We start from the raw sequence: 144,179 nt of genomic DNA on the forward strand, positions 1-144,179 counted from the left end.
TTATTCATTATGATCTAGGATCAGGTCCCCTCTTATTCATTATGATCTAGGATCAGGTTCCCCTCTTATTCATTATGATCTAGGATCAGGTTCCCCTCTTATTCATTATGATCTAGGATCAGGTCCCCTCTTATTCATTATGATCTAGGATCAGGTCCCCTCTTATTCATTATGATCTAGGATCAGGTCCCCCTCTTATTCATTATGATCTAGGATCAGGTCCCCCTCTTATTCATTATGATCTAGGATCAGGTCCCCCTCTTATTCATTATGATCTAGGATCAGGTCCCCCTCTTATTCATTATGATTTAGGATCAGGTCCCCTCTTATTCATTATGATCTAGGATCAGATCCCCTCTTATTCATTATGATCTAGGATCAGGTCCCCTCTTATTCATTATGATCTAGGATCAGGTCCCCTCTTATTCATTATGATTTAGGATCAGGTCCCCTCTTATTCATTATGATCTAGGATCAGGTCCCCCTCTTATTCATTATGATCTAGGATCAGGTCCCCCTCTTATTCATTATGATCTAGGATCAGGTCCCCCTCTTATCCATTAGGATCTAGGATCAGGTCCCCTCTTATTCATTATGATCTAGGATCAGATCCCTCTTATTCATTATGATTTAGGATCAGGTCCCCTCTTATTCATTATGATCTAGGATCAGGTCCCCTCTTATTCATTATGATCTAGGATCAGGTCCCCTCTTATTCATTATGATCTAGGATCAGGTCCCCCTCTTATTCATTATGATCTAGGATCAGGTCCCCCTCTTATTCATTATGATTTAGGATCAGGTCCCCTCTTATTCATTATGATCTAGGATCAGGTCCCCCTCTTATCCATTATGATCTAGGATCAGGTCCCCTCTTATTCATTATGATCTAGGATCAGGTCCCCTCTTATTCATTATGATCTAGGATCAGGTCCCCTCTTATTCATTATGATCTAGGATCAGGTCCCCTCTTATTCATTATGATCTAGGATCAGGTCCCCTCTTATTCATTATGATCTAGGATCAGGTCCCCTCTTATTCATTATGATCTAGGATCAGGTTCCCCTCTTATTCATTATGATCTAGGATCAGGTCCCCTCTTATTCATTATGATCTAGGATCAGGTCCCCCTCTTATTCATTATGATCTAGGATCAGGTCCCCTCTTATTCATTATGATCTAGGATCAGGTCCCCCTCTTATTCATTATGATCTAGGATCAGGTCCCCTCTTATTCATTATGATCTAGGATCAGGTCCCCCTCTTATTCATTATGATTTAGGATCAGGTCCCCTCTTATTCATTATGATCTAGGATCAGATCCCCTCTTATTCATTATGATCTAGGATCAGGTCCCCTCTTATTCATTATGATCTAGGATCAGGTCCCCTCTTATTCATTATGATTTAGGATCAGGTCCCCTCTTATTCATTATGATCTAGGATCAGGTCCCCCTCTTATTCATTATGATCTAGGATCAGGTCCCCCTCTTATTCATTATGATCTAGGATCAGGTCCCCCTCTTATCCATTATGATCTAGGATCAGGTCCCCTCTTATCCATTAGGATCTAAAGCCAAACATGATTCTAGATCAGCACTCCCGTTGTGAGGCGCTTTGTGAACACGGCCCTGATATCTCAGAGCTGCTATACGGTGGCCAACTCTTGTCCTGGGGGGAGCTATGCTCCTGCAGGGTTTTGTTCCGGCCCAACAGTCACAGACTTTATATTTATGTTTTTCTGCTATCCTCTCGTTTTGAGAAAGTGTAAATAAATAAATACAATTATTTCTCAGATATACAAGGCACTTCATCAGATCTTCAGTCTGAAACAGAAATGTCAGTAGACCCTGGTCTAAAGTAGTGCACTATATAGGGAATAGGGTCCTGGTCTAAAGTAGTGCACTATATAGGGAATAGGGCTCTGGTCTATAGTAGTGCACTATATAGGGAATAGGGCCCTGGTCTCTACATATGGAAAATGTTTCCAAATACCATCCTATTCTCTAGGGATGTAGTGCACTACATCGGGAATAGGGCCCTGGTCTCTACATAGGGAACATGTAGTGCACTACATAGGGAATAGGGTCCTCCTCTGGTCGGGCAGATCAGACGTGAGTCGTGCCCTGGCTGCAGGCAGGGTTAGTGGTAGTGTTGTTTGCCTTCATATACAGACCTTTCTATCCCGCCCAGGGCCATCCCTCTGTGGGCACGAGAACACCAGGAGACCCCCTGAATGAATGAAAGGACATTTTAAAATACATAGTTGCTTAGTTGCTTCAGCAGTTTTAGAACAATACAGTCATCAAAATGGACGATTAAAAACACAAAGTCTGACTTATTGCCATTGTGGTCCGTACCTGGCCATGAGAGCTGCCCGACCAGCAGATAAAGATGGCAGCACCCAGCTCTTTCTTTAAGCCCTGGTGTACCAGAGGATTATAGAAGTCAGTGATGACACTGAGTTGTCCAGCTGAGAGACACCAGACCCAGCACCTCCTGCAATCAGGAACAGAATTCCAGCTGCCGTGGCAACCTGGGGCTTGGTTCCGGAACCCTAGGGCCGGGAAGTTGGTGCACTTCCTGCCCCGCGATGCTGGCGACCATGGAAACCAAGAAGGGAAATGGTGTTGCTGCAGGTCTCCGGGGAGAGCCAGCATGGAGTCATACACCTTGACCAGGAAGAGAAGAGGAAGTCATGCTGATACCTCAACTGTTAACATGCACTTTTAGTTTTAATACAGAACCATCATCACCTTGTGTATGTAGGTTAAAATGTCTACTCACCATCTTTAAAAGTTAATAAAACACCAGTCAGAGACATTTTACATTTACATTTTAGTCATTTAGCAGACGCTCTTATCCAGAGCGACTTACAGTAGTGAATGCATACATTTCATACAATTTCATACATTTTTTTTTTTTTTTTTTCCTGTGCTGGCCCCCCGTGGGAATCGAACCCACAACCCTGGTGTTGCAAACACCATGCTCTACCAACTGAGCTACAGGGAAGGCTAGTCTTTTGAAAATATGCTTGTTACTGAAAATAAAAACAGCTTTGCATAAACTAGTGGTGTCTCCAGATATTTGGATGCCAGGTAGGAACCTTGTCACTTGTATTCTCCAGAGCGTATTCTCCACTAAAAATAGTGCACTATATAGGGAATAGGGAAGAAGGAGAGATCTTTTAGCCTCTGACCTCGTATCTATCCTCACAGTTCATCCACATCGTCTCCCAGAAGGTCTGAGCGGTCACTATGCTGTAGCTGATAAAGGCTGGGACTCTCCACGGCAACAGGACGAGATGATTACTGACCAGCCCACCACCCCTGAGATGAACTTTCATTAATCCCCCCCCCCCGGGGAAATTAGTTGGTCATCCTTACAGCCATAGTATATTCACAACAGTTAAATATATATATATAAAATCATATGATCATATATGATTGGTCAGGTAAAACGTGCAGTATAGTCTGCACAGTGGCCATTAAAGTGCAGGGTGATGTCATGCACTAGCGGTTCTGGGGGGGGGGCGGGCAGCGCCCCTGTGACAACAATTTTGGCCCCCCTAAATGTGGAGTATGAAATAATTTTTACATAACTCCTTTTTGCTATCTTTCTTTATTTTTTTTACATCAGTTATTAAACAGTGGCAACGCGGAACACTAATGATTATGAACATGGTCTTTTGCCTGCTAATTCCTGCTAATGCAGTGAAGAAAACGATATGGCAACAATAACGTCTAACAGTATAACTGGCCCCTCTAACAGTACAACTGGCCCCCTCTAACAGTATAACTGGCCCCTCTAACAGTACAACTGGCCCCCTCTAACAGTACAACTGGCCCCCTCTAACAGTATAACTGGCCCCTCTAACAGTATAACTGGCCCCCTCTAACAGTATAACTGGCCCCCTCTAACAGTACAACTGGCCCCCTCTAACAGTATAACTGGCCCCTCTAACAGTACAACTGGCCCCCTCTAACAGTATAACTGGCCCCTCTAACAGTACAACTGGCCCCTCTCTAACAGAACAACTGGCCCCCTCTAACAGTACAACTGGCCCCCTCTAACAGTACAACTGGCCCCTCTAACAGTATAACTGGCCCCCTCTAACAGTACAACTGGCCCCCTCTAACAGTACAACTGGCCCCCTCTAACAGTATAACTGGCCCCCTCTAACAGTACAACTGGCCCCCTCTAACAGTACAACTGGCCCCCTCTAACAGTACAACTGGCCCCTCTAACAGTACAACTGGCCCCCTCTAACAGTACAACTGGCCCCTCTAACAGTACAACTGGCCCCAGCTTGGCCCCGCCCAGTTGAAATAGTCTAGAACCACCACTGATGTCATGTGGTGTTGGACTGACTACCTGCAGCCTGACAGACATGGTGGTCAACAAGACTCCTGAACTACTGCTACCTACAGGGTTTTACTGGAGCCAAAACCGATCGGATCAATAAGGACATGATGCAATGAGACAGCGATAAATTTACCTTTGAGAAATGGGTCTGAAGAAGAGAAAAAAACTGCACTCTTCCTCAAAAGGTGTAGGTCTAGTATGAACCACCCGGGGTTACATCTCACATGGTCCGGAGTCGGCTCCTCGGGCGTTATATTCACATAGGCTTCATATATCCTCTACTGTATTTATTTATTTATTTAGCTCCTTTGCACCCCATTATTTCTATTTCTACTTTGCACTTTCTTCCACTGCAAATCTACCATTCCATTGTTTTACTTGTTATATAGGTCCCCTGTGGATCAGTTGGTAGAGCATGGTGTTTGCAACACCAGGGTTGTGGGTTCAATTCCCACGGGGGACCAGTACCGGGGGGAGAAAAAAAAAATGTATGAAATGTATGCATTCACTACTGTAAGTCGCTCTGGATAAGAGCGTCTGCTAAATGACTAAAATGTTAAATTGTATTTACTTTGCCACCACGGCCTTTTTTGCCTTTACCTCCCTTATCTCACATCATTTGCTCACATTGTATATAGACTTATTTTTCTACTGTATTATTGACTGTATGTGTTTGTTTTACTCCACGTGTAACCCTGTGTTGTTGTATGTTGTCGAACTGCTTTGCTTTATCTTGGCCAGGTCGCAGTTGTAAATGAGAACTTGTTCTCAACTGGCCTACCTGGTTAAATAAAGGACTTGTTCTCAACTAGCCTACCTGGTTAAATAAAGGACTTGTTCTCAACTAGCCTACCTGGTTAAATAAAGGTGAAATAAATAAAATTAAGGATGTCCCAATTCCAGGTTACATATACTGCCTTTACAGAGTATGTTTTTAAATGGCATAGAAATAAGGGGTAAAGGTAGATAAAAAAAAATGTACTTGCATAAACCAAATTGTTTGACAAACTCAAAGGATGAGGTTGGTTTTTGTCAAAGCATCCCATAAATAAAGCAACCGTAAGCATTGGTCACCTGCTGCTCAACTGTGACCTAGTCCTTCTTGGGAATCAACAGCCAGAACTGATTCCTTTAACAAGACAGTAGGGGGGGATTGATTTATACAGGTAGCACGCTGGTGTCACCGGTTAATTAATAAACGAGCACAAATCCAATAGCATCTCATGACAACAAATCGACGGAATGTAAAAGTATAACATGTTTTGATCATGTCGCCGTTCTGAAATGAGAGACACAGACAGATAAAATCACTAATTGACTTCATTCAATATTAGCCGGTGACAACGTTCAATTAGAAACGTTATCAAACACGTTGCAACAATGTTCCAATGTAACCCATAATATCAACACAACATACCTTCAATGTAGGGCGGGATTTTGTTTTTTAGTATCCTCCAATCACAATACGTATTTTTCTGCCGTAAGCGATACAGACGTGAATATCATCCAATGAAATGTGTCGACGCGATACGTTAGGTTGGACGGTGGCGTCGTCGCTGTAGCTACGCGCTAGGCAAGACGAGCAGTATGGCGGAAGAAGAGATTGAATTTGAGTTAAAAGGTTTTAAAAAAGAATTGGAGAGTTTATTTGTCACTAACTCAAGTGAAGAATACGGACTTCAAAGCAAGTTATATTGTGTACGGTTCTGTAAGGTACGAAATGTATTGAAATCACATCTGGAAAAGCGAAAGAGTTGTTTTTCCCCCCAGTACAGGCTCGAACTAGCTAACGTTAGCTAGCTAGTTAGGGCCAGAGCTCCTTTCTCTAATCTATGCTAGGGCTAACTAGCCAACCTATTCCCCTCCCCAGGAACAGACAACTAACAACCCGTAAATGGCTAGCTAGCAACCAATAAACCAACCTGTTTGTGTTATGTTACATATGTTATATGTATATGCTAATTCACCCTTTTTTCAAAATGCATGATAGTAGCTTAGCGACATGGAAAAGCATTGTCAGTCAAGTCGTTTTCGGTAGCTTGTTTGTTAGCCAAGTTATCTGCAGTTCCCAGTTTAGCTAGTTAGTTAGCTGCTAGTTTACCAACAGTAGATTCGTTAACTTGCTAAGACGTCTCGTGGAATTCAATGTCTGTACTTTCATTTGAAGTTTATTTTTCCTATTTGTCGTATTGAGTAAGTCATGTTTTAGCCAGCTAGATTGTAACCAAAGATGGCTAACGCTGTGTTGTAACATCTATTAGGATTGAGGCGTTAACGCTACAGTGTCTAGTTAGTCTGACTATGGCCTAGTTAGGTAATAATGTAGTTAGCGAAGTATTCAGTTCCTACTAAATAAGTTGAGCTGATGATACAGTGAAAGGGACAACAATTGTTTTTAATTGGGCCCATCCAACTTCTTGGTATGGTTTCCCTATCCACTGTGTTTATTTTCCTTCCCCCCTTTCCTACCTGTATCTCTCCCCCCCTTTCCTACCTGTATCTCTCCCCCCCTTTCCTACCTGTATATCTCCCCCCCACTTTCCTACCTGTATATTCTTCCCCCCCACTTTCCTACCTGTATCTCTTTCCCCCCCCACTTTCCTACCTGTATCTCTTTCCCCCCCACTTTCCTACCTGTATCTCCTTCCCCCCACTTTCCTACCTGTATCTCTTTCCCCCCCACTTTCCTACCTGTATATCCCCCCACTTTCCTACCTGTATCTCTTTCCCCCCCACTTTCCTATCTGTATCTCCTTCCCCCCCACTTTCCTACCTGTATCTCTTTCCCCCACTTTCCTACCTGTATCTCTCTCCCCCCTTTACTACCTGTTACTCTCCCCCCCACTTTCCTACCTGTATCTCTCCCCACCCCTTTCCTACCTGTATCTCTCTCCCCCTTTCCTACCTGTACTCCCCCCCCACTTTACTACCTGTATCTCTCCCCCCCACTTTCCTACCTGTATCTCTCCCCCCACTTTCCTACCTGTATCTCTCTCCACCCCTTTCCTACCTGTATCTCCTCCCACCCCTTCCCTGTTTCTCCCCACCCCCTTCCCTCTCTCTCTCTCCTCCCTCTCTCCCTCCCCTCCCCCCTGTAGTTGGTGGAGGTGTATTCAGGACGATGGCAGGTACCCTTGCCACAGCTCCAGGTGCTCCAGACAGCTCTATGTTCCTTTGTCCAAGCCTCGGCCTGCTTCCCGTCTGACTGTGAACATGTATGCTACACACTGAGTAGCCTTGCCCTGTAAGTATGAGTGTTGACTTGTTTACCTGCTCCTTGGGGTACATAGAGACTGGGGGTGACAGGACACTATCTCCAGTATGAGTGTTGTTGTTTACCTGCTCCTTGGGGTACATAGTGTCCTGTCACCCCCAGTCTATCTACAGTCTGAGTGTTGTTGTTTACCTGCTCCTTGGGGTACATAGTGTCCTGTCACCCCCAGTCTGAGTGTTGTTGTTTACCTGCTCCTTGGGGTACATAGTGTCCTGTCACCCCCAGTCTGAGTGTTGTTGTTTACCTGCTCCTTGGGGTACATAGTGTCCTGTCACCCCCAGTCTGAGTGTTGACTTGTTTACCTGCTCCTTGGGGTACATAGTGTCCTGTCACCCCCAGTCTGAGTGTTGTTGTTTACCTGCTCCTTGGGGTACATAGTGTCCTGTCACCCCCAGTCTGAGTGTTGACTTGTTTACCTGCTCCTTGGGGTACATAGAGACTGGGGGTGACAGGACACTATCTCCAGTATGAGTGTTGTTGTTTACCTGCTCCTTGGGGTACATAGTGTCCTGTCACCCCCAGTCTGAGTGTTGTTGTTTACCTGCTCCTTGGGGTACATAGTGTCCTGTCACCCCCAGTCTGAGTGTTGTTGTTTACCTGCTCCTTGGGGTACATAGTGTCCTGTCACCCCCAGTCTGAGTGTTGACTTGTTTACCTGCTCCTTGGGGTACATAGTGTCCTGTCACCCCCAGTCTGAGTGTTGTTGTTTACCTGCTCCTTGGGGTACATAGTGTCCTGTCACCCCCAGTCTGAGTGTTGTTGTTTACCTGCTCCTTGGGGTACATAGTGTCCTGTCACCCCCAGTATGAGTGTTGTTGTTTACCTGCTCCTTGGGGTACATAGTGTCCTGTCACCCCCAGTCTGAGTGTTGACTTGTTTACCTGCTCCTTGGGGTACATAGTGTCCTGTCACCCCCAGTCTGAGTGTTGACTTGTTTACCTGCTCCTTGGGGTACATAGTGTCCTGTCACCCCCAGTCTGAGTGTTGACTTGTTTACCTGCTCCTTGGGGTACATAGTGTCCTGTCACCCCCAGTCTGAGTGTTGACTTGTTTACCTGCTCCTTGGGGTACATAGTGTCCTGTCACCCCCAGTCTGAGTGTTGACTTGTTTACCTGCTCCTTGGGGTACATAGTGTCCTGTCACCCCAGTCTGAGTGTTGTTGTTTACCTGCTCCTTGGGGTACATAGTGTCCTGTCACCCCCAGTATGAGTGTTGACTTGTTTACCTGCTCCTTGGGGTACATAGTGTCCTGTCACCCCCAGTATGAGTGTTGACTTGTTTACCTGCTCCTTGGGGTACATAGTGTCCTGTCACCCCCAGTCTGAGTGTTGACTTGTTTACCTGCTCCTTGGGGTACATAGTGTCCTGTCACCCCCAGTCTGAGTGTTGACTTGTTTACCTGCTCCTTGGGGTACATAGTGTCCTGTCACCCCCAGTCTGAGTGTTGTTGTTTACCTGCTCCTTGGGGTACATAGTGTCCTGTCACCCCCAGTCTGAGTGTTGACTTGTTTACCTGCTCCTTGGGGTACATAGTGTCCTGTCACCCCCAGTATGAGTGTTGACTTGTTTACCTGCTCCTTGGGGTACATAGTGTCCTGTCACCCCCAGTATGAGTGTTGTTGTTTACCTGCTCCTTGGGGTACATAGTGTCCTGTCACCCCCAGTCTGAGTGTTGACTTGTTTACCTGCTCCTTGGGGTACATAGTGTCCTGTCACCCCCAGTCTGAGTGTTGTTGTTTACCTGCTCCTTGGGGTACATAGTGTCCTGTCACCCCCAGTCTGAGTGTTGTTGTTTACCTGCTCCTTGGGGTACATAGTGTCCTGTCACCCCCAGTCTGAGTGTTGTTGTTTACCTGCTCCTTGGGGTACATAGTGTCCTGTCACCCCCAGTCTGGTGTTGACTTGTTTACCTGCTCCTTGGGGTACATAGTGTCCTGTCACCCCCAGTCTGAGTGTTGTTGTTTACCTGCTCCTTGGGGTACATAGTGTCCTGTCACCCCCAGTATGAGTGTTGACTTGTTTACCTGCTCCTTGGGGTACATAGTGTCCTGTCACCCCCAGTCTGAGTGTTGACTTGTTTACCTGCTCCTTGGGGTACATAGTGTCCTGTCACCCCCAGTCTGAGTGTTGACTTGTTTACCTGCTCCTTGGGGTACATAGTGTCCTGTCACCCCCAGTCTGAGTGTTGTTGTTTACCTGCTCCTTGGGGTACATAGTGTCCTGTCGCCCCCAGTCTGAGTGTTGTTGTTTACCTGCTCCTTGGGGTACATAGTGTCCTGTCACCCCCAGTATGAGTGTTGACTTGTTTACCTGCTCCTTGGGGTACATAGTGTCCTGTCACCCCCAGTCTGAGTGTTGACTTGTTTACCTGCTCCTTGGGGTACATAGTGTCCTGTCACCCCCAGTCTGAGTGTTGTTGTTTACCTGCTCCTTGGGGTACATAGTGTCCTGTCACCCCCAGTCTGAGTGTTGTTGTTTACCTGCTCCTTGGGGTACATAGTGTCCTGTCACCCCCAGTATGAGTGTTGACTTGTTTACCTGCTCCTTGGGGTACATAGTGTCCTGTCACCCCCAGTATGAGTGTTGACTTGTTTACCTGCTCCTTGGGGTACATAGTGTCCTGTCACCCCAGTCTGAGTGTTGACTTGTTTACCTGCTCCTTGGGGTACATAGTGTCCTGTCACCCCCAGTCTGAGTGTTGTTGTTTACCTGCTCCTTGGGGTACATAGTGTCCTGTCACCCCCAGTCTGAGTGTTGTTGTTTACCTGCAGTATGGGGTACATAGTGTCCTGTCACCCCCAGTCTGAGTGTTGACTTGTTTACCTGCTCCTTGGGGTACATAGTGTCCTGTCACCCCCAGTCTGAGTGTTGACTTGTTTACCTGCTCCTTGGGGTACATAGTGTCCTGTCACCCCCAGTCTGAGTGTTGACTTGTTTACCTGCTCCTTGGGGTACATAGTGTCCTGTCACCCCCAGTCTGAGTGTTGTTGTTTACCTGCTCCTTGGGGTACATAGTGTCCTGTCGCCCCCAGTCTGAGTGTTGTTGTTTACCTGCTCCTTGGGGTACATAGTGTCCTGTCACCCCCAGTATGAGTGTTGACTTGTTTACCTGCTCCTTGGGGTACATAGTGTCCTGTCACCCCCAGTATGAGTGTTGACTTGTTTACCTGCTCCTTGGGGTACATAGTGTCCTGTCACCCCCAGTCTGAGTGTTGTTGTTTACCTGCTCCTTGGGGTACATAGTGTCCTGTCACCCCCAGTCTGAGTGTTGTTGTTTACCTGCTCCTTGGGGTACATAGTGTCCTGTCACCCCCAGTCTGAGTGTTGTTGTTTACCTGCTCCTTGGGGTACATAGTGTCCTGTCACCCCCAGTCTATCTCCAGTATGAGTGTTGTTTTCTAGGGTGACTCTGCTCTTTTCAGCCTTGTTATTTATTCCGGCCCTGTTGTAACATTTATTAAAGGAGGTAAGAGGCTCAAACAGTCCCCCTCCTCCCCTTTCTCTCCCCCCTCCCCTTTCTCCCCCCCTCCTTTCTCTCCCCCTCCCCTTCTCCCCCCCCTCCCCTTTCTCCCCCTCCCTTTCCTTTTCTCCCCACAGGAGTGCTTTTGAGCTGTTGCTGTTTTTGAACAGGAATAAGATCCTGCAGGATCCCTTGAAAAATATCCTGGATTCGTTCCAGGTGAGTTGTCTTACAAATATCGTGAATCATAGATATATGGCAGTGATGAGTTGACTCCCCTTCCTTCCTAGCCTGGTTCCAGATCTGTTTGTGCTGTTCTTGCCAGCTCCTGTGGTTGTTGTCATGTCAACAAGACGACACAAAGAGGCTGTGTTGTAATCGGCAGACCAATCGGATCATATCCATTTGAATCAGCTGACCAATCGGATCATATCCATTTCTCACTGCTTTATGTAATGCTATAAAACGTCACTCTTGAGTTTGACAAGATGGCACATAGATCTTGGACCAGGCTAACCTCTTCCTCCTCTTTCAGGAATGTTTTTCCCAGCTGGAGAGGCACCAGAACATCCACCTGCTGCAGGTGGGACAGATCATCAGAGAGAAGGGACCGTGGACCAACCCCATACTACAGGCCATCCTGAAGCACTCACAACTGCCCCGGGATGAAGGTGAGAGACTGGGAGAGAAAGGGAGGATGAGAGGGAGAGCCATGGACCACTTCAACATACTCATCCATACCATGTTGTATTTACTGACTATAAATCTGTTGTGTAAATATCTGCTCTGGAGTCGTCCGTCTATAATGACAGTTAACTACAGGTTTCTCTCTCTCTCTGTGGATTTAATATTTACTACTGTAACATCCCAAATATAGAGCACTATTTGGGATGCAACAATGACCCTTGACCTCTCTCTCTCCACAGTGGACCGGTACCTAGGCTCAGAGATGCAACAATGACCCTTGACCTCTCTCTCTCTCCACAGTGGACCGGTACCTAGGCTCAGAGATGCAACATTGACCCTTGACCTCTCTCTCTCTCCACAGTGGACCGGTACCTAGGCTCAGAGATGCAACATTGACCCTTGACCTCTCTCTCTCCACAGTGGACCGGTACCTAGGCTCAGAGATGCAACATTGACCCTTGACCTCTCTCTCTCTCCACAGTGGACCGGTACCTAGGCTCAGAGATGCAACATTGACCCTTGACCTCTCTCTCTCCACAGTGGACCGGTACCTAGGCTCAGAGATGCAACATTGACCCTTGACCTCTCTCTCTCCACAGTGGACCGGTACCTAGGCTCAGAGATGCAACATTGACCCTTGACCTCTCTCTCTCCACAGTGGACCGGTACCTAGGCTCAGAGATGCAACATTGACCCTTGACCTCTCTCTCTCCACAGTGGACCGGTACCTAGGCTCAGAGATGCAACATTGACCCTTGACCCTCTCTCTCTCCACAGTGGACCGGTACCTAGGCTCAGAGATGCAACATTGACCTTTGACCTCTCTCTCTCCACAGTGGACCGGTACCTAGGCTCAGAGATGCAACATTGACCCTTGACCTCTCTCTCTCTCCACAGTGGACCGGTACCTAGGCTCAGAGATGCAACATTGACCCTTGACCTCTCTCTCTCTCCACAGTGGACCGGTACCTAGGCTCAGAGATGCAACATTGACCCTTGACCTCTCTCTCTCCACAGTGGACCGGTACCTAGGCTCAGAGATGCAACATTGACCCTTGACCTCTCTCTCTCCACAGTGGACCGGTACCTAGGCTCAGAGATGCAACATTGACCCTTGACCTCTCTCTCTCCACAGTGGACCGGTACCTAGGCTCAGAGATGCAACATTGACCCTTGACCTCTCTCTCTCCACAGTGGACCGGTACCTAGGCTCAGAGATGCAACATTGACCCTTGACCTCTCTCTCTCCACAGTGGACCGGTACCTAGGCTCAGAGATGCAACATTGACCCTTGACCTCTCTCTCTCCACAGTGGACCGGTACCTAGGCTCAGAGATGCAACATTGACCCTTGACCTCTCTCTCTCCACAGTGGACCGGTACCTAGGCTCAGAGATGCAACATTGACCCTTGACCTCTCTCCACAGTGGACCGGTACCTAGGCTCAGAGATGCAACATTGACCCTTGACCTCTCTCTCTCCACAGTGGACCGGTACCTAGGCTCAGAGGTGCAACATTGACCCTTGACCTCTCTCTCTCCACAGTGGACCGGTACCTAGGCTCAGAGGTGCAACATTGACCCTTGACCTCTCTCTCTCCACAGTGGACCGGTACCTAGGCTCAGAGATGCAACATTGACCTTTGACCTCTCTCTCCACAGTGGACCGGTACCTAGGCTCAGAGATGCAACATTGACCTTTGACCTCTCTCTCCACAGTGGACCGGTACCTAGGCTCAGAGATGCAACATTGACCCTTGACCTCTCTCTCTCCACAGTGGACCGGTACCTAGGCTCAGAGATGCAACATTGACCTTTGACCTCTCTCTCCACAGTGGACCGGTACCTAGGCTCAGAGATGCAACATTGACCTTTGACCTCTCTCTCCACAGTGGACCGGTACCTAGGCTCAGAGATGCAACATTGACCCTTGACCTCTCTCTCTCTCCACAGTGGATCGGTACCTAGGCTCAGAGATGCAACATTGACCCTTGACCTCTCTCTCCACAGTGGACCGGTACCTAGGCTCAGAGATGCAACATTGACCTTTGACCTCTCTCTCTCCACAGTGGACCGGTACCTAGGCTCAGAGGTGCAACATTGATCTTTGACCTCTCTCTCCAGAGTGGACCGGTACCTAGGCTCAGAGATGCAACATTGACCTTTGACCTCTCTCTCCACAGTGGACCGGTACCTAGGCTCAGAGATGCAACATTGACCCTTGACCTCTCTCTCCACAGTGGACCGGTACCTAGGCTCAGAGATGCAACATTGACCTTTGACCTCTCTCTCCACAGTGGACCGGTACCTAGGCTCAGAGATGCAACATTGACCTTTGACCTCTCTCTCCACAGTGGACCGGTACCTAGGCTCAGAGATGCAACATTGACCTTTGACCTCTCTCTCTCCACAGTGGACCGGTACCTAGGCTCAGAGATGCAACATTGACCCTTGACCTCTCTCTCTCCACAGTGGATCGGTACCTAGGCTCAGAGATGCAACATTGACCTTTGACCTCTCTCTCCACAGTGGACCGGTACCTAGGCTCAGAGATGCAACATTGACCCTTGACCTCTCTCTCCACAGTGGACCGGTACCTAGGCTCAGAGATGCAACATTGACCTTTGACCTCTCTCTCCACAGTGGACCGGTACCTAGGCTCAGAGATGCAACATTGACCTTTGACCTCTCTCTCCACAGTGGACCGGTACCTAGGCTCAGAGATGCAACATTGACCTTTGACCTCTCTCTCTCCTAACAGTGGACCGGTACCTAGGCTCAGAGATGCAACATTGACCTTTGACCTCTCTCTCTCCACAGTGGACCGGTACCTAGGCTCAGAGATGCAACATTGACCTTTGACCTCTCTCTCTCCACAGTGGACCGGTACCTAGGCTCAGAGGTGCCAGTGTTCTTTGAGCTTCGTGTTCGTTACCTGCTGTCCAGTGAGATGTTCACCGAGGCTGTGGTCTTGGCTAAGACCTGCTCTCAGCACCCTGTTGCCGGACGACACCTGTTCTTCCGACAGGCCTACCTCACCTGTCTCTTGAAGGCATCGCTCCCTCACCATATGCACGAAGAGGTGAGGGAACAAACTTTGGTTATTAGGATTCCTGGGTTCTCGATAAAAACATCTGCTAAATGACTTAAATATAAAATGTTGGGATTGGGGGGCTAATGACTGCTGGGGCTATTTACTGTAACTGATATGCTAGCTGGGATGTACGTTAGAGATGAACTGATATGCTAGCTGGGATCTACGGTAGAGATGAACTGATATGCTAGCTGGGATCTACGGTAGAGATGAACTGATATGCTAGCTGGGATGTACGGTAGAGATGAACTGATATGCTAGCTGGGATGTACGGTAGAGATGAACTGATATGCTAGCTGGGATGTACGGTAGAGATGAACTGATATGCTAGCTGGGATCTACGGTAGAGATGAACTGATATGCTAGCTGGGATGTACGGTAGAGATGAACTGATATGCTAGCTGGGATGTACAGTAGAGATGAACTGATATGCTAGCTGGGATGTACGTTAGAGATGAACTGATATGCTAGCTGGGATCTACAGTAGAGATGAACTGATATGCTAGCTGGGATGTACGGTAGAGATGAACTGATATGCTAGCTGGGATGTACGGTAGAGATGAACTGATATGCTAGCTGGGATGTACGGTAGAGATGAACTGATATGCTAGCTGGGATGTACGGTAGAGATGAACTGATATGCTAGCTGGGATGTACAGTAGAGATGAACTGATATGCTAGCTGGGATCTACGGTAGAGATGAACTGATATGCTAGCTGGGATGTACGGTAGAGATGAACTGATATGCTAGCTGGGATGTACAGTAGAGATGAACTGATATGCTAGCTGGGATCTACGGTAGAGATGAACTGATATGCTAGCTGGGATCTACAGTAGAGATGAACTGATATGCTAGCTGGGATGTACAGTAGAGATGAACTGATATGCTAGCTGGGATCTACAGTAGAGATGAACTGATATGCTAGCTGGGATCTACAGTAGAGATGAACTGATATGCTAGCTGGGATGTACAGTAGAGATGAACTGATATGCTAGCTGGGATGTACGGTAGAGATGAACTGACATGCTAGCTGGGATGTACAGTAGAGATGAACTGACATGCTAGCTGGGATGTACGGTAGAGATGAACTGATATGCTAGCTGGGATGTACGTTAGAGATGAACTGACATGCTAGCTGGGATCTACAGTAGAGATGAACTGATATGCTAGCTGGGATGTACAGTAGAGATGAACTGATATGCTAGCTGGGATGTACAGTAGAGATGAACTGATATGCTAGCTGGGATGTACAGTAGAGATGAACTGATATGCTAGCTGGGATGTACGGTAGAGATGAACTGATATGCTAGCTGGGATCTACGGTAGAGATGAACTGATATGCTAACTGGGATGTACAGTAGAGATGAACTGATATGCTAGCTGGGATGTACAGTAGAGATGAACTGATATGCTAGCTGGGATGTACAGTAGAGATGAACTGATATGCTAGCTGGGATCTACAGTAGAGATGAACTGATATGCTAGCTGGGATGTACGGTAGAGATGAACTGATATGCTAGCTGGGATCTACGGTAGAGATGAACTGATATGCTAGCTGGGATCTACGGTAGAGATGAGAGGATGAGGTTTTGACAAAGATGATGTGTTTTGTATAAGAGCACCAACTAATTGATAAATGTGGTGGTTGCAGTCCATATTTGGAGTTGCTTCCTTCTCCCCGTGTTTGGAAAGGTTTAGTAGGTCACGTATGTGGGTGGGTGGTATTGCTAACTACAGGTAGAAGTTATTTTTTTCTTTCTTTTTATCATCTGTTTACGTCTTCGTCTTGGGCGACGTCGTTAGGGATCTAGCAGTGACGTAGTGGGGAGAAATGGCTCGACTCTGATCACCGTTTCGCTTCGAGTGAAGTAAACGGTCCCCTGATGTCGTTGAGCTGCGTTTTACCCTCCACTACGCCACTGGAATCTCCCGTATAAATGCCTGAACGATGTCACCATTTCTCCTTCTCTCTACCTGTAGATGTCTGACATCGACGGTAAGGATGCTGTGGATATCGTGTGTAACACGGAGAGTGAGGAGAGCGACGAGACTCTTCTGTCCCTCTGCACAGCCTTCCTCTCTCAGCAACTACACAGAGGAGATATGTTCTTCACGTGGTGAGGCTCGTCACGGTCAATACTCACATCGTACCGGTCTGTGTTCTACGTCGGGGGGGGACGTCTGTGTTCTACGTCGGGGGGACGTCTGTGTTCTACGTCGGGGGGACGTCTGTGTTCTACGTCGGGGGGACGTCTGTGTTCTACGTCGGGGGACGTCTGTGTTCTACGTCGGGGGGACGTCTGTGTTCTACGTCGGGGGGACGTCTGTGTTCTACGTCGGGGGGACGTCTGTGTTCTACGTCGGGGGACGTCTGTGTTCTACGTCGGGAGGGACGTCTGTGTTCTACGTCGGGGGGGACGTCTGTGTTCTACGTCGGGGGACGTCTGTGTTCTACGTCGGGGGGACGTCTGTGTTCTACGTCGGGGGGACGTCTGTGTTCTACGTCGGGGGGACGTCTGTGTTCTACGTCGGGGGGACGTCTGTGTTCTACGTCGGGGGGACGTCTGTGTTCTACGTCGGGGGGACGTCTGTGTTCTACGTCGGGGGGGACGTCTGTGTTCTACGTCGGGGGGACGTCTGTGTTCTACGTCGGGGGACGTCTGTGTTCTACGTCGGGGGGACGTCTGTGTTCTACGTCGGGGGGGACGTCTGTGTTCTACGTCGGGGGACGTCTGTGTTCTACGTCGGGGGGACGTCTGTGTTCTACGTCGGGGGGGACGTCTGTGTTCTACGTCGGGGGGGACGTCTGTGTTCTACGTCGGGGGGGATAACACATTCTCTCTCTCTGCAGATGGTACTAGGTAGAGATAACAGATACTCTCTATCTGGGTTGTTCTGTGTCAGCCCAAACACATTGTCCTGGGACTGGGTTGTTCTGTGTCAGCCCGAACATATTGTCCTGGGACTGAGTTATATCTGGGTTGTTCTGTGTTAGCCCGAACACATTGTCCCGGGACTGGGTTGTTCTGTGTCAGCCCAAACACATTGTCCTGGGACTGGGTTGTTCTGTGTCAGCCCAAACACATTGTCCTGGGACTGGGTTGTTCTGTGTCAGCCCAAACACATTGTCCTGGGACTGGGTTTGTTCTGTGTCAGCCCGAACACATTGTCCTGGGACTGGGTTTGTTCTGTGTCAGCCCGAACACATTGTCCTGGGACTGAGTTGCATCGCAAGAGATAGAAAATCGATCCTATATCACACAACTGACTTAATGCAATATCCAATCAGTGAGCAGAAACAAGCTGACTCGTCGTATCGTTCCGTGTGGAACTCTGACCCCAGTTTTCATAGCTGTCAGTGCTGCTGCAAACTGTGACGGATGAGGCATTACCAAATGGGAAATGTACAAAGCATTGTAGAGACGGCATGGCTCGTCGTGGGCTACGTGGTCTGGCCAGTCTGTCGTGGTAGAAGGGAAGACCGTTCTCTTGTCCAGTTTCAACATGACCGATGCTAACTAGCTTAGCTCATTTATGGTCTGGCCAGTCTGTCGTGGTAGAAGGGAAGACCGTTCTCTTGTCCAGTTTCAACATGACCGATGCTAACTAGCTTAGCTCATTGATCTGATGTATGACCGGATTGGATGTTGCATTACAATTGAATTACTTTGTGTATCAGCAACGCTGTTTGAGATGGTTACCTGCATCTGGATAGACACTGTGTCCAAATGGCTTTGTGGGTCTCCTGAGTGGCGCAGTGGTCTGAGACACTGCATCTCAGCGCTAGAGGCGTCACTACAGACCCTGGTTCAGCGGTCTAAGGCACTGCATCTCAGTGCTAACGGCGTCACTACAGACCCTGGTTCAGTGGTCTAAGGCACTGCATCTCAGCGCTAGAGGCGTCACTACAGACCCTGGTTTTCGAATCCAGGCTGTATCACAACCGAGCCGTGATTGGGAGTTCCATAGGGCGGCGCGTAATTGGTCCAGCGTCGTTCGTGTTAAGAGTTTGGCCGGGGGTTAGACCGTCCATTGTAAATAAGAATTTGTAATGAAATGACTTGTCTAGTTAAAATAAAGGTTAAATAAATACATATTTAAAAAAAATAATAATTATAAATACACAGGGTTTATTATTGAAGTGCTGATATCTATTTATCCTGCTTGTTCTTTGATGTTTGGGGGTTTTCTAGGCCTGGTTACCGTTCAGCACCTTGTGATAACTGTTAACATTAAAAGGGCTTTATAGACAACATTGATTGATTGATTTGATCTTGGACCACTTCCTGCTCCCCCGTTGGGATCTGATTTACAAACCAGTTTTTTTTTTATTGAGTCAGCTAATGAATAAACTGTAATTACATATTATAATTTTTTTTGAACCCAGTAAATAATTCACTTTTTTTTTTTTTTTTATTATTAATGAAGTGTTTTTATAATTTGTTATTGAATCACTCTTCCTCTCACAGGGACTTGGTGTTTATATGGAGTCGACTCCGTCTGCGGATCAACCCGTCCAAACAGGCCTTCCTGGAAGAGAGTCATCGATTGATGCTGTCCGCCACCAACATCAGATCAATATTCTCTTTCATTAGAGTGATCCTTGCAGAGGTGAGCCAGGACCTCCTGTGACTGTTGATTTGGACTTTTTAATTAAAAAAAAATAATAATTTTTATTGTAATTTTATTGGTAAGATTCCAGCTGACATTTTTTTTTTTTGGGGGGGGGGGTGTTCAGATGTAATGGAGTTGTTGAGGTAGAGGAAGGATTTAAAAAATCTGTTTTGATTTTGGGTTGTACCTAGCTAAAGTGGCTTACGGTCAGCGTTCTTTAGATGCTTGTTGATGATTTCATTTTTTTTATTATTGTTTTATTTTTAAACATTTTTTTTTTTGGTTTTCTGATTTTACATGTCAGAGCCTTTTTGTTCCCCCCCCACTGTTTTATCTGATTACTGTGCATACTAGAGATATGAATAGAAGCCATGGCTTTTTCTGTTGTTGTTGGTTTGACTGAGAATTGTGTTGAACTGACAAACAACATGAGCGTTGGACTAGTAACCGAAAGGTCGCAAGATCGGATCCCCCCCTCCCCCGAGGTGACAAGGTACAAAATCTGTCGTTCTGCCCCCTTGAACAAGGCAGTTAAACCCCACTGTTCCTAGGCCGTCATTGAAAATAAGAATTTGTTCTTAACTGACTTGCCTAGTTTTAAATAAAAATACCATCAGCTTAGCATGATGCTGGGGTACGACTCATGTGGCCCCTTTATTTATGGTCCCTGGTTAAAAATAGCACACTATAGTATATAGGGAATAGTTTATCTTTTGGGACACGGCCCTGATCGTGATTAGGCCGAGTCTTTAGTAGAATTGTTTGTTTGTTTTTCAGTAAAAAAAATTGACATCTTTGATGAAGATGAGCAACAAAGACTGGATAAATACATGATACAAATACTGAGCTATAATTGTATTCTCCAAAACATTTTGATATAATTTTATACTCCTATACAATCGTTTAAGGAAAGATTTTAGTTTCACAAGTACATTTTTTTTTTTCTTCTTCTCTCTCATAGAAGGGTTGGTCATAATTATTGGCACCCCCGTCCTAATTATTGGCACCCCCGTCATAATTATTGGCACCCCTGTCATAATTATTGGCACCCCTGTTTTTCAAAACCTCGCCTTGCAAAATATAACGGCATTGAGACTTGTTCTAACTAGCAATGTGTTGTTTATTTTTTTCTTCTCTGCTTATACGTTCTGATTTCGACACCAAACCCACCGCTGCTGTGTGTGTTGCCAAAGAGCTCTATATTCATGTCATCCAACTAATGTAAACGGCTGGAGTTTTTTAAATGACATCGGCACTTGGATTGAAACCGGGTGCTTTGGTTAGATCGCCTGTAAATAGAGCTCTTCGTCCACGCAGACCAGCGGTGGGTTTGGTGTCCAAATCAGGATGCATGAGCAGAGAATAACCCCATTTACCTACTGTAAAATATGGTGGTGGATCTTTGATGTTGTGGGGCTCTGGGTGCTTCCGCCGGCCCTGGGGCTCTTGCAAACCTTTCAAAATGGACGCATTTTGCGTACCAACTATTCAATTCTCTCTCCATGTACGCAGATGCGTTAAAAGTAGGCAGAAATGAATAGGGCCTATTTTATTTTTACTTTTTTTTTAATAAATAAAATACATCCACAAAGTAAATCTAACATCCTGTTTCTCGAGCTGCGACACACAGACATGTACGGAGTTTGTGTCAACGGGCATGGAGATGAATACATCATTATTGGACGTAGCTGCCTCGTGTCTGCCCCTCCTGTTTGTTGTGATGCTGAGTTTGCCGACAGTCAGATTGTACGTGAACGCATGGACAAATCCCTTTTGGACTCCGTGTGTTGTGGGAAGGTAAACACTAATAGTTTCAAGCTAACGTTAGCGAACAGAAGATGGACATTCGGTGGGCTCTGAAGTTCCAGCAGTTCACTCGCATTTCCTAGTGAAAGAAATTTAAATGCAAATATGGAAAAAAAATAACAGGTTGCATTTGTGCGAGTGTGATACATTTTAATTATAATTGAGATCAGATTCACAAATGGCACACGCACGAGCGTGCGGGGAGGAAAGACGACCCCAATTCGGGACACGTGCGCGTCTGGTACTCTTAAAAAGTTGGACAGGGTTGGCAGGTCTGTTCTTGTTAAGGTCAACGGCGTCTTCGACTTTTTAACCAGTACCAGGACGTTTTTAGCCAGGTTAAATCTGGTTGCCAGGAGGATAAAACGTCGCCGCAAGACAATAACCCCAATAACACATTAAAAATTCACAAAGAAATGTGTTCATTGACCCCAAAAACTACATTTTAGTCATGTTGTCCATCAGTCTCCGGACTTGAACCTCATTGAAAACCGCAGATTAGGGGTTTTTGAATTGAAACAGTCCATAAGCGCAGATTAAGGATATCAAGGATCTGGACAGATTCTGTATGAAGGAATGGTCTATGATCCCAGTGTGTTCTCCAATCTGGTGAAAGGCTCAGCGCCGTTATCCTCGCAGGGTGAGGGATTGAAAACCCAGGTGTGCAAATCATTTTCACCTTGTCTCTCTTGAGACGACAAAAAACTTGTTAATTAAACAATCTCTTTCTCTGAGAAATGGTATTAGTATCAAATAATCTAGTTACGTTTTGTTTTGAGTACAATATAGCTCAGTATAGCTCATCTTTATCAAGGGTGCCAATCATTTTGGACCTGACTGTTTGTCTATATAAAAATACATTGTTTTTGGTAATTCGCTGACCCCCTTCTGTTCTATTTCTGTTTTCCTCTCCCAGCTGGGAAAAGATGGTCTTCAGTTCTGTGTGGAGCTCTGCACCCACGCCCTCCAGACAAACCCCTGCGACGCCTCCACCAAGTCCCTCATCTACAAGACGGTAGCCTACCTCCTCCCCAACGACCTGGAGGTCTGCCGGGCCTGCGCCCTCCTCGTCTTCTTCCTGGAGCGTACCGTGGAAGCCTACAAAACGGTGTTCCTCCTCTACACGCACCCCGACCAGGAGTACCACGTCGAAGCCGGTCCCATCGGGGAACCACATCCGCTTTGAGATCCTCCAGACCCTGAAGAGAGGTCTCTACTTCGACCCAGAGTTCTGGAACCTTTTGAATCTCCGGACCAACTGCCTGAAGTTGATGAGCGAGAAGAAGGCGGCGTTGGCAAAGATGATGATGATGGAGGAGGAGGAGGATGATGGGTGGGTGTCCAACTACTGCAGCACCGACACCAAAGAGCCCTGTTGCAGCTGGAGCGCTGACCTGTCAGAGTGTGTGCAGCCTGAACCAGCACAGAAACACGTTCAGATGAAACCCTTTCACCGGGTAACGGCGCCCAAAAGGCGGTTCCAAAAAGAACAGAAGAATCACGTTTCGACGGCGCCGATGGCAGCCAAACGTGTCAAAGGTCAAAGGTTCGAAAAGACCTCTATTGTCGAGCCGCAGCAGCTGCCTGTTAATCATGTGATGGCGAAAGCGAAGATGGAGAAGCCGACTGAACCCCCTGTTGTTGAGGAACAACCTGTAATAAAAAGAAGAGGGAGGAAGCCTGGGCCGAAGCCGGCACCGCGTTCATCTGTCAAAACAACAGAGTCCTCAGCTGAGACCTCCTCTGTCAGACGGTCCTTCAGACAACTGGACATGGCGCAGGAGAACCTGGCCAGGCAAGTCAGTCACAGACCACATAGGCACATGACCAGACTCTCGGAGAAGAAACCTCCCAAACGGAGGGGTAGGAAACCCCGTTGGCTACTGGAGGGTACGTTCCAGGCTGAGAACAGTGCTCCCCGGAAGGGTCGCCAACCAGGGAGGAAACCTCCACAGCAGAAGACCCAGCAGACACCAGTGGATAAGACCAATAAGACCTTTAAGTCTGGTGCCGCTGTCAAGGAAAGCACAACCAAACAAAAGAATGCCGTTACCTCACAAAATAAAATGGCGTCCGCTCGTCTAACAGCTCCGAGGGAACAGGAAGGTAAACGTCAGAAGGAGATTCCTGCTACTAACCACCTACCAGCAGTATCTCCTGCTCATGACTCAAAGCTGGAGGTTTCCTTACCTGACAACGAAGTGTTTGGGTTCTTCCATGAGGATTATCTCAGTAGTAGGCAAGGACTGGTGACTCTAAACTGTGATAAATCGAAGGCACCAATCCAGGCACAGTATCGGGTGAAGGATAGACTCGGAGAGGCGTTTATCCTTTCCGCTCAGAACGCCAGTCTCTTCATACAGCAGTTGCACAACTACGCCCAGACGCCTAAGGCGGAAGGTGTCACGTTGAATACCGAAACCTGTTTGTTGAAAGCGACAGATGTCCGTCCCTCCTTAAACCAAAGTTGTCTGCCGGTGTCGTGTGATGCTTCGGGGGTATTTTACCAGACGTCTGCAGTGGAAATGGAAGTTGAGGTCTCCTCACAAACTGTCACGGCAACTGCCACTGATATGACTTTCACACCACGAGGTGGAGCTGTTGAACACATCGAAAGTCCCAAGAATGAGGAAGGATTCTCTACTGATGCTCAGGAAACATGTACTCCATCTGTTCCCTCAGTGAATGTCATTGTTCCTAATAACACAGGAAGAAGAACAGATACAAATGTAACTAATGTCCCAAGAGAACCAACGGAAGTTACGAATATTCCGAAAAAGCAAACCGTTTCTGAAGTCGGGGATATTTTAGAATCGTCCAGGAAGTCAGAAGTTACTGATATTCTGAAAGAGGCTATGGATATAGCAAACATTGGTGTGGATGAAGCAATGATGGGTGACGGTGACACTGGCTGCGTCCCTGGAAAGGAAACTCGGGAGCTTGTTGTTCTTACTCCTTTCTGCTGGTTGGCTAATACCTCAATGGAAGCGTTTGCCAGAGAGTTTGAAAAGTTTGCCAAGGGTCCGGATTCTGATGTTGTCGTAAAAAAGGAGTCGGTGACGCACCAGACCACAGATAATGTCTCGCACAAAACGTTGGAGACGACACCGTCAACGTCTCCAAAAGTCATCCCTAAGGCCGTCGCAGACCCGGTGGTCCTTGAGGATACTTCAGAAGTAACCAAAGTCGCCCCACAGGACACTACAGACATCCTGGAAAACATGGACACTCCACACACTCAACAGGACACCCAACTGGACATTAAGGGTACCTCACAAAACACTGAGCCGGAGGATAGCCCAATGGCCGCTGAGAGCGTCCCACAGCTCACTGATGAGACCCGGCAGCTTGAGCACCCCCTGAAAGGCACTGTGGGTACTCCAGAGGTGCCTGTGGACTCGACACAGGACAATGACACCCCTCAGATCACCGAATACCCCCCACAGAATAGGCAGGACATAGGACAACTCACAGAGGACACCCTGAAAGTCACTTTCACTGAAGTCACCCCACAGGCTACTGAGGACCAGACAAAATCCACTGTGGATACTCCAGAGGATGTGGACACACTACCACAGAACACAGAGGAGGACAGCTCGGAGGTAATTGAGGATGCCCAGGAAGTCACTGTAGACAGCCAGGAAGTCACTGTAGACAGCCAGGAAGTCACTGTAGATACCTCCGAGCACATTGAGGACGCCCTACAAATACAAAACACTGCAGACACCCTACAGCTCACAGTGGACGCCTCAATGGTCGCTGAAGAGCTCACCAAGGACACACGTGATGCCACACAGAACAATGGGGACACGCCACACCTCCATGAGGACACCCTACAGGACACACCGGTCACTGAGGACACCCCAAGAGTCCCTGAAGAGACGTCACAGGAACCCAAAGACACCTCAAAGGTCAGCGGAGATACCCCGATGATTACTGAAGACACCCTACAACACAGTGAAGACACCCCACAGGACACACAGTACAATTCACTGGTCACCCCGAAAGTCACTGAAAGTGCTCACACTCCAAAGGTCACCCCAAGAGTCCCTGAAGAAACGTCACAGGACCCCAAAGATGCCTCAAAAGTCATTGAAAACTCTCCACAGGAAACACAGGACACCCCAACTGTCTCTGGGGATATCGGACAACATCCTAGAGGTGGCACCCCACAGGAGAATGAGAAAAACCCACTGGCATATCGCTGTAGTCTCTGCAACAAGGTTTTTAAAGGCAAACGTGTTATAGCCCACGCCATGTACCACTTCCGCAGAGACCAATGTATGTTCTGTAGGATGCTGTTCAAAAACGACCTGCTCGCCATGATGCACCTGTCCCAACACATCGACAAGTTGAAAAAAGGAAACCTAGCGTCTGATATTGAGGAGGTCCGCGAGAACTGTAAAGCTGGGATGTCAGACACGCCTGGACGCTCAACGCAGAGGGGTAGACGGGGACGCAAGAGGATCCCTGTAAATTCCACAGAGTCCGCAGAGTCGTCAACTCCGGATAACAGGAAGCTACGGTCGACCAATAGGACCTCCTCTATAAACTCCTCGGAGTCAACTCCACCGGATCGCCGGAAGCTACGGTCGACCAATAGGCTCTCGACTGACTCTCAACCTTCACCGGAGACTAAACTCACAACAGAAGAGTCTGAAGGCAAGCAGTCGACACAGAGGGGCAGAAGACGGTTTAAGGTTGAAGGAACTGAGGGTGATGGTGATACTCAGGCAGAGGAACAAGAGAAGATCGGTAGGAGGCAAGAGGAAGAGCACTCGGCTCCGGAACAGAGGGAGGAACCCGTGGAGATCGCTACTTCTCCGGTGAAGACATCGACAGGTGAACAAGGAGGAACCTACTCCTCTCCTCTGACAAAGACTTTGGAAGAAGAGGAGAAACCCTGCACCTCGGCAAAGACCATGGAGGACAACACAGAATCTCAGGCTGTATCGGTAACACAGGACAGGCTTTCAGTAGAGAGACCTCTAGAGATCTCAGTTCAGGGTAAAGAGACTCCCGGCGGATGCCCTGTGGAGGGATGCACAGAGATATTCACTGGAAAACGGCGTTCTCTCCTCGGACATATTCTGGACGATCACCGCGGCGACGCCAAACCCTTGGAAACGACGTTCCGTCAAGGCAATGGCAAATGCAATATTTGCAAGAAGCCCGTTTTGACTTTGCAGCATTACCAGCACCACATTGTATGGCACAAAGGAATTCCCAGGCATCCCTGTCTACATGATGGGTGTAAAGCCCGGTTCAGTGCAGCGACAGAAATGAGGAACCACACCAAGACTCACCAGCCGCTCCTGGCAGTGTGCTGCTTCCCAGGTTGTCAGGAGCGCTTGGCTTGTCTTCCGGAGCTTAACCGTCACGAACAAGAACACTATCGTCTTCCAAAGGAAGGGAAGGATGAATCCGTTTTCTCTACCCTTCTCACCAATAACACCTCTGTAAAAGTGATTAAACGGTGTAAGGTGAGGAGGAATAAGCTACAGAAGATGCAGGGTGTAAAGAGACTATGGCCTCTTAGAGAAAAGGAGGGATCGGCAACTGACCTCACTACTACTACTACTGTAAAGGTAACTAGGAAGTATGACTTGACCAAGACGTTAAAGAAAACGCAGGTCGTAAAGAACGGCATGTTCCCAGGGACAAGGATCCCTGTACTACTGACCGCTCTAACGTCTCTGTAAAAGTAACAAATAAGTTGAAGAAATTGCAGGTTAAGAGGAAACCGTGTGTTGTTAGGAAAATGAACGCCTCAACCACTCCCGTCACCACGGCCAATGAAAAAGCTGAAAAAGTGAGCAAGAAGTTAAAGATGATTCGTAAGGTAAAGAAAGCGTTGGCTGTAAAGCGACAGAACGTTAGCAAAGACAGTTATACCCCAACTGGTCCAACCACCTCTACCACAATTATCGCCACTGAAAAAGTTACCAAAAAGCTACAAATTATAAATAACTTGAAGAAAATGCTGGTTATTAAGAAACCGAACGTTAGCAAAGAAAAGGATACCCAACCTGGCCCAACCACCGACACAAAAGTGACAAAAAAACCTAAGGTGACGCATAAGTTAAAGAAAACGCAACTTGTAAAGAAACAGAGTGTTGTAAAAGACATCAGGAAGATCTCCATCGTTAGCACAGATGAGGATACCCAACCTGTTCCTCCCACAGTCACTCCGAAAGTCACAGAGAAGTTACCAATGGTGACAGATGAGGTAAAGAAAACACAAGTTCTAAAGAAACAAAGTGTTATCAAGGAACCCAAGAGGCCTGTTAGCAAAGAACCTAGGAAGACCTCCAAAAAACCTGTGAAGTCAAAGACCTCTGGTCCAGAGAAACATGTTAATAAAGTCACAGAAGTGCTAGGAAGTAAAGACAAAGAAGTGGTAGAAAGTAAATCAAAGGAGGAAGATGATAAACCATTGGTAGAAACATCACACTCAACAGCTAGCAGTGTCTGTGACCAGAAGATGGTTAACGGACACTTAAAGGAGATTACTAAGGAATCACCAAAATACCAGACAAGTCTTAAAACAAGTCTTAAAACAAGCACAGTTTCCAAATCCAAGAAATGCGAACCACGAAACCATAAACCTGCTACTCCCAAAACCCCTACAAATACTCCCCAAACCCCTACAAATACTCCCCAAACCCCTACAAATACTCCCCCAAACCCCTACAAATACTCCCCAAACCCTTACAAATACTCCCCAAACCCCTACAAATACTCCCCAAACCCCTACAAATACTCCACAAACCCCTACAAATACTCCCCAAACCCCTACAAATACTCCCCAAACCCTTACAAATACTCCCCAAACCCTTACAAATACTCCCCAAACCCCTACAAATACTCCCCAAACCCCTACAAATACTCCCAAAACCCTTACAAATACTCCCCAAACCCTTACAAATACTCCCCAAACCCCTACAAATACTCCCAAAACCCCTACAAATACTCCCAAAACCCCTACAAATACTCCCAAAACCCCTACAAATACTCCCAAAACCCTTACAAATACTCCCCAAACCCTTACAAATACTCCCAAAACCCCTACAAATACTCCCCAAACCCTTACAAATACTCCCCAAACCCTTACAAATACTCCCAAAACCCTTACAAATACTCCCAAAACCCCTACAAATACTCCCCAAACCCCTATCAAGGAGGAAGCGAAAAACTCTACTTTCTTTGGGAAGATTAAAAACAGGCCATACATCCGGCCTCCGCCCACCGCCTACCTAGACGAGAGGTACACCACCATGCCGAAACGCAGGAAAGAGATGTCCTGGACTCCTCATTTCTCTCCAGTGCTCCCGGACCTGGTGGTGGAGGCATCGGGGACCACGGCTACACCGTTATTAGTCCATAGACGACGCTGTGCCAAGTGTTTCTTGTCCTTCAACAGTGGAGAAGAGTTGCAGACGCACCTCTCGTTGAAGAAGTGTACAAAACTTTTTGGCTTCGACTCAGATGAGGACAGTAAGTAAGTAAGTATAAGATTGTGACTTGTTGTTAACATATTTGTGTTTACTTTTAAGGGATTTGATTTCTCGTTGTTTGATTTTAATATTAAAACATTTATTTGAATGATAGTTAATACAAGGTAATTTAGGAGCTGTTTCCGGACACAGATTTAAGCCTAGAAGTCATGGATTTAAAAACAATCTCAATGGGTAATCCATCAAAAAGTATTCTTATTCCAGGACTAGGTTTAATCTGTGTCTGGTAAATCACCCCAAAGTGTAGTAGATTATAGAAGTGATTTTTAAATGTGATTTTCCTCCATATTGTTTACGTTGAAAGCTCCAGATATTGTATGCCGATTGTGGTTTGTGATTTACTATTGTTCCAGGTAGCTGGTGAAGCTTATAGACAAGAGGACATGTTTGGATGTGCTGCTAGGGAAAAAGGGTGGGGGGTGTTTAACCCCCTCCAAAACCTGCTAGGAGTGTTGAACCCCTTTCGACCCTGCTACCTTACTGAGGGACGACCAGGGTTTACAGGACTCTAACATGACTTGCTGGCTAGTCTGGGACAGCCGTGCCAGTACTCCCCTTGTGACTGAGGCTGGCAATCTGAGGCGGCCTACAAACGGAAGACACCTCTCAACCCCTGCTACCTTATTGAAGAGGGTTCTTCAAGCGTTAACTCTTACATGACTTGCTGACTAGCCTGGGATGTGACTGAAGTTGACCGGTGGTTACAACAGAAGACGGAGAACATTATTAAAGGGTTTTGACCGTTCTTCCATGTTCAGTCTCCCATGGTCCATAGGAGTAACCTACGACCTTTGAACCCTGACCCTCAAATACAAAAGTTCAGGGGTCTTTTGGATTGACCGATTTGATTGATTGACCAGGAAGTGTCTCTAAACTAAAGCCCTAAGGACTTATGAAGGCGGACACTATATGAGACCTGGCAGGATGGTCGGATAGTTAATATATATTCTTTGTTTTTCTTTGTATTTACTTTGGACTGAAGAAGTGCCTGGAACCAACCTGCTACTTCCTGCTTCTCTTCTATTGGTCAATGGTCTAGGGGTTTTGCGTCCCAAATGGCATCTTATTCCCTCTATAGTGCACAACTCTATGTGAACCCTGGTCAAAAGTAGTGCACTACCTACCCTATGTGGGGCTCTGGTCAAAAGTAGTGCACTATAAAGGGAATAGGGTGTAATTTGGGCCACAGAGACTTATTGCTGGGGTCAAGGAATGACTCTTGAAGCTGTGAGAACTGATGTTATGCAGGGATATTAACTATACAAAAATGTTCAGATATTTAACACACACTAAAAAAAATAAAAACTATTGCTCGTCTTTTTTGCTTTTTGCACTTGTCACTTAAAACCCAAAACCCCTAGTGAGTTTAACAGTCAAACTGCCAGGGGTTAAGAGTTTCCAAAACCTCTTCTATGGATTATATATCTACGGCCACAACGCAACAACATGTATATTTAGAGAGCGTGTTGTAGGCAACCGGTAACTGCCCAAATAAAGGAAACCCCTTGAGTAAATGAGGGGGATACAAAAGTTTATGTGTGGGGGGGGTGCATTTTCCTGGCATGGTCCAGGTCCACTTGTAGAATCTATGCCACGGTGCATTGAAGCTGTTCTGGCAGCTCGTGGTGACACAACACCTATTTAAGACGTTTATGTAGGCGTTTCCTTTATTTTGACAATTACCTGTATTTGATCAAATTTTAACCAGTTATTTTTTTTTTTTTAACTATTGATCCTCTGCGACTAAATTATGTTCTCTGGTGTATTTTGAACATTGAGAGCACGCTCCTGTGATTGGATAGATTTTATTTTTTTATTTTTTAATAACTCAATATTTTTTATTTTTTGCCTCTTGGGCCCAGCCCCTGACTCACACAATTATTTATTATGCAGTTTATTTTATTAATCAGTTACACAATCAAGGCAGGGCCCCCCAGTTACCCACGTGGACGCCCCTGCCTCTTCTTCTTCTCTCCCTCGTCTGATAATTAGCAGAGCGGCAGCAGGCTGTCTAAAACTCATTGACAGCAGGCTCCTGAATCCTCCTGTCGTTGGCGGTTGCAGTAAAAAATATCTCTATCTAATATATATATATACTGTATATAAGTGTCTTGGGGGGGGCCCCACACGGGCCTGGGCCCAGGGGCTTCAGCCCCGGTAAGCCCCTGCATTAATCTGGCCCTGTATGTAGGGATTAGGTTGCCATTTGAGACAATTGTGTCTGCAATGTGCAAAGTGTCTTTTTAATTTCCATATTACTGCTTTAAATTTACTATAATACAAACATCAACAATCTGTTTGAACATATTAGCCATAAGGTCTAAACAACAACAACCTGTTTGAGCCATAAGGCCTAAACAATGTTCCATATTTAAAAATGACTATTCATCTCTTTTAAAAAAAAAATGTTTTCTAATGTATTTGACTTTAATCAACATTATAGTTTAATGCACATTTTAAGGTTCACTCTTTGTATATCTGTCTGGGATGAGTTGACGAGTCCTTGTCCCAAACGGTCCCTTGTGTACTACTTGAGACCAGGGCCCCATTTTGGGTTCACTATAAGGAATAGGCCAGGGTGCCACTTGGGACTCATATTTTATAAAGAGGTTAGGAACTTATTACATGTATTAATATGAATTGACCCGTCTGTCCCCAACCAACAATCCTGCGCCTGCTTGTTCAGAAACCAATCTATTGATTACAGTCTATTGCTCAACACATGGATGAGACTAAACACTTCTATTAGCTTCTGACATCACTTCCCTTTTTTGGGGGGGGGGGAAAGAGAAATAACTATATTGTTGTGATGTTTTGGGAGGCGGCAGCACACCGTGTGGTTACTGACTGTTCTACTGAACCCAACAGAACAGTGGCTGTAGGTGTAATGTATTATTCATATGGGTTTTTTTTCTTCTATTTGGCTCCTGTAAATATGTGAAGAGTTTGAATGGCTTATTATAACTGGGTGTTTTGAAACGGGTTTATATATCAACTTCTTGATGTAAAATAATAAAACACATGTTGTTAAACTGGTATAAGTCGACCAAGTCTTTTTATTTTATTTATTTATTTATCAAGAGTTAACTAGTACATGCATAGGGTGGGGAAGAACTGTGACAATGTGGGGTGGGTCTCATTTCTCAATTAATCTTTCATTGATTCCTTGTATCTTCTCGCCTTGCCTCGTCCACAAAAAAGCATCGGCTGTGTTTGAGCGGATCGATACCGTAATGTATCATGGGTAAATTGACTGACTGATAGTTATTTATGATGCGATGGGTTTTATCTACATCAGTCACTTAGCAGTGATCTGAAATGTCGAACAAACTAACACATGGAATTGTTTTAATCTGGTTTTCCCATGGCTCATTTAGCTATTTGATTTTTAATTTTAGGACCCTGTTATGTATATAAAAACAACATTTGATAAAATACTGACTTGTCTTTTATTTACTACTATAGCCCACAGAAACCGATTTTGAATAACACATAAATGGCAACAACAACAAAAAATACCTGATTTATTGGACTAAGGAATAATGTTCATTTAAGGGTTTTGAAGTGTGTGTTCTATATCTAGGAGATCGAAGAAAGCTCTTTTTTTGACACATATTTATTAACCCCTTATTGTTGTTGGCAACACTACTACTTCCATTCATTTGTATGGGTTATCTTCAAAACAAGTCCCATGACACCATCATGAGAGTCTCATCTTTCCATAGAGTCGTCATGTTATTTTTTTTTTTTTTTTAGGCCAAACCGTTCAGACGTTAAACATTTTTGTGATGTGTCATGGTCTAACAAACACCGCTGTAGCTCGGTCACCTTCCAACACAGATGTGGAAGACGCAGCCCAGGCAGATTGAGACGCAGCCCAGGCAGATTGAGACGCAGCCCTGGCAAAAACATTTCTCTAACATAATCTGACAGATTTTGATGGGGATGTTATTTAGATTGACACACGGGTACGTCAATAGATTTAAGGATTTCTATTAAAGCCATTATTTTAAAAATATATTTTACAAAATCCAGAACACTTGTCATATTTATTAGACCCATGTAGTTCCACACTTTGTCCACAGAACGTGCTGTTGCAGACGTTGACAGTTGTCACTAGTTACCACAGCCACAAAGTTTTTTTTTTCCGGAATAGTCAGGGTTTAGCCATAATTATGACTTTGCGGCTGTGGTAAGTAGTAACAACCACACAAAGAGGACGCCTGATTTCTCGGCCACTGATGATGACGCACACACGGCTCTGCAGCCATAGCAGCCGAACACGACGGCGTAAACAAACAACGGATTCTCACTGAAGAGCTCTCTTTATGAAGGAATATTACCTTTTCTTTTGAAATAGGGTTTTGTTTTACCTGACACTTATCCCTAAAAAGCCAGCTAGTACGTAAAACGAGCTACGGTCGCTAAGCAGCGCTTAAACGCTGACGTTAGCTAGCTGTGTTGGATGCTAGGTTAGCTAACTAACGTTGGGCTAGTTAACGGTGTTTAGCCGCTATCTTTTGCAGTTTGTGAAAAGTACTAAACATAATAATAGTTTTCTAGTGTAGTTCAGCTAGGAAACTTACCTGCTAATGTTATTAGCTAGTTCTAGCTAACGTTACAAGCGGGCCAAGGATTATTTGAGAGAAGCAACAAGTACACTCACTAGTACTGGCAGTAGCTAGTATTTTTACTTCGACAGTCCAACGATGTCTAAGAAGGGCACTTGTATTGGCCCCTAGGCCTAACTCATGCAGCTGTATGATGATAATGAGCTGAAATGCCGACCAGAGGCATTTGATCCATTCAGAGTCGTTGCTACATGACTATTTTCCGCCGATTATCTGAGTTTGGACAGCAATGTTTAGTCTGATGGCGAATTGTTGCAACTGGTTGAAACGCTGGCGGCAGCCCGCAAGGTGAGTGGATGAAGGACTACTAGTTAGCTAACGGAAGTTAAAATGGCTGGTTATGTATTTAAATATTCACACTATTTTTGATTTATTGGCCATTTGATTTGTGAATGGGGTACCAGTACTGCCAGCTACCCAGTTCACCCCATGTCAGAATCTGTGGTTTCATAGAATGTCTTGTTCGCTATATATATCACCCAACAGGTGTGTGTGTGTGTGTGTGTGGTATATAGCATGCTGCTGCTGGGTTACCAGGTAGTCATGTGACTAAGGTGCTAAACTACAGCCACTTTTAGCAGCTGTCACTCCTTAAAACTGCAGAAGTACCCCCTCTCTCCAGATCTCGATTAAAAAGTCATAAACCCCAGGGCTGTTATTTTTTTACATGTTCTATTTCATTCTGTTTGCTTTCATGATATACCTATTCTCATTATAAAATATATGTGTGTTGTTGACTGTGATAAAGGCACAGGATCATATGTGTGTTGTTGACTGTGATAAAGGCACAGGATCATATGTGTGTTGTTGACTGTGATAAAGGCACAGGATCATATGTGTGTTGTTGACTGTGATAAAGGCACAGGATCATATGTGTGTTGTTGACTGTGATAAAGGCACAGGATCATATGTGTGTTGTTGACTGTGATAAAGGCACAGGATCATATGTGTGTTGTTGACTGTGATAAAGGCACAGGATCATATGTGTGTTGTTGACTGTGATAAAGGCACAGGATCATATGTGTGTTGTTGACTGTGATAAAGGCACAGGATCATATGTGTGTTGTTGACTGTGATAAAGGCACAGGATCATATGTGTGTTGTTGACTGTGATAAAGGCACAGGATCATATGTGTGTTGTTGACTGTGATAAAGGCACAGGATCATATGTGTGTTGTTGACTGTGATAAAGGCACAGGATCATATGTGTGTTGTTGACTGTGATAAAGGCACAGGATCATATGTGTGTTGTTGACTGTGATAAAGGCACAGGATCATATGTGTGAGTTTGAAGTTTGGGGAAGCTTATTTTCACTATAAAAACACACCTTTTATTATAAAGCATATCGTGCATCATAACATTTGCATACTGATGTAAGATAATGTTGACTATTAGATTGGATAGTCATAATTTAGGCTAATAATATAACCTAATCACTGTTGGCAAAAAAAAACTAACCAAAAAAACCGTTCAATGCATGGCTGACAGTGTGGAGTAGGCCTCAGTTATAGGCCAGGGTTCCTGCAGGTGGGTTTTATTTGATCCCCCCAAATTCTCAGATCATTTGTATTTATTTTTCCTTCTTCTCTGTTGTTGGACATAAGACTGTGAAAAACACCAGGAAATCAGCTCCCAAGTAATTTTTATTTAAGGAATATGTTACCAATATTATTCCTACCATAATAGAGACGCACATGATCATGTACAAATGTAAACCAGGTTTGAAATGATTATTTTAGTCAAACATTATATCTGTTTGGGCTTCTTGCGGTCAATTTTCAGTCTACAAATGATTTGTAATTATGTTCAGGCCATCCGCTACCAGGGAAAGAAATCGTCCCTCAGCTGAATCTCGTTGATGATCCTTGCTATAGGCTGTTTCTCTTCTTCCTTTGCAGGGGGATTATTTATTTATTTCTTTGCTTTTTATAAACACATTTCATGTAATTCAAACCTCAAATGTAGTCTTATGATGGATAGTTGACCCAAATTACAAAATGACATTTGCTACGTTGTTTTCCTTACCCTGTAATCAGTCGATGGATAAGACAGCAATCCAAGTTTTGGATTTGTTTAGCATTTACAGCACAAAACCAATATCTCTGATGTTTAGCATTTACAGCACAAAACCAATGTAAGTCAATATTTCTGATGTTTAGCATTTACAGCACAAAACCAATATCTCTGATGTTTAGCATTTACAGCACAAAACCAATATCTCTGTTTAGCATTTACAGCACAAAACCAATGTAAGTCAATTTATCTGGTGAACAGCTGGCTCTACACAACCAATGGGATGGGTGGGTTTATCTGGTGAAAAGCATGAGCTGGTGCCCCCGAAACAGTTGGTAGAGGGGCCGACCCGACGGCCGGGACAGTTGGAGGAGGAGGGGCCGACCCGAATTCCGGGACAGTTGGAGGAGGAGGAGGGGCCGACCCGACGGCCGGGACAGTTGGAGGAGGAGGAGGGGCCGACCCGACGGCCGGGACAGTTGGAGGAGGAGGAGGGGCCGACCCGACGGCCGGGACAGTTGGAGGAGGAGGAGGGCCGACCCGACGGCCGGGACAGTTGGAGGAGGAGGAGGGGCCGACCCGACGGCCGGGACAGTTGGAGGAGGAGGAGGGGCCGACCCGACGGCCGGGACAGTTGGAGGAGGAGGAGGGGCCGACCCGACGGCCGGGACAGTTGGAGGGGCCGACCCGACGGCCGGGACAGTTGGAGGGGGCCGACCCGACGGCCGGGACAGTTGGAGGAGGAGAGGGCCGACCCGACGGCCGGGACAGTTGGAGGAGGGGCCGACCCGACGGCCGGGACAGTTGGAGGAGGGGCCGACCTGACAGCCAGTAAACTGTAGGCTATACCAATAGAGACTCTATATGAAGCTCCCAGTAATGTATTGACTAAACCACCAATGTTTCACCATTTTGTATTAATCACAATTAATCTTTACATTTAAGTGTAATGTCCCTGAAACACAGTTTATGTTAGTTTGTAAGATGTTTTCAGACCTTCGGCAGCGATTACAGCCTCAAGTCTTCTTGGGTATGACGCTACAAGCTTGGCACATCTGTATTTGGGGAGTTTCTCCCATTCTTCTCTGCAGATCCTCTCAAGCTCTGTCAGGTTGGATGGGGAGCGTCGCTGCACAGCTATTTTCAGGTCTCTCCAGAGATGTTCGATCGGGTTCAAGTCCGCCTGACCAAGGCCCTTCATCCCCGATTGCTCAGTTTGGCCGGGCGGCCAGCTCTAGGAAGAGTCTTTCCAAAGAGTGGTTCCAAACTTCTTCCATTTCAGAATGATGGAGGCCACTGTGTTCTTGGGGATCTTCAATGCAGCAGAAATGTTTTGGTTCCCTTCCCCAGATCTGTGCCTTGACATAATCCTGTCTCGGAGCTCTACAGACAATTCCTTCGACCTCATGGCTTGGTTTTTGCTCTGACATGCACTGTCAACTGTGGGACCTTATATAGACAGGTGTGTGCCTTTCCAAATCATGTCCAATCAACTGAATTTACCCCAGGTGGACTCCAATCAAGTTGTATAAACATCTCAAGGATGATCAATGGAAACAGGATGCACCTGAGCTCAATTTCAAGTCTCATAGTAAAGGATCTGAATACTTATGTAAATAAGGTGTTTTTATTTTTAATGCATTTGCAACATTTCTAAAAACCTGTTTGCTTTGTCATCATGGGGTATTGTGATGTCATTACGGGGTATTGTGGTGATGTCATCATGGGGTATTGTGATGTCATTACGGGGTATTGTGGTGATGTCATTACGGGGTATTGTGGTGATGTCATTACGGGGTATTGTGGTGATGTCATCACGGGGTATTGTGGTGATGTCATTACGGGGTATTGTGGTGATGTCATTACGGGGTATTGTGGTGATGTCATCACGGGGTATTGTGGTGATGTCATTACGGGGTATTGTGGTGATGTCATTATGGGGTATTGTGTGTAGATGTTTATTTAATCCATTTTAGAATAAGGCTGTAATGTAACAAAATGTGGAAAAAAGTCAAGGGATCTGAATACTTTATGAATGGAAGGGGTGTCCACATACTTTTGTGTAGATAGATATATTACACTATATATACATCGCACACACACACACACACACACACACACACACACACACACACACGCAGACAGACAGTAGCTCTTCTAATCCTCAGAAAGGCCTAAATCACCTTGTCTTACCTGCAGCACTACTACTGCACTGTTGGAGCTAGAAACACAAGCATTTAGTTAGATATTACTGCACTGTTGGAGCTGGGAACACAAGCATTTAGTTAGATATTACTGTTGGAGCTAGAAACACAAGCATTTAGTTAGATATTACTGTTGGAGCTAGGAACAGAAGCATTTAGTTAGATATTACTGTTGGAGCTAGAAACACAAGCATTTAGTTAGATATTACTGCACTGTTGGAGCTGGGAACACAAGCATTTAGTTAGATACTACTGCACTGTTGGAGCTAGGAACACAAGCATTTAGTTAGATATTACTGTTGGAGCTAGGAACACAAGCATTTAGTTAGATATTACTGTTGGAGCTAGAAACACAAGCATTTAGTTAGATATTACTGTTGGAGCTGGGAACACAAGCATTTAGTAAGATATTACTGCACTGTTGGAGCTAGAAACACAAGCATTTAGTTAGATATTACTGCACTGTTGGAGCTGGGAACACAAGCATTTAGTTAGATATTACTGCACTGTTGGAGCTAGGAACACAAGCATTTAGTTAGATATTACTGCACTGTTGGAGCTAGGAACACAAGCATTTAGTTAGATATTACTGCACTGTTGGAGCTAGAAACACAAGCATTTAGTTAGATATTACTGCACTGTTGGAGCTAGGAACACAAGCATTTAGTTAGATATTACTGCACTGTTGGTGCTGGGAGCACAAGCATTTAGTTAGATATTACTGTTGGAGCTGGGAACACAAGCATTTAGTTAGATATTACTGCACTGTTGGAGCTGGGAACACAAGCATTTAGTTAGATACTACTGCACTGTTGGAGCTAGAAACACAAGCATTTAGTTAGATATTACTGCACTGTTGGAGCTAGAAACACAAGCATTTAGTTAGATATTACTGCACTGTTGGAGCTAGAAACACAAGCATTTAGTTAGATATTACTTCACTGTTGGAGCTGGGAGCACAAGCATTTAGTTAGATATTACTGTTGGAGCTGGGAACACAAGCATTTAGTTAGATATTACTGCACTGTTGGAGCTAGGAACACAAGCATTTAGTTAGATATTACTGCACTGTTGGAGCTGGGAACACAAGCATTTAGTTAGATATTACTGTTGGAGCTGGGAACACAAGCATTTAGTTAGATATTACTGCACTGTTGTAGCTGAGAACACAAGCATTTAGTTAGATATTACTGTTGGAGCTAGAAACACAAGCATTTAGATATTACTGCACTGTTGGAGCTAGGAACACAAGCATTTAGTTAGATATTACTGCACTGTTGGAGCTAGGAACACAAGCATTTAGTTAGATATTACTGTTGGAGCTGGGAACACATGCATTTAGTTAGATACTACTGCACTGTTGGAGCTGGGAACACAAGCATTTAGTTAGATATTACTGTTGGAGCTGGGAACACAAGCATTTAGTTAGATATTACTGCACTGTTGGAGCTGGGAACCCAAGCATTTAGTTAGATATTACTGCACTGTTGGAGCTAGAAACACAAGCATTTAGTTAGATATTACTGCACTGTTGGAGCTGGGAACACAAGCATTTAGTTAGATATTACTGTTGGAGCTAGAAACACAAGCATTTAGTTAGATATTACTGTTGGAGCTAGGAACAGAAGCATTTAGTTAGATATTACTGTTGGAGCTAGGAACACAAGCATTTAGTTAGATATTACTGCACTGTTGGAGCTAGGAACACAAGCATTTAGTTAGATATTACTGCACTGTTGGAGCTAGAAACACAAGCATTTAGTTAGATATTACTGCACTGTTGGAGCTGGGAACACAAGCATTTAGTTAGATACTACTGCACTGTTGGAGCTAGGAACACAAGCATTTAGTTAGATATTACTGTTGGAGCTAGGAACACAAGCATTTAGTTAGATATTACTGTTGGAGCTAGAAACACAAGCATTTAGTTAGATATTACTGTTGGAGCTGGGAACACAAGCATTTAGTAAGATATTACTGCACTGTTGGAGCTGGGAACACAAGCATTTAGTTAGATATTACTGCACTGTTGGAGCTGGGAACACAAGCATTTAGTTAGATATTACTGCACTGTTGGAGCTAGGAACACAAGCATTTAGTTAGATATTACTGCACTGTTGGAGCTAGGAACACAAGCATTTAGTTAGATATTACTGCACTGTTGGAGCTAGAAACACAAGCATTTAGTTAGATATTACTGCACTGTTGGAGCTGGGAACACAAGCATTTAGTTAGATATTACTGCACTGTTGGTGCTGGGAACACAAGCATTTAGTTAGATATTACTGTTGGAGCTGGGAACACAAGCATTTAGTTAGATATTACTGCACTGTTGGAGCTGGGAACACAAGCATTTAGTTAGATACTACTGCACTGTTGGAGCTAGAAACACAAGCATTTAGTTAGATATTACTGCACTGTTGGAGCTAGAAACACAAGCATTTAGTTAGATATTACTGCACTGTTGGAGCTGGGAGCACAAGCATTTAGTTAGATATTACTGTTGGAGCTGGGAACACAAGCATTTAGTTAGATATTACTGCACTGTTGGAGCTGAGAACACAAGCATTTAGTTAGATATTACTGTTGGAGCTAGAAACACAAGCATTTAGATATTACTGCACTGTTGGAGCTAGGAACACAAGCATTTAGTTAGATATTACTGCACTGTTGGAGCTAGGAACACAAGCATTTAGTTAGATATTACTGCACTGTTGGAGCTGGGAACACAAGCATTTAGTTAGATATTACTGCACTGTTGGAGCTAGAAACACAAGCATTTAGTTAGATATTACTGCACTGTTGGAGCTGGGAACACAAGCATTTAGTTAGATACTACTGCACTGTTGGAGCTAGGAACACAAGCATTTAGTTAGATATTACTGTTGGAGCTAGAAACACAAGCATTTAGTTAGATATTACTGCACTGTTGGAGCTAGAAACACAAGCATTTAGTTAGATATTACTGTTGGAGCTAGGAACACAAGCATTTAGTTAGATATTACTGTTGGAGCTAGGAACAGAAGCATTTAGTTAGATATTACTGTTGGAGCTAGAAACACAAGCATTTAGTTAGATATTACTGTTGGAGCTAGAAACACAAGCATTTAGATATTACTGCACTGTTGGAGCTAGGAACACAAGCATTTAGTTAGATATTACTGCACTGTTGGAGCTAGGAACACAAGCATTTAGTTAGATATTACTGCACTGTTGGAGCTGGGAACACAAGCATTTAGTTAGATATTACTGCACTGTTGGAGCTAGAAACACAAGCATTTAGTTAGATATTACTGTTGGAGCTGGGAACACAAGCATTTAGTTAGATATTACTGTTGGAGCTGGGAACACAAGCATTTAGTTAGATATTACTGCACTGTTGGAGCTGGGAATACAAGCATTTAGTTAGATATTACTGCACTGTTGGAGCTGGGAACACAAGCATTTAGTTAGATATTACTGCACTGTTGGAGCTAGAAACACAAGCATTTAGTTAGATATTACTGCACTGTTGGAGCTGGGAACACAAGCATTTAGTTAGATACTACTGCACTGTTGGAGCTAGGAACACAAGCATTTAGTTAGATATTACTGTTGGAGCTAGAAACACAAGCATTTAGTTAGATATTACTGCACTGTTGGAGCTAGAAACACAAGCATTTAGTTAGATATTACTGTTGGAGCTAGGAACACAAGCATTTAGTTAGATATTACTGTTGGAGCTAGGAACAGAAGCATTTAGTTAGATATTACTGTTGGAGCTAGGAACAGAAGCATTTAGTTAGATATTACTGTTGGAGCTAGAAACACAAGCATTTAGTTAGATATTACTGTTGGAGCTGGGAACACAAGCATTTAGTTAGATATTACTGCACTGTTGGAGCTAGGAACACAAGCATTTAGTTAGATATTACTGCACTGTTGGAGCTGGGAACACAAGCATTTAGTTAGATATTACTGTTGGAGCTGGGAACACAAGCATTTAGATATTACTGCACTGTTGGAGCTAGGAACACAAGCATTTAGTTAGATATTACTGCACTGTTGGAGCTAGGAACACAAGCATTTAGTTAGATATTACTGTTGGAGCTGGGAACACAAGCATTTAGTTAGATATTACTGCACTGTTGGAGCTAGGAACACAAGCATTTAGTTAGATATTACTGCACTGTTGGAGCTGGGAACACAAGCATTTAGTTAGATATTACTGTTGGAGCTGGGAACACAAGCATTTAGTTAGATATTACTGCACTGTTGGAGCTGGGAACACAAGCATTTAGTTAGATATTACTGTTGGAGCTAGAAACACAAGCATTTAGATATTACTGCACTGTTGGAGCTAGGAACACAAGCATTTAGTTAGATATTACTGCACTGTTGGAGCTAGGAACACAAGCATTTAGTTAGATATTACTGCACTGTTGGAGCTGGGAACACAAGCATTTAGTTAGATATTACTGCACTGTTGGAGCTGGGAACACAAGCATTTAGTTAGATATTACTGTTGGAGCTAGAAACACAAGCATTTAGATATTACTGCACTGTTGGAGCTAGGAACACAAGCATTTAGTTAGATATTACTGCACTGTTGGAGCTAGGAACACAAGCATTTAGTTAGATATTACTGCACTGTTGGAGCTAGGAACACAAGCATTTAGTTAGATATTACTGCACTGTTGGAGCTAGGAACACAAGCATTTAGTTAGATATTACTGCACTGTTGGTGCTGGGAACACAAGCATTTAGTTAGATATTACTGTTGGAGCTGGGAACACAAGCATTTAGTTAGATATTACTGCACTGTTGGAGCTAGAAACACAAGCATTTAGTTAGATATTACTGCACTGTTGGAGCTAGAAACACAAGCATTTAGTTAGATATTACTGCACTGTTGGAGCTAGAAACACAAGCATTTAGTTAGATATTACTGCACTGTTGGAGCTGGGAGCACAAGCATTTAGTTAGATATTACTGTTGGAGCTGGGAACACAAGCATTTAGTTAGATATTACTGCACTGTTGGAGCTAGGAACACAAGCATTTAGTTAGATATTACTGCACTGTTGGAGCTAGGAACACAAGCATTTAGTTAGATATTACTGCACTGTTGGAGCTAGGAACACAAGCATTTAGTTAGATACTACTGCACTGTTGGAGCTGGGAACCCAAGCATTTAGTTAGATATTACTGCACTGTTGGAGCTAGAAACACAAGCATTTAGTTAGATATTACTGCACTGTTGGAGCTAGAAACACAAGCATTTAGTTAGATATTACTGCACTGTTGGAGCTGGGAACACAAGCATTTAGTTAGATATTACTGTTGGAGCTGGGAACACAAGCATTTAGTTAGATATTACTGTTGGAGCTAGGAACACAAGCATTTAGTTAGATATTACTGTTGGAGCTGGGAACACAAGCATTTAGTTAGATATTACTGTTGGAGCTAGGAACACAAGCATTTAGTTAGATATTACTGTTGGAGCTGGGAACACATGCATTTAGTTAGATATTACTGCACTGTTGTAGCTAGAAACACAAGCATTTAGTTAGATATTACTGTTGGAGCTGGGAACACAAGCATTTAGTTAGATATTACAGCACTGTTGGAGCTGGGAACCCAAGCATTTAGTTAGATATTACTGTTGGAGCTGGGAACACAAGCATTTAGTTAGATATTACTGTTGGAGCTGGGAACACAAGCATTTAGTTAGATATTACTGCACTGTTGGAGCTGGGAACCCAAGCATTTAGTTAGATATTACTGCACTGTTGGAGCTAGAAACACAAGCATTTAGTTAGATATTACTGCACTGTTGGAGCTGGGAACACAATCATTTAGTTAGATACTACTGCACTGTTGGAGCTAGGAACACAAGCATTTAGTTAGATATTACTGTTGGAGCTAGAAACACAAGCATTTAGTTAGATATTACTGCACTGTTGGAGCTGGGAACAGAAGCATTTAGTTAGATATTACTGTTGGAGCTAGGAACAGAAGCATTTAGTTAGATATTACTGTTGGAGCTGGCAACACAAGCATTTAGTTAGATATTACAGCACTGTTGGAGCTGGGAACCCAAGCATTTAGTTAGATATTACTGTTGGAGCTGGGAACACAAGCATTTAGTTAGATATTACTGCACTGTTGGAGCTGGGAACCCAAGCATTTAGTTAGATATTACTGCACTGTTGGAGCTAGAAACACAAGCATTTAGTTAGATATTACTGCACTGTTGGAGCTGGGAACAGAAGCATTTAGTTAGATATTACTGTTGGAGCTAGGAACAGAAGCATTTAGTTAGATATTACTGTTGGAGCTAGGAACAGAAGCATTTAGTTAGATATTACTGTTGGAGCTAGAAACACAAGCATTTAGTTAGATATTACTGTTGGAGCTGGGAACACAAGCATTTAGTTAGATATTACTGCACTGTTGGAGCTAGGAACACAAGCATTTAGTTAGATATTACTGTTGGAGCTGGGAACACAAGCATTTAGTTAGATATTACTGCACTGTTGGAGCTGGGAACACAAGCATTTAGTTAGATACTACAGCACTGTTGGAGCTGGGAACACAAGCATTTAGTTAGATACTACAGCACTGTTGGAGCTGGGAACACAAGCATTTAGTTAGATACTACAGCACTGTTGGAGCTGGGAACACAAGCATTTAGTTAGATACTACAGCACTGTTGGAGCTAGGAACACAAGCATTTAGTTAGATATTACTGTTGGAGCTAGAAACACAAGCATTTAGTTAGATATTACTGTTGGAGCTAGAAACACAAGCATTTAGTTAGATATTACTGTTGGAGCTAGAAACACAAGCATTTAGATATTACTGCACTGTTGGAGCTGGGAACCCAAGCATTTAGTTAGATATTACTGCACTGTTGGAGCTGGGAACAGAAGCATTTAGTTAGATATTACTGTACTGTTGGAGCTGGGAACACAAGCATTTAGTTAGATATTACTGTTGGAGCTAGAAACACAAGCATTTAGTTAGATATTACTGCACTGTTGGAGCTGGGAACACAAGCATTTAGTTAGATATTACTGCACTGTTGGAGCTAGGAACACAAGCATTTAGTTAGATATTACTGCACTGTTGGAGCTAGGAACACAAGCATTTAGTTAGATATTACTGCACTGTTGGAGCTGGGAACACAAGCATTTAGTTAGATATTACTGCACTGTTGGAGCTGGGAACACAAGCATTTAGTTAGATATTACTGCACTGTTGGAGCTGGGAACACAAGCATTTAGTTAGATACTACAGCACTGTTGGAGCTAGGAACACAAGCATTTAGTTAGATATTACTGCACTGTTGGAGCTAGGAACACAAGCATTTAGTTAGATACTACTGCACTGTTGGAGCTGGGAACACAAGCATTTAGTTAGATATTACTGTTGGTGCTAGAAACACAAGCATTTAGTTAGATATTACTGCACTGTTGGAGCTGGGAACCCAAGCATTTAGTTAGATATTACTGCACTGTTGGAGCTAGAAACACAAGCATTTAGTTAGATATTACTGCACTGTTGGAGCTAGAAACACAAGCATTTAGTTAGATATTACTGTTGGAGCTAGAAACACAAGCATTTAGTTAGATATTACTGTTGGAGCTAGAAACACAAGCATTTAGTTAGATATTACTGTTGGAGCTAGAAACACATGCATTTAGTTAGATATTACTGCACTGTTGGAGCTAGAAACACAAGCATTTAGTTAGATATTACTGCACTGTTGGAGCTAGAAACACAAGCATTTAGTTAGATATTACTGCACTGTTGGAGCTGGGAACACAAACATTTAGTTAGATATTACAACACTGTTGGAGCTAGAAACACAAGCATTTAGTTAGATATTACTGCACTGTTGGAGCTGGGAACACAAGCATTTAGTTAGATATTACTGCACTGTTGGAGCTAGAAACACAAGCATTTAGTTAGATATTACTGTTGGAGCTAGAAACACAAGCATTTAGTTAGATATTACTGTTGGAGCTAGAAACACAAGCATTTAGTCAGATATTACTGCACTGTTGGAGCTGGGAACACAAGCATTTAGTTAGATATTACTGCACTGTTGGAGCTAGAAACACAAGCATTTAGTTAGATATTACTGTTGGAGCTAGAAACACAAGCATTTAGTTAGATATTACTGTTGGAGCTAGAAACACAAGCATTTAGTTAGATATTACTGCACTGTTGGAGCTGGGAACACAAGCATTTAGTCAGATATTACTGCACTGTTGGAGCTGGGAACACAAGCATTTAGTTAGATATTACTGCACTGTTGGAGCTAGAAACACAAGCATTTAGTTAGATATTACTGCACTGTTGGAGCTGGGAACACAAGCATTTAGTTAGATACTACTGCACTGTTGGAGCTAGGAACACAAGCATTTAGTTAGATATTACTGTTGGAGCTAGAAACACAAGCATTTAGTTAGATATTACTGCACTGTTGGAGCTGGGAACAGAAGCATTTAGTTAGATATTACTGTTGGAGCTAGGAACAGAAGCATTTAGTTAGATATTACTGTTGGAGCTAGGAACAGAAGCATTTAGTTAGATATTACTGCACTGTTGGAGCTAGGAACACAAGCATTTAGTTAGATATTACTGTTGGAGCTGGGAACACAAGCATTTAGTTAGATATTACTGCACTGTTGGAGCTGGGAACACAAGCATTTAGTTAGATACTACAGCACTGTTGGAGCTGGGAACACAAGCATTTAGTTAGATACTACAGCACTGTTGGAGCTGGGAACACAAGCATTTAGTTAGATACTACAGCACTGTTGGAGCTAGGAACACAAGCATTTAGTTAGATATTACTGTTGGAGCTAGAAACACAAGCATTTAGTTAGATATTACTGCACTGTTGGAGCTGGGAACCCAAGCATTTAGTTAGATATTACTGCACTGTTGGAGCTAGAAACACAAGCATTTAGTTAGATATTACTGCACTGTTGGAGCTAGAAACACAAGCATTTAGTTAGATATTACTGTTGGAGCTAGAAACACAAGCATTTAGTTAGATATTACTGTTGGAGCTAGAAACACATGCATTTAGTTAGATATTACTGCACTGTTGGAGCTAGAAACACAAGCATTTAGTTAGATATTACTGCACTGTTGGAGCTGGGAACACAAGCATTTAGTTAGATATTACTGCACTGTTGGAGCTAGAAACACAAGCATTTAGTTAGATATTACTGTTGGAGCTAGAAACACAAGCATTTAGTTAGATATTACTGTTGGAGCTAGAAACACAAGCATTTAGTCAGATATTACTGCACTGTTGGAGCTGGGAACACAAGCATTTAGTTAGATATTACTTCACTGTTGGAGCTAGAAACACAAGCATTTAGTTAGATATTACTGTTGGAGCTAGAAACACAAGCATTTAGTTAGATATTACTGTTGGAGCTAGAAACACAAGCATTTAGTCAGATATTACTGCACTGTTGGAGCTGGGAACACAAGCATTTAGTTAGATATTACTGCACTGTTGGAGCTAGAAACACAAGCATTTAGTTAGATATTACTGCACTGTTGGAGCTGGGAACACAAGCATTTAGTTAGATACTACTGCACTGTTGGAGCTAGGAACACAAGCATTTAGTTAGATATTACTGTTGGAGCTAGAAACACAAGCATTTAGTTAGATATTACTGCACTGTTGGAGCTGGGAACAGAAGCATTTAGTTAGATATTACTGTTGGAGCTAGGAACAGAAGCATTTAGTTAGATATTACTGTTGGAGCTAGGAACAGAAGCATTTAGTTAGATATTACTGCACTGTTGGAGCTAGGAACACAAGCATTTAGTTAGATATTACTGTTGGAGCTGGGAACACAAGCATTTAGTTAGATATTACTGCACTGTTGGAGCTGGGAACACAAGCATTTAGTTAGATACTACAGCACTGTTGGAGCTGGGAACACAAGCATTTAGTTAGATACTACAGCACTGTTGGAGCTATGAACACAAGCATTTAGTTAGATATTACTGTTGGAGCTAGGAACACAAGCATTTAGTTAGATATTACTGTTGGAGCTAGAAACACAAGCATTTAGTTAGATATTACTGTTGGAGCTAGAAACACAAGCATTTAGTTAGATATTACTGTTGGAGCTAGAAACACAAGCATTTAGATATTACTGCACTGTTGGAGCTGGGAACACAAGCATTTAGTTAGATATTACTGCACTGTTGGAGCTAGAAACACAAGCATTTAGTTAGATATTACTGTTGGAGCTAGAAACAAGCATTTAGTTAGATATTACTGTTGGAGCTAGAAACACAAGCATTTAGTCAGATATTACTGCACTGTTGGAGCTGGGAACACAAGCATTTAGTTAGATATTACTGCACTGTTGGAGCTAGAAACACAAGCATTTAGTTAGATATTACTGCACTGTTGGAGCTGGGAACACAAGCATTTAGTTAGATACTACTGCACTGTTGGAGCTAGGAACACAAGCATTTAGTTAGATATTACTGTTGGAGCTAGAAACACAAGTATTTAGTTAGATATTACTGCACTGTTGGAGCTGGGAACAGAAGCATTTAGTTAGATATTACTGTTGGAGCTAGGAACAGAAGCATTTAGTTAGATATTACTGTTGGAGCTAGGAACAGAAGCATTTAGTTAGATATTACTGCACTGTTGGAGCTAGGAACACAAGCATTTAGTTAGATATTACTGTTGGAGCTGGGAACACAAGCATTTAGTTAGATATTACTGCACTGTTGGAGCTGGGAACACAAGCATTTAGTTAGATACTACAGCACTGTTGGAGCTGGGAACACAAGCATTTAGTTAGATACTACAGCACTGTTGGAGCTGGGAACACAAGCATTTAGTTAGATATTACTGCACTGTTGGAGCTAGAAACACAAGCATTTAGTTAGATATTACTGTTGGAGCTAGAAACACAAGCATTTAGTTAGATATTACTGTTGGAGCTAGAAACACATGCATTTAGTTAGATATTACTGCACTGTTGGAGCTAGAAACACAAGCATTTAGTTAGATATTACTGCACTGTTGGAGCTGGGAACACAAGCATTTAGTTAGATATTACTGCACTGTTGGAGCTAGAAACACAAGCATTTAGTTAGATATTACTGTTGGAGCTAGAAACACAAGCATTTAGTTAGATATTACTGTTGGAGCTAGAAACACAAGCATTTAGTCAGATATTACTGCACTGTTGGAGCTGGGAACACAAGCATTTAGTTAGATATTACTGCACTGTTGGAGCTAGGAACACAAGCATTTAGTTAGATATTACTGCACTGTTGGAGCTAGAAACACAAGCATTTAGTTAGATATTACTGTTGGAGCTAGAAACACAAGCATTTAGTTAGATATTACTGTTGGAGCTAGAAACACAAGCATTTAGTCAGATATTACTGCACTGTTGGAGCTGGGAACACAAGCATTTAGTTAGATATTACTGCACTGTTGGAGCTAGAAACACAAGCATTTAGTTAGATATTACTGCACTGTTGGAGCTGGGAACACAAGCATTTAGTTAGATACTACTGCACTGTTGGAGCTAGGAACACAAGCATTTAGTTAGATATTACTGTTGGAGCTAGAAACACAAGCATTTAGTTAGATACTACAGCACTGTTGGAGCTAGGAACACAAGCATTTAGTTAGATATTACTGTTGGAGCTAGAAACACAAGCATTTAGTTAGATATTACTGTTGGAGCTAGAAACACATGCATTTAGTTAGATATTACTGCACTGTTGGAGCTAGAAACACAAGCATTTAGTTAGATATTACTGCACTGTTGGAGCTAGAAACACAAGCATTTAGTTAGATATTACTGCACTGTTGGAGCTGGGAACACAAACATTTAGTTAGATATTACAACACTGTTGGAGCTAGAAACACAAGCATTTAGTTAGATATTACTGCACTGTTGGAGCTGGGAACACAAGCATTTAGTTAGATATTACTGCACTGTTGGAGCTAGAAACACAAGCATTTAGTTAGATATTACTGTTGGAGCTAGAAACACAAGCATTTAGTTAGATATTACTGTTGGAGCTAGAAACACAAGCATTTAGTCAGATATTACTGCACTGTTGGAGCTGGGAACACAAGCATTTAGTTAGATATTACTGCACTGTTGGAGCTAGAAACACAAGCATTTAGTTAGATATTACTGTTGGAGCTAGAAACACAAGCATTTAGTTAGATATTACTGTTGGAGCTAGAAACACAAGCATTTAGTTAGATATTACTGCACTGTTGGAGCTGGGAACACAAGCATTTAGTCAGATATTACTGCACTGTTGGAGCTGGGAACACAAGCATTTAGTTAGATATTACTGCACTGTTGGAGCTAGAAACACAAGCATTTAGTTAGATATTACTGCACTGTTGGAGCTGGGAACACAAGCATTTAGTTAGATACTACTGCACTGTTGGAGCTAGGAACACAAGCATTTAGTTAGATATTACTGTTGGAGCTAGAAACACAAGCATTTAGTTAGATATTACTGCACTGTTGGAGCTGGGAACAGAAGCATTTAGTTAGATATTACTGTTGGAGCTAGGAACAGAAGCATTTAGTTAGATATTACTGTTGGAGCTAGGAACAGAAGCATTTAGTTAGATATTACTGCACTGTTGGAGCTAGGAACACAAGCATTTAGTTAGATATTACTGTTGGAGCTGGGAACACAAGCATTTAGTTAGATACTACAGCACTGTTGGAGCTGGGAACACAAGCATTTAGTTAGATACTACAGCACTGTTGGAGCTGGGAACACAAGCATTTAGTTAGATACTACAGCACTGTTGGAGCTGGGAACACAAGCATTTAGTTAGATACTACAGCACTGTTGGAGCTGGGAACACAAGCATTTAGTTAGATACTACAGCACTGTTGGAGCTAGAAACACAAGCATTTAGTTAGATATTACTGCACTGTTGGAGCTGGGAACCCAAGCATTTAGTTAGATATTACTGCACTGTTGGAGCTGGGAACACAAGCATTTAGTTAGATATTACTGCACTGTTGGAGCTAGAAACACAAGCATTTAGTTAGATATTACTGTTGGAGCTAGAAACACAAGCATTTAGTTAGATATTACTGTTGGAGCTAGAAACACATGCATTTAGTTAGATATTACTGCACTGTTGGAGCTAGAAACACAAGCATTTAGTTAGATATTACTGCACTGTTGGAGCTGGGAACACAAGCATTTAGTTAGATATTACTGCACTGTTGGAGCTAGAAACACAAGCATTTAGTTAGATATTACTGTTGGAGCTAGAAACACAAGCATTTAGTTAGATATTACTGTTGGAGCTAGAAACACAAGCATTTAGTCAGATATTACTGCACTGTTGGAGCTGGGAACACAAGCATTTAGTTAGATATTACTTCACTGTTGGAGCTAGAAACACAAGCATTTAGTTAGATATTACTGTTGGAGCTAGAAACACAAGCATTTAGTTAGATATTACTGTTGGAGCTAGAAACACAAGCATTTAGTCAGATATTACTGCACTGTTGGAGCTGGGAACACAAGCATTTAGTTAGATATTACTGCACTGTTGGAGCTAGAAACACAAGCATTTAGTTAGATATTACTGCACTGTTGGAGCTGGGAACACAAGCATTTAGTTAGATACTACTGCACTGTTGGAGCTAGGAACACAAGCATTTAGTTAGATATTACTGTTGGAGCTAGAAACACAAGCATTTAGTTAGATATTACTGCACTGTTGGAGCTGGGAACAGAAGCATTTAGTTAGATATTACTGTTGGAGCTAGGAACAGAAGCATTTAGTTAGATATTACTGTTGGAGCTAGGAACAGAAGCATTTAGTTAGATATTACTGCACTGTTGGAGCTAGGAACACAAGCATTTAGTTAGATATTACTGTTGGAGCTGGGAACACAAGCATTTAGTTAGATATTACTGCACTGTTGGAGCTGGGAACACAAGCATTTAGTTAGATACTACAGCACTGTTGGAGCTGGGAACACAAGCATTTAGTTAGATACTACAGCACTGTTGGAGCTAGGAACACAAGCATTTAGTTAGATATTACTGTTGGAGCTAGAAACACAAGCATTTAGTTAGATATTACTGTTGGAGCTAGAAACACAAGCATTTAGTTAGATATTACTGTTGGAGCTAGAAACACAAGCATATTAGATATTACTGCACTGTTGGAGCTGGGAACACAAGCATTTAGTTAGATATTACTGCACTGTTGGAGCTAGAAACACAAGCATTTAGTTAGATATTACTGTTGGAGCTAGAAACACAAGCATTTAGTTAGATATTACTGTTGGAGCTAGAAACACAAGCATTTAGTCAGATATTACTGCACTGTTGGAGCTGGGAACACAAGCATTTAGTTAGATATTACTGCACTGTTGGAGCTAGAAACACAAGCATTTAGTTAGATATTACTGCACTGTTGGAGCTGGGAACACAAGCATTTAGTTAGATACTACTGCACTGTTGGAGCTAGGAACACAAGCATTTAGTTAGATATTACTGTTGGAGCTAGAAACACAAGTATTTAGTTAGATATTACTGCACTGTTGGAGCTGGGAACAGAAGCATTTAGTTAGATATTACTGTTGGAGCTAGGAACAGAAGCATTTAGTTAGATATTACTGTTGGAGCTAGGAACAGAAGCATTTAGTTAGATATTACTGCACTGTTGGAGCTAGGAACACAAGCATTTAGTTAGATATTACTGTTGGAGCTGGGAACACAAGCATTTAGTTAGATATTACTGCACTGTTGGAGCTGGGAACACAAGCATTTAGTTAGATACTACAGCACTGTTGGAGCTGGGAACACAAGCATTTAGTTAGATACTACAGCACTGTTGGAGCTGGGAACACAAGCATTTAGTTAGATATTACTGCACTGTTGGAGCTAGAAACACAAGCATTTAGTTAGATATTACTGTTGGAGCTAGAAACACAAGCATTTAGTTAGATATTACTGTTGGAGCTAGAAACACATGCATTTAGTTAGATATTACTGCACTGTTGGAGCTAGAAACACAAGCATTTAGTTAGATATTACTGCACTGTTGGAGCTGGGAACACAAGCATTTAGTTAGATATTACTGCACTGTTGGAGCTAGAAACACAAGCATTTAGTTAGATATTACTGTTGGAGCTAGAAACACAAGCATTTAGTTAGATATTACTGTTGGAGCTAGAAACACAAGCATTTAGTCAGATATTACTGCACTGTTGGAGCTGGGAACACAAGCATTTAGTTAGATATTACTGCACTGTTGGAGCTAGGAACACAAGCATTTAGTTAGATATTACTGCACTGTTGGAGCTAGAAACACAAGCATTTAGTTAGATATTACTGTTGGAGCTAGAAACACAAGCATTTAGTTAGATATTACTGTTGGAGCTAGAAACACAAGCATTTAGTCAGATATTACTGCACTGTTGGAGCTGGGAACACAAGCATTTAGTTAGATATTACTGCACTGTTGGAGCTAGAAACACAAGCATTTAGTTAGATATTACTGCACTGTTGGAGCTGGGAACACAAGCATTTAGTTAGATACTACTGCACTGTTGGAGCTAGGAACACAAGCATTTAGTTAGATATTACTGTTGGAGCTAGAAACACAAGCATTTAGTTAGATACTACAGCACTGTTGGAGCTAGGAACACAAGCATTTAGTTAGATATTACTGTTGGAGCTAGGAACACAAGCATTTAGTTAGATATTACTGTTGGAGCTAGAAACACAAGCATTTAGTTAGATATTACTGTTGGAGCTAGAAACACAAGCATTTAGTTAGATATTACTGTTGGAGCTAGAAACACAAGCATTTAGATATTACTGCACTGTTGGAGCTGGGAACACAAGCATTTAGTTAGATACTACAGCACTGTTGGAGCTGGGAACACAAGCATTTAGTTAGATATTACTGCACTGTTGGAGCTAGAAACACAAGCATTTAGTTAGATATTACTGTTGGAGCTAGAAACACAAGCATTTAGTCAGATATTACTGCACTGTTGGAGCTGGGAACACAAGCATTTAGTTAGATATTACTGCACTGTTGGAGCTAGAAACACAAGCATTTAGTTAGATATTACTGCACTGTTGGAGCTGGGAACACAAGCATTTAGTTAGATACTACTGCACTGTTGGAGCTAGGAACACAAGCATTTAGTTAGATATTACTGTTGGAGCTAGAAACACAAGCATTTAGTTAGATACTACAGCACTGTTGGAGCTAGGAACACAAGCATTTAGTTAGATATTACTGTTGGAGCTAGGAACACAAGCATTTAGTTAGATATTACTGTTGGAGCTAGAAACACAAGCATTTAGTTAGATATTACTGTTGGAGCTAGAAACACAAGCATTTAGTTAGATATTACTGTTGGAGCTAGAAACACAAGCATTTAGATATTACTGCACTGTTGGAGCTGGGAACACAAGCATTTAGTTAGATACTACAGCACTGTTGGAGCTGGGAACACAAGCATTTAGTTAGATATTACTGCACTGTTGGAGCTAGAAACACAAGCATTTAGTTAGATATTACTGTTGGAGCTAGAAACACATGCATTTAGTTAGATATTACTGCACTGTTGGAGCTAGAAACACAAGCATTTAGTTAGATATTACTGCACTGTTGGAGCTGGGAACACAAGCATTTAGTTAGATATTACTGCACTGTTGGAGCTAGAAACACAAGCATTTAGTTAGATATTACTGTTGGAGCTAGAAACACAAGCATTTAGTTAGATATTACTGTTGGAGCTAGAAACACAAGCATTTAGTCAGATATTACTGCACTGTTGGAGCTGGGAACACAAGCATTTAGTTAGATATTACTGCACTGTTGGAGCTAGGAACACAAGCATTTAGTTAGATATTACTGCACTGTTGGAGCTAGAAACACAAGCATTTAGTTAGATATTACTGTTGGAGCTAGAAACACAAGCATTTAGTTAGATATTACTGCTTGGAGCTAGAAACACAAGCATTTAGTCAGATATTACTGCACTGTTGGAGCTGGGAACACAAGCATTTAGTTAGATATTACTGCACTGTTGGAGCTAGAAACACAAGCATTTAGTTAGATATTACTGCACTGTTGGAGCTGGGAACACAAGCATTTAGTTAGATACTACTGCACTGTTGGAGCTAGGAACACAAGCATTTAGTTAGATATTACTGTTGGAGCTAGAAACACAAGTATTTAGTTAGATATTACTGCACTGTTGGAGCTGGGAACAGAAGCATTTAGTTAGATATTACTGTTGGAGCTAGGAACAGAAGCATTTAGTTAGATATTACTGTTGGAGCTAGGAACAGAAGCATTTAGTTAGATATTACTGCACTGTTGGAGCTAGGAACACAAGCATTTAGTTAGATATTACTGTTGGAGCTGGGAACACAAGCATTTAGTTAGATATTACTGCACTGTTGGAGCTGGGAACACAAGCATTTAGTTAGATACTACAGCACTGTTGGAGCTGGGAACACAAGCATTTAGTTAGATACTACAGCACTGTTGGAGCTGGGAACACAAGCATTTAGTTAGATATTACTGCACTGTTGGAGCTAGAAACACAAGCATTTAGTTAGATATTACTGTTGGAGCTAGAAACACAAGCATTTAGTCAGATATTACTGCACTGTTGGAGCTGGGAACACAAGCATTTAGTTAGATATTACTGCACTGTTGGAGCTAGAAACACAAGCATTTAGTTAGATATTACTGCACTGTTGGAGCTGGGAACACAAGCATTTAGTTAGATACTACTGCACTGTTGGAGCTAGGAACACAAGCATTTAGTTAGATATTACTGTTGGAGCTAGAAACACAAGCATTTAGTTAGATACTACAGCACTGTTGGAGCTAGGAACACAAGCATTTAGTTAGATATTACTGTTGGAGCTAGAAACACAAGCATTTAGTTAGATATTACTGTTGGAGCTAGAAACACATGCATTTAGTTAGATATTACTGCACTGTTGGAGCTAGAAACACAAGCATTTAGTTAGATATTACTGCACTGTTGGAGCTAGAAACACAAGCATTTAGTTAGATATTACTGCACTGTTGGAGCTGGGAACACAAACATTTAGTTAGATATTACAACACTGTTGGAGCTAGAAACACAAGCATTTAGTTAGATATTACTGCACTGTTGGAGCTGGGAACACAAGCATTTAGTTAGATATTACTGCACTGTTGGAGCTAGAAACACAAGCATTTAGTTAGATATTACTGTTGGAGCTAGAAACACAAGCATTTAGTTAGATATTACTGTTGGAGCTAGAAACACAAGCATTTAGTCAGATATTACTGCACTGTTGGAGCTGGGAACACAAGCATTTAGTTAGATATTACTGCACTGTTGGAGCTAGAAACACAAGCATTTAGTTAGATATTACTGTTGGAGCTAGAAACACAAGCATTTAGTTAGATATTACTGTTGGAGCTAGAAACACAAGCATTTAGTTAGATATTACTGCACTGTTGGAGCTGGGAACACAAGCATTTAGTCAGATATTACTGCACTGTTGGAGCTGGGAACACAAGCATTTAGTTAGATATTACTGCACTGTTGGAGCTAGAAACACAAGCATTTAGTTAGATATTACTGCACTGTTGGAGCTGGGAACACAAGCATTTAGTTAGATACTACTGCACTGTTGGAGCTAGGAACACAAGCATTTAGTTAGATATTACTGTTGGAGCTAGAAACACAAGCATTTAGTTAGATATTACTGTTGGAGCTAGAAACACATGCATTTAGTTAGATATTACTGCACTGTTGGAGCTAGAAACACAAGCATTTAGTTAGATATTACTGCACTGTTGGAGCTGGGAACACAAGCATTTAGTTAGATATTACTGCACTGTTGGAGCTAGAAACACAAGCATTTAGTTAGATATTACTGTTGGAGCTAGAAACACAAGCATTTAGTTAGATATTACTGTTGGAGCTAGAAACACAAGCATTTAGTCAGATATTACTGCACTGTTGGAGCTGGGAACACAAGCATTTAGTTAGATATTACTTCACTGTTGGAGCTAGAAACACAAGCATTTAGTTAGATATTACTGTTGGAGCTAGAAACACAAGCATTTAGTTAGATATTACTGTTGGAGCTAGAAACACAAGCATTTAGTCAGATATTACTGCACTGTTGGAGCTGGGAACACAAGCATTTAGTTAGATATTACTGCACTGTTGGAGCTAGAAACACAAGCATTTAGTTAGATATTACTGCACTGTTGGAGCTGGGAACACAAGCATTTAGTTAGATACTACTGCACTGTTGGAGCTAGGAACACAAGCATTTAGTTAGATATTACTGTTGGAGCTAGAAACACAAGCATTTAGTTAGATATTACTGCACTGTTGGAGCTGGGAACAGAAGCATTTAGTTAGATATTACTGTTGGAGCTAGGAACAGAAGCATTTAGTTAGATATTACTGTTGGAGCTAGGAACAGAAGCATTTAGTTAGATATTACTGCACTGTTGGAGCTAGGAACACAAGCATTTAGTTAGATATTACTGTTGGAGCTGGGAACACAAGCATTTAGTTAGATACTACAGCACTGTTGGAGCTGGGAACACAAGCATTTAGTTAGATACTACAGCACTGTTGGAGCTATGAACACAAGCATTTAGTTAGATATTACTGTTGGAGCTAGGAACACAAGCATTTAGTTAGATATTACTGTTGGAGCTAGAAACACAAGCATTTAGTTAGATATTACTGTTGGAGCTAGAAACACAAGCATTTAGTTAGATATTACTGTTGGAGCTAGAAACACAAGCATTTAGATATTACTGCACTGTTGGAGCTGGGAACACAAGCATTTAGTTAGATATTACTGCACTGTTGGAGCTAGAAACACAAGCATTTAGTTAGATATTACTGTTGGAGCTAGAAACACAAGCATTTAGTTAGATATTACTGTTGGAGCTAGAAACACAAGCATTTAGTCAGATATTACTGCACTGTTGGAGCTGGGAACACAAGCATTTAGTTAGATATTACTGCACTGTTGGAGCTAGAAACACAAGCATTTAGTTAGATATTACTGCACTGTTGGAGCTGGGAACACAAGCATTTAGTTAGATACTACTGCACTGTTGGAGCTAGGAACACAAGCATTTAGTTAGATATTACTGTTGGAGCTAGAAACACAAGTATTTAGTTAGATATTACTGCACTGTTGGAGCTGGGAACAGAAGCATTTAGTTAGATATTACTGTTGGAGCTAGGAACAGAAGCATTTAGTTAGATATTACTGTTGGAGCTAGGAACAGAAGCATTTAGTTAGATATTACTGCACTGTTGGAGCTAGGAACACAAGCATTTAGTTAGATATTACTGTTGGAGCTGGGAACACAAGCATTTAGTTAGATATTACTGCACTGTTGGAGCTGGGAACACAAGCATTTAGTTAGATACTACAGCACTGTTGGAGCTGGGAACACAAGCATTTAGTTAGATACTACAGCACTGTTGGAGCTGGGAACACAAGCATTTAGTTAGATATTACTGCACTGTTGGAGCTAGAAACACAAGCATTTAGTTAGATATTACTGTTGGAGCTAGAAACACATGCATTTAGTTAGATATTACTGCACTGTTGGAGCTAGAAACACAAGCATTTAGTTAGATATTACTGCACTGTTGGAGCTGGGAACACAAGCATTTAGTTAGATATTACTGCACTGTTGGAGCTAGAAACACAAGCATTTAGTTAGATATTACTGTTGGAGCTAGAAACACAAGCATTTAGTTAGATATTACTGTTGGAGCTAGAAACACAAGCATTTAGTCAGATATTACTGCACTGTTGGAGCTGGGAACACAAGCATTTAGTTAGATATTACTGCACTGTTGGAGCTAGGAACACAAGCATTTAGTTAGATATTACTGCACTGTTGGAGCTAGAAACACAAGCATTTAGTTAGATATTACTGTTGGAGCTAGAAACACAAGCATTTAGTTAGATATTACTGTTGGAGCTAGAAACACAAGCATTTAGTCAGATATTACTGCACTGTTGGAGCTGGGAACACAAGCATTTAGTTAGATATTACTGCACTGTTGGAGCTAGAAACACAAGCATTTAGTTAGATATTACTGCACTGTTGGAGCTGGGAACACAAGCATTTAGTTAGATACTACTGCACTGTTGGAGCTAGGAACACAAGCATTTAGTTAGATATTACTGTTGGAGCTAGAAACACAAGCATTTAGTTAGATACTACAGCACTGTTGGAGCTAGGAACACAAGCATTTAGTTAGATATTACTGTTGGAGCTAGGAACACAAGCATTTAGTTAGATATTACTGTTGGAGCTAGAAACACAAGCATTTAGTTAGATATTACTGTTGGAGCTAGAAACACAAGCATTTAGTTAGATATTACTGTTGGAGCTAGAAACACAAGCATTTAGATATTACTGCACTGTTGGAGCTGGGAACACAAGCATTTAGTTAGATACTACAGCACTGTTGGAGCTGGGAACACAAGCATTTAGTTAGATATTACTGCACTGTTGGAGCTAGAAACACAAGCATTTAGTCAGATATTACTGCACTGTTGGAGCTGGGAACACAAGCATTTAGTTAGATATTACTGCACTGTTGGAGCTAGAAACACAAGCATTTAGTTAGATATTACTGCACTGTTGGAGCTGGGAACACAAGCATTTAGTTAGATACTACTGCACTGTTGGAGCTAGGAACACAAGCATTTAGTTAGATATTACTGTTGGAGCTAGAAACACAAGCATTTAGTTAGATACTACAGCACTGTTGGAGCTAGGAACACAAGCATTTAGTTAGATATTACTGTTGGAGCTAGGAACACAAGCATTTAGTTAGATATTACTGTTGGAGCTAGAAACACAAGCATTTAGTTAGATATTACTGTTGGAGCTAGAAACACAAGCATTTAGTTAGATATTACTGTTGGAGCTAGAAACACAAGCATTTAGATATTACTGCACTGTTGGAGCTGGGAACACAAGCATTTAGTTAGATACTACAGCACTGTTGGAGCTGGGAACACAAGCATTTAGTTAGATATTACTGCACTGTTGGAGCTAGAAACACAAGCATTTAGTTAGATATTACTGTTGGAGCTAGAAACACAAGCATTTAGTTAGATATTACTGTTGGAGCTAGAAACACATGCATTTAGTTAGATATTACTGCACTGTTGGAGCTAGAAACACAAGCATTTAGTTAGATATTACTGCACTGTTGGAGCTGGGAACACAAGCATTTAGTTAGATATTACTGCACTGTTGGAGCTAGAAACACAAGCATTTAGTTAGATATTACTGTTGGAGCTAGAAACACAAGCATTTAGTTAGATATTACTGTTGGAGCTAGAAACACAAGCATTTAGTAGATATACTGTTGGAGCTAGAAACACAAGCATTTAGTTAGATATTACTGCACTGTTGGAGCTGGGAACACAAGCATTTAGTTAGATATTACTGCACTGTTGGAGCTAGGAACACAAGCATTTAGTTAGATATTACTGCACTGTTGGAGCTAGAAACACAAGCATTTAGTTAGATATTACTGTTGGAGCTAGAAACACAAGCATTTAGTTAGATATTACTGTTGGAGCTAGAAACACAAGCATTTAGTCAGATATTACTGCACTGTTGGAGCTGGGAACACAAGCATTTAGTTAGATATTACTGCACTGTTGGAGCTAGAAACACAAGCATTTAGTTAGATATTACTGCACTGTTGGAGCTGGGAACACAAGCATTTAGTTAGATACTACTGCACTGTTGGAGCTAGGAACACAAGCATTTAGTTAGATATTACTGTTGGAGCTAGAAACACAAGCATTTAGTTAGATACTACAGCACTGTTGGAGCTAGGAACACAAGCATTTAGTTAGATATTACTGTTGGAGCTGGGAACACAAGCATTTAGTTAGATATTACTGTTGGAGCTAGAAACACAAGCATTTAGTTAGATATTACTGTTGGAGCTAGAAACACAAGCATTTAGTTAGATATTACTGTTGGAGCTAGAAACACAAGCATTTAGATATTACTGCACTGTTGGAGCTGGGAACACAAGCATTTAGTTAGATATTACTGTTGGAGCTGGGAACACAAGCATTTAGTTAGATATTACTGTTGGAGCTGGGAACACAAGCATTTAGTTAGATATTACTCCACTGTTGGAGCTAGGAACACAAGCATTTAGTTAGATATTACTGTTGGAGCTAGAAACACAAGCATTTAGTCAGATATTACTGCACTGTTGGAGCTGGGAACACAAGCATTTAGTTAGATATTACTGCACTGTTGGAGCTAGAAACACAAGCATTTAGTTAGATATTACTGTTGGAGCTAGAAACACAAGCATTTCGCTACACTCGCATTAACATTTCTAAATATGTGTAACATCTGTTAAATATGGACCAATAACATCTGTTAAATATGGACCAATAACATCTGTTAAATATGGACCAATAACATCTGTTAAATATGGACCAATAACATCTGTTAAATTTGGACCAATAACATCTGTTAAATATGGACCAATAACATCTGTTTAATATGTGACCAATAACATCTGTTTAATATGTGACCAATAACATCTGTTTAATATGGACCAATAACATCTGTTAAATATGTGTGTGGACCAATAACATCTGTTAAATATGTGTGTGGACCAATAACATCTGTTAAATATGGACCAATAACATCTGTTAAATATGTGTGTGGACCAATAACATCTGTTAAATATGGACCAATAACATTTGATTTGAGTATGTGACTGAGTGACTCACACCTGTGTGGTAGGCTCCACGGGCACGGCAGCCATGTTGTTTCCTCCTGGATGCATGTCCGGACTCTTCGCCCCTCCACAAAATGCATTGGGGAATAAATATCCAATATCCTGGTCCTCTCCACTCTGACCTTTTTCTTTCTTTCAACGAGTTTTGAGAAGGAGGTGAGGAGAGAGGAGGTGAGGAATCAAGGAAATATTAATTGTAAAAAAAAAATTACAAAAAAAAAACAGTTTTAAGAAAGAGCGTGAAGGAGGTGAGACAGCGACCCCTCTGACGCTAAACAGGCAGAGTATCTTAAGAACACGTGTCCTACTGTAGAGAGACTTAAGGAAATCCCTAGCTAATCCTGCTGCTCTCTGGGCCTGGCCTGTACAGTGTGTGTGACACGTTATCCGTCATGGTGGCATACTGTACATTTGAGGGGACATGGTGTGGGTTACTAGTTATTGTCCCTGAACGTCCGTCGGGTCAGTTGGTCTCTGGGTCTGGACTGGTTGAAGCTTCCACATGAAGTCGTCCTGGCTCCAGAGGACTGTCCGCTGGATAGTCTGCTTGATGTCCGTGCGGGCGGAAGAGCCGCAGGCAAGGATTTCTACACGTTGATGTGGGATGTGTGTGTGTGTGTTGTCAGAATGTGACTGCGTGTTTTTTGGTTCTGTAAGCTTGTTGTTATTGGTCGTTTCCATGTGGAGGGTAAGACGTATGTTTATTTGGTCAGCGTGTGTGTGTGTGTGTGTGTGTGTGTGTGTGTGTGTGTGTGTGTTCCATAGAAGAGGCACTTTTTGATGGAGGCTAGGTGTGTGTGTGTGTGTGTGTGTGTGTGTGTGTGTGTGTGTGTGTGTGTCTGTGTGTGTGTTTTTTTCTAACAAGAATGATGACTGGGTGACGTTTTATGCAATTTGGCTACTTTGATTAGGTGACACAGAGAAGCTTTTTCCTGAGTAGAAAGGGTAGATTTAGGATCTAGGCCTATTCATTGGAAGGAAGGAAGGAAGGAAGGAAGGAAGGAAGGAAGGAAGGAAGGAAGGAAGGAAGGAAGGAAGGAAGGAAGGACCTGTGGGACACACTATTCAACAGCCAGTGAAATAGCATGGCGCGAAATACAAAACATCAAAAATCTCATTTCATTTGCTCAACAATCAACTATTTTACACTATTTTAAAGATAAGACTCTCGATAATCGAACCACATTGTCCGATTTCAAAAAGGCGTTACAGCGAAAGCAAAACATTAGATTATGTCAGGAGAGTACATAGACACAAATAATCACACAGCCATTTTCCAAGCAAGGATATATGTCACATAAACCCAAAACACAGCTAAATGAAGCACTAACCTTTGACGATCTTCATCAGATGACACTCCTAGGACTTCATGTTACACAATACATGTATGTTTTGTTCGATAAAGTTCATATTTATATCCAAAAACAGCATTTTACATTGGCGCGTGATGTTCAGAAAATGTATTCCCACCAAAAACTTCCGGTGAATTTATAGAAATACTCATCATAAACGTTGACAAAATACATAACAATTATTTAAAGAATTATAGATATACTACTCCTGGATGCAACCGCTGTGTCAGATTTTAAAATAGCTTTACGGAGAAAGCACATTTTTCAATATTCTGAGTACATAGCTCGCCATCACAGCGAGCTATACAGACACCCGCTAAGTTCGGGGTCACCTAACCTCAGAATTAGTATTAGAAATATTCTCTTACCTTTGCTGATCTTCGCCAGAATGCACTCCCAGGACTGCAACTTCCACAAGAAATGTTGTTTTTGTTCGAAATAATCCATATTTATGTCCAAATACCTCCGTTTTGTTCGTGCGTACAGAGCACTATCCAAAGGCATAACGCGCGAGCGTGGTACCAGAGACGAAAAGTCAAAAAGTTCCATTACCGTTCTTAGAAACATGTCAAACGCTGTTTAAAATCAATCTTTATGGTATTTTTAATGTAAAAATGTGATAATATTCCAACCGGACAATAGCGTATTCATTCAAGGAGAAAAAGAAGGAACAGCGCGCTCGCGGGACCGCGCATATCCAATCCCTTTGTCCCCAGGCAGTCCACTCAGTGACTGAGCTCCTATACTTTGCCCGGATACAGGAGACAGATGAAACAACTTTCTGAAGGCTTTTGACAGCCAATGGAAGCCTTAGGAAGTGCAACGTGACCCCACATACACTGTAGTTTCGAAAGGGACTAGAAAGAAGAACTACAATTCTCAGATCATCCACTTCCTGGTTGAATTTTTCTCAGGTTTTGGCCTGCCATATGAGTTCTGTTCTACTCACAGACACCATTCAAACAGTTTTAGAAACTTCAGTGTTTTCTATTCAAATCTCCTAATAATATGCATATTCTAGTTTCTGGGCAGGAGTAGTAACCAGATTAATGTGGGTACGGTTTTCATCCGGCCGTGAAAATACTGCCCCCTATACCTTAAGAAGTTAAGGAATGACTCAAGGTGTTGGATAAGTCTGTTTACTCTGCCTCACTGTCTGTGTACGTCCATAGACTGTTCAACGTGATTATGGACAGAGTGCTGACTCACCCTCTCTGTGGTAATATCCCTGTGGTGTTAGCCCTGGGCAGCCCTAAGGTAGAGGGGGGAAGGAGCTGTATTAGTGGCCTGGGCTGCTGGCTAAGCCCCTCTTACACCTTAACCAGTAACATCTGAAGGACAGGTGGGGGTGAGGGCAGTACCTGTCTGCCTGCCTGACCGATGCATTAGGCTAATATCAGATAATTCATCCTTTCTGTTTGGAGACTGGCGTTGAATATTCAATGCTTTCTTTTGGAAGTGGCTCAAGCTATAAAATCAATATATATTTATTTCACTAGGCAAGTCAGTTAACAATAAATTCTTATTTTCAATGACGGCCTAGGAACAGGGGCAGAACGACAGATTTGTACCTTGTCAGCTCGGGGATTCGATCCAGCAACCTTTCGGTTACTAGTCCAACGCTCTAACCACTAGGCTACCCTGCCGCCCCAAATATGTCTTGCTTACTAATGTTGTTCTGTATCCTTTATAGAAGGGACACGTCATGAGTCACATGACATATTGTAGAGTTACCCCCCCTCCCTTGTGAATATTGTCCTATCATTTTCCTGCATGTCTTTCTCCTACCACACCTCCATTTGAGTCCCTGAGTCATCTCTGTCGTAATCCATCTTCTCTGTGGTGTTTTTAGGAAAATAACACTGGTGATGGTTGGACTTGACAACGCTGGGAAGACTGCTACAGTACGCGGCATCCAGGGAGGTCAGTGTGTCATCTTGCATTTGAGTCATTTAGCAGACGCTCTAATCCAGATTTTTTGTTTTTTTTTGTTTTGTACTGGTCCCCCCCCGTGGGAATCGAACCCACAACCCTGGCGTTGCACACACCATGCTCTACCAACTGAGTCACAGGGAAGACATCTTGACTCTGAATCACTCACTTCCTATTCTACTCTATTAGAAATGTAAGATGTGTTTTTTTTTTAGGGGGCTCATTCTCTTCGTCGCTGAACGTGTGTGTGTGTGTGTGTGTGTGTGTGTGTTGTGTTCCATCACAGAGAGCCCAGAGGATGTTGCCCCTACAGTAGGGTTCTCCAAGGTGGATCTGAAGCAGGGGAAGTTTGAGGTTACCATCTTTGACCTGGGCGGAGGAAAGAGGATCAGGTCTTTACACCCGTTGTCTTTCTCACACTCAACACCTGCACTTTCCGGCCCTGATTCTGCTGATAAACAAAGGTGTCTACTTGCAGTGTCTGGATAAGAGTCTGCTAAACGACTCCAATGTAAATGTGCTCAGGGGCATCTGGAAGAACTACTACAGCGAGTCGTACGGGGTGGTGTTCGTGGTGGACTCCAGTGATGTCCAGAGGATACAGGAGACCAGGGACACCATGGCTGAGGTCCTGCGACACCCTCGCATCGCTGGGAAACCTGTCCTAGTGTGAGTCACTCTGTCTGTCTGAGCTCTAAACCTGTCCTAGCGTGAGTTACTGTCTGAGCTCTAAACCTGGCCTAGTGTGAGTTACTCTCTGTCTGAGAGCTCTAAACCTGGCCTAGTGTGAGTTACTGTCTGAGCTCTAAACCTGGCCTAGTGTGAGTTACTCTCTGTCTGAGAGCTCTAAACCTGGCCTAGTGTGAGTTACTCTCTGTCTGAGAGCTCTAAACCTGGCCTAGTGTGAGTTACTGTCTGAGCTCTAAACCTGGCCTAGGGCGAGTTACTGTCTGAGCTCTAAACCTGGCCTAGGGCGAGTTACTGTCTGTCTGAGCTCTAAACCTGGCCTAGGGCGAGTTACTGTCTGTCTGAGCTCTAAACCTGGCCTAGTGTGACTCACTGTCTGTCTGAGCTCTAAACCTGGCCTAGTGCGAGTCACTGACTGACTGACTGACTGACTGACTGACTGACTGACTGACTGTCTGTCTGTCTGTCTGTCTGTCTGTCTGTTTCTTTTTAAAGTAGGGTATTATATTCTATACAACATATTGGGAAAGCGAATTCATGTTAGCAGGAATCCAACTACTTCCATTTCCCTGACTGGCAGCGTTTGATCATGAAGTGTCGTCCTTCCACACCATATGTTTCTGTCACACACACACACACACACACACACACACACACACCCTCCTGGGCACCTAAAATTAATTTCTATTCAAAATAATCTATTTTCCCCAACCTTAACCCGTAACCTCCTACCCTAATTCTAATCCTTATTGTAACCCTAAACCTTCTAAGCTTCAAATTGGGACGAGGGAGAATTTTTTTCCTTGTTTTACTATCCTTGTCAGAGCTTTCTGAGATTGTAGGTCCCCACAAGGATAGAAGAACCAACACACACACACACACACACACACACACACACACACACACACACACACACACACACACGACACACACACACACACACACACCTGTTTCTGACATATCACTGTCGGCTCCACAGATTGGCTAACAAGCAGGATCGGGACGGGGCATTGGCTGAGGCAGACATCATCGAGAACCTGTCGTTGGAGAAGCTCGTGAACGAGAACAAGTGTCTCTGTCAGATCGTGAGTGATGCTGTGGTTTGTCTCTCGATACTTCACCTGTTGTAACTGCAGTACTGTGGCTATGAGGCAGTACCTTGTAATACTTCACCTGTAGTAACTGCAGTACTGTGGCTATGAGGCCGTACCTTGTAATACTTCACCTGTAGTAACTGCAGTACTGTGGCTATGAGGCTGTACCTTGTAATACTTCACCTGCAGTACTGTGGCTATGAGGCTGTACCTTGTAATACTTCACCTGTAGTAACTGCAGTACTGTGGCTATGAGGCTGTACCTTGTAATACTTCACCTGTAGTAACTGCAGTACTGTGGCTATGAAGCTGTACCTTGTAATACTTCACCCGAGTACTGTGGCTATGAGGCCGCATCTTGTAAAAATAACCCCACACAGTACGTGCTTAGGTGAGGGTGTACTTTGTAAATAGTAGCATTGAAATTCTGAATACTTCACCCGCAGTAACCGCAGCAATGCGGCCAAGACACGCACTCGTAATACTCACCCGTAGTAACCGCAGTACTGTAAATAAGAGGTAGTACTTGTATTACTTTCACTTGTAGTAAACTGGGGCAGTACGGCTGCTGAGACCGTACCTCGTAATAGCTGTGGCATGAGGCGTACCTTGTAATACATCACCCCAGTAACCGCAGTACCGTGGCCAAGGAGGCCGTGCACTCGGTGGTTTACTTCAGTTGCAGATTGTGGCTTATGAGGTAATTTTGCACATTTCACCTGTAAGAACTGCAGTACTGTATGAGGTTGTACCTTGTAACACTTCTCTCAGCTAGTAGTAATGTGGCTATGAGGCAGTACCTTTAAAAATACCTCAAATTCAAAAACAGTGAATCCGGCAGCAACGGTGGCTATGAGGTTACCTTTGTACGAATTCACCTGCAGTACTGTTGCTAAGAGGTAGACGTTGTGGCTATGAAGCTGTACCTTGTAATACTTCACCTGCAGTACTGTGGCTATGAGGCCGTACCTTGTAATACTTCACCTGTAGTAACTGCAGTACTGTGGCTATGAGGCTGTACCTTGTAATACTTCACCTGCAGTACTGTGGCTATGAGGCCGTACCTTGTAATACTTCACCTGTAGTAACTGCAGTACTGTGGCTATGAGGCCGTACCTTGTAATACTTCACCTGTAGTAACTGCAGTACTGTGGCTATGAGGCAGTACCTTGTAATACTTCACCTGTAGTAACTGCAGTACTGTGGCTGTGAGCCGTGCCTTGTAATCTGCAGTACTGTGGCTAATGAAGCTGCACCTGTAATACTTCACCCTGCAGTACTGTGGCTAAGGAGGCCGCACCTTGTAATATCACCACAGTAACTGCAGTACTGTGGCTAAGTGAGGCTGTACCTTTTGTAATACTTCAACCTGCAGTACTGTGGGTTATGAGGCCACATTGTAAATACCTGTAGGTGGCTATGAGGCCGTGACCTTGTAATACTTCACCTGTAGTAACCGCAGTACTGTGGCTATGAGGCAGTACCTTGTAATACTTCACCTGTAGTAACTGCAGTACTGTGGCTATGAGGCCGTACCTTGTAATACTTCACCTGTAGTAACTGCAGTACTGTGGCTATGAGACTGTACCTTGTAATACTTCAGCTGCAGTACTGTGGCTATGAGGCAGTACCTGTAATACTTCACCTGTAGTAACTGCAGTACTGTGGCTATGAGGCTGTACCTTGTAATACTTCAGCTGCAGTACTGTGGCTATGAGGCAGTACCTTGTAATACTTCACCTGTAGTAACTGCAGTACTGTGGCTATGAGGCCGTACCTTGTAATACTTCACCTGTAGTAACTGCAGTACTGTGGCTATGAGGCAGTACCTTGTAATACTTCAGTAACTGCAGTACTGTGGCTATGAGGCCGTACCTTGTAATACTTCACCTGTAGTAACTGCAGTACTGTGGCTATGAGGCTGTACCTTGTAATACTTCAGCTGCAGTACTGTGGCTATGAGGCAGTACCTTGTAATACTTCACCTGTAGTAACTGCAGTACTGTGGCTATGAGGCTGTACCTTGTAATACTTCAGCTGCAGTACTGTGGCTATGAGGCAGTACCTTGTAATACTTCACCTGTAGTAACTGCAGTACTGTGGCAGGTATGATGAGGCTGTACCTTGTAATACTTCAGCTGCAGTAATGTGGCTATGAGGCAGTACCTTGTAATACTTCACCTGTAGTAACTGCAGTACTGTGGCTATGAGGCTGTACCTTGTAATACTTCACCTGCAGTACTGTTGCTATGAGGCCGTACGTTGTTGCAGCTGGTCAGGATTGTGTGTTCCTCATACATTTATATTAGCAAAGAGTTCCTCCAGGTTTCAACAATAACACCCGTGTTGTTCTCCATCTTGTGAGAATAGCTGTCTAATAAAATACGAGTTAATAAATCAAATGTTGTGTGACATGAAATCCTCTCCGTCTCTCTAGCCGTCTGACTTCCTGTGTGTTTTTCAGGAGCCGTGTTCTGCCGTTCTGGCCTATGGTAAGAAGGGAGACAAGTCCATCAAGAACGGACTCAACTGGCTGCTCAACAACATAGCTAATGACTACGAAGCCATCTCTGAACGCGTCCACCAGGACACGGCCGAACAGAGAGCTCAGGAGGAACAGGAGAAGAGAGAGAGACAGGAGAGAGTGCGAAGGATACGGGAGGAGAGGTGAGGAGGAGGAGGAGAGAGGAACTTTACTGACTTTACAATGCCCCTGGGGACTTTGTGTTGCAGTATCATGTACATGTTTAAAATGGCGGTTAAGAAAGAGAGCAGGGACAATACAGTAGACAATAGGAGAGATATCACACCTTAGAGACAGGATCATTAACCAGCTGATTAGGAGAGATATCACACCTTAGTGACAGGATCATTAACCAGCTGATTAGGAGAGATATCCACCTTAGTGACGGGATTATTAACCAGCTGATTAGGGATCATTAACCAGCTGATTAGGGATCATTAACCAGCTGATTAGGGATCATTAACCAGCTGATTAGGAGAGATATCACACCTTAGAGACAGGATCATTAACCAGCTGATTAGGGATCATTAACCAGCTGATTAGGGATCATTAACCAGCTGATTAGGGATCATTAACCAGCTGATTAGGGATCATTAACCAGCTGATTAGGGATCATTAACCAGCTGATTAGGGAATATAAACGCCCGAGGTTAGGTCGCACCTTAGAGACAGGATCATTAACCAGCTGATTAGGGATCATTAACCAGCTGATTAGGGATCATTAACCAGCTGATTAGGGATCATTAACCAGCTGATTAGGGATCATTAACCAGCTGATTAGGAGAGATATCCACCTTAGTGACAGGATCATTAACCAGCTGATTAGGGATCATTAACCAGCTGATTAGGGATCATTAACCAGCTGATTAGGGATCATTAACCAGCTGATTAGGGATCATTAACCAGCTGATTAGGAGAGATATCCACCTTAGTGACAGGAACATTAACCAGCTGATTAGGGATCATTAACCAGCTGATTAGGGATCATTAACCAGCTGATTAGGAGAGATATCCACCTTAGTGACAGGATATAACCAGCTGATTAGGGATCATTAACCAGCTGATTAGGGGCATTAACCAGCTGATGGGACATTAACCAGCTGATTGGATTATTAACCAGCTGATTAGGAGAGATATCTCACCTTAGTGACAGGAACATTAACCAGCTGATTAGGGATCATTAACCAGCTGATTAGGGATCATTAACCAGCTGATTGAGGATCATTAACCAGCTGATTAGGGATCATTAACCAGCTGATTAGGAGAGAATATCCAGGTTAGTGAAGGAACATTAACCAGCTGATTAGGGAACATTAACCAGCTGATTAGGGATCATTAACCAGCTGATTAGGAGAGATATCCACCTTAGTGACAGGATCATTAACCAGCTGATTGGGGAGATCATTCCACTGCTTAGAATACAGGATACAGTGGTGGATCATTAACCAGCTGATTAGGATCATTAACCCAGCTGATTAGGAGAGATCATCCAACATAGTGATAGGAATATTAACCAGCTGATTAGGGATCATTAACCAGCTGATTAGGGATCATTAACCAGCTGATTAGGAAGATATCTCACACCTGCGTGAAGGCGCATTAACCAGCAGGAGTGGGGTCCGAGGATCATTAACCAGCTGATTAGGGATCATTAACCAGCTGATTAGGAGAGATATCCACCCTAGATGACAGGATCAGTAACCAGCTGATTAGGGATCATTAACCAGCTGATTAGGGGAACATTAACTCAGCTGATTAGGGATTATTAACCAGCTGATTAGAGAGATATCTCACCTTAGTGACAGGAACATTAACCAGCTGATTAGGGATCATTAACCAGCTGATTAGGGATCATTAACCAGCTGATTAGGGATCATTAACCAGCTGATTAGGGATCATTAACCAGCTGATTAGGAGAGACACCAGCTTAGTGCAGGAACATTAACCAGCTGATTAGGAACATTAACCAGCTGATTAGGGATCATTAACCAGCTGATTAGGAGAGATATCCACCTTAGTGACAGGATCATTAACCAGCTGATTAGGAGAGATATCCAGCTGAGGATCATAACCAGCTGATGGGATCATTAACCAGCTGATTAGGGATCATTAACCAGCTGATTAGGAGGATATCCACCAAGGTGCAGGATCATTAACCAGCTGATTAGGGATCATTAACCAGCTGATTAGTGATCATTAACCAGCTGATTAGGGATCATTAACCAGCTGATTAGGAGAGATATCCACCTTAGTGACAGGAACATTAACCAGCTGATTAGGGATCATTAACCAGCTGATTAGGAGAGATATCTCACCTTAGTGACGGGATCATTAACCAGCTGAATTTTAGGCTGTCATTGAAAATATAATTATTTCTTAACTGACTTGTCTAGTTACATTTTAGGTAAAAAATAACGGTCCCTGTTCCCAGAGACCGTCAGGAGAAAGAGGAGGCGGAGAGGGAAGGTCGGACACTGCAGGAGGAGGAGGAGGAGACTGACGACGCCACCATACCCAGCCCTTTCCAGCCAATAGGCAACGTCATCAATGAGGTGTGGAATACACTGGGCCAATCAGCATCACTTCTGTTCATTTGTTTTGAAATGGCACCCTATGTAGTGCACTAGTTTTTACCAGAACCCCTCGTTGTAGTGCCCCCCTTTAGGGAATAGGGTGCCATTTGAGCCGCACTGTCAATGGGTTGGGTGGTTCCATCTGTATTAGTGCCCTGGGGTGTTTCCATCTGTATTAGTGCCATGGGATGTTTCCATCTGTATTAACGCCATGGGGTGTTTCCATCTGTATTAGTGCCCTGGGATGTTTCCATCTGTATTAGTGCCCTGGGGTGTTTCCATCTGTATTAGTGCCCTTGGGTGTTTCCATCTGTATTAGTGCCCTGGGGTGTTTCCATCTGTATTAGTGCCCTGGGGTGTTTCCATCTGTATTAACGCCCTGGGGTGTTTCCATCTGTATTAACGCCATGGGGTGTTTCCATCTGTATTAGTGCCCTGGGGTGTTTCCATCTGTATTAGTGCCCTGGGGTGTTTCCATCTGTATTAGTGCCCTGGGGTGTTTCCATCTGTATTAACGCCATGGGGTGTTTCCATCTGTATTAACGCCATGGGGTGTTTCCATCTGTATTAATGCCATGGGGTGTTTCCATCTGTATTAATGCCATGGGGTGTTTCCATCTGTATTAATGCCATGGGGTGTGTCCATCTGTATTAACACCATGGGGTGTTTCCATCTGTATTAACACCATGGGGTGTTTCCATCTGTATTAACACCATGGGGTGTTTCCATCTGTATTAACGCCCTGGGGTGTTTCCATCTGTATTAACGCCCTGGGGTGTTTCCATCTGTATTAACGCCATGGGGTGTTTCCATCTGTATTAGTGCCCTGGGGTGTTTCCATCTGTATTAACGCCATGGGGTGTTTCCATCTGTATTAATGCCATGGGGTGTTTCCATCTGTATTAGTGCCCTGGGGTGTTTCCATCTGTATTAATGCCATGGGGTGTTTACATCTGTATTAGTGCCCTGGGGTGTTTCCATCTGTATTAGTGCCCTGGGGTGTTTCCATCTGTATTAGTGCCCTGGGGTGTTTCCATCTGTATTAACACCATGGGGTGTTTCCATCTGTATTAACGCCCTGGGGTGTTTCCATCTGTATTACCGCCATGGGGTGTTTCCATCTGTATTAACGCCCTGGGGTGTTTCCATCTGTATTAGTGCCATGGTGTTTCCATCTGTATTAACGCCATGGGGTGTTTCCATCTGTATTAATGCCATGGGGTGTTTCCATCTGTATTAACGCCATGGGGTGTTTCCATCTGTATTAATGCCATGGGGTGTTTCCATCTGTATTAGTGCCCTGGGGTGTTTCCATCTGTATTAATGCCATGGGGTGTTTCCATCTGTATTAGTGCCCTGGGGTGTTTCCATCTGTATTAATGCCATGGGGTGTTTCCATCTGTATTAGTGCCCTGGGGTGTTTCCATCTGTATTAACGCCATGGGGTGTTTCCATCTGTATTAATGCCATGGGGTGTTTCCATCTGTATTAATGCCATGGGGTGTTTCCATCTGTATTAACGCCATGGGGTGTTTCCATCTGTATTAACGCCATGGGGTGTTTCCATCTGTATTAATGCCATGGGGTGTTTCCATCTGTATTAGTGCCATGGGGTGTTTCCATCTGTATTAATGGGTGTGTGCCATGTGTGTTCCATCCATGCAGAATGAAGACAAGCTGAAGAAGAGACAGACAGGAGGGCAGGGGGGAGGTGCCAACGATGCGAGCGAAGGAAGGCAGGAGGAAGAGGAGGAGGAAGAGGACAGCGAGAGACAGACTCCAGAGAGCGGTGCAGTATCAGTGGAGCAGACTAAGAAGAAGACTAGTACACTGAGACTGAAGAGGAAGCACAGAGTGGATCCTCTGAGGACGGAGGAGACAGCGGCCCCTGAGAGCCCCACACCTCCACCACTTCCTGGTGAGAGAGACACACTTTTAATCCTGACGTAGGTGTGGCAGACCAATGACTGGGCTGGAACACAGTTTAATCTATTTAGACCAATGACTGACTTGCTTTGTTATAGTGGGATGGACTACTGCTAATAATCTATTTAGTTGATGTTATGATGGACTACTACTAATAATCTATTTAGTTGATGTTATGATGGACTACTACTAATAATCTATTTAGTTGATGTTATGATGGACTACTACTAATAATCTATTTAGTTGATGTTATGATGGACTACTACTAATAATCTATTTAGTTGATGTTATGATGGACTACTACTAATAATCTATTTAGTTGATGTTATGATGGACTACTACTAATAATCTATTTAGTTGATGTTATAGTGGGATGGACTACTACTAACCATGTGTTTTGTTGTTATAGTGGGATGGGCTACTCCCATAATGTCTCGGCTTCCCAAGCTGGAGCCTCTTGGCGACCGGAGTTGTTCTGGTAATGATGTTTACAGTGAAACTCCACCACCACTCCACTGCTGTATGTTAACCACTAACTAACTACTAACTAACCACTAACTAACCCCTAACTAACTACTAACTAACCCCTAACTAACTAACTACTAACTAACTACTAACTAACTACTAACTAACTACTAACTAACTACTAACTAACCACTAACTAACTACTAACTAACCCCTAACTAACTACTAACTAACTAACTAACTTACTAACTAACTACTAACTAACCCCTAACTAACTACTAACTAACTACTAACTAACCCTAACTAACTACTAACTAACTACTAACTAACCACTAACTACTAACTAACCACTAACTAACCACTAACTAACCACTAACTAACCCCTAACTAACTACTAACTAACTACTAACTAACCACTAACTAACTACTAACTAACCCCTAACTAACTACTAACTAACTACTAACTAACTAACTACTAACTAACTACTAACTAACCCCTAACTAACTACTAACTAACTACTAACTAACCCCTAACTAACCCCTAACTAACTACTAACTAACCCCTAACTAACCCCTAACTAACCCCTAACTAACCACTAACTAACCCCTAACTAACCACTAACTAACCACTAACTAACCACTAACCACTAACTACTAACTAACTACTAACTAACCACTAACTAACCACTAACTAACTACTAACTAACTACTAACTAACCCCTAACTAACTACTAACTAACTACTAACTAACCCCTAACTAACCACTAACTAACTACTAACTAACCCCTAACTAACTACTAACTAACTACTAACTAACCACTAACTAACTACTAACTAACTACTAACTAACCCCTAACTAACTACTAACTAACTACTAACTAACCCCTAACTAACTACTAACTAACTACTAACTAACCACTAACTAACCCCTAACTAACTACTAACTAACTACTAACTAACTACTAACTAACCACTAACTAACCACTAATACTAACTAACCACTAACTAACCCCTAACTAACTACTAACTAACTACTAACTAACCCCTAACTAACTACTAACTAACTACTAACTAACCACTAACTAACTACTAACTAACTACTAACTAACCACTAACTAACTAACCACTAACTAACTACTAACTAACTACTAACTAACTACTAACTAACCCCTAACTAACCACTAACTAACCCCTAACTAACTAACTAACTACTAACCCCTAACTAACCACTAACTAACCCCTAACTAACCACTAACTAACCACTAACTAACCACTAACTAACTACTAACTAACCATCTGTCTGTTCGTGTCATGCTGCTGTTCTTCCTCGTTCACTAACAGCTGATGTCTCTTATTCCATGACTTCATTTCCTGTCTGTCTGCAGAGCATGTTAAACAACACTGACCCCATTTCCTCTCTCTGTCTACAGAGCATGTTAAACAACACTGACCCCATTTCCTCTCTCTGTCTACAGAGCATGTTAAACAACACTGACCCCATTTCCTCTCTCTGTCTACAGAGCATGTTAAACAACACTGACCCCATTTCCTCTCTCTGTCTACAGAGCATGTTAAACAACACTGACCCCATTTCCTCTCTCTGTCTACAGAGCATGTTAAACAACACTGACCCCATTTCCTCTCTCTGTCTACAGAGCATGTTAAACAACACTGACCCCATTTCCTCTCTCTGTCCACAGAGCATGTTCTAATAACACTGACCCATTTCTCTCTCTGTCTTGCAGAGCATGTTAAATAACCTTACTGACCCCATTTCCTCTCTCTGTCTGCAGAGCATGTTAAGCTACCACTGACATTTCCCTGTCTGTCTGCAGAGGCATATTTAAGTAACACTGACCCCATTTCCTCTCTCTGTCTACAGAGCATATTTAAGCTCTTACTGAACCCATTTCCTCTCTCTGTCTACAGAGCATGTTAAACAACACTGACCCCATTTCCTGTCTCTGTCATTTCCTGTCTGTCTGCAGAGCATGTTAAACAACACTGACCCCAATTCCTCTCTCTGTCTACAGAGCATGTTAAACAACCACTGACCCCATTTCCTCTCTCTGTCTACAGAGCATGTTAAACAACACTGACCCCATTTCCTCTCTCTGTCTACAGAGCATGTTAAACAACACTGACCCCATTTCCTCTCTCTGTCTACAGAGCATGTTAAACAACACTGACCCCATTTCCTCTCTCTGTCTACAGAGCATGTTAAACAACACTGACCCCATTTCCTCTCTCTGTCTACAGAGCATGTTAAACAACACTGACCCCATTTCCTCTCTCTGTCTACAGAGCATGTTAAACAACACTGACCCCATTTCCTCTCTCTGTCTGCAGAGCATGTTAAACAACACTGACCCCATTTCCTCTCTCTGTCTGCAGAGCATGTTAAACACCACTGATGTCCTCTGAAAACATATTTTAATTGTCTGTGTTCTCTGTCTGATGGAAGTGGGATGAAATCTCTCTGTTCGTCCTACATTCCACCTGTGTCCTGTCCCTTCAGTCAGTGTCTGTTACGTGGTGCAGGTCATCTTGTTGAATGGGCTGTTTATATTTGACCATGTTAATACTGTACAGGAAGTTGTCAGAACACATTTCTGTCATGCTGTGTTCAAGTGTTTTTTGATTTCAGCTAACAGAAACCAGTAGCCAGCCTTACATAGATGTAGCTAATTTAGTCCTGTCTCTTCCTCCTCTCTCTTCCTCCTCCTCTCTCTTCCTCCTCCTCTCTCTCTTCCTCCTCCTCTCTCTCTCTTCCTCCTCCTCTCTCTCTCTTCCTCCTCCTCTCTCTCTCTTCCTCCTCCTCTCTCTCTCTTCCTCCTCCTCTCTCTCTCTTCCTCCTCCTCTCTCTCTCTTCCTCCTCCTCTCTCTCTCTTCCTCCTCCTCTCTCTCTCTTCCTCCTCCTCTCTCTCTTCCTCCTCCTCTCTCTCTTCCTCCTCCTCTCTCTCTTCTCCTCCTCTCTCTCTTCCTCCTCCTCTCTCTTCCTCCTCCTCTCTCTCTCCTCCTCCTCTCTTCTTGTCCTGTCTCTCTCTTCCTCGTCCTCTCTCTCTTCCCTCCTCCTCCTCCTCTCTCTTCCTCCTCCTCTCTCTTCCTCCTCTTTCTCTCTTCCTCCTCCTCTCTTTTCCTCCTCCTCTCTTTTCCTCCTCTCTCTCTCTTCCTTGTCCTCTCTCTCTTCCTCCTCCTCTCTCTCTCTTCCTCCTCCTCTCTCTCTCTTCCTCCTCCTCTCTCTCTCTTCCTCCACCTCTCTCTCTTTCAGAGTTCTTCGGCAAGCCCCTCCCCCCCGTGGCCAACCGTCAACAACGACCTAACAGCGACACTCACGATGTCATATCCTAGCCCCTCCCCTCCACCAGGCTACTCCTATCCTACCTGATTGGTTGTTCTAAGCCCAAGCCCCACCTTCAATTCAAACAACATTATTTGTCCTCTTAAGGCAATTTTATTAGGCTTTGACCCTGACCCCTTATCATTTTATTAGGCTTTGACCCTGACCCCTTATCATTTTATTAGGCTTTGACCCTGACCCCCTTATCATTTTATTAGGCTTTGACCCTGACCCCTCATTATGGTACCCCCCCCAAATCACAGTTTCTTTGGTTTATTTTCAAAGTACGTGCTGTATAGAGGTCTACAGACTTCACCTGCTGAGAAGATGATCCCAAGACCAAGGAACCAACGCCACCGTCGTCCTCGAGCTCACAGGGTGGGCCCTGGGTGGGCCCTGGAGAGAGAGACGGAGGATGACTGGGTGGGCCCTGGAGAGAGAGAGACGGAGGATGACTGGGTGGGCCCTGGAGAGAGAGAGACGGAGGATGACTGGGTGGGCCCTGGAGAGAGATGGAGGATGACTGGGTGGGCCCTGGAGAGAGATGGAGGATGACTGGGTGGGCCCTGGAGAGAGAGACGGAGGATGACTGGGTGGGCCCTGGAGAGAGAGAGACGGAGGATGACTGGGTGGGCCCTGGAGAGAGACGGAGGATGACTGGGTGGGCCCTGGAGAGAGAGACGGAGGATGACTGGGTGGGCCCCTGGAGAGAGAGACGGAGGATGACTGGGTGGGCCCTGGAGAGAGATGGAGGATGACTGGGTGGGCCCTGGAGAGAGATGGAGGATGACTGGGTGGGCCCTGGAGAGAGACGGAGGATGACTGGGTGGGCCCTGGAGAGAGACGGAGGATGACTGGGTGGGCCCTGGGAGAGAGACGGAGGAGACTGGGTGGGCCCTGGAGACGGACGGAGGACTGGGTGGGCCCTGAGACGGACGGAGGAGGACTGGGTGGGCCCTGGAGACAGACGGAGGAGGACTGGGTGGGCCCTGAGACAGACGGAGGAGGACTGGGTGGGCCCTGAGACAGACGGAGGAGGACTGGGTGGGCCCCTGAGACAGACGGAGGAGGACTGGGTGGGCCCTGAGACAGACGGAGGAGGACTGGGTGGGCCCTGAGACAGACGGAGGAGGACTGGGTGGGCCCTGAGACAGACGGAGGAGGACTGGGTGGGCCCTGAGACAGACGGAGGAGGACTGGGTGGGCCCTGAGACAGACGGAGGAGGACTGGGTGAGCCCTGAGACAGACGGAGGAGGACTGGGTGGGCCCTGAGACAGACGGAGGAGGACTGGGTGGGCCCTGGAGACAGACGGAGGAGGACTGGGTGGGCCCTGAGACAGACGGAGGAGGACTGGGTGAGCCCTGAGACAGACGGAGGAGGACTGGGTGGGCCCTGGAGACAGACGGAGGAGGACTGGGTGGGCCCTGAGACAGACGGAGGAGGACTGGGTGGGCCCTTGAGACAGACGGAGGAGGACTGGGTGGGCCCTGGAGACAGACGGAGGAGGACTGGGTGGGCCCTGGAGACAGACGGGAGGAGGACTGGGTGGGCCCTGGAGACAGACGGAGGACTGGGTGGGCCCTGAGACAGACGGAGGAGGACTGGGTGGGCCCTGGAGACAGACGGAGGACTGGGTGGGCCCTGGAGACAGACGGAGGACTGGGTGGGCCCTGGAGACAGAGACTGAGTCATATTCATTAGGCACCAAACAGACGAACAGGGAAAGTGACCGATGATAAACACTTGTTTCCGTTATGTGTTGAAAACATTTTAGTACGACGTGTCCTGATGAACAGGACCATGTTGATGCTGAAGAACCCAGCATCGAGTTAAACACAGACTGAGAAATAAATGCATATCGATATGGACTAATTTATGCATAGTTATATTTATGTGTACGAATGTGTTATATCACATATATATATCTATATATATCTATATATCTCACACACACAGCAGTATGTGGACGCCCCTTCAAATGAGTGGATTCGGCTATGTCACCAAAACCCGTTGCTGACAGGTGTATTAAATCAAGCACACCGCCATGCATTCTCCATAGACAAACATTGGTAGTAGAACGGCCCCGTACTGAAGAGCTCAGTGACTTTCAACGTGGCACCGTCATAGGATGCCACCTTTCCAAACAAGTCAGTTTGTCAAATTTCTGCCCTGCTAGAGCTGCCCCCCGGTCAACTGTAAGTGCTGTTATAGTGAAGTGGAAACGTCTAGGAGCAACAACGGTTCAGCCGCGAAGTGGTAGGCCACACAAGCTCACAGAACGGGACCGCTGAGTGCTGAATCGCGTATAAATCGTCTGTCCTTGGTTGCAATACTCACTACCGAGTTCCAAACTGCCTCTGGAAGCAACGGCAGCACAAGAACTGTTCGTCGGGAGCTTCATGAAATGGGTTTCCGCGGCCGAGCAGCCAGAGACAAGCCTAAGATCACCATGCCTAATGCCAAGCGTTGGGTGGAGTGGTGTAAAGCTCGCCGCCATTGGACTCTGGAGCAGTGGAAACACGTTCTCTGGAGTGATGAATCACGCTTCACCATCTGGCAGTCCGACAGACGAATCTGGGTTTGGCGGAATCCAGGAGAACGTTACCTGTCCCAATGCGTAGTGCCAACTGTAAAGTTTGGTGGAGGAGGAATAATAGTCTGGGGCTGTTTTTCATAGTTCTGGTCCCCCTTAGTTCCAGTGAAGGGAAATCTACAGCATACAATGACATTCTTAACAATTCATTTCTTCCAACTTTGTGGCAACACTTTGGGGAAGGCCCTTTCCTGTTTCAGCATGACAATGAATTGGAACGCCGACTGCGAGCCAGGACCTAATCGCTCCAACATCAGTACCCGACCTCACTAATGCTCTTGTGGCTGAATGGAAGCAAGACCCCGCAGCAATGTTCCAACATCTAGTGGAAAACCTTCCCAGAAGAGTGGAGGCTGTTATAGCAGCAAAGGGGGGGGGGGACCAACTCCATATTAATGACTTCCCTGAAGAGTGGAGGCTGTTATAGCAGCAAAGGGGGACCAACTCCATATTAATGACTTCCCTGAAGAGTGGAGGCTGTTATAGCAGCAAAGGGGGACCAACTCCATATTAATGACTTCCCTGAAGAGTGGAGGCTGTTATAGCAGCAAAGGGGGGACCAACTCCATATTAATGACTTCCCTGAAGAGTGGAGGCTGTTATAGCAGCAAAGGGGGACCAACTCCATATTAATGACTTCCCTGAAGAGTGGAGGCTGTTATAGCAGCAAAGGGGGACCAACTCCATATTAATGCCTTCCCTGAAGAGTGGAGGCTGTAATAGCAGCAAAGGGGACCAACTCCATATTAATGACCATGATTATGGAATGAGATGTTAGACGAGCAGGTGTCCACATACTTTTGGTCATATAGTGTGTGTGTGTATATACACAAACACACTGAGTGGACAAAACATTAGGAACACCTATTCTTTCCGTGACACAGACTGACCAGGGTGAATCCCTTATTGACGTCTCGTGTTAAATCCACTTCAATCGGTGTAGATGAAGAGGGGAGGAGACAGGTGTAAGAAGGATTTTCAAACCTTGAGACAATTGGCGACATGGATTGCCGAATGTTGCAAGACAACAAAAAAAGGATTTAAGTGCCTTTTTTAACGGGGTACGGTAGTAAGTGCCACTCGCACCGGTTTGTATCAAGAACTGCAAAGCTGCTGTTTCCCGTGTGTTTCAAATCAAATCAAATGGATTTATAAAGCCCTTCTTACATCAGCTGATGTCTCAAAGTGCTGTACAGAAACCCAGCCTAAAACCCCCCCAAACAGCAAGCAATGCAGGTGTAGAAGCACGGTGGCTAGAATGGTCCACCATCCAAATGACACCCAGCTAATTTAACACAACTGTGGGGAGCGTTGGAGTCAACGTGGGCCAGCGTCCCTGTGGAACGCTTTCCACACCTTGTAGAGTCCATGTCCCCGACGAACTGAGGCTGTTCTGAGGGGGAAGGGGGGTACGACCCAATATCATGGTGTTCCTAATGTTTAGTATACTGTGTGTGTGTGTGTGTGTGTGTGTGTGTGTGTGTGTGTGTGTGTGTGTGTGTATATATATATAACTTTGCATTGCAGTTATTTTGTTGTTCTCACCCTGTTTTAATCTGACTAAAACATCCTCCCTGGAGGCTGAAACTTTTGGTCTAACAGTGTGTGAATATACACAAACTGCTAATAATATCAGTATTATAGGGTGTACTGTCTGTGATAAAGACATCTGTCAATGCATCCTGAGTGCACTACATGATAAAGTAGTGCACTACATGATAAAGTAGTGCACTACATGATAATTGTATTTTTTAAGACGTGTTTACAACAAGGTGAACAATGTATGTTCATTCTAACTGAAATGTGTTTGGTCAGATATTCCCTGTAATGTTATATTCACTATTCTACAGTCTGTAATGTTATATTCCCTACATACTGTACTCTGCAGTCTGTAATGTTATATTCACTACTCTGCAGTCTGTAATGTTATATTCACTACTCTGCAGTCTGTAATGTTATATTCACTACTCTACAGTCTGTAATGTTATATTCCCTACTCTACAGTCTGTAATGTTATATTCACTACTCTACAGTCTGTAATGTTATATTCACTACTCTACAGTCTGTAATGTTATATTCCCTACATACTGTACTCTACATCCTGTAATGTTATATTCACTACATACTGTACTCTACATCCTGTAATGTTATATTCCCTACATACTGTACTCTACAGTCTGTAATGTTATATTCACTACATACTGTACTCTGCAGTCTGTAATGTTATATTCATCTACATACTGTACTATACTCTACAGTCTGTAATGTTATATTCACTACTCTACAGTCTGTAATGTTATATTCCCTACATACTGTACTCTACAGTCTGTAATGTTATATTCCCTACATACTGTACTCTACAGTCTGTAATGTTATATTCACTACATACTGTACTCTGCAGTCTGTAATGTTATATTCACTACATACTGTATTCTACAGTCTGTAATGTTATATTCACTACTCTACAGTCTGTAATGTTATATTCACTACTCTACAGTCTGTAATGTTATATTCACTACTCTACAGTCTGTAATGTTATATTCACTACTCTACAGTCTGTAATGTTATATTCACTACTCTACAGTCTGTAATGTTATATTCACTACTCTACAGTCTGTAATGTTATATTCCCTACATACTGTACTCTACAGTCTGTAATGTTATATTCACTACATACTGTACTCTACATCCTGTAATGTTATATTCCCTACATACTGTACTCTCTACAGTCATTTGAAAATGTCTTCTCACAACATATAGCTTTCAATGATGACACTTGAATGATATTTTGACTGTTTTTGGTCCTGTATTGTTGATGTATATGAGCTGGTACATCATAGTTCATGGACCTGACTTTATACATGTATATTACCCCTCAGCCCTGGACCAGAGCTACTCTTGTGTCTGTCCTTTGTCTACCTCTGGTCCAGAGTGTTGTTACTCAGTCCCCTAGTAGAGGAACAGGCCCTGGACCAGAGCTACTCTTCTGTCTGTCCTTTGTCTAGCCCTGGACCAGAGCTACTCTTCTGTCTGTCCTTTGTCTAGCCCTGGACCAGAGCCACTCTTCTGTCTGTCCTTTGTCTAGCTCTGGTCCAGAGTGTTGCTAAGTCCACCGTTTCTACACTGCATCGAGACTGACCCCGTTTCTACACTACATGTATCATGTCCATTTATTGTATGACTGTAGGCCACACCTTACCATGTGAATGTAGCTTGTATATTTCCATAACAATGCTTTAGTCACACAGCTACGTTCTTGGGATTTCATAGTCACATTTTCTACCTTGTAAATTTTTGTTATGAAATTCTAATAAATGCGTATATGATTTGTACCCTTGTCTCTATTCCTAACTGTTTTGGCCTCCACAATCATCCGACATCAACCCAATTTGGGATGAGTCGGACCGCAGAGTGAAGGAAAAGCAGCCGACAAGTGCTCAGCATATGTGGGAACTCCCTTCAAGACTGTTGGAAAAGCATTCCAGGTGAAGCTGGTTGAGAGAATGCCAAAAGTGTGCAAAGCTGTCATCAGGGCAAAGGGTGACTACTTTGAAGAATCTCAAATCTCAAATATAAAATATATTTTCATTTAACACTTTTTTTTGGTTACTACATGATTCCATATGTGTTATTTCATAGTTTTGATGTCTTCACTATTATTCTACAATGTAGAAAATAGTAAAAAATAAAGAAAAGACCCTGAATGAGGTGTATATGATTTGTACCCGTATCTATTCCAAAGTCTTTGGGTCTCAATTTTGCTTGATGTTAGGGAGGGGAACTGAGTTTAAAACAGCCAAGGAGAAGGGGGACATTTATAAGAGACGGACGTGTCTAAAGGAAAACACTTACTAGAAATCGGTCATTTAACCGTTTGCTTAAATCGATGAATTCGGATTAATTTATGAAATGTTTAGACGTTTAGTCTCGGGAGATGTATTTATTCTACAGCGGAGACTTTCTCAGTCGTTGAAATGTCTGAGATTACTGTCGTGCAACTCCGTTATCGGTTCCGACCGTGGACAGGACCTGTCGAGAGAGGAGCGAACTGTTCCGACCGAACGGGTAAAGTTGGATCATACGAATACACGTATAGGACCAGCAGACGATACGTTTCTGGTATTAACGATGACAAACTGTTGGTTATTTGATCAACTAAATGAGTTATACTCTATCAGCCATCCATCCTGTTTGAATCTAGACGTGTTCCTCTCCAACTCACAGGTTCCTTCCCGACCCGAGAAACAGAAGCGGGTGTGTAAAGTCATATTGGACCGTTTTGACCAACAGTACGGCCAGGAACTTGGCCCCCTATGGCCGTCTGCAAGGTATGTCAGCGTTCACCTCGTCCTCTTAATCGTTTTTCTACAGTATTACGTGTCAATTACAATATTATAAATCGTTTTATTACTCTGAACTTAAATCGGATGAGAACTCTGTTTCCTAAATGGCACCGTATTCCCTATAGGTCCTGGTCTAACGTTGTGCGCTATACCTTTATTTAACTAGTCAGTTAAGAACAAATTCTTATTTTCAATGACGGCCTAGGAACAGTGGGTTAACTGTCTTGTTCAGGGGCAGAACGACAGATGTGTACCTTGTCAGCTCGGGGATTTAAACCATCAACCTTTCAGCTAACTTGTCCAACGCTCTAACCACTAGGCTACCCTGCCGCCTACATACAGTGCATTCTGGAAGTATTCAGACCTCATTGACTTTTTCCCCCTCACATTTTGTTATGTTACAACCTTATTCTAAAATGGCTCATCGATCTACACACAATACCCTATAATGACAAAACAAACCGGTTTAGACAGTTTTGCAAATGCATTTTTTTTTTAATTAAAACAACTGAAATATCACATTTACATAAGTATTCAGACCCTTTACTCAGTACTTCTGTTGAAGCACCTTTGGCAGCGATTACAGCCTCGAGTCTTCTTGGGTATAAAGCTACAAGCTTGGCACATCTGTATTTGGGGAGTTTCTCCCATTCTTCTCTGCAGATCCTCTCAAGCTCTGTCAGGTTGGATGGGGAGCGTCGCTGCACAGCTATTTTCAGGTCTCTCCAGAGATGTTCGATCGGGTTCAAGTCTGGGCTCTGGCTGGGCCACTTAAGAACATTCAGAGACTTGTCCCGAAGCCACTCCTGCTTTGTCTTGGCTGTGTGCATAGGGTCATTGTCCTGTTGGAAGGTGAACCTTCACCCCAGTCTGAGGTCCTGAGCGCCCTGCAGCAGGTTTTCATCAAGGATCTCTCTGTACTCCGTTCATCTTTCCCTCGATCCTGACTAGTCTCCCAGTCCCTGCCGCTGAAAAACATCCCCCCCAGCATGATGCTGCCACCACCATGCTTCACCGTAGGGATGGTGCCAGGTTTCCTCCAGACTTGGCACGCTTGGCATTCAGGCCAAAGAGTTCAAACTTGATTTCATCAAACCAGGGAATCTTGTCTGAGAGTCTTCTCGGTGCCTTTGGGTAAACTCCAAGCGGGTTGTCATGTACCTTTTACTGAGGAATGGCTTCTGTCTGGCCACTCTAGCATAAAGGCCTGATTGGTGGAGTGCTGCAGAGATGGTTGTCCTTCTGAAAGGTTCTCCCATCTCCATAGAGGAACTCTGGAGCTCTGTCAGAGTGACCATCGGGTTCTTGGTCACCTCCCTGACAAAGGGAAAAGGTGCTGTTGAACCCTGGGTGTTGGCAGTATGGAGTGATGCTCAGCCTCTTCTCCTCTTCTCCCGTCTCCTACAGGGCTGTGTTGTTGAACCCTGGGTGCTGGCAGTATGGAGTGATGCTCAGCCTCTTCTCCTCTTCTCCTGTCTCCTACAGGGCTGTGTTGTTGAACCCTGGGTGCTGGCAGTATGGAGTGATGCTCAGCCTCTTCTCCTCTTCTCCTGTCTCCTACAGGGCTGTGTTGTTGAACCCTGGGTGCTGGCAGTATGGAGTGATGCTCAGCCTCTTCTCCTCTTCTCCTGTCTCCTACAGGGCTGTGTTGTTGAACCCTGGGTGCTGGCAGTATGGAGTGATGCTCAGCCTCTTCTCCTCTTCTCCTCTCCTCCTACAGGGCTGTGCTGTTGAACCCTGGGTGTTGGCAGTATGGAGTGATGCTCAGCCTCTCCTCCTGTCTCCTACAGGGCTGTGCTGTTGAACCCTGGGTGTTGGCAGTATGGAGTGATGCTCAGCCTCTTCTCCTCTCCTCCTACAGGGCTGTGCTGTTGAACCCTGGGTGTTGGCAGTATGGAGTGATGCTCAGCCTCTTCTCCTCTTCTCCTGTCTCCTACAGGGCTGTGCTGTTGAACCCTGGGTGTTGGCAGTATGGAGTGATGCTCAGCCTCTTCTCCTGTCTCCTACAGGGCTGTGCTGTTGAACCCTGGGTGTTGGCAGTATGGAGTGATGCTCAGCCTCTTCTCCTCTTCTCCTGTCTCCTACAGGGCTGTGCTGTTGAACCCTGGGTGTTGGCAGTATGGAGTGATGCTCAGCCTCTCCTCCTGTCTCCTACAGGGCTGTGCTGTTGAACCCTGGGTGTTGGCAGTATGGAGTGATGCTCAGCCTCTTCTCCTGTCTCCTACAGGGCTGTGTTGTTGAACCCTGGGTGTTGGCAGTATGGAGTGATGCTCAGCCTCTCCTCTCCTCCTACAGGGCTGTGTTGTTGAACCCTGGGTGTTGGCAGTATGGAGTGATGCTCAGCCTCTTCTCCTCTCCTCCTACAGGGCTGTGCTGTTGAACCCTGGGTGTTGGCAGTATGGAGTGATGCTCAGCCTCTTCTCCTCTCCTCCTACAGGGCTGTGTTGTTGAACCCTGGGTGTTGGCAGTATGGAGTGATGCTCAGCCTCTCCTCCTCTCCTCCTACAGGGCTGTGCTGTTGAACCCTGGGTGTTGGCAGTATGGTGATGCTCAGCCTCTTCTCCTCTCCTCCTACAGGGCTGTGTTGTTGAACCCTGGGTGTTGGCAAGTGTGGAGTGATGCTCAGCCTCTCCTCCTCTCCTCCTACAGGGCTGTGCTGTTGAACCCTGGGTGTTGGCAGTATGGAGTGATGCTCAGCCTCTTCTCCTCTCTCCTACAGGGCTGTGCTGTTGAACCCTGGGTGTTGGCAGTATGGAGTGATGCTCAGCCTCTTCTCCTCTTCTCCTCTCCTCCTACAGGGCTGTGCTGTTGAACCCTGGGTGTTGGCAGTATGGAGTGATGCTCAGCCTCTTCTCCTCTTCTCCTACAGGGCTGTGCTGTTGAACCCTGGGTGTTGGCAGTATGGAGTGATGCTCAGCCTCTTCTCCTCTCTCCTACAGGGCTGTGCTGTTGAACCCTGGGTGTTGGCAGTATGGAGTGATGCTCAGCCTCTTCTCCTCTTCTCCTCTCCTCCTACAGGGCTGTGCTGTTGAACCCTGGGTGTTGGCAGTATGGAGTGATGCTCAGCCTCTTCTCCTCTTCTCCTACAGGGCTGTGCTGTTGAACCCTGGGTGTTGGCAGTATGGAGTGATGCTCAGCCTCTTCTCCTGTCTCCTACAGGGCTGTGCTGTTGAACCCTGGGTGTTGGCAGTATGGAGTGATGCTCAGCCTCTTCTCCTCTCCTCCTACAGGGCTGTGCTGTTGAACCCTGGGTGTTGGCAGTATGGAGTGATGCTCAGCCTCTTCTCCTCTTCTCCTACAGGGCTGTGTTGTTGAACCCTGGGTGTTGGCAGTATGGAGTGATGCTCAGCCTCTTCTCCTCTCTCCTACAGGGCTGTGCTGTTGAACCCTGGGTGTTGGCAGTATGGAGTGATGCTCAGCCTCTTCTCCTCTCCTCCTACAGGGCTGTGCTGTTGAACCCTGGGTGTTGGCAGTATGGAGTGATGCTCAGCCTCTTCTCCTCTCCTCCTACAGGGCTGTGTTGTTGAACCCTGGGTGTTGGCAGTATGGAGTGATGCTCAGCCTCTTCTCCTCTCCTCCTACAGGGCTGTGCTGTTGAACCCTGGGTGTTGGCAGTATGGAGTGATGCTCAACCGCTTTACCGCTGTGTCAGACGTCAAACAACGCCTCCAAGGGCAAGGCTTCATCAGCCTACTGCCCCACACAGACCTGCCTCACCCTCCCTCTCCCACCCAGCCTCACCCTCCCTCTCCCACCCAGCCTCACCCCGGTCCTCCTCCTCTTCCTCCCTCCCTGCAGTGTTTCATCCACCCTTCCCCTGTGCGTTACCCCTCTCCTCCTCACCGCCAGGGCCAGCTGAAAGCCTACTACCTGCTGAACGCTGCCTCCCTGCTGCCTGTCTTAGCCCTGGGGGTACAGGAGGGGGACAGGGTCCTGGATCTCTGCTCTGCTCCTGGAGGGAAAGCCTTCGCTATACTACAGACTGCTGACCCAGGTCAGGGTGTAGGGGTTAGGGTGTAGGGGTCAGGGTGTAGAGGCCTTGGCTATACTACAGACTGCTGACCCAGGTCAGGGTGTAGGGGTTAGGGTGTAGGGGTCAGGGTGTAGAGGCCTTCGCTATACTACAGACTGCTGACCCAGGTCAGGGTGTAGGGGTTAGGGTGTAGGGGTCAGGGTGTAGAGGCCTTGGCTATACTACAGACTGCTGACCCAGGTCAGGGTGTAGGGGTTAGGGGTGTAGGGGTTGGGGTTAGGGTGTAGGGGCCTTGGCTATACTACAGACTGCTGACCCAGGTCAGGGTGTAGGGGTTAGGGTGTAGGGGTTAGGGTGGAGAGGTTAGGGTGTAGGGGTTAGGGTGGAGAGGTTAGGGTGTAGAGGCCTTGGCTATACTACAGACTGCTGACCCAGGTCAGGGTTAGGGTGTAGGGGTTAGGGTGTAGAGGCCTTGGCTATACTACAGACTGCTGACCCAGGTCAGGGTTAGGGGTTAGGGGTCAGGGTGTAGGGGTTAGGGTGTAGAGGCCTTGGCTATACTACAGACTGCTGACCCAGGTCAGGGTGTAGGGGTTAGGGTGTAGGGGTCAGGGTGTAGAGGCCTTGGCTATACTACAGACTGCTGACCCAGGTCAGGGTTAGGGTGTAGGGGTTAGGGGGTTAGGGTGTAGGGGTTAGGGTGTAGGGGTTAGGGTGTAGAGGGCCAGGGTGTGAGGGGATCAGGGTGACCGACAGGGGTTAGGGTGTGGGGGTTAGGGTGTAGGGGTTAGGGTGTAGGGGCTAGGGTGCAGGCGGCTGACCCAGGTTAGGGTGTAGGGGCTAGGCTGGTAGGGGTTAGGGTGGAGGGGTTAGGCTGGGGGGATAGGGTGAGAGGGGTTAGGGTGTAGGGGTTAGGGTGTGAGGCCTTGGCTATACACAGGCTGTGAAGGGGTTAGGGTGTAGGGGTTAGGGTGTAGGGGTTAGGGTGTAGGGCCTTGGCTATACTACAGTGGGTTAGGGTGTAGGGGTTAGGGTGTAGGGGTTAGGGTGGAGGGGTTAGGGTGTAGGGGTTAGGGTGGAGGGGTCAGGGTGTGGGGGTTAGGGTGGAGGGGTCAGGGTGTAGAGGCCTTGGCTATACTACAGACTGCTGACCGAGGGGTTAGGGTGTAGGGGTTAGGGTGGGAGGCCTTGGCTATACTACAGGCTGCCGGGGTTAGGGTGTAGGGGCTAGGGTTAGGGGTTAGGGTGTAGAGGCCTTGGCTATACTAGACTGCTGACCCAGGGGTTAGGGTGTAGGGGTTAGGGTGTAGGGGCTAAGGGGTTAGGGTGTAGGGGTGTAGGGGTTAGGGTGTAGAGCCGGCTAAAGATGCCGACCCAGGTTAGGGTGTAGGGGTTAGGGTAGGGGTTAGGGTGTAGGGGATAGGGGGTTAGGGTGTAGAGCCTTGGCTAAAGGGGTTAGGGTGTAGGGGCTAGGGGTTAGGGTGTAGGGGCTAAGGGGTTAGGTGTAGGGGCTAAGGGGTTAGGGTGTAGGGGTTAGGGTGTAGGGGTTAGGGGTGTAGGGGTTAGGGTGTAGGGGTTAAGGTTAGGGCGTAGGGGTTAGGTGAGGCGGGTTAGGGTGTAGGGGTTAGGGTGTAGGGGTTGGGTGTAGGGGTTAGGTGTAGGGGTTAAGGGTAAGGGGTTAGGGTGTAGCGGGTTAGGGGTTAGGGTGTAGGGGCTAAGGGGTTAGGGTGTAGGGTGGCTAAGGGGTTAGGTGTAGGGGCTAAGGGGTTAGGGGTGTAGGGGGTAAGGGGTTAGGGTGTAGGGGTTAGGGGGGTTAGGGTGTAGGGGTAGGGGTAGGGTGTAGGGGTTAGGGTGTAGGGGCCTTGGCTATACTACAGACTGCTGACCCAGGTCAGGACAGGTTAGGGTGTAGGGGGTAGGGTGTAGGGGTTAGGGGTTAGGGTGTAGGGGGTTAGTGGGGTTAGGGTGTAGGGTTAAGGGGTTAGGGTGTAGGGGTTAGGGTGTAGGGGCCTTGGCTATACTACAGACTGCTGACCCAGGTCAGGACATGGTTAGGGTGTAGGGGTTAGGGTGGAGGGGTTGGGGTGTAGGGGTTAGGGTGGAGGGGTTAAGGGGTTAGGGTGGAGGGGTTAGGGTGAGGGGTTAGGGTGGAGGGGTTAGGTAGGGGTTAGGGGTGTAGGGGCTAGGGTGGAGGGGGTTAGGGTGGAGGGATTAGGGTGTGGGGATAGGGTGGAGGGGTTAGGGTGTGGGGGTTAGGGTGGAGGGGTTAGGGTGTAGGGTTAGGGTGTTAGGGGTTAGGGGTTAGGGGTGTAGGGGGCTAGGGTGGAGGGGTTAGGGTGGAGGGATTAGGGTGTGGGGGATAGGGTGGAGGGGTTAGGGTGTGGGGGGTTAGGGTGGAGGGGTTAGGGTGGAGGGGGCTAGGGTGTAGGGGCTAAAGGGGTTAGGGTGTAGGGGCTAGGGTGGAGGGGTTAGGGTGGAGGGATTAGGGTGTGGGGGATAGGGTGGAGGGGTTAGGGTGTGGGGGTTAGGGTGGTGGGGGGGTTAGGGTGGAGGGGTTAGGGTGGAGGGGTTAGGGTGTAGGGGGCTAAAGGGGTTAGGGTGTAGGGGCTAAAGGGATTAGGGTGTAGGGGCTAAAGGGATTAGGGTGTAGAGGTTTAGGGTGTAGGGGTTAAGGGGTTAGGGTGTAGAGGCTTAAGGGGTTAGGGTGTAGGGGATAAGGGGTTAGGGTGTAGGGGATAAGGGGTTAGGGTGTAGAGGCTAAAGGGGTTAGGGTGTAGGGGTTAGGGTGTAGGGGCTAAAGGGGTTAGGGTGTAGGGGCTAGGGGTTAGGGTGTAGGGGCCTAAGGGGTTAGGGTGCAGGGGCTAAAGGGGTTAGGGTGTAGGGGCTAAAGGGGGTTAGGGTGTAGGGGCTAAGGGGTTAGGGTGTAGGGTTAAGGGGTTAGGGTGTAGGGGGTTAAGGGGTTAGGGTGTAGGGGTTATGAGGGGTTAGGGTGTAGGGGTTAAGGGTGTAGGGGTTAGGGTGTAGGGGTTAAGGGGTTAGGGTGTAGGGGCTAAGGGTTGGGCGGGGGGGTAGGGGCTAGGGGCGTAGGGGTTAGGAGGGTGTAGGGGCTAAGGGTGTAGGGGTTAAGGGGTGTAGGGGTTAGGGTGTAGGGGTTGGCAGGGGTTAGGGCGTAGGGGTTAGGGGTGTAGGGGTTAAGGGTGTAGGGGTTAGGGGTGTAGGGTTAAAGGGGTTAGGGTGTAGCGGGGGTTAAGGGGGTTAGGGTGTAGGGGTTAAAGGGGTTAGGTGTAGAGGCTAAAGGGGTTAGGGTGTAGGGGCTAAGGGGGTTAGGGTGTAGAGGCTAAAGGGGTTAGGGTGTCGAGGATAAAGGGGTTAGGGTGTAGGGGTTAAGGTGTAGGGTTAAGGGGTTAGGGTGTAGGGGTTAGGGTGTAAGGGTTAGGGGTGTAGGGGTTAGGGTGTAGGGGTTAGGGTGTAGGGGGTTAAAGGGTTGTATTGCTACAGTCTTATCTTCCGTTGTGTTCCAGCTCTGTTGTGTTGTAATGAAATGGACCCACACCGACGTGATTGGCTGGCCAAAACCCTGGAATCCTTCATCCCCAATCGCTGAGCAGCACTGTCACCGTGTCCAATCAGGATGGACGTCTCTTTGGGCAGAGTGAAGCCGGAATGTATGACAAGGTGAGGGAAGAAAACAGATATTTATTTTTTTCTTCTCGTTATCCTGCGTCGAAGACACAAGGTCTCCATCTCAGTTTGTCGTGCATCCTATCTCCTTACCTGCTTCCTTCTCAACCGTATTGGAGGAGAAGGTCCAAGCTCCCCTCCCCTTCAGACCGGTTTATCCAATGGGGTTTAAGAAGAGGCTAGGAGACAGGCTGCAAGGAGTCGTGGATTGAGGAAGAGTCATGTTAAACAGTTTTTCATTCCTCTGAAGTGAGCGTCCTCCAACTTGCAGTTCCAACAGGGGGAGTTCTTGTTCCTCTGAACGGTCATCAAATCAAATCCCATTTTATTGGTCACATACACCTGTTTAGCAGATGTTATTGCGCGTGTAGCGAAATGCTTGTAAATAACACAACAGCTCAGATCAGTTTAAAGACTCACTTGGCTATTTTGGACGTTTCCTGTTGAAAAACAATGTCCCAGTATGGATACAGTAATGTACTCACACACAAGGGTACCATTTTGTTTTCGTTTTGCGAAAATAACAAGTGAAAACTTCATGGTGTAGGCCATTCAAGGCGGTCTGAGGCACTGCATCTTCGTGCTAGAGGCGTCACTACAGACCCTGGTTCGATCCGGGCTGTATCACAACCCGGCCGTGATCTGGAGTCCCGTAGGGCCAGCGTCGTCCGTGTTTGGCGAGGGGGGGGGGTAGGCCGTCATTGTGAATAACAGTTAGTTCTTAACGGATTTGTCTGGTTAAATATGCAGTCCTCATTCTGCTCTGTATTGCAGTCCTCATTCTGCTCTGTATTACAGTCCTCATTCTGCTCTGTATTACAGTCCTCATTCTGCTCTGTACTGCAGTCCTCATTCTGCTCTGTATTACAGTCCTCATTCTGCTCTGTATTACAGTCCTCATTCTGCTCTGTATTGCAGTCCTCATTCTGCTCTGTATGACAGTCCTCATTCTGCTCTGTATTGCAGTCCTCATTCTGCTCTGTATTACAGTCCTCATTCTGCTCTGTATTGCAGTCCTCATTCTGCTCTGTATTACAGTCCTCATTCTGCTCTGTATTGCAGTCCTCATTCTGCTCTGTATTACAGTCCTCATTCTGCTCTGTATTACAGTCCTCATTCTGCTCTGTATTGCTGTCCTCATTCTGCTCTGTATTGCAGTCCTAATTCTGCTCTGTATTACAGTCCTCATTCTGCTCTGTATGCAGTCCTCATTCTGCTCTGTATTACAGTCCTCATTCTGCTCTGTATTACAGTCCTCATTCTGCTCTGTATTACAGTCCTCATTCTGCTCTGTATACAGTCCTCATTCTGCTCTGTATTACAGTCCTCATTCTGCTCTGTATTACAGTCCTCATTCTGCTCTGTATGCAGTCCTCATTCTGCTCTGTATTACAGTCCTCATTCTGCTCTGTATTGCAGTCCTCATTCTGCTCTGTATTGCAGTCCTCATTCTGCTCTGTATGGCAGTCCTCATTCTGCTCTGTATTGCAGTCCTCATTCTGCTCTGTATTACAGTCCTCATTCTGCTCTGTATTGCAGTCCTCATTCTGCTCTGTATTGCAGTCCTCATTCTGCTCTGTATTGCAGTCCTCATTCTGCTCTGTATTGCAGTCCTCATTCTGCTCTGTATTACAGTCCTCATTCTGCTCTGTATTGCTGTCCTCATTCTGCTCTGTATTGCAGTCCTAATTCTGCTCTGTATTACAGTCCTCATTCTGCTCTGTATTGCAGTCCTCATTCTGCTCTGTATTACAGTCCTCATTCTGCTCTGTATTACAGTCCTCATTCTGCTCTGTATTACAGTCCTCATTCTGCTCTGTATGCAGTCCTCATTCTGCTCTGTATTGCAGTCCTCATTCTGCTCTGTATTACAGTCCTCATTCTGCTCTGTATGCAGTCCTCATTCTGCTCTGTATTACAGTCCTCATTCTGCTCTGTATTGCAGTCCTCATTCTGCTCTGTATTGCAGTCCTCATTCTGCTCTGTATTGCAGTCCTCATTCTGCTCTGTATTACAGTCCTCATTCTGCTCTGTATTGCAGTCCTCATTCTGCTCTGTGATACAGTCCTCATTCTGCTCTGTATACAGTCCTCATTCTGTATTGCAGTCCTCATTCTGCTCTGTATTACAGTCCTCATTCTGTTCTGTATGGCAGTCCTCATTCTGCTCTGTATGACAGTCCTCATTCTGCTCTGTATTACAGTCCTCATTCTGCTCTGTATTACAGTCCTCATTCTGCTCTGTATTGCAGTCCTCATTCTGCTCTGTATTGCAGTCCTCATTCTGCTCTGTATTACAGTCCTCATTCTGCTCTGTATTGCAGTCCTCATTCTGCTCTGTATTGCAGTCCTCATTCTGCATGCAGAGTCTCAATTGACTGGGGGTTTTTGTCCCATTTTGTCAATTTTTGTGGAGTACAGATTTCACAACCATAGAGGGCAAAGCATATTTACCAGATCCTAATTGGGAGGTCGAGTTTTATGTTCCTTTCGATGACATAGAAGATGGTTCACAGGCTTTTTTATTTACCCTTTATTTAACTAGTCAGTTATGAACAAATTCTTATTTACAATGACGGCCTAGGAACAGTGGGTTAACTGCCTTGTTCAGGGGCAGAATAACAGATTTTGTACCTTGTCAGCTCGGGGATTCGATCTAGCAACCTTTCGGTTAACTAGTCCAACGCTCTAACCACTAGGCTACCTGCCTCCTCTACACTCTAACCACTAGGCTACCTGCCTCCTCTACACTCTAACCACTAGGCTACCTGCCTCCTCTACACTCTAACCACTAGGCTACCTGCCTCCTCTACACTCTAACCACTAGGCTACCTACCCCCTCTACACTCTAACCACTAGGCTACCTGCCTCCTCTACCTCTAACCACTAGGCTACCTGCCTCCTCTACACTCTAACCACTAGGCTACCTGCCTCCTCTACACTCTAACCACTAGGCTACCTGCCTCCTCTCCACTCTAACCACTAGGCTACCTGCCTCCTCTACACTCTAACCACTAGGCTACCTGCCTCCTCTACACTCTAACCACTAGGCTACCTGCCTCCTCTACACTCTAACCACTAGGCTACCTGCCTCCTCTACACTCTAACCACTAGGCTACCTGCCTCCTCTACACTCTAACCACTAGGCTACCTGCCGCCTCTACACTCTAACCACTAGGCTACCTGCCTCCTCTACACTCTAACCACTAGGCTACCTACCCCTCTACACTCTAACCACTAGGCTACCTGCCTCCTCTACACTCTAACCACTAGGCTACCTGCCTCCTCTACACTCTAACCACTAGGCTACCTGTCCTCTACACTCTAACCACTAGGCTACCTGCCTCCTCTACACTCTAACCACTAGGCTACCTGCCCTCTACACTCTAACCACTAGGCTGCCTGCCTCCTCTACACTCCTAACCACTAGGCTACCTGCCTCCTCTACACTCTAACCACTAGGCTACCTACCTCCCTCTACACTCTAACCACTAGGCTACCTGCCTCCTCTACACTCTAACCACTAGGCTACCTGCCTCCTCTACACTCTAACCACTAGGCTACCTGCCTCCTCTACACTCTAACCACTAGGCTACCTGCCTCCTCTACACTCCAACCACTAGGCTACCTGCCTCCTCTACACTCTAACCACTAGGCTACCTGCCTCCTCTACACTCTAACCACTAGGCTACCTGCCTCCTCTACACTCTAACCACTAGGCTACCTGCCTCCTCTCACACTCTAACCACTAGGCTACCTGCCTCCTCTCCACTCTAACCACTAGGCTACCTGCCGCCTCTACACTCTAACCACTAGGCTACCTGCCTCCTCTACACTCTAACCACTAGGCTACCTGCCTCCTCTACACTCCAACCACTAGGCTACCTGCCTCCTCTACACTCTAACCACTAGGCTACCTGCCTCCTCTACACTCTAACCACTAGGCTACCTGCCTCCTCTACACTCTAACCACTGAGGCTACCTGCCTCCTCTACACTCTAACCACTAGGCTACCTGCCTCCTCTACACTCCAACCACTAGGCTACCTGCCTCCTCTACACTCTAACCACTAGGCTACCTGCCTCCTCTACACTCTAACCACTAGGCTACCTGCCTCCTCTACACTCTAACCACTAGGCTACCTGCCTCCTCTACACTCTAACCACTAGGCTACCTGCCTCCTCTATGCACTCTAACCACTAGGCTACCTGCCTCCTCTACACTCTAACCACTAGGCTACCTGCCTCCTCTACACTCTAACCACTAGGCTACCTGCCTCCTCCACACTCTAACCACTAGGCTACCTGCCTCCTCTCCACTCTAACCACTAGGCTACCTGCCCCCTCTACACTCTAACCACTAGGCTACCTGCCTCCTCTACACTCTAACCACTAGGCTACCTGCCTCCTCTACACTCTAACCACTAGGCTACCTGCCTCCTCTACACTCTAACCACTAGGCTACCTGCCGCCTCTACACTCTAACCACTAGGCTACCTGCCTCCTCTACACTCTAACCACTAGGCTACCTGCCTCCTCTACACTCTAACCACTAGGCTACCTGCCACCTCTACACTCTAACCACTAGGCTACCTGCCTCCTCTACACTCTAACCGCTAGGCTACCTGCCTCCTCTACACTCTAACCACTAGGCTACCTGCCTCCCTCTACACTCTAACCACTAGGCTACCTGCTCCTCTACACTCTAACCACTAGGCTACCTGCCTCCTCTACACTCTAACCACTGGGCTACCTGCCTCCTCTACACTCTAACCACTAGGCTACCTGCCGCCTCTACACTCTAACCACTAGGCTACCTGCCTCCTCTACACTCTAACCACTAGGCTACCTGCCTCCTCTACACTCTAACCACTAGGCTACCTGCCTCCTCTACACTCTAACCACTAGGCTACCTGCCTCCTCTACACTCTAACCACTAGGCTACCTGCCTCCTCTACACTCTAACCACTAGGCTACCTGCCTCCTCTACACTCTAACCACTAGGCTACCTGCCTCCTCTACACTCTAACCACTAGGCTACCTGCCTCCTCTACACTCTAACCACTAGGCTACCTGCCTCCTCTACACTCTAACCACTAGGCTACCTGCCTCCTCTACACTCTAACCACTAGGCTACCTGCCTCCTCTACACTCTAACCACTAGGCTACCTGCCTCCTCTACACTCTAACCACTAGGCTACCTGCCCCTCTACACTCTAACCACTAGGCTACCTGCCTCCTCTACACTCTAACCACTAGGCTACCTGCCTCCTCTACACTCTAACCACTAGGCTACCTGCCTCCTCTACACTCCTAACCACTAGGCTACCTGCCTCCTCTACACTCTAACCACTAGGCTACCTGCCTCTCTACACTCTAACCACTAGGCTACCTGCCTCCTCTACACTCTAACCACTAGGCTACCTGCCTCCTCTACACTCTAACAACTAGGCTACCTGCCTCCTCTACACTCTAACCACTAGGCTACCTGCCTCCTCTACTCTCTAACCACTAGGCTACCTTCCGCCTCTACACTCTAACCACTAGGCTACCTGCCGCCTCTACACTCTAACCACTAGGCTACCTGCCTCCTCTACACTCCAACCACTAGGCTACCTGCCTCCTCTACACTCTAACCACTGGGCTACCTGCCGCCTCTACACTCTAACCACTAGGCTACCTGCCTCCTCTACACTCTAACCACTAGGCTACCTGCCGCCTCTACTCTCTAACCACTAGGCTACCTGCCTCTCCCACACTCTAACCACTAGGCTACCTGCCTCCTCTACACTCTAACCACTAGGCTACCTGCCTCCTCTACACTCTAACCACTAGGCTACCTGCCTCCCCACACTCTAACCACTAGGCTACCTGCCTCCTCTACACTCTAACCACTAGGCTACCTGCCTCCTCTACACTCTAACCACTAGGCTACCTGCCTCCTCTACACTCTAACCACTAGGCTACCTGCCTCCTCTACACTCTAACCACTAGGCTACCTGCCTCCTCTACACTCTAACCACTAGGCTACCTGCCTCCTCTACACTCTAACCACTAGGCTACCTGCCTCCTCTACACTCTAACCACTAGGCTACCTGCCGCCTCTACACTCTAACCACTAGGCTACCTGCCTCCTCTACACTCTAACCACTAGGCTACCTGCCTCCTCTACACTCTAACCACTAGGCTACCTGCCTCCTCTACACTCTAACCACTAGGCTACCTGCCTCCTCTACACTCTAACCACTAGGCTACCTGCCCCTCTACACTCTAACCACTAGGCTACCTGCCCCTCTACACTCTAACCACTAGGCTACCTGCCTCCTCTACACTCTAACCACTAGGCTACCTGCCTCCTCTACACTCTAACCACTAGGCTGCTACCTGCCTCCTCTACACTCTAACCACTAGGCTACCTGCCGCCTCTACACTCTAACCACTAGGCTACCTGCCACCTCTACACTCTAACCGCTAGGCTACCTGCCTCCTCTACACTCTAACCACTAGGCTACCTGCCTCTCTACACTCTAACCACTAGGCTACCTGCCTCCTCTACACTCTAACCACTAGGCTACCTGCCTCCTCTACACTCTAACCACTAGGCTACCTGCCTCCTCTACACCTCTAACCACTAGGCTACCTGCCTCCTCTACACTCTAACCACTAGGCTACCTGCCTCCCCTACACTCTAACCACTAGGCTACCTGCCTCTACACTCTAACCGCTAGGCTACCTGCCTCCTCTACACTCTAACCACTAGGCTACCTGCCTCCTCCTACACTCTAACCACTAGGCTACCTGCCTCCTCTACACTCTAACCACTAGGCTACCTGCCCCCTCTACACTCCAACCACTAGGCTACCTGCCCCCTCTACACTCTAACCACTAGGCTACCTGTCTCCTCTACACTCTAACCACTAGGCTACCTGCCGCCTCTACACTCTAACCACTAGGCTACCTGCCTCTCTACACTCCAACCACTAGGCTACCCTGCCTCTACACTCTAACCACTAGGCTACCTGCCTCCTCTACACCTCTAACCACTAGGCTACCTGCCTCCTCTACACTCTAACCACTAGGCTACCTGCTCTCTACACTCTAACCACTAGGCTACCTGCCCCCTCTACACTCCTAACCACTAGGCTACCTGCCTCCTCTACACTCTAACCACTAGGCTACCTGCCTCCTCTACACTCTAACCACTAGGCTACCTGCCTCCTCTACACTCTAACCACTAGGCTACCTGCCCCTCTACACTCTAACCACTAGGCTACCTGCCTCCTCTACACTCTAACCACTAGGCTACCTGCAACATCTACACTCTAACCACTAGGCTACCTGCCTCTACACACTAACCACTAGGCTACCTACCCTCTACACTCTAACCACTAGGCTACCTGCCTCCTCTACACTCTAACCACTAGGCTACCTGCCTCCTCTACACTCTAACCACTAGGCTACCTGCCTCCCTCTACACTCTAACCACTAGGCTACCTGCTCCTCTACACTCTAACCACTAGGCTACCTGCCTCCTCTACACTCTAACCACTAGGCTACCTGCCTCCTCTACACTCTAACCACTAGGCTACCTGCCTCCTCTACACCTCTAACCACTAGGCTACCTGCCTCCTCTACCTCTAACCACTAGGCTACCTGCCACCTCTACACTCTAACCACTAGGCTACCTGCCTCCCTCTACACTCTAACCACTAGGCTACCTGCCTCCCCCTTGTGGAAGCTACCTGGTTGATGTTTATGTCGAGGTAGGTATAATTCTTTGTGTGCTCTTCCTCTCCCCTGCTTCTCTTCCTCTCTCCCCTGCTTCTCTTCCTCTCTCCCCCTGCTTCTCTTCCTCTCCCCCTGCTTCTCTTCCTCTCTCCCCCCTGCTTCTCTTCCTCTCTCCCCCCTGCTTCTCTTCCTCTCTCCCCCCCGCCTCTCTTCCTCTCACCCTGCTTCTCTTCCTCTCTCCCCCTGCTTCTCTTCCTCTCTCTCCTGCTTCTCTTCCTCTCTCCCCTGCTTCTCTTCCTCTCTTCCCCCTGCTTCTCTTCCTCTCCCCCTGCTTCTCTTCCTCTCTCCCCTGCTTCTCTTCCTCTCTCCCCCGCCTCTCTTCCTCTCACCCTGCTTCTCTTCCTCTCTCCCCCTGCTTCTCTTCCTCTCTCTCCTGCTTCTCTTCCTCTCCCCCTGCTTCTCTTCCTCTCTCCCCTGCTTCTCTTCCTCTCCCCTGCCTCTCTTCCTCCCTCCCCTGCTTCCTCTTCCTCTCTCCCCCTGCTTCTCTTCCTCTCTCCCCTGCTTCTCTTCCTCTCTCCCCCTGCCTTCCTCTCTCCCCTGTTTTCTCTTCCTCTCCCCCTGCTTCTCCCCTCCTCTCTCCCCCTGCTTCTCCTCCTCTCTCCCCCTGCTTCTCTTCCTCTCTCCCCTGCTTCTCTTCCTCTCTCCCCCTGCTTCTCTCCTCTCTCTCCTGCTTCTCTTCCTCTCCCCTGCTTCTCTTCCTCTCTCCCCCTGCTTCTCTTCCTCTCCCCCTGCTTCTCTTCCTCTCTCCCCTGCCTCTCTTCCTCTCTCGTCCTGCTTCTCTTCCTCTCTCCCCTGCTTCTCTTCCTCTCTCCCCCCTGCTTCTCTTCCTCTCTCCTCGCCTCTCTTCCTCTCTCCCCCTGCTTCTCTTCCTCTCCCCTGCTTCTCTTCCTCTCCCCCTGCTTCTCTTCCTCTCTCCCCTGCTTCTCTTCCTCTCTCCCCTGCTTCTCTTCCTCTCTCCCCCGCCTCTCTTCCTCTCACCCCCTGCTTCTCTTCCTCTCTCCCCTGCTTCTCTTCCTCTCTCCCCTGCTTCTCTTCCTCTCTCCCCCTGCTTCTCTTCCTCTCTCCCCTGCTTCTCTTCCTCTCTCCCCTGCTTCTCTTCCTCTCTCTCCTGCTTCTCTTCCTCTCTCCCCCTGCCTCTCTTCCTCTCTCCCCCTGCCTCTTCCTCTCGCCCCGCCCTGCCTCTCTCTCTAATCTCCTCTCCCACAGAGGGCTATAGGATTAGCTCTTGTTCTCCTCTGTGGCACTCATTAGCGCCGTCTCCCTGACTGGAGAGGCCCCGTGAAGGAGAGGAGCCTACGTCTCTACCCGCCGGAGGAAAACCCATCCTATCTCATCCCCCCTCAGCAGCTAGCTTCACATCGTCACTTAGCATCACACAGAGACTCTAAATTACACTCATCCTCTCTCTCCTCTGTTCTCCTCTCTCCTCTCCTCTCTGTTGTCTCCTCTCTATTCTCCTCTCTGTCCTCTCTCCTCTCCTCTCTGCTCTGTTCTCTCCTCTGTTCTCTCTGTTCTCTCCTCTGTTCTCCTCTCTCCTCTCCTCTCTGTTGTCTCCTCTCTATTCTCCTCTCTGTTCTCTCCTCTCCTCTGTTCTCTCCTCTCTCTCTGTTCTCTCCTCTCCTCTCTGTTCTCTCCTCTCTGCTCTGTTCTCTCCTCTCTGTTCTCTCCTCTCTGCTCTGTTCTCTCCCTCTCTGTTCTCTCCTCTCTGCTCTGTTCTCTCCTCTCCTCTCTGTTCTCTCCTCTCCTCTCTGTTCTCTCCTCTCCTCTCTGTTCTCTCCTCTCCTCTCTGTTCTCTCCTCTCCTCTGTTCTCTCCTCTCCTCTCTGTTCTCTCCTCTGTTCTCTCCTCTGTTCTCCTCTCTCCTCTCCTCTGTTCTCTCTCTCCTCTCCTCTGTTCTCTCCTCTCCTCTGTTCTCTCCTCTCCTCTGTTCTCTCCTCTTCTCTGTTGTCTCCTCTCTGTTGTCTCTTCTCTGTTGTCTCCTCTCTGTTCTCCTCTCTCCTCTCTGTTCTCCTCTCTCCTCTCTATTCTCCTCTCTGTCTTCTCCTCTCTATTCTCCTCTCTGTCCTCTCCTCTTGTCCTCTCCTCTCTGTCCTCTCCTCTCTGTCCTCTCCTCTCTGTCCTCTCCTCTCTATTCTCCTCTCTGTCCTCTCCTCTCTGTTCTCTCCTCTCTGTCCTCTCCTCTCCTCTCTGTCCTCTCCTCTGTTCTCTCCTCTCCTCTGTTCTCTCCTCTCCTCTGTTCTCTCCTCTCTGTCGTCTCCCTCTCTGTCGTCTCCTCTCTGTTGTCTCCTCTCGTCTCTCCTCTCTGTCTCTCTCCTCTCTGTCGTCTCCTCTCCGTCTCTCCTCTCTGTCCTCTCCTCTCTTCCTCTCTGTCCTCTCCTCTCCGTCTCTCCTCTCTTCCTCTCCTCTCTTCTCTCCTCCTCTCTCTCTCCTCTCCTCTCTGTCCTCTCCTCCTCCTCTCTCTCTCCTCTCCCTCTCTCCTCTCCGTCCCTCTTCCTTCTCTCCTCTCTCTGCTCCTCTCTGTCCTCTCCTCTCTGCTCTTGAAACAGGAAAGGGCTGAGGAGGGGACTAGACCATGACTGGGGTCTTTCCTGTGTTGTGTCATTAGTGTTCTTCATTGAATTAGAATACTAGTCAGTTGTCTCACCATTTATCTCTGTCCCTCTTCTCTCTCTCTCTCTCCTCTCTCCATCTCTCTCTCTGTCTCCCCTCTCTGTCCCTCTTCTCTCTCTCTCTCTCTCTCTCTCTCTCTCCTCCCTCTCTCCCTCTCTCTCTCCTCCTCCCTCCCTCCCAGGTGCTGCTGGATGCTCCTTGTTCTAATGATCGCAGCTGGCTGTTCTCCTGTGGAACAGGAGGACTCAGGAAGGAGCTGTGAGGCTGAGGGACAGGGCCAGCTGCCCACACTACAGACACAGCTGCTCAGGTATGAATTCATGCTGTAATATTCCATTACCAAACCAGCTCGGCAATATACAGACATACCTGGCCCACAAACAGACATACCTGGCCTAACGTGATAGACGCGCCTGGCCTAGCAGCGCGAAAAGACATGCCTGGCCTAACCGCTTACAGACCCATACCTGACTAGCAGCCATGAACATTACCTGGCCTAACGCACAGAGACATACCTGGCCTAACAGCAGACATAACTGGCCTAACGCACAAGACATGTTAACCTGGCCTCACGACAGACATACACTGCACTACATGCACAGACATACCTGGCCCAACACAGACAATCCCAGCCCTAACGACAGAGACCTTTACTGGCCTAACGAGACAGACACACCTGGCCTAACGCATAGACAATAATTTGGCTTAGCCAATTCATGACACACCCTGGCTCAGACCGTGAGAGGGCACCTGGGTCTACTGCACAGACAAATAATTTTTCCGGGTCATGTACAACACACCTGGCCACTAACGAACAGAGACACCTGGCCAACGCACAGACATACCTGGCCTAACGCACAGACATACCTGGCCAACGCGCAGACATACCTGGCCTAACGTACAGACATACCTGGCCTAACGCACAGACATACCTGGCCTAACGCACAGACATACCTGGCCTAACGCACAGACATACCTGGCCCAACGCACAGACATACCTGGCCTAACGCACAGACATACCTGGCCTAACGCACAGACATACCTGGCCTAACGTACAACATACCTGGCCCTAACGCACAGACATAAATGGCCTAACGTACAGACATACCTGGCCTAACGCACAGACACACCTGGCCCACGTCGAGACAGACAGACCTGGCCACGCGACAGACACACCTGGCCCACTGTACAGACACACCTGGCCAACGCACAGACACACCTGGCCCAACGGACAGACACACCTGGCCACGTACAGACACACCTGGCCTAACGTACAGACACACCTGGCCTAACGTACAGACACACCTGGCCCACGCACAGACACACCTGGCCTAACGCACAGACACACCTGGCCTAACGCACAGCACACACCTGGCCTAACGTACAGACACACCTGGCCTAACGCACAGACACACCTGGCCTAACGTACAGACACACCTGGCCTAACGACAGACACACCTGGCCTAACGTACAGACACACCTGGCCTAACGCACAGACACACCTGGCCTAACGCACAGACACACCTGGCCTAACGTACAGACACACCTGGCCTAACGCACAGACACACCTGGCCACGCACAGACACACCTGGCCTAACGTACAGACACACCTGGCCCTAACGCACAGACACACCTGGCCTAACGTACAGACACACCTGGCCTAACGCACAGACACACCTGGCCTAACGTACAGACACACCTGGCCTAACGTACAGACACACCTGGCCCACGTACAGACACACCTGGCCCACGTACAGACACACCTGGCCAACGACAGACACACCTGGCCTAACGCACAGACACACCTGGCCTAACGTACAGACACACCTGGCCTAACGTACAGACACACCTGGCCTAACGTACAGACACACCTGGCCCACGTACAGATACACCTGGCCCACGCAACAGACACACCTGGCCTAACGTACAGACACACCTGGCCTAACGCACAGACACACCTGGCCTAACGCACAGACACACCTGGCCTAACGCACAGACACACCTGGCCTAACGCACAGACACACCTGGCCTAACGCACAGACACACCTGGCCTAACGCACAGACACACCTGGCCAACGTACAGACACACCTGGCCTAACGCACAGACACACCTGGCCTAACGCACAGATACACCTGGCCTAACGCACAGACACACCTGGCCTAACGTACAGACACACCTGGCCTAAGAGCACTTGGCCAACGACAGACACCTGGCCACGCACAGACACACCTGGCCTAACGCACAGACACACCTGGCCTAACGTACAGATACACCTGGCCTAACGACAGACACACCTGGCCTAACGTACAGACACACCTGGCCTAACGTACAGACACACCTGGCCTAACGTACAGACACACCTGGCCTAACGCACAGACACACCTGGCCTAACGCACAGACACACCTGGCCTTACGACAGACACACCTGGCCTAACGTTACAGACACACCTGGCCTAACGTGACAGATACACCTGGCCTAACGTACAGATACACCTGGCCTAACGCACAGACACACCTGGCCTAACGCACAGACACACCTGGCCTAACGCACAGACACACCTGGCCTAACGCACAGACACACCTGGCCTAACGTACAGACACACCTGGCCTAACGTACAGACACACCTGGCCTAACGTACAGACACACCTGGCCTACATTGTCCCTTTTCCACTGTGGGGTTTTACACCAGAGTTTTGTGTTCCTACTTCTGAGGCCGGAGGTGTAAATAAGTCCTGGGCCAGGCTTATGTTGACCTTTCACCTGAAAAATCAATCCACAGCCCTCTCCTCCAGCTGCTACTGATCTGTCTCATCACATCCTGTCTCATCACATCCTGTCTCATCACATCCTGTCTGTTCCCCAGGTCTGCGCTGGCTGCGGTGCGTCCAGGGGGCGTGGTCGTCTACTCCACCTGCACGCTGTCCCGCTCTGAGAACCAGGAAGTGGTGGAGGCGGTCCTAAACACCTGTCCAGGGGTGGAGCTTCAAGACCTGGAGGAGGAGCTAGCCCTCCCACTTCAGGAACACTTTACCTTCACCCCGTTAGGCCACACCCCCTCGTTAGGCCTCCTTGTGGTTCCACAGCAGGGTCGGACCTGGGGACCCATGTTCCTGTCGCGCATCAAGAGGATTCACTGATTGGTTGGTTGGTTGATTGACTCGCTGACTTCCTGTCGCGCATCAAGAGGATTCACTGACTGGTTGATTGACTCGCTGACTTCCTGTCGCGCATCAAGAGGATTCACTGACTGGTTGATTGACTCGCTGACTTCCTGTCATGCGTCAAGAGGACTCACTGACTGGTTGATTGACTCGCTGACTTCCTGTCATGCGTCAGGAGGACTCACTGACTGGTTGATTGACTCGCTGACTTCCTGTCATGCGTCAAGAGGACTCACTGACTGGTTGATTGACTCGCTGACTTCCTGTCGTGCGTCAAGAGGACTCACTGACTGGTTGATTGACTCGCTGACTTCCTGTCGCGCGTCAAGAGGACTCACTGACTGGTTGATTGACTCGCTGACTTCCTGTCATGCGTCAAGAGGACTCACTGACTGGTTGATTGACTCGCTGACTTCCTGTCATGCGTCAAGAGGACTCACTGACTGAGCATGTCAGACACAGAGGCTGGTCTTCAAGGATTCCACAATGCAACATGTTTTCATATGACGGCTACTGCTAACGAGCTAACTCTCTAGGGCTGTGTTCCAATGGCACTCTATATAGCACACACAAGTAGTGCTGGATAGATAGGGTTCTATAGGGCCCTGGTCTAAAGTAGTGCACTATATATAGGGAATAGGGTTTCTATAGGGCCCTGGTCTAAAGTAGTGCACTATATATAGGGAATAGGGTGCTATTTAGGATGCACACTTTGTTTCACATGCTCTTATCCCATGTTCCTATCTGGCATCAATAAGACTCACTGAACTCTTAAATAAAGGTGAAATAAAATAACAAATAATCACAATGATCTCTGAATACCCACAGCAGTTATGATAGGAAGAAGGAGGGCAGCTGCTGATTGGCTGAATACCCACAGCAGTTATGATGGGAAGAAGGAGTGGCGGCTGCTGATTGGCTGAATACCCACAGCAGTTATGATAGGAAGAAGGCGAGTGGCGGCTGCTGATTGGCTGAATACCCACAGCAGTTATGATAGGAAGATAGAAGGGTGGCGGCTGCTGATTGGCTGAATACCCACAGCAGTTATGATAGGAAGAAGAGTGGCGGCCGATTGGCTGAATACCCACAGCGGTGCCAGTTAGAGGAAGAAGCTTGAGTGGCGGGTGCTGATTGGTTTCGAATACCCATAGCAAGTTATGATGGGAAGAAGCCGTGGCGGCTGCTGATTGGCTGCTATACCCACAGCAAAGACTTGTGATAGAAGAAGGAGGGGCTGCCGATTGCACGGAACAACTTCCACAGCAGTTATGATAGGAAGCAAGGAGGGGCAGCCGCCGACTGGCTGAATACCCACAGCAGTTAAGTGATGGGAAGAAGGAGTACGCGCGCTGATTGGCTGAATACCTGTTAAAGAAAAGTTATGATAGGAAGAAGGAGGGCGGCTGCTGATTGGCTGAATACCCACAGCAGTTATGATAGAAGAATGAGGGGCAGCTGCTGATTGGCTGAATACCCACAGCAGTTATGATAGGAAGAAGGAGGGGGTGGCTGCTGATTAGCTGAATACCCAAAAGTGATAGAAAGAAGCGCTGCCATCATTAAATAAATCATGTTAGTTATGACAGGAAGAAGGAGGGGCAGCTGCTGATTGGCTGAATACCCACAGCAGTTATGATAGGGAAGAAGGAGAGGCAGCTGCTGATTGGCTGAATACCCACAGCAGTTAGTGATAGGAAGAAGGAGGGGGTTGCCGATTGGCTGAATACCCACAGCAGTTATGATATAGAAGAAGCGTGGAGGGGCAGCCGTTGACGAAGCCTCGAATACCCACAGCAGTTATGACAGTGGCATTAGCGATATGCGTGGGGCAGCTGCTGATGGTGAATAAGCCCACAGCAGTTATCACAAAGGAAGAAGGAGGGGGTAGCTGCTGATTGGCTGAATAACCACAGCAGTTATGATAGGAAGAAGGAGGAGCTGCTGATTGGCTGAATACCACAGCAGTTATGATAGAAATAGTTGAGGCAGCTGCTGATTGTTGAATACCCACAGCAGTTACGTGATAGGAAGAAGGAGGGGTTAGCCGCTGATTGGCTGAATACCCATATGTTAGCAGGAGAGAGTGATGGAAGCATCATTAACAACATGCAGCCGATATGGAAATAGTCATGGCGGGTGCTGATTGGCTGAATACCCACAGCAGTTAAGTGATAGGAAGAAGGAGTGGCGGTTGCCGATTGGTTGAATACCCACAGCAGTTATGATAGCAATAAAGTCATATGCGCTGCTGATTGGCTGAATACCCGCAGCGTTGCCGTGATGGGAAGAAGGAGGGGCGGCTGGATTGGAATAACAACCGCCAATGATTACCAGGGGAAGAGGATGTGGCGGCTGCTGATTAGCTGAATACCCACAGCAGTTTGATAGAGAAAGAGTGGCGGCTGCTGATTGGCTGAATACCCACAGCAGTTATGATAGGAAGAAGGAGTGGCGGCTGCTGATTGGCTGAATACCCACAGCAGTTATGATAGGAAGAAGGAGGCGGCTGCTGATTGGCTGAATACCCACAGCAGTTATGATAGGAAGAAGGAGTGGCGGCTGCTGATTGGCTGAATACCCACAGCAGTTATGATTGGAAGAAGCCGTGGCGGGTGCTGATTGGCTGAATACCCATAGCAGTTATGATAGGAAGAAGCCGTGGCGGCTGCTGATTGGCTGCATACCCACAACAAGACTTGTGGTGGTTTGAGTTGTCAACAAAGCAGCACAACAGAAATATAATGCCAAGTTTCCACTACCTGTAGTTTCTTTTGAGAATATATATATATATATATTTACGCGCTTATAAACCCAGGGTCGTTAAAATATATATATATATTTATAAGCGCTGACAATCGACTCTGCCGGACGTATCATGCTTTTGCGGCATAGTCGATAGCGCGCCGGATTTCGGGCTTGAAGGTCGAGGGGGTTCGAGACCTGCTCCCTGTTTCATTACAATATATATATATATAAAGCGATCTTTGTACGATCCTATTTCACTTTTGCACGTCAAAAACCGAATGACCACAGCTGCACACGCTGCCGCTGTCTTGAGCAACAAGCATGTAGATACAATAAACTGAAAACACATTATCTAACTGGGGACAGCTAGCTAACGTAATGTCACAGAGCATTATCTAACTGGGGATAACTAGCTAACGTAATGTCACAGAGCATTATCTAACTGGGGATAGCTAGCTAACGTAATGTCACAGAGCATTATCTAACTGGGGATAGCTAGCTTTAACGAATGTAGTATATATTACAACGGGGATAGCTAGCTAACGTAAGAGCATTATCTAATCAGATATTGAGCTAACGTAATGTAATTAATATTTAGGAATAGGTTCTATAGGGCCCTGGTCTAAAGTAGTGCACTATATAGGGAATAGGGTTCCATTTGGTCAAAGTAGTGTACTATATAGGAATACGGTTCCATTTGGTCTAAAGTAAGCACTATATAGGGAATAGTGTTCCATTTGGTCTAAAGTAGTGCACTATGTGGGAATAGTGTTCCATTTGGTCTAAAGTAGGTACGATATAGGGAATAGTGGTCCATTTGGTCTAAAGTAGTGCACTATGTAGGGAATAGGGTTCCATTTGGTCTAAAGTAGTGCACATATAGGGAATAGGGTTCCATTTGGTCTAAAGTAGTGCACTATGTAGGGAATAGGGTTCCATTTGGTCCAAAAGTAGTGCTCTATGTAGGGAATAGGGTTCCATTTGGTCTAAAGTAGTGCTCTATGTAGGGAATAGGGTTCCATTTGGTCTAAAGTAGTGCTCTATGTAGGGAATAGGTTCCATTTGGTCTAAAGTAGTGCACTATATAGGGAATAGGGTTCCATTTGGTCTAAGTAGTGCACTATATAGGGAATAGGGTTCTATAGCTTGGTTCTAAAGTAGTGCACTATAGGGAAAAGGGTTCCATTTGGTCTAAAGTAGTGCACTATATAGGGAATACGGTTCCATTTATTCCAAAAGTAGTGCACTATATAGAATAGGTTCCATTTGGTCTAAAGTAGTGCTCATGTAGGGAATAGTGTTCCATTTGGTCAAAGAGTAATGCTACATAGGAATAGGGTTCCATTTGGTTCTAAAGTAGTGCACTATGGTAGAATAGGGTTCCATTTGGTCTAGTAGTACTATATAGGGAATAGTGTTCCATTTGGTCTAAAGTAGTGTCTATGTAGGGAATAGGGTTCCATTTGGTCTAAGTCAGTGCTCTATGTAGGGAATAGTGGGTTCCATTTGTTCTAAAGTGTGCTCTATGTGGGGAATAGGGTTCCATTTGGTCTAAAGTAGTGCACTATATAGGGAATAGTGTTCCATTTGGTCTAAAGTAGTGCACTATATAGGGAATAGGATGCCATTTGGCGCTTATCCTACCTGATTAATGAGCAGCTTCCTTAAAGTTATTTTTATAACGGTATCTGGTCTGTGAGCCTAACCTTTAGTGGAGAGGAGAAATGAGTTTCTCTCCTGAACACAACTCAGAGGATCGTCCAGGGCTGTTTCGCTAATGACCTTCACTAGACCCAGAGATCTAGCTGACTTTCGCTCTGACACACGGACGACTTCCTGACAGAATCATCTGCGTAGCTGCATCACCTTGGCACAGTACATCACACAGTGTAATACGACTCATCCGAAGGGGACAAGTATTACGCGTAATTACCCGACATAATTACTGACGTAATTACGACATCATAATTACTGACATAATTACACACAATTACTGGCGTAATTACTGACATAATTATCAACATCATAATTACTGACAATGATTACTGACATCATAATTACTGACGTAATTACATTATTATCAACATAATTACTGACATCAATATTACTGATATAATTACTGACATCAATATTATCGACATAATTACTGACATAATTAGTGACATCAATATTACTGACATAATTACTGACATGATTACTGACATCATAATTACGGACATCATAATTAGTGACAGCGATATTACTAATAATAATCAATACTGACATCAATATTATCGACATCATAATTAGTGACATATATATCTATGTCTATGTGGCTCAATTACTGACATCATAATTAGTGACATCATGATTACTGACATCACAATTAGTGACATCATGTAGTCTCTCCTCGGCCTCGGGATGTTGTTTAGATATTTACCTCTTTACGTTTCCGAGGGAGTAGAAACCATGTTTCACATTTTAGCCACATCATTTTCAGCGTTTTTCATAAAATTCCATGTTCTGTATCCCAATGTGATCAGCACGGAGTCAAGCGAATATTGATTGCAAAACCCCGGCCTGTTGCAATGTCCGCCACAATGGTGCTGCATCGTTAACAGCGTCTTGAAGGTGATGCTGAAGATTAACGGAGGGGAGTCGGGCAGAGAGGTGGCAGGATGGTTACAATGTTTAAACAGGAAGTGAGGAGAGAGTCCATCCTTACAGAGAGGTGACAGGATGGTTACAATGTTTAAACAGGAAGAGAGAGTCCATCCTTAAACTCACCTGTCAAAACTCATTTAATAAAGGATTGGACCAGCAGTAGACGCTGGATCAGCAGTAGGGTTGGATCAGCAGTAGGATTGGATCAGCAGTAAGGTTGGATCAGCAGTAGGGTTGGATCAGCAGTAGGGTTGGATCAGCAGTAGGGTTGGATCCTAAGGTTGGATTAGCAGGAGCGGATCAGCTGTAGGATTGGATCAGCAGTAAGGTTGGATTCAGCAGTAGGTTGGATCAGCAGTGGGTTGGATCAGCGTAGGGTTGGATCAGCAGTAGGGTTGGATTAGCAGTTGGGGATCAGCTGTAGGATTGGATCAGCAGTGGGTTTGCAGTAGGGTTGGAGGATCGCAGTAGGGTTGGATTAGCAGTTGGAGCGGATCAGCTGTAGGATTGGATCAGCAGTAAGGTTGGATCGCAGTAGGTTGGATTAGCAGTTGGAGCGGATCAGCTGTAGGATTGGATCAGCAGTAAGGTTGGATCAGCAGTAGGGTTGGATCAGCAGTAGGGTTGGATTAGCAGTTGGAGCGGATCAGCTGTAGGATTGGATTAGCAGTAAGGTTGGATCAGCAGTAGGGTTGGATCAGCAGTAGGGTTGGATCAGCAGTAGGGTTGGATCAGCAGTAGGGTTGGATTAGCAGTTGGAGCGGATCAGCTGTAGGATTGGATCAGCAGTAAGGTTGGATCAGCAGTAGGGTTGGATCAGCAGTAGGGGTTGGATCAGGTAGGATTGGATCAGCTGTAGGATTGGATCAGCAGTAGGGGTTGGATCAGCAGTAAGAGAGGCCAGATCCAGCCCATCTGAGGAATTGGGAGGAGTCCTTGGCAGACAAAGCAGACAGACAGACGGACGGACGGGGCGGGCGGAGCGGGCGGGAATGTCCTAATGGCTGAAGTGAATGGCCCTCTATTCCCTAGTACTCTGGTTGAAAGTAGTGCCTCTAAACAGGGAATAGGATGCCATTTGGGACAGCGACCCTGTCTATGTTCATATCCGTCAGTTTGCTCTCAGCGTGTCTCTCGTCCCTGAAGGACACCAGACCTCAGACAGCGTCGTCTGAATGTCTCAGCACAGACAGCTGCCTTCGGGCAAAGGGACACATTGGATTTTACTCCGTTTCGGTCTGGTCTATGTCACCTGGTCAGTCTATGTCAAGGAAAGAGCTGATGTAATGATTCACCTGGTCAGTCTATGTCAAGGAAAGAGCTGATGTAATGATTCACCTGGTCAGTCTATGTCATGGAAAAAGCTGATGTCCTTAATGTTTAAATACTCAAGTGTATCCTATTGAGTCTGGAGTAAATAATAATTAAAGGTATCTCATATTTAAAGGGATGGCTTTAGATAAATGTACTTTAAAACCCCATTTTGAATGAGAAAAAAACTGCAAGAGGAAATGTGTGTTGGCTAGCAAGTGGGAGGGTTTTCAGCGGTTGAATGAAATGTGATTCAGTGCTGTATTCAGAGCTCGTTGAGCACCTCGCAAGGTAAGTCTGAATACCAAATACTGAGAAGTGCTTAAATAAAAAAAAAATACGTAGGAAAGGTATACTTTTCCTTAGTCTGAATTGGGCCCTCTATGCCCATACAGCTTTGAATACTCAAAAGAGAGCAGGCAGAAACGAAGCATTCATTCCAAATGGCACCCTATATAGTGCACTACTTTAGAGCTGAGACCATAAGGGCTCTGGTCAAAGGCAGTGCACTACATAGAAGGGGTTCCATTTGGGACAGAGACAGATTTTCACTCATCCTATTCTCTATTTCTCTGTTCGTTTCTCTTCGTCAGTCTCCAGGGTGAGAGTGAGGGACTTGGGAGGAGACGGCCGCCTCTCTGGTGGTGGATCATGGGTAATTGAAAGTGGTGTCACAGACGCTTGGCGTTGACAGTTGTGGAGGTTTGAAGCCTCTGTCAAGGTATTTTCCTTTAGTTACCAATTGCTTGTTGTCCACAGAATGCTCTCTCTCTCTCTCTCTCTCTCTCTCTCTCTCCTGTATTCAGCTAGCACGTGAACGTTCTGAGAACCATATGTTGGTGAGAGCGTGGTTGTCCTTAGTTTTTGTTGTTGTTGTTGTTGTTGTATACAACCTTTCTACAATTTTCTAGGAATGGCCCAGGATAGTTACTTGGGTTTTGGAACATGCCTCAGCACATTTTTTTGGGAATGTTTTTCAAATTGTTCTGAGAACGTTAAAAAACAACGTTCTTCTGTGAGAATTTCAGTCCTTCAGCGTAACGTTTCCTACGTGGTTCTATTTAAATCATGTTCTCAAATTGTTCCGAGAACGTTAAAAAAAACGTTCCATAAAAATAAAAAAAACACAAGAAAACTTGAGTGATGTTCAGACAATGTTCTAAAAGAGTTATTTAAAACATACACATTCTCAGTGTCAACAACAAAACTCTCTCTATCCTCTACCTGGTTAAGCGTGTTCAGGTGTGTTGCCCACGCCCACTAATTGGCCACACCTGATCTTGAAGAGTGTTTTGTTTCCTTTGAAATGGGCTTCTGATTGAACAGACTCGCATGAACAGCGTTGTAGTGTGAAAGAACAGGGCATGCTTGCTCCAACCCGAGGCGCGGTGGGCTCATTCAATAGATAGAGAACAGAATATCATAGGTGGGAATTCTAGTGGTTAGAGCGTTGGGTCAGTAACCGAAAGGTTGCTGGATCGAATTCCTGAGCTGACAAGGTAAAAATCTGTCGTTTCTGCCCCTCAACAAGGCAGTTAACCCACTGTTCCTAGGCCGTCATTGTAAATAAGAATGTATTCTTAACTGACTTGCCTGGTTAAATAAATAAAATAAAAATGTGTTTGAATGATTTAATGCCAAGGATCACATGGAAATTAATTTCCTATCTGTGATTGGAGTTAAAAAACAGTTGACTCAAAATAAGATAGCAGGGTTGTTAAATGCCTTATTGAAACCTTCTCAGAACCTCCCTGGAAAACATTTAACCAGATTAAAACCTTCTCAGAACCTCCCTGGAAAACATTCAACCAGATTAAAACCTTCTCAGAACCTCCCTGGAAAACCTTCAACCAGATTAAAACCTTCTCAGAACCTCCCTGGAAAACATTCAACCAGATTAAAACCTTCTCAGAACCTCCCTGGAAAACATTCAACCAGATTAAAACCTTCTCAGAACCTCCCTGGAAAACATTAAACCAGATTAAAACCTTCTCAGAACCTCCCTGGAAAACATTCAACCAGATTAAAACCTTCTCAGAACCTCCCTGGAAAACATTCAACCAGATTAAAACCTTCTCAGAACCTCCCTGGAAAAACATTCAACCAGATTAAAACCTTCTCAGAACACTCCCTGGAAAACATTACCAGATTAAAACCTTCTCAGAACCTCCCTGGAAAACATTCAACCAGATTAAAACCTTCTCAGAACCTCCCTGGAAAACATTCAACCAGATTAAAACCTTCTCAGAACCTCCCTGGAAAACATTCAACCAGATTAAAACCTTCTCAGAACCTCCCTGGAAAACCTTCAACCAGATTAAAACCTTCTCAGAACCTCCCTGGAAAACCTTCAACCAGATTAAAACCTTCTCAGAACCTCCCTGGAAAACATTCAACCAGATTAAAACCTTCTCAGAACCTCCCTGGAACCAAAATAAATGTACGTTCCCAGAACAGGAGAAATGTTCAGTTTCACCAGTCAGGAAACATACGGCTTTGTTCCCACAACCAATGTGAAGCGTTAAAAACACACATTTGCACAACGTCCAAGGAACCAAATGTGCTAGCTGGGTTATCTTTGGTGTTTCTTCTCATACATCAAGGGTGTAGGGCTGTATATAGGACACACTTCAAGGGTGTAGGGCTGTATATAGGACACACTTCAAGGGGTGTAGGGCTGTATATAGGACACATCAAGGGTGTAGGGCTGTATATAGGACACATCAAGAGTGTAGGGCTGTATATAGGACACACATCAAGGGTGTAGGGCGTCATTGAGGACACCCCCCAACAGTATTGTGCTCCTCTGGCTTCCATTCTAAATCTCTTCCTCCCTCTGAATGAAATCCGTCATGGGATTTCCTCTCCGCCGGACACAGTTGTCTCTCAAGCCATATTATTTCACAGGTTATTTGTCTTGTGATAGAGAAGGATGGGGAATAGTCCTCAGGCTCTCTCCAATCCCAACCCTCCCCCCCAATCTCAGCCCCCTCTCCAGTACCTGTCTCCAGTCAGTACTCTACCCCATCAGTCAATCCTCTTGCTACCCCCATCCATTTGCCTCTCCACTCTCCCCTCAGTTATCCAGAGTAGATCGGTGACATCCCCAAAAAATCTCATCGACCTCAGTCAGTCAATAATACCCCGTCAGTCAATACCCTGTCAGTCAATAATACCGTCAGTCAATACCCTGTCAGTCAATAATACCCCGTCAGTCAATAATACCCCGTCAGTCAATACCCCGTCAGTCAATACCCCGTCAGTCAATACCCTGTCAGTCAATAATACCCCGTCAGTCAATAATACCCCGTCAGTCAATAATACCCCGTCAGTCAATAATACCCCATCAGTCAATAATACCCCATCAGTCAATATCCCCGTCAGTCAATAATACCGTCAGTCAATAATACCCCTCAGTCAATCAATACCCACACAGTCATAATCCCGTCAGTCAATACCTGTCAGTCAATAATACCCCGTCAGTCAATAATACCCCGTCAGTCAATAATACCCCGTCAGTCAATACCCCGTCAGTCAATACCCTGTCAGTCAATAATACCCCGTCAGTCAATAATACCCCGTCAGTCAATAATACCCCATCAGTCAATAATACCCCATCAGTCATAATACCCCGTCAGTCTAATACCCTGTCAGTCAATAATACCCCGTCAGTCAATAATACCCCATCAGTCAATACCCCGTCAGTCAATACCCCGTCAGTCAATAATACCCCGTCAGTCAATAATACCCCATCAGTCAATAATACCCCATCAGTCAATAATACCCCATCAGTCAATAATACCCCATCAGTCAATAATACCCCGTCAGTCTAATACCCCGTCAGTCAATAATACCCCGTCAGTCAATAATACCCTCAGTCAATACCCTGTCAGTCAATAATACCCCATCAGTCAATACCCCGTCAGTCAATACCCGTCAGTCAATACCCCGTCGGTCAATAATACCCCGTCAGTCAATAATACCCCATCAGTCAATAATACCCCATCAGTCAATAATACCCCGTCAGTCAATAACCGTCAGTCAATAATACCCCGTCAGTCAATAATACCCCATCAGTCAATAATACCCCATCAGTCAATAATACCCCATCAGTCAATAATACCTCGTCAGTCAATAATACCCCATCAGTCAATAATACCCCATCAGTCAATAATACCCCATCAGTCAATACCCCGTCAGTCAATACCCGTCAGTCAATAATCCCGTCAGATCAATAATACCCGTCAGTCAATACCCGTCAGTCAATAATACCCCGTCAGTCAATAATACCCGTCAGTCAATAATACCCCGTCAGTCAATAATACCCGTCAGTCAATAATATCCCCGTCAGTCAATAATACCCCGTCAGTCAATAATACCCGTCAGTCAATAATACCCATCAGTCAATAATACCCCATACAGTCAATAATACCCCGTCAGTCAATAATACCCCATCAGTCAATAATACCCCTCATCAATAATACCCATCAGTCAATACCCCGTCAGTCAATGGCTTCAATACCCGTCAGTCAATAATACCCCGTCAGTCAATAATACCCGTCAGTCAATAATACCCCATAGCAGTCAATAATACCCCACATCAGTCAATACCCCGTCAGTCAATACCCCTCAGTCAATAAACCCGTCAGTCAATAATACCCCGTCAGTCAATACCCCGTCAGTCAATAATACCCCGTCAGTCAATAATACCCCGTCAGTCAATAATACCCCATCAGTCAATAATACCCGTCAGTCAATAATACCCGTCAGTCAATAATACCCCGTCAGTCAATAACCCGTCAGTCAATAATACCCGTCAGTCAATAATACCCCGTCAGTCAATAATACCCCGATCAGTCAATACCCGTCAGTCAATAATACCCCGTCAGTCAATAATACCCCATCAGTCAATACCCCGTCAGTCAATAATACCCGTCAGTCAATAATACCCGTCAGTCAATAATACCCCATCAGTCAATAATACCCCATCAGTCAATACCCCATCAGTCAATAATACCCCGTCAGTCAATAATACCCCGTCAGTCAATAATACCCGTCAGTCAATAATACCCGTCAGTCAATAATACCCCGTCAGTCAATAATACCTCGTCAATCAAAATACCCCTCAGTCAATAATACCCGTCAGTCAATAATACCCGTCAGTCAATAATACCCCGTCAGTCAATAATACCCCGTCAGTCAATAATACCCCGTCCAGTCAATAATACCCCGTCAGTCAATAATACCCCATCAGTCAGCTGAGAGAGGAGTTGCACCCCAAATGGCTCTCTCTCTCTCTCTCTCTCTCTCTCTCTCTCTCTCCTCGGCTTCTCTCTCTCTCTCTCTCTCTCTCTCTCTCTCTCTCTCTCTCTCGCTCTCCTCTCTCTGCTCCTCTCTCTCTCTCTCTCTCTCCTCTCTCTCTCTCGCTCTCTCTCTCTTTCTTTTTGCGTGTGTGTGAGCATCCCCACAGTGTTGATTCTTCTCTCACTAATTACCAACCAGGAAATAAGTCTCATAGTGACGGCATGTAGAGGTCTCATTACCATATCTCCATGGGCTGTCAGGCTGAGGAAACTAATGCTCTCCTTCCTGTTTAGTCCCCCCCCACCACATCTGGAACCATCGCAGGCTGAGGAAACTAATGCTCTCCTTCCTGTTTAGTCCCCCCCCCCATATCTGGAACCATCGCAGGCTGAGGAAACTAATGCTCTCCTTCCTGTTTAGTCCCCCCCCCCACATCTGGAACCATCGCAGGCTGAGGAAACTAATGCTCTCCTTCCTGTTTAGTCCCCCCCCACATCTGGAACCATCGCAGGCTGAGGGAAACTAATGCTCTCCTTCCTGTTTGGGTCCCCCCCCACATCTGGAACCATCGCAGGCTGAGGAAACTAATGCTCTCCTTCCTGTTTAGTCCCCCCACATCTGGAACCATCGCAGGCTGAGGAAACTAATGCTCTCCTTCCTGTTTAGTCCCCCCCCCCACATCTGGAACCATCGCAGGCTGAGGAAACTAATGCTCTCCTTCCTGTTTAGTCCCCCCCACATCTGGAACCATCGCAGGCTGAGGAAACTAATGCTCTCCTTCCTGTTTAGTCCCCCCCCACATCTGGAACCATCGCAGGCTGAGGAAACTAATGCTCTCCTTCCTGTTTAGTTCCCCCCACATCTGGAACCATCGCAGGCTGAGGAAACTAATGCTCTCCTTCCTGTTTAGTCCCCCCCCCCCACATCTGGAACCATCGCAGGCTGAGGAAACTAATGCTCTCCTTCCTGTTTATTCTCCCCCCCAAATCTGGAACCATCGCAGGCTGAGGAAAGTAATGCTCTCCTTCCTGTTTAGTCTCCCCGCCACATCTGGAACCATCGCAGGCTGAGGAAACTAATGCTCTCCTTCCTTCAGTCTCTGTTTCAGGAGATGCCTGGCAGTCATGCGGCGTCAGAGTGACAGATGGTGAGCTTCTCTAAGATCTTCCAACAGCAACACTTCCTCTTCTTCCTCAGTCCTTCGTCTCTAAATAATTGAAGGGACATGAAGATGCCTCTGTGCCAGTCCTGCAGTCTGCCGTTTGATCGTCAGGCCCCATGGAGGGGAGGGAGACTATCCTTAGCTGCTTGCTCTTCTGTAGGCTAACGAGTGAGACACCCACAGACACACAACTTGAACCCCACCAACAACATAGTCGTAGTCAGCTGACTTCCTGCTACGATTCCCTGGGTGTCCCTGGGGGTCCCTGGCAGCCCCTGGGTGTCCCTGGTTGTCCCTGGATCCTGGGTGTCCCTGGGGTTCCCTGGGTGTCCCTGGATCCTGGGTGTCCCTGGATCCTGGGTGTCCCTGATGTGATCCGGTGTCATATATGGATAGTGCTCATGCCTCCGTCTCATGTTGGATCCGGGGTGGGTGTCCCTGGATCCTGGGTGTCCCTGGTTGTCCCTGATCCTGGGTGTCCCTGGATGTCCTGGGTGTCCCTGGTTGTCCCTGGATCCTGGGGGTCCCTGGAGCGGATCCTGGGTGTCCCTGGTTGTCCCTGGATCCTGGGTCGGCGGCCCCTGGGTGTCCCTGGTTGTTCCCCTGGATCCTGGGGGTCCCTGGATTGTCCCTGGATCCTGGGGGTCCCCTGGGTGTCCCTGGGTGTCCCTGGGGTTCCGCGGCGAGAAACATTTTTTATTTGTTATATATATATATTTTTTTAATATACAAATGTTGTTAGCAACGACAGATTGAATAAATTTGGGGTCTGTGGAAGAAGTTCAGATGGTGCAATACGATACAGTGAGATATAATTCATCTCCAATAATGTCTATCCTCAGATGTACGACAGGGCCTGAGTGGCTCACAGGGATCCACAACACTCCATAAATTATCCAGTTTTCAACTCGTTACTTCTTGTATTCCCTAAAAATTTTGATTTGAACATAGACGTACTATAATTTAAGGTTTATAACAGGCAACATAGAGTTACTGTCACGATCACTGTCCTCGAACTTCCCTGTCATAAATAAGCCAAGGCGCAGCGTGCCCGGTAATTCCACATCCTCTATTTGGAAGTGAAACCGAACAAAAACAATAAACAGAAAGAAACGTGACGTTCTGGGGGCTGGTCAAAGGCAGCTACACAAAAAACAAGATCCCACAACTCAAGGAGGAGGAAAAAGGGCTGCCTAAGTATGGTTCCCAATCAGAGACAACGATGGACAGCTGCCTCTGATTGGAAACCATACCTGGCCAAAACATAGAAATAGAAACCATAGAATGCCCACCCACCTATCACACCCTGACCTAACTAAACAGAGAAAAACGGCTCTCTCAGATCAGGGCGTGACAATTACAGAGGTACATGCACTGCAGTAGTCATAGTAAAACTCCTTGTATGCAATATTTAATCGCTGTAACGACGGTCGTCAGGAATGGACCAAGGCGCAGCGGGTTGAGTGCTCATAATTAACTTTTTAATGAAAACACTTCTCCAAACAAAACAAAACGATGGATGACGAATACAGACTTGACGGCAAAAGACAGCAATTCAAGTGACAACCTCCCACAAATTACAAACACAAACACACCCTAATATATAGGACTCTCAATCAAAGGCAACACCTGCCTTCAATTGAGAGTCCACACCCCAATTAACTAAACATAGAAACAAACCAACTAGAAAGAACGTAGACTAACAGAGCAGTGACCAAAAACCCCGGACTACATAAATCAACTACCATCTACATAATACACACACCCCGAACCACATAAACCAAATACCCTCTGCCACGTCCTGACCAGCCTACACTAACAAAATAACCCTCATACTGGTCAGAATGTGACAATGCAGTCTAAAGTCCAAATTGCGTTGTGATTTTGGGGGGGGTCCCGACTGATGAAGAAGTCTGCAGACCAAACAGTCTGTAAACCCCCCCCCCCCGCTCTAGTCTGCCATGACAGGGATGAGTTACCAGCCTCCAGACATCATGAAGGGGAGCAGGCAGGGTGATAACAGAGGTCAGGTGTGATCGACGCAGCTCCCACCGAGCGACGCAGCTCTCCTCTCTCCCTAGCTGTCTTTGTTATTCAGAGAGAGAGAGAGATTGTCCTGTGTGAGGGTTAGTAGCCCGAGGGGGAGTGGGGTGGGGTGGACATCCATTACTACCTGAAAAGACAAAGCACAGAGCTTAATCGACTGAAGGCAGGACAGATTACTACGCAGCACCCAATCATTCTTACACTGAGAAAAGGACACAATTGATTCTGAGACATAAAACCAAGCTCAGAGAAGGCTCTCAGAGATCTGTCTGCTGATTGGCTGGCTGACTGACTGGCTCTCAGAGATCTGTCTGCTGATTGGCTGGCTGACTGACTGGCTCTCAGAGATCTGTCTGCTGATTGGCTGGCTGACTGACTGACTGACTGGCTGGCTGGCTTGCTGGCTGACTGACTGGTTGGCTGGCTGACTGACTGGCTCTCAGAGATCTGTCTGCTGATTGGCTGGCTGACTGACTGGCTGGCTGGCTGGCTTGCTGGCTGACTGACTGGCTCTCAGAGATCTGCCTGCTGATTGGCTGGCTGACTGACTGACTGACTGGCTGGCTTGCTGGCTGACTGACTGGCTCTCAGAGATCTGCCTGCTGATTGGCTGGCTGACTGACTGACTGACTGGCTGGCTTGCTGGCTGACTGACTGGCTCTCAGAGATCTGCCTGCTGATTGGCTGGCTGACTGACTGACTGACTGGCTGGCTTGCTGGCTGCTGACTGGCTCTCAGAGATCTGCCTGCTGATTGGCTGGCGCTGACTGACTGACTGACTGGCTGGCTTGCTGGCTGACTGACTGGCTCTTAGAGATCTGCCTGCTAATTGGCTGACTGACTGGCTCTTAGAGATCTGCCTGTCTGCTGATTGGCTAGCTGACTGGCTCTTAGAGATCTGCCTGTCTGCTGATTGGCTGGCTGACTGACTGACTGGCTGGCTGGCTGGCTGGCTGACTGACTGGCTCTTAGGGATCTGCCTGCTGATTGGCTGGCTGACTGACTGACTGACTGGCTGGCTTGCTGGCTGACTGACTGGCTCTCAGAGATCTGCCTGCTGATTGGCTGGCTGACTGACTGACTGACTGGCTGGCTTGCTGGCTGACTGACTGGCTCTTAGAGATCTGCCTGCTAATTGGCTGACTGACTGGCTCTTAGAGATCTGCCTGTCTGCTGATTGGCTGGCTGACTGGCTCTTAGAGATCTGCCTGTCTGCTGATTGGCTGGGACTGACTGACTGACTGACTGACTGGCTGGCTGGCTGGGCTGACTGGCTCTTAGGATGCCGCTGATTGGCTGGAGAGATCTCTGTGATGGCTGGCCTCTTAGAGATCTCCCTGTCTGCTGATTGGCTGGCTGACTGACTGACTGACTGACTGGCTGGCTGGCTGGCTGACTGGCTGGCTGACTGACTGGCTCTTAGAGGTCTGCCTGCTGATTGGCTGGCTGGCTGACCGACTGGCTCTTAGAGATCTGCCTGCTGATTGGCTGCTGACTGCTCTTAGAGTCTGCCTGCTGATTGGCTGGCTGACTGACTGGCTCTTAGAGATCTGCCTGCTGATTGGCTGACTGACTGGCTCTTAGGGATCTGCCTGCTGATTGGCTGGCTGGCTGACTGGCTCTTAGAGATCTGCCTGCTGATTGGCTGACTGACTGGCTCTTAGGGATCTGCCTGCTGATTGGCTGGCTGGCTGACTGGCTCTTAGAGATCTGCCTGCTGATTGGCTGACTGACTGGCTCTTAGAGGTCTGCCTGCTGATTGGCTGGCTGACTGACTGGCTCTTAGAGATCTGCCTGCTGATTGGCTGGCTGGCTGACTGGCTCTTAGAGATCTGCCTGCTGATTGGCTGACTGGCTGGCTCTTAGAGATCTGACTGGCTGGCTGGCTCTTAGAGATCTGACTGGCTGACAGTCAGCTACTAGTCATTTAATTTCAGTGTCCGTGTCCCAAATTACACCCTATGTTCTCTACGTAGTGCACTACTTCAGACCAGGACCCATAGAGAGAAGGAAATGGAAAAAGAGGAAACTCAGCTACTGTTGTTTACTGTCTCGGTTCACTTCATTAGCACATCTCTCTACCTCTCTCTGTCTCTGTCTCTCGCTCTGTCTCTCTCTCTCTCTCTCTCTGTCTCTGTCTCTCGCTCTGTCTCTGTCTCTCTCTTTCTCCCTCTCTCTCCTCTCTCTCCCTCTCTCCTCTCTCCTCTCTCTCCTCTCTCTCCTCTCTCTCTCTCTCTCTCACCCTCTCCCCTCCCTCTCTCTCTCTCTCTCTCCCCTCCTCTCTCTCCTCTCTCCTCTCCTCTCGTCTCTGTCGTCTCTCTCTCTCTCCTCTCTCTCTCCTCTCTCTCTCTCTACTTCCTCCCCCCTTCCCCTCCTCGTCTCTCTCTCTCTCCATATATATATATATACACACACACTATACATTTTGAATCTGTGTGATTTCTCTGGGGCGTTGATGATCAAAACCCCTACCATCACATTTGAGAGAAAAGCACAAGTTCGGTGCTCATTCAGACTGAACATGATTGGTTCTTCTAGAGCAGTAAGGAAGCTGAAATCAAATTAAACTAAGGACCCTATCAGAATCAAATCCGCTTCAGCCCACATCCATAGGGGTTGTTTTGGCCGTATCGGAGGTGGACGTGTGTTAGAGCTGTCCTAGGCGGATTAGCTAAAAGAATTTCCATTGGCTGCACAGTCACATTAACAGAAATCCCCATGCAGCCTTATTTACGAGTTTGAACAACTGTAATGTGAGATGTAATCTACACCTCCATTAGGATGATATAAAATATATTTGGATTATTTCACAAGTCTACATTGTTAATTTATATATTCCAAACTGTAGTCTACTACTCAGTGGCATTTTGAAAGTATTCAGACCCCTTGACTTTTTCCCACATTTTGTTACGTTACAGCCTTATTCTAAAATGGATTAAACTGTTTTTTTCCCCCTCATCAATCTACACACAATACCCCATAATGACAAAGCAATACCACAGGTTGGAAGAAATATCACATTTAATAAGTATCTGTGACCCTTTACTCAGTACTTTGTTGAAGCACCTTCGGCAGCGATTACAGCCTCGAGTCTTCTTGGGTATGATGCTACAAGCTTGGCACACCTGTATTTGGGGAGTTTCTCCCATTCTTCTCTGCAGATCCTCTCAAGCTCTGTCAGGTTGGATGGGGAGCGTCGCTGCACAGCTATTTTAAAGTCTCTCCAGAGATGTTCGTTCGGGTTCAAGTCTGGTCTCTGGCTGGGCCACTTAAGGACATTCAGAGACTTGTCCTGAAGCCACTCTTGTGTTGTCTTGGCTGTGTGTTTAGGGTTGTTGTCCTGTTGGAAGGTGAACCTTCACCCCAGTCTGAGGTCCTGAGCACTCTGGAGCAGGTTTTCATCAAGGATCTCTCTGTACTTTGCTCCGTTCATCTTTCCTCGATCCTGACTAGCTCTCCCAGTCCCTGCCGGAGCTGAAAAACATCCCCAGCATGATGCTGCCACCACCATGCTTCACTGTAGGGATGGAACCAGGTTTCCTCCAGACGTGACGCTTGGCATTCAGGCCAAAGAGTTCAATCTTGGTTTCATCAGACCAGAGAATCTTGTTTCTTATGGTCAGAGAGTCATTAGGTGCTTTTTGGCAAACTCCAAGCGGGCTGTCATGTGCCTTTAACTGAGGTGTGTGCCTTTCCAGTCGGTCCAATCAATATAAAGGCCTGATTGGTGGAGGCAAGAGATGGCTGTCCTTCTCCTGGAAGGCCTCCATCTCCGCAGGAGGAACTCCCAGAGCCTGTTAGAGTGACCATCGGTTTTGGGTACCTCCCTGACCAAGGCCCTTCTCCCCAGATTGCTCAGTTTGGCCGGGTGGCTGTCTCTAAGAAAAGTCTTGTGGTCCAAACTTCTTCCATTCTACAATGATGGAGGCCACTGTGCTCTTGGGGACCTTCAAAGCCGCAGAAATGTTTTGGTACTCCTTCCCCAGATCTGTACAGCATTAATCCTGTCCCCCGGAGCTCTACATACACCCTTCAATTTCATGGTTTGGTTGGCTCTGACATGAACTGTCGACTGGACTTATATAGACAGGTGTGTGCCTTTCCAAATCATGTCCAATCAATTGAATTTACCACAGGTGGACTCCAATCAAGTTGTAGAAACATCTCAAGGATGATCAATGGAAACAGGATGCACCTGAGCTCAATTTCGAGTCTCGATTTAAATGAATCCCAGTGAGCACTGTTCTGTTGATTTCAATGGATCCAAACTAACATGGCAATGGATCCAAACTAACATGACAATGGATCCAAACTAACATGACAATGGATCCAAACTAACATGACAATGAATCCAAACTGACATGACAATGGATCCAAACTAACATGACAATGGATCCAAACTAACATGACAATGGATCCAAACTAACATGACAATGGATCCAAACTAAATGACCGATGGAGGAGAATAGAATGAAAAAGGCACTGAAATGGAGACTGACAATGGAGGACAATGGAGCCTAAGCAATGGAGAATGGAGCCCGAAAACAGGACAATGGGAATGGACTGACACAAGGACAATATCAGAAAAGAGAGTACCAGGCCATTTGTGAGCCTGATGAAGGAACAGCGGGACCTGATGGAGGGACAAAAATCAAACACATGGGGGACAATAGAGCCCTGAGTACCAGGCCATTAGGACCTGATGGAGGGACAATAGAGCCTTGAGTACCAGGCCATTAGGACCTGATGGAGGGACAATAGAGCCCTGAGTACCAGGCCATTAGGACCTGATGGAGGGACAATAGAGCCTTGAGTACCAGGCCATTAGGACCTGATGGAGGGACAATAGAAGCCCTCTGAGTACCAGGCCATTAGGACCTGATGGAGGGACAATAGAGCCCTGAGTACCAGGCCATTAGGACCTGATGGAGGGACAATAGAGCCCTCTGAGTACCAGGCCATTAGGACCTGATGGAGGGACAATAGAGCCCTCTGAGTACCAGGCCGTTAGGACCGATGGTCGTTAGTGAGTTGGGTACTACCAACCATGTCCAGAATGCATTAGAGGAGATTACCATGACTCAACGGTCAGGTGGAATTTGACTGCCGCTGTGGCGGTAATACGCCCTGATCCAAACCACACATTCTCACCGTGTCAATAAAGAGTGTCTTTCCTTTTTGTCCGGCCCCCCCGACGGGAACCCTAGGTAACATTTTTGGACTGAAAAGGCCCTGCTTCTCTACATCCCAAATGGTGACCTATTCCCTATATAGTGCACTACTTTAGACCAGGGCCCTATTCCCTATATAGTGCACTACTTTAGACCAGGGCCCTATAAAGTGCCTACTTTAGAAGGGCCCTATTCCCATATAGTGCACTACTTTAGACCAGGCCCATTCCCATATAGTGCACTACTTTAGACCAGGGCCAAGAATTCCCTATATAGTGACTACTTTAGACCAGGGCCCTATTCCCATATAGTGCACTACTTTAGACCAGGGCCCTATTCCCTATAGTGCAACTACTTTAGACCAGGGCCCTATTCCCTATATAGTGCACTACTTTAGACCAGGGCCCATAGGGTATAGGGTGCCAGTGATGAGTATATATGTATGATATAGTGATGAGGCTAATGAGTGGACTGCATGGGGTGGGAAGGGGTTTTGATATACCCCCCAGTCATGGCACTAATTTCAGTGCTGGGGTGGCCATTTTGTTTTCCTCAGCTTAGAGGTGACTGGTATTTACAACAGAGATTGTCAAAGGTGTGTTTAATCGGTCAAGGCGGATGTTAATTTAAAATATATATATTTTTTTAATGTTTGTTCCTAGTGAGAATACAGGAGAGTACTGCTGTATTCGATCAACATAAAAGCAACCCCTGTGACAAGAGAGGGTTGGTTTTAGGGGGGGACTGGAACTGAACAGTGGATTTCTACTGTTGATCACACCGCTGAAGAACTCCTAATCTGCGGTAGCCACTTGTCTGTCTGTGTTCATTAGCTGAGCTTGAGCCGCAACTGATGTGTAGAGAGTAAGAAATGCAAAAAGTTAGCTGCAACACATGGTTAACAGTTAATGATGGTGGTGTCGGTGCAGCAAGGTTAGACAGGTTATATGTATCTGAGCTCTACTGTAGTAGTTAATGAAGGTGGTGTTCGGTGCGCAAGGTTAGACAGGTTGTATGTATCTGAGCTCTACTGTAGTAGTTAATGAAGGTGGTGTCGGTGCAGCAAGGTTAGACAGTTGTATGTATCTGAACTCTACTGTAGTAGTTAATGAAGGTGGTGTCGGTGCAGCAAGGTTAGACAGGTTGTATGTATCTGAGCTCTACTGTAGTAGTTAATGAAGGTGGTGTCGGTGCAACAAGGTTAGACAGGTTGTATGTATCTGAGCTCTACTGTAGTAGTTCATGAAGGTGGTGTCGGTGCAACAAGGTTGACAGGTTGATGTATCTGAGCTCTACTGTAGTAGTTAATGAAGGTGGTGTCAGAGCAAAGAGGGATGATCTGAGCTACAGTATAATGAGGTGGTGTGGTGCAACAAGGTTAGACAGGTTGTGCTGTATTTGAGCTTCTACTGTAGTAAAGTTAATGAAGGTGGTGTCAGCAGAAGTTAGACAGGTTATATGTATCTGATCTCTACGCAGTAGTTAATGAAGGTGGTATTTGTGCAGCAAGGCAGTTAGACAGGTTGTATGTATCTGAACTCTACTGTAGTAGTTAATGAAGGTGGTGTCGGCAATGCTGCTGGCCAGAGCAGGTTGTATGTATCTGAGCTATGTAGTAGTTAATGAGGGTGCCTCTCCTCTCCTCCCTCTCCCCTCTGCCTCCCCCCCCTCTCGGAGTCACTGATTATGTTTTGATGTTCCTGTGAAGCTCACAACTGCACTCAGCACTCAGGGCCATAACATACATTACTTAGACCAGTCACCTCTCTCTCTCTCCCCCTCTTGCTCTTTCTACATATCTCTCTCCCTCTTTCTCCATCTCTCTCTCTCTCCTCTCTCTCTCTCTCCCTCTTTCTACATCTCTTCTCTCTCTCCCTCTTTCTACATCTCTCTCTCTCTCTCCCTCTTTCTACACTCTCTCTCGCTTCTTCTCTCTCTCTCTACATCTCTCTCTCTCTCTCTCTCTCCCTCTTTCTACATCTCTCTCTCTCTCCCTCTTTCTACATCCCTCTCTCTCTCTCTCTCTCTCTCTCTGTCTCTCTCTCTCTACATCTCTCTCTCTCTCTCTCTCTCTCTCTCTCTCTCTCCCTCTTTCTATTCTCTCTCTCTCCCTCTTTCTACACTCTCTCTCTCTCTCTCTCTCCTCTCCCTCTTCTCTCTTCTCCTTTCCTCTTCTCCTCCCTTCTTTCCACTCAATCGCCCACCTCGTCTCTCTGGAGAGCCTAGAGGTCCCGGAGGTCACCAGGCTTCCTCTGTGCCACTGTGTGTGTGTGTGTGTGTGTGTGTGTGTGTGTGTGTGTGTGTGTGTGTGTGTGTGTGTGTGTGTGTGTGTGTGTGTGTGTGTGTGTGTGTGTGTGTGTGTGTGTGTGTGTGTGTGTGTTCTTCAATGGTCTCCTCTCATTGGAGGTTGTTATAAAGGAGAAAGAGGGCTGGGTGTTATAGAGGGGGAAGAGAGGAGAGAGGAGGGCTGGGTGTTATAGAGGGGAGGGAGAGAGGAGGGCTGGGTGTTATAGAGGGGAGGGAGAGAGGAGGGCTGGGTGTTATAGAGGGGAGGGAGAGAGGAGGGCTGGGTGTTATAGAGGGGAGAGGGAGAGAGGAGGGCTGGGTGTTATAGAGGGGGAGGGAGAGAGGAGGGCTGGGTGTTATAGAGGAGAGGGAGGGAGAGAGGAGGGGCTGGGTGTTATAGAGGGGAGGGAGAGGGAGAGAGGAGGGCTGGGTGTTATAAGAGGGAGGGAGGGAGAGAGGAGGGCTGGGTGTTATAGAGGGGAGGGAGGGAGAGAGGAGGGCTGGGTGTTATAGAGGGGAGGGAGAGGGAGAGAGGAGGGCTGGGTGTTATAGAGGGGAGGAGAGGGAGAGAGGAGGGCTGGGTGTTATAGAGGGGGAGGGAGAGAGGAGGGCTGGGTGTTATAGAGGGGAGGGAGGGAGAGGAGGGCTGGGTGTTATAGAGGGGGAGGGAGAGAGGAGGGCTGGGTGTTATAGAGGGTTATGAGGGAGAGAGGAGGGCTGGGTGTTATAGAGGGAGGGAGAGAGGAGGGCTGGGTGTTATAGAGGGGAGGGAGAGAGGAGGGCTGGGTGTTATAGGGAGGGGAGGGAGAGGGAGAGAGGAGGGCTGGGTGTTATAGAGGAGAGGGAGAGAGGAGGGCTGGGTGTTATAGAGGGGGAGAAAGAGGAGAGAGGAGGGCTGGGTGTTATAGAGGGGAGGAGGGAGAGAGGAGGGCTGGGTGTTATAGAGGGGAGGGAGAGAGGAGGGCTGGGTGTTATAGAGGGGAGGGAGAGAGGAGGGCTGGGTGTTATAGAGGGAGGGAGAGGGAGAGAGGAGGGCTGGGTGTTATAGAGGGAGGGAGAGAGGAGGGCTGGATGTTATAGAGGGAGGGAGAGAGGAGGGCTGGGTGTTATAGAGGGGAGAGGGAGAGAGGAGGGCTGGGTGTTATAGAGGGGAGGGAGAGGGAGAGAGGAGAGGCTGGGTGTTATAGGAGGAGGGAGGGAGAGGGGAGAGAGGAGGGCTGGGTGTTATAGAGGGAGGAGGGAGAGAGGAGGGCTGGGTGTTATAGAGGGAGGAGGGAGAGAGGAGGGCTGGGTGTTATAGAGGGGAGGAGGGAGAGAGGAGGGCTGGGTGTTATAGAGGGGAGGGAGAGGGAGAGAGGAGGGCTGGGTGTTATAGAGGGGAGGAGGGAGAGAGGAGGGCTGGGTGTTATAGAGGGGAGGGGGAGGGAGAGAGGAGGGCTGGGTGTTATAGAGGGGAGGGGAGGGAGAGAGGAGGGCTGGGTGTTATAGAGGGGAGGGAGAGAGGAGGGCTGGGTGTTATAGAGGGGAGGAGGGAGAGAGGAGGGCTGGGTGTTATAGAGGGGAGAGAGAGGGAGAGAGGAGGGCTGGGTGTTATAGAGGGGAGGGGAGGGAGAGAGGAGGGCTGGGTGTTATAGAGGGGAGGGAGAGGGAGAGAGGAGGGCTGGGTGTTATAGAGGGGAGGGAGAGGGAGAGAGGAGGGCTGGGTGTTATAGAGGGGAGGGAGAGAGGAGGGCTGGGTGTTATAGAGGGGGAGGGAGAGAGGAGGGCTGGGTGTTATAGAGGAGAGGGAGAGGAGAGAGGAGGGCTGGGTGTTATAGGGGAGGGAGAGGGAGAGAGGAGGGCTGGGTGTTATAGAGGAGAGGGAGAGAGAGGAGGGCTGGGTGTTATAGAGGAGGGGAGGGAGAGAGGAGGGCTGGGTGTTATAGAGGAGGAGAGAGGGAGAGAGGAGGGCTGGGTGTTATAGAGGGGAGGGAGAGGGAGAGAGGAGGGCTGGGTGTTATAGAGGGGAGAGGGAGAGAGGAGGGCTGGGTGTTATAGAGGGGAGGGAGAGAGGAGGGCTGGGTGTTATAGAGAGGGGAGGAGAGGAGAGGAGGGCTGGGTGTTATAGAGGGGAGGGAGAGAGGAGGGCTGGGTGTTATAGAGGGGAGGGAGGGAGAGAGGAGGGCTGGGTGTTATAGAGGGAGCAGAGGGAGAGAGGAGGGCTGGGTGTTATAGAGGAGGAGAGGAGAGAGGAGGGCTGGGTGTTATAGAGGGGGAGAGGGAGAGAGGAGGGCTGGGTGTTATAGAGGGAGGAGGGAGAGAGGAGGGCTGGGTGTTATAGAGGGGGAGGGAGAGAGGAGGGCTGGGTGTTATAGAGGGGAGGGAGAGAGGAGGGCTGGGTGTTATAGAGGGAGGGAGAGAGGAGGGCTGGGTGTTATAGAGGGGGGGGAGAGGGAGAGAGGAGGGCTGGGTGTTATAGAGGGAGAGAGAGAGGGAGAGAGGAGGGCTGGGTGTTATAGAGGGGAGGGAGAGAGGAGGGCTGGGTGTTATAGAGGGGAGGGAGAGGGAGAGAGGAGGGCTGGGTGTTATAGAGGGGAGGGAGAGAGGAGGGCTGGGTGTTATAGAGGGGAGGGAGAGAGGAGGGCTGGGTGTTATAGAGGGGAGGGAGAGGGAGAGAGGAGGGCTGGGTGTTATAGAGGGGAGGGAGAGGAGAGAGGAGGGCTGGGTGTTATAGAGGGGAGGGAGAGGGAGAGAGGAGGGCTGGGTGTTATAGAGGGGAGGAGGGAGAGAGGAGGGCTGGTTGTTATAGAGGGAGGGAGAGAGGAGGGCTGGGTGTTATAGAGGGGAGGGAGAGGGAGAGAGGAGGGCTGGGTGTTATAGAGGGAGGGGAGGGAGAGAGGAGGGCTGGGTGTTATAGAGGGGAGGGAGAGAGGAGGGCTGGGTGTTATAGGAGGAGGAGAGGGAGAGAGGAGGGCTGGGTGTTATAGAGGGGGAGGGAGAGAGGAGGGCTGGGTGTTATAGAGGGGAGGGAGAGGAGAGAGGAGGGCTGGGTGTTATAGAGGGAGAAGAGGGAGAGAGGAGGGCTGGGTGTTATAGAGGGAGAGGGAGAGAGGAGGGCTGGGTGTTATAGAGGGGAGGGAGAGGGAGAGAGGAGGGCTGGGTGTTATAGAGGGGAGAGAGGGAGAGAGGAGGGCTGGGTGTTATAGAGGGGAGGAGGGAGAGAGGAGGGCTGGGTGTTATAGAGGGGAGACAGAGGGAGAGAGGAGGGCTGGGTGTTATAGAGGAGAGGAGGGAGAGAGGAGGGCTGGGTGTTATAGAGGGGAGGGAGAGGGAGAGAGGAGGGCTGGGTGTTATAGAGGAGAGAGAGAGGGAGAGAGGAGGGCTGGGGTGTTATAGAGGGGAGGGAGAGGGGAGAGGAGGGCTGGGTGTTATAGAGGGAGGGAGAGAGGAGGGCTGGGTGTTATAGAGGGGAGGGAGAGGGAGAGAGGAGGGCTGGGTGTTATAGAGGGGAGGGAGAGAGGAGGGCTGGGTGTTATAGAGGGGAGAGGGAGAGAGGAGGGCTGGGTGTTATAGAGGGGAGGAGAGAGGAGGGCTGGGTGTTATAGAGGGAGGAGGGAGAGAGGAGGGCTGGGTGTTATAGAGGGAGAGAAGAGGGAGAGAGGAGGGCTGGGTGTTATAGAGGGGAGGAGAGGAGAGGAGGGCTGGGTGTTATAGAGGGGAGGGAGAGAGGAGGGCTGGGTGTTATAGAGGGGAGGGAGAGGGAGAGAGGAGGGCTGGGTGTTATAGAGGGGAGGGAGAGGAGGGCTGGGTGTTATAGAGGGAGGGAGAGAGGAGGGCTGGGTGTTATAGAGGGAGGGAGGGAGAGAGGAGGGCTGGGTGTTATAGAGGGAGAGAGAGGGAGAGAGGAGGGCTGGGTGTTATAGGAGGGAGAGGGAGAGAGGAGGGCTGGGTGTTATAGAGGGGAGGGAGAGGGAGAGAGGAGGGCTGGGTGTTATAGAGGGGAGGGAGAGGGAGAGAGGAGGGCTGGGTGTTATAGAGGGGAGAGGGAGAGAGGAGGGCTGGGTGTTATAGAGGGGAGGGAGAGAGGAGGGCTGGGTTTGGCGATAGTAGAAGCGAAGGCCAGTCAACGAGAGCGATAAGGTACAGTGGTGGGTAGTATATAATTTATGAAACGATGGCACTGTGATAGACTGCATCCAGTCATTAAGTAGGGTATTGAGAAAATATTTCGTAAATGAATCACTGTTCCAGGATTGCAGGATGGTTAGTTTTATTTAGTGGTATGTTTTATAAAAATATGAAGGATGGTTTGTTGCAAATAGGAAGCGATTCTAGATTTAACCTTGGGATTGGAGATGTTTGATGTGAGTTCGAAGGAGAGTTTAAGTTAACCAGACACCAGGTATTTGTAGTTAAAAACATATTTGTAGAACCGCCCAGAGAAAGGGATGGGGGATGGGCAGGTGTGGGCAGCGATCGTTGTAAAAAGCAAAGCAGCAATTAAGTTTTATAGCGTTTAAGAGCAGTTGGACTGCTCGGAAGACAGTTAGCGGCATTGAAGCTCGTGAGGTTAACACAGTGTCAAATAGGGGTTAACAGATGTACAGAATGGTGTCGTCATGCAAAAGGTGGATCAGAGAACACCCGCAACAAGAGCCACATCAACATGCACACAGAGAAAAGACATCAAAGAATTGAACCCTGTGGCACCTCCCATAGAAGACGACTGAGGTATCAGGAGCAATGGATTTGAAGTAATGAATATGTTAATAATGAGTGTGGTGCTGCTGAGATAAAAGACTAAAAAGTACCAAATGCTCACACACACACACACACACACACACACACACACACACACACACACACACACACACACTGTTATTTTAGCCGATCAAATGAATATCATGTATATAATTTCTAGCTGCATCTGTAAAAATATTTTGATCTCATGTCTACACACACACACACACACACACACACACACACACACACACACACACACACGGCCTTGTTACGGCAGCGTAGTGAGTTCCATTCCCCTGTACCACCACATGGGTTTTGTTACGGCAGCGCAGTGAGTTCATTCCCTCACCACCACACGGCTCTTGTTATGGCTTAGCGTAGTGAGTTCCATTCCTCACCACCACACGGCTCTTGTTACGGCAGCGTAGTGAGTTCCATTCCCTCACCACCACATGGCTCTTGTTACGGCAGCGTAGTGAGTTCCATTCCTCACCACCACACGGCTCTTGTTACGGCAGCGTAGTGAGTTCCATTCCCTCACCACCACACGGCTCTTGTTACGGCAGCGTAGTGAGTTCCATTCCCTCACCACCACACGGCTCTTGTTACGGCAGCGTAGTGAGTTCCATTCCCTCACCACCACACGGCTCTTGTTACGGCAGCGTAGTGAGTTCCATTCCCCCACCACCACACGGCTCTTGTTACGGCAGCGTAGTGAGTTCCATTCCCACCACCACACGGCTCTTGTTACGGCAGCGTAGTGAGTTCCATTCCCTCACCACCGCACGGCTCTTGTTACGGCAGCGTAGTGAGTTCCATTCCCCACCACCACACGGCTCTTGTTACGGCAGCGTAGTGAGTTCCATTCCCCCACCACCACGGCTCTTGTTACGGCAGCGTAGTGAGTTCCATTCCCTCACCACCACAGGCTCTTGTTACGGCAGCGTAGTGAGTTCCATTCCCCCACCACCACACGGCTCTTGTTACGGCAGCGTAGTGAGTTCCATTCCCCACCACCACACGGCTCTTGTTACGGCAGCGTAGTGAGTTCCATTCCCCACCACCGCACGGCTCTTGTTACGGCAGCGTAGTGAGTTCCATTCCCCCACCACCACACGGCTCTTGTTACAGCAGCGTAGTGAGTTCCATTCCCACCACCACCACCCGGCTCTTGTTACGGCAGCGTAGTGAGTTCCATTCCCCCACCACCACACGGCTCTTGTTACGGCAGCGTAGTGAGTTCCATTCCCCCACCACCACACGGCTCTTGTTACGGCAGCGTAGTGAGTTCCATTCCCACCACCACACGGCTCTTGTTACGGCAGCGTAGTGAGTTCCATTCCCCACCACCACACGGCTCTTGTTGCGGCAGCGTAGTGAGTTCCATTCCCCCACCACCACACGGCTCTTGCCGCAGCGTAGTGAGCCAGCCCACCACCCTTTCAGAGTCAGGTTTTGCGGCCGGAGTCCGCACCTTTGGGGGGGGTACTGTAAACGCCCTGGCCATAGAGAGGGGTTTTTGTTCTTTATTTTGGTTAGGCCAGGGTGTTACATTGGGTGGGCGTTCTATGTTCCTTTTTCTATGTTTTTGTATTTCTGTGTTTTGGGCCGTGTGTGGCTCCCAATCAGGCACAGCTGAAGTTCGTTGTTGCTGATTGGGAGTCACACATAAGGAGCATGTGTTTCCTTTGGGTTTTGTGGGGGATTGTTTCTGTTTGGTGTTTTGCACCTGACAGGACTGTTTGGCTGTTCGGTTTCCTTGTTTTGTTTTTGTATAGTGTTCGTTCTGTTATTAAATTCAATGATGAACACTAACTCCGCTGCACCTTGGTCTACTCTCTCTCACGACAGCCATTACAAAGGGTCATATCACAATTCCAGAGTGGGGTCTCTGCTAATGTTAGAGTTAGGATCCAAGCATTACCAAAAGAACGAATGTGAAAATGGATTCAAAATTCTACTATGCCAATTTCTCTGTGTAAAACGGACGATAACTTTAAAACCAGCAGAGATGCCACTCTTGAACTTTGGTATGCAAATAGAGTATATTATGTTTAACAATATATTGAACAATTTGCCAAATCTAAAATGGTATATTTTCAATATTCATGTTTATATTTATACATAAATAGATGTATGAAATGTGTTATTAGAAAATCTAAATACTAATTATATTACAAAGCAAGAAGTAAAGCTTCATATGACACAATGTTTAGTTTTGTAGCTCCTCCATATTCAACATGATTGGGTCTTAAAGGAGAGGAGGCCTGTAGCTCCTCCATATTCAACATGATGGAGTCTTAAAGGAGAGGAGGCCTGTAGCTCCTCCATATTCAACATGATGGAGTCTTAAAGGAGAGGAGGCCTGTAGCACCTCCATATTCAACATGATGGAGTCTTAAAGGAGAGGAGGCCTGTAGCACCTCCATATTCAACATGATGGAGTCTTAAAGGAGAGGAGGCCTGTAGCACCTCCATATTCAACATGATGGAGTCTTAAAGGAGAGGAGGCCTGTAGCTCCTCCATATTCAACATGATGGAGTCTTAAAGGAGAGGAGGCCTGTAGCTCCTCCATATTCAACATGATGGAGTCTTAAAGGAGAGGTGGCCTGTAGCTCCTCCATATTCAACATGATGGAGTCTTAAAGGAGAGGAGGCCTGTAGCTCCTCCATATTCAACATGATGGAGTCTTAAAGGAGAGGAGGCCTGTAGCTCCTCCATATTCAACATGATGGAGTCTTAAAGGAGAGGAGGCCTGTAGCACCTCCATATTCCACATTATTCAACATCAAGGACAACAACCACCCTAACCACTTCCTGTTCACCCCGCTATCATCCAGAAGGCGAGGTCAGTATAGGTGCATCAACGCTGGGACCGAGAGACTGAAAAACAGCTTCTATCTCAAGGCCATCAGTCTGTTAAACAGCCATCGCTAACATTGAGTGGCTGCTGCCAACATACTGACTTAAATCTCTAGCCACTTTAAACAATGCCACTTTACATAATGTTTACATACCCTACATTACTCATCTCGTAGGTATATACTGTACTCTATACCATCTACTGCATCTTGCCTATGCCGTCCGGCCATCGTTCATCCATATATTTATATGTACATATTCTTATTCATTCCTTTACACTTGTAAAGGTAGATGTTGTGAAATTGTTAGATTACTTGTTAGATATTACTGCACGGTCGGAACTAAAAGCACAAGCATTTCACTACACTCACATTAACATCTGCTACCCATGTGTATGTGACAAATAACATTTTATTTTATTTTTATTTTTATGGAGTCTTAAAGGAGGCAGTCTGCTTTCCAATTCATCCCAAAGGTGTTCGATGGGGTTGAGGTCAGGGCTCTGTGCAGGCCAGTCAAGTTCTTCCACACTGATCTCGACAAACAATTTCTGTATGGACCTGGCTTTGTGCACGGGGGCATTGTCATGCTGAAACAGGAAAGGGCCTTCCCCGAACTGTTGCCACAAAGTTGGAAGCACAGAATCGTCTAGAATGTCATTGTATTCTGTAACGTTAAGATTTCCCTTCACTGGAACTAAGGGGCCTGAACCATGAAAAACATCCCCAGGCCATTATTCCTCCTCCACCAAACTTTACAGTTGGCACTACGCATTGGGACAGGTAACGTTCTCCTGGATTCCGCCAAACCCAGATTTGTCCGTTAGGCTGCCAGATGGTGAAGCGTGATTCATCACTACAGAGAACGTGTTTCCACTGCTCCAGAGTCCAATGGCGGCGAGCTTTACACCACTCCACCCAACGCTTGGCATTAGGCATGGTGATCTTAGGCTTGTCTCTGGCTGCTCGGCCGCGGAAACCCATTTCATAAAGCTCCCGACGAACAGTTCTTGTGCTGCCGTTGCTTCCAGAGGCAGTTTGGAACTCGGTAGTGAGTGTTGCAACCAAGGACAGACTATTTATACGCGATTCAGCACTCAGCGGTCCCGTTCTGTGAGCTTGTGTAGCCTACCACTTCGCGGCTGAGCCGTTGTTGCTCCTAGACGTTTCCACTTCACTATAACAGCACTTACAGTTGACCGGGGGGCAGCTCTAGCAGGGCAGAAATTTGACAAACTGACTTGTTTGGAAAGGTGGCATCCTATGACGGCGCCACGTTGAAAGTCACTGAGCTCTTCAGTACGGGGCCGTTCTACTGCCAATGTTTGTCTATGGAGATTGCATGGCTGTGTGCTTGATTTTTATACACCTGTCAGCAACGGGTGTGGCTGAAATAGCCGAATCCACTAATTTGAAGGGGCGTCCACATACTGCTGTATATATAATGTCTGTCAACCATCCTTCCTCCATAGGACCCTTCTATGGGTGTTATGATGTGCTGTTGCATGTTGGGATCTTTTCTTTTCTTTTCCTAGTTCTGTGAGGAATCAGCCTGCTGCGTTAATGTTTCTTATTGATTTATTTAACTAGCTATTTATTTAACCTTTATTTAACTAGGTATTTATTTAACCTTTATTTAACTAGGTATTTATTTAACCTTTATTTAACTAGGTATTTATTTAACTAGGTATTTATTTAACCTTTATTTAACTAGGTATTTATTTAACCTTTATTTATCTTGGTATTTATTTAACCTTTATTTATCTTGGTATTTATTTAACCTTTATTTATCTTGGCAATGTTACTGTCACGCCCTGACCGTAGAGAGCCTTTTATTTCTCTATTTGGTTAGGTCGGGGGTGTGATTTGGGTGGGCATTCTAGATTATGTATTTCTATGTTGGCCTGATATGGTTCTACCACAATCAGAGGCAGCTGTCTTTCGTTGTCTCTGATTGGGGCTCATACTTAGTCAGCACTTTTCCCCACCTGTGATTGTGGGCTCTTGTTTTCGTATAAGCTGCTTTGAAGCCTGCAGAACGTTACGTTCGCTTTTTTTTGGGGGGTATTTTCTTTTGTTTTTGTTCGGTGTTCATCTAATAAATGAAAGATGTTTACCCACGCTGCACCTTGGTCTCCTTCTTCAGACGAGCGTAACAGTTACAGTATAGACATGTGTCTTGAATGATCTCTGATCAAGACACATGTCAACCCACACAGAGGTTATGCAATGGTTTGACGACAGCGACGACATGTCGAGAGAATTCAGCCTCACATACAGCAGACACCAGATATATTCAGTGGTTAAAGTCTCAGAGCTATAGGAGGGAGGGGTAGATACATGGAGTTACCAGACAACAGGGAGCTGTGAGAGTGAGAATTCTCTCTCTCTCTCTCTCTCTCTCTCTCAGGCTCCTAGCACTTAGTGGCTGAACGACAGGCAGCGAGGAAGACGGAGCGATGGGGAGACAGGGAGGGAGACAGAGAAGCAGACAGTGGGGGAGACAGGGAGGCAGAAAGAGAGGGAGACAGCGAGGGAGGGAGGGAAGCATAGAGGGAGACTGGGAGTGAGGGAGTCAGAGAGGGAGGGAGTCAGAGAGGGAGGGAGGGAAGCAGAGAGGGAGGGAGGCAGGCAGCGGGAGGGAGGGAAGCAGAGAGGTAGGGAGACAGGGAGGCAGGTAGAGAGGGAGGGAGGCAGAGAGGGAGGGAGGGGAGGCAGGTAGAGAGGAGGGAGGCAGAGAGGGAGGGAGGGAAGCAGAGAGGGAGGGAGGGAGGCAGAGAGAGGAGGGAGGGAAGCAGAGAGGGAGGGAGGGAAGCAGAGAGGGAGGAGAGGGAAGCAGAGAGGGAGGGAGAGGGAGGCAGAGAGAGGAGGGAGGAAGGTAGAGAGGGAGGGAGGCAGGTAGAGAGGGAGGGAGGGAAGCAGAGAGGGAGGGAGGGAAGCAGAGAGGAGGGAGGGAGGGCAAGCAGAGAGGGAGGAGAAGGAGGCAGGTAGAGAGGGAGGGAGGCAGGTAGAGAGGGAGGGAGGCAGGTAGAGAGGAGGGAGGCAGAGAGGGAGGGAGGAAGCAGAGAGGAGGAGGGAGGCAGAGAGAGGAGGGAGTAAGCTTGAAAGAGAGGAGGGAGGCAGAGAGGAAAGGGAGGAGTCAGGTGCAGGGAGGGAGCAGAGAGGAGGAAGCTCAGGTAGAGGAGGGAGGGAAGCAGAGATAGAGAGGAAGAGGTAGAGAGGGGAGGGAGGAAGCAGAGAGGGAGGGAGGGAAGCAGAGAGGTAGGGAGGGAGGGAAGCAGAGAGGGAGGGAGACAGGGAGGCAGGTAGAGAGGAGGGAGGCAGAGAGGGAGGGAGGCAGGTAGAGAGGGAGGGAGGCAGAGAGGGAGGGAGGGAAGCAGAGAGGAGGGAGGGAGGCAGAGAAGGAGGGAGGGAGTCAGGTAGAGAGGGAGGGAGGCAGAGAGGGAGGGAGGGAGTCAGGTAGAGGGAGGGAGGCAGAGAGGGAGGGAGGGAGTCAGGTAGAGAGGGAGGAGCAGAGAGGGAGGGAGGGAAGCAGAGAGGGGAGGGAGGGAAGCAGAGAGGTGAGGGAGGGAAGCAGAGAGGGAGGGAGACAGGGAGGCAGGTAGAAGGGAGGGAGGCAGAGAGGGAGGGAGGGAGGCAGAGAGGAGGGAGGGAGGCAGAGAGGGAGGGAGGGAAGCAGAGAGGGAGGGAGGGAGGCAGAGAGGGAGGGAGGGAAGCAGAGAGGGAGGGAGGCAGAGAGGGAGGGGAGGGAAGCAGAGAGGGAGGGAGGGAGGGAAGCAGAGAGGGAGGGAGAGGGAGGCAGGTAGAGAGGGAGGAGGCAGAGAGAGGGAGGGAGAGGAAGAGGGAGGGAGGGAAGCAGAGAGGGAGGGAGGAAGCAGAGAGGAGGGAGGGGGGGAAGCAGAGAGGGAGGGAGACAGGGAGGGAAGGGAGGGAGGGAGAGAGGGAGGGAGGCAGGCAGAGAGGAGGAGGGAGGCAGAGAGGGAGGGAGGTGGAAGCAGAGAGGGGAGGGAGGGAGGCAGAGAAGGAGGGAGGGAGCTCAGGTAGAGAGGGAGGGAGGCAGAGAGGGAGGGATAGGTAGGAGAGGGGAGGGAGGAGAGAGGGAGGGAGGGAGAGGTAGAGAGGGATGGGAGGGAAGGAGGGGGGAGGGAAGAGAGGAGGGAGGAGGGAAGCAGAGAGGGAGGGAGACAGGGAGGCAGGTAGAGAGGGAGGGAGGTAGAGAGGGAGGGAGGCAGGTAGAGAGGGAGGGAGGCAGAGAGGGGAGGGAGGGGAAGCAGAGAGGGAGGGAGGGAGGCAGAGAAGGAGGGAGGGAGTCAGGTAGAGAGGGAGGGAGGCAGAGAGGAGGGAGGGAGTCAGGTAGAGAGGGAGGGAGGCAGAGAGGGAGGGAGGGAGTCAGGTAGAGAGGGAGGGAGGCAGAGAGGGAGGGAGGGAAGCAGTGGGAGGGAGGCAGGCAGGCGGGAGGGAGGGAAGCAGAGAGGTAGGGAGGGAGGGAAGCAGAGAGGGAGGGAGACAGGGAGGCAGGTAGAGAGGGAGGGAGGCAGAGAGGAGGGAGGGAAGCAGAGAGGGAGGGAGGGAGGCAGAGAAGGAGGGAGGGAAGCAGAGAGGGAGGAAGCAGAGAGGGAGGGAGGGAGGGAAGCAGAGAGGAGGGAGAAGGGAGGCAGGTAAGAGAGGGAGGGAGGGAAGCAGAGAGGGAGGGAGGCAGAGAGGGAGGGAGGGAGTCAGGTAGAGAGGGGAGGGAAGCAGAGAGGGAGGGAGGGAGGCAGGCAGGCAGAGAGGGGAGGGAGGGAAGCAGAGAGGGAGGGAAGCAGAGAGGGAGGGAGACGGGGAGGGAGGGAGGGAGGAAGGCCGGTGGGAAGCAGCTCCCGTTGCTGCTGTCTGAGGCCTCCTTCTTTACACCCTCCACATCCCTCCATCCCTCCATCCCTCCACATCCCTCCATCCCTCCATCCCTCCACATCCCTCCATCCCTCCATCCCTCCACATCCCTCCATCCCTCCACATCCCTCCATCCCTCCATCCCTCCACATCCCTCCATCCCTCCACATCCCTCCATCCCTCCATCCCTCCATCCCTCCACATCCCTCCATCCCTCCACATCCCTCCATCCCTCCACATCCCTCCATCCCTCCATCCCCTCCACATCCCTCCATCCCTCCACATCCCTCCATCCCTCCATCCCTCCACATCCTCCATCCCTCATCTCCTCCATCCCTCCATCCCTCCATCCCTCCACATCCCTCCATCCCTCCACATCCCTCCATCCCTCCACATCCCTCCATCCCTCCACATCCCTCCATCCCTCCACATCCCTCCATCCCTCCATCCCTCCACATCCCCTCCATCCCTCCACATCCCTCCATCCCTCCACATCCCTCCATCCCTCCACATCCCTCCATCCTCCATCCCTCCACATCCCCTCCATCCCTCCACATCCCTCCATCCCTCCATCCCTCAAATCCCTCCATTCTACTCCCTCCCTTCCGCAGGGTTGACAGCAACACACAGCCCCACGAACACACAGGAAAAGCCACCCCTCTCCTCTCCTCTCCTCTCCTCTCCTCTCCTCTCCTCTCCTCTCCTCTCCCCTCCCCTCCCCTCTTCTCTTCTCTTCTCTTCTCTTCTCTTCTCTTCTCTTCTCTTCTCTTCTCTCCTCTCCTCTCCTCTCCTCTCCTCTCCTCTCCTCTCCTCTCCTCTCCTCTCCTCTCCTCTCCTCTCCTCTTCTCTTCTCTTCTCTTCTCTTCTCCTCTCCTCACGGCTGTCTAGGACCAGTGGAGATGCGGAATCAGGCGCAGGGAGACAGAGGGCCGGAGCAACAGAGTTTTAATGCAACGGGCAAAACACAATAGCCGCAGGGCACAGGGCGCTCAATAAAGTCCGCCAGGGAAAACACATTCCCAAAATAAACACTAGAAAAAAAGCAGCCCGGCAATAAATCTCACACACACACACACACACAGACACACACACACACACACACACACACACACACACACACACACACACACAAACAGGCCACACACACACACACACACACACACACACAACTGTCCTGAGAGGACAATAAACAATCCCGCACGAGAACCCAAACTGAAAATACACACTAAATAACCCCCCACTAATGACAGATAAGAAACAGGTGCGGGACAGACAGAAACATAGATCAGCTAATAGGCCGCCGAGCGCCGCCCGACCGAGGAGGATACTGTGACACCTCTCCTCTCTTCTAGGATGTAGGATGTACCATATAGGGAATAGGATGTACCATACAGGGAATAGGATGTACCATACAGGGAATAGGATGTACCATATAGGGAATAGGATGTACCATACAGGGAATAGGATGTACCATACAGGGAATAGGATGTACCATACAGGGAATAGGATGTACCATACAGGGAATAGGGTGTACCATACAGGGAATAGGATGTACCATACAGGGAATAGGGTGTACCATACAGGGAATAGGATGTACCATACAGGGAATAGGGTGTACCATATAGGGAATAGGGGTGCACCATATAGGGAATAGGGTGCACCATACAGGGAATAGGGGTGTACCATACAGGGAATAGGGTGTACCATATAGGGAATAGGATGTACCATACAGGGAATAGGGTGTACCATACAGGGAATAGGGTGTACCATATAGGGAATAGGATGTACCATATAGGGAATAGGATGTACCATACAGGGAATAGGGTGTACCATACAGGGAATAGGGTGTACCATACAGGGAATAGGGTGTACCATACAGGGAATAGGGTGTACCATACAGGGAATAGGATGTACCATACAGGGAATAGGGTGTACCATACAGGGAATAGGGTGTACCATACAGGGAATAGGGTGTACCATACAGGGAATAGGGTGTACCATACAGGGAATAGGGTGTACCATACAGGGAATAGGATGTACCATACAGGGAATAGGGTGTACCATACAGGGAATAGGGTGTACCATACAGGGAATAGGGTGTACCATACAGGGAATAGGATGTACCATACAGGGAATAGGTTGCACCATACAGGGAATAGGGTGTACCATACAGGGAATAGGGTGTACCATATAGGGAATAGGGTGTACCATATAGGGAATAGGATGTACCATATAGGGAATAGGGTGTACCATACAGGGAATAGGGTGTACCATACAGGGAATAGGATGCACCATATAGGGAATAGGGTGCCATTTGGGATGAATGCACATCCACACCACATCAACTCTGTTATATTAAATAACTGTGGGGATTACAGGCGTTCCAGATAAAAAAAAAGTATAGTCCCTTTCATTTGTTTCTCTCTGACAGACCTGGGTTCTGATTGGATTAGCATCGAGCACTTCCTGTAGGGTCGTGACCGTCTCAGCCTATCACTGTGGTCCTGCGAACTGTGTCCCCGGGTACCAGATGTTCCAAGCTAAATGAGTAAACCAGGTTAATCCAGACATGAACACAACTTGATTTGGGAAACCCTCAAAGGCTGAGGGGAGACAGGGGGGAGACAGGGGGAGAGGAGGAGACAGGAGGAGAGGAGGAGACAGGGGGAGACAGGGGGGAGAGGAGGAGACGGGAGACAGGGGGAGAGGAGGAGACAGGGGGGAGAGGAGGAGACAGGGAGGAGACAGGGGGGAGAGTGGGGAGACGGGGGAGACAGGGGGAGAGGAGGAGACAGGGGGGAGACAGGGGGAGAGTGGGGAGACGGGGGGAGACAGGGGAGAGGAGGAGACAGGGGGGAGAGGAGGAGACGGGGGAGACAGGGGGGGAGAGGAGGAGACGGGGAGGAGACAGGGAGAGTGGGGAGACGGGGGAGACAGGGGGAGAGGAGGAGACAGGGGTAGACAGGGAAGACAGGTAGGAGACAGGAGAGACTGAGGGGGAGACATGGTTGGTCTGAAGGAAGGGACAGCGTTGGGTGGACATGGTTGGTCTGAAGGAAGGGGGACAGCGTTGGGTGGACATGGTTGGTCTGAAGGAAGGGGGACAGCGTTGGGGGACATGGTTGGTCTGAAGGAAGGGACAGCGTTGGGTGGACATGGTTGGTCTGAAGGAAGGGGGACAGCGTTGGGGGACATGGTTGGTCTGAAGGAAGGGACAGCGTTGGGTGGACATGGTTGGTCTGAAGGAAGGGGGACAGCGTTGGGTGGACATGGTTGGTCTGAAGGAAGGGGACAGCGTTGGGGGGACATGGTTGGTCTGAAGGAAGGGACAGCGTTGGGGGGACATGGTTGGTCTGAAGGAAGGGGGACAGCGTTGGGTGGACATGGTTGGTCTGAAGGAAGGGACAGCGTTGGTGTCGTTCTGGTACCAAACTTATCATCTGTACAGTTGTTTCAGTACATGCT

General features: G+C 46.6%; 3 protein-coding genes and 1 pseudogene across 5 annotated transcripts; all 4 read left to right on the forward strand.

The window, feature by feature from the left end:
• Positions 1–5,195: 5,195 nt before the first annotated feature.
• LOC106575009 (uncharacterized) lies at positions 5,196–27,000 on the forward strand. The gene is given in 9 exon segments (XM_045698627.1): positions 5,196–6,076; positions 7,462–7,607; positions 11,236–11,317; positions 11,634–11,769; positions 14,663–14,865; positions 16,859–16,995; positions 19,348–19,489; positions 22,215–22,463; positions 22,465–27,000. Coding segments are annotated over 9 exon segments (5,757 nt in total). The 5' UTR covers positions 5,196–5,950.
• Positions 26,947–30,257, forward strand: LOC123723897 (pollen-specific leucine-rich repeat extensin-like protein 3). 2 transcript variants are annotated; one of them, XM_045699605.1, is made up of 2 exons: positions 26,947–28,803; positions 29,169–30,257. In XM_045699605.1, exon 1 carries the CDS (start codon positions 27,060–27,062, stop codon positions 28,515–28,517), a length of 1,458 nt encoding a protein of 485 aa, XP_045555561.1. In that variant the 5' UTR covers positions 26,947–27,059; the 3' UTR covers positions 28,518–28,803; positions 29,169–30,257. The 2 variants fall into 2 exon arrangements, with proteins under 2 accessions (XP_045555561.1, XP_045555562.1); XM_045699606.1 differs by having other exon boundaries at positions 26,947–28,799.
• Positions 30,258–33,165: 2,908 nt separating this feature from the next.
• LOC106575013 (ADP-ribosylation factor-like protein 13B) lies at positions 33,166–77,632 on the forward strand. 2 transcript variants are annotated; one of them, XM_045699607.1, is made up of 10 exons: positions 33,166–33,734; positions 64,747–64,817; positions 65,113–65,218; positions 65,352–65,495; positions 66,493–66,598; positions 69,072–69,274; positions 71,563–71,683; positions 73,371–73,623; positions 74,041–74,109; positions 77,368–77,632. In XM_045699607.1, the coding sequence occupies exons 1-10, from the start codon at positions 33,676–33,678 to the stop codon at positions 77,445–77,447; spliced, it is 1,212 nt and encodes a 403-aa protein (XP_045555563.1). In that variant the 5' UTR covers positions 33,166–33,675; the 3' UTR covers positions 77,448–77,632. The 2 variants fall into 2 exon arrangements, with proteins under 2 accessions (XP_045555563.1, XP_045555564.1); XM_045699608.1 differs by lacking the exon at positions 74,041–74,109.
• Positions 77,633–83,821: 6,189 nt separating this feature from the next.
• Positions 83,822–106,152, forward strand: LOC106575014 (tRNA (cytosine(34)-C(5))-methyltransferase, mitochondrial-like; annotated as a pseudogene).
• Positions 106,153–144,179: the final 38,027 nt, after the last annotated feature.

This window comes from Salmo salar, chromosome ssa17 (genome assembly GCF_905237065.1).
Source record: "Salmo salar chromosome ssa17, Ssal_v3.1, whole genome shotgun sequence".
In the NCBI taxonomy this organism is placed as follows: domain Eukaryota; kingdom Metazoa; phylum Chordata; class Actinopteri; order Salmoniformes; family Salmonidae; genus Salmo; species Salmo salar.

Excerpts from the sequence above, each read along its gene's own strand:
- LOC123723897 (XM_045699605.1), top strand. The coding sequence starts at position 27,060 with ATGAACGCCTCAACCACTCCCGTCACCACGGCCAATGAAAAAGCTGAA.
- LOC106575013 (XM_045699607.1), top strand. The coding sequence starts at position 33,676 with ATGTTTAGTCTGATGGCGAATTGTTGCAACTGGTTGAAACGCTGGCGG. Across the intron at positions 33,735-64,746 it reads CGCTGGCGGCAGCCCGCAAG|GAAAATAACACTGGTGATGG; the intron begins GTGAGTGGATGA and ends TGGTGTTTTTAG. Across the intron at positions 64,818-65,112 it reads AGTACGCGGCATCCAGGGAG|AGAGCCCAGAGGATGTTGCC; the intron begins GTCAGTGTGTCA and ends GTTCCATCACAG.